General features: G+C 48.1%; 4 protein-coding genes across 7 annotated transcripts in view; 2 read left to right on the forward strand and 2 right to left on the reverse strand.

Annotated features, from left to right (window-relative positions):
• Positions 1-413: 413 nt before the first annotated feature.
• Positions 414-910, reverse strand: LOC123464099 (40S ribosomal protein S13-like). Its single transcript, XM_045160912.1, has one exon. The coding sequence runs from the start codon at positions 908-910 to the stop codon at positions 488-490; it is 423 nt and encodes a 140-aa protein (XP_045016847.1). The 3' UTR covers positions 414-487.
• Positions 911-24151: 23241 nt separating this feature from the next.
• Positions 24152-86468, forward strand: Arid3b (AT-rich interaction domain 3B). Of its 2 annotated transcripts, none has more exons than XM_045161089.1 (9): positions 24152-24326; positions 26872-27455; positions 60732-60803; positions 61007-61079; positions 75931-76114; positions 77419-77708; positions 77824-78078; positions 79409-79507; positions 86341-86468. In XM_045161089.1, exons 2-9 carry the CDS (start codon positions 26943-26945, stop codon positions 86397-86399), a joined length of 1545 nt encoding a protein of 514 aa, XP_045017024.1. In that variant the 5' UTR covers positions 24152-24326; positions 26872-26942; the 3' UTR covers positions 86400-86468. The 2 variants fall into 2 exon arrangements, with proteins under 2 accessions (XP_045017024.1, XP_045017023.1); XM_045161088.1 differs by lacking the exon at positions 86341-86468 and adding an exon at positions 82223-84516.
• Positions 86469-104711: 18243 nt separating this feature from the next.
• Positions 104712-119013, forward strand: Clk3 (CDC like kinase 3). Of its 3 annotated transcripts, none has more exons than XM_045160181.1 (14): positions 104925-104939; positions 106077-106256; positions 108569-108720; positions 109459-109675; positions 112079-112175; positions 112453-112519; positions 114519-114635; positions 115267-115433; positions 116479-116573; positions 116665-116794; positions 117107-117189; positions 117580-117659; positions 117917-118007; positions 118597-119013. In XM_045160181.1, exons 3-14 carry the CDS (start codon positions 108569-108571, stop codon positions 118771-118773), a joined length of 1473 nt encoding a protein of 490 aa, XP_045016116.1. In that variant the 5' UTR covers positions 104925-104939; positions 106077-106256; the 3' UTR covers positions 118774-119013. The 3 variants fall into 3 exon arrangements, with proteins under 3 accessions (XP_045016118.1, XP_045016116.1, XP_045016117.1); XM_045160182.1 differs by lacking the exon at positions 104925-104939 and adding an exon at positions 106353-106466; XM_045160183.1 differs by lacking the exons at positions 104925-104939; positions 106077-106256 and adding an exon at positions 104712-104803.
• Positions 119014-119412: 399 nt separating this feature from the next.
• The window catches only part of Edc3 (enhancer of mRNA decapping 3), a 50624-nt gene continuing 29043 nt past the window's right edge, over positions 119413-140993 (reverse strand). The window contains exons 4-7 of the mRNA XM_045160180.1: positions 140272-140607; positions 127569-127722; positions 124466-124683; positions 119413-121444 (exon numbers count right to left, since the gene is read on the reverse strand). Of these exons, the coding sequence (XP_045016115.1) occupies positions 121110-121444; positions 124466-124683; positions 127569-127722; positions 140272-140607 (1043 nt within the window). The 3' untranslated portion in view covers positions 119413-121109. The remainder of the gene's footprint in view (positions 121445-124465; positions 124684-127568; positions 127723-140271; positions 140608-140993) is intronic.

A 140993-nucleotide genomic window follows, 5' to 3' on the forward strand; every position in this document is an offset into this window, starting at 1 on the left:
ATTTACAAAGGGAGCAAGTGAGTGAGAGAGAGAGAGAATGGGCGTGTTGGGGCCTCCTGCCACTGCAAATGAACTCTATACACAGGAGCCATCTGGTTTTACTTGGGTACTGGGGAATCAAACCCTGGCCATCAGGCTTTGCAAGCAAGTGCTTTTAACCACTTAGCTATCTCTCCAGCCCTTATCATTCTGGGTTGTTTTTGTTTTGTTGTTGTTGTTGTTGTTGTTGTTTTTGGTTTTCCAAGGTAGAGTCTCACTCTAGCTCAATCTGACCTGGAATTCACTATATAGTCTCAGGGTGGCCTCAAACTCACAGTGATCCTCCTACCTCTGCCTCCCGAGTGCTGGGATTAAAGGTATGCGCCACCACACCCGGCTATCATTCTGTTTTTTGTTTTTTATTATTATTATTATTATTTCAAGAGATTTTATTGCTGGAGTACACAAGATAAATTTATGCAACTAGAGCAGAGGCTGTGGATGACTCTTATTTCCAGTTGGAAGGAAGCACCCGCTTGGTCTTATAGTAAGGAGCCAATCGGTGAATTCGGCTCTCTATCAGAATCAGCCGGAACTTAGCATCCTTATCCTTTCTGTTCCTCTCAAGACGCTTGCGAACAGCAACCGCTTTCTTGATTGGATGGTAGAGGTCCTCAGGAAGAGCAGGAGCCAGTCCTTTGGACTTCAAGATTCGCAAGATTTCATCACTTGTCACAAAGCGCACTTGTGCAACGCCGTGTGAGACCCTCAGGGTCACACCGACGTGTGAGGGAGTCAGGCCCTTCTTGGCCAATTTGTAAATCTGCTCCTTCATGTCGTCCAACGTCAACTTCAGCCACGTGGGCACGCTGTGGCGGTTCGGCAGAGCCGACTGAGACAGGCCCTTCCAGGGAGCGTGCACGCGACCCATGATGGCAGCGGTCTCTCATTCTGTTTTTTAAAAGAAGCCATTTTTAAAAGACTTCAAGCAGAGCAACTTGAAAGTATGATCTATTAAAGCATTTTCTTTTTTTAAGCAAAGGCCTATACTTAATGATTTCTCTCTTACACTCTTCCTCTCTTTTTAAAATTTTATTCATTTATGTAGTTAGTTAGTTTGTAAGAGAGAGGCAGAGAGAAAGAGAGAATGAGTGTGCCATGGCCTCTAGCAACTGCAAACAAACTCCAGATGCATGTGCCATCTTGTGATCTTGTGTATCTGGTTTTACATGGATACTTGGGAATTGAACCTGGGTCCTTAGGCTTTGCAGTCAAGTGCCTTAACCACTGAGCGATTTCTCCAGTGCGCTCTCGCTCTCCCTCCCTCTCCCTCTCCCCCACCCTCTTTCTGTTTGGTTTTTTGAGGTAGGGTCTTACTCTAGCCCAGGCTGACCTGGAACTCACTCTGTAATCTCAGGCTGGCTTCAAACTCATAGAAATCCTCATACTTCTGCCTTCCAAGTGCTGGGATTAAAGGCGTGCACACCACTCCAGCTAACAATTTTTTTTTTTTTTTTTTTGAGGCAGGGTCTCACTCTAGCCCAGGCTGACCTGGAATTCTATCGAGTCTCAGGGTGGCCTCGAACTCACAGCGATCCTCCTACCTCTGCCTCCCAAGTGCTGGGATTAAAGGCACCACCATGCCCGGCTAACAATAATATTTTTATTAGTTAGGATCTCCTGTTATTTTTTTGTTCATTTTTATTTATTTATCTGAGAGCGACAGACAGAGAGAAAAAGAGGCAGAGAGAGAGAGAATGGGCGCGCCAGGGCCTCCAGCCACTGCATACAAACTCCAGACACGTGCACCCCCTAGTGAATCTGGCTAACGTGGGTCCTGGGGAATCGAGCCTTGAACCGGGGTTCTTAGCCTTCACAGGCAAGCGCTTCGCTTAACTGCTAAACCATCTCTCCAGCCCTCCTGTTCTTTTTTTTTTTTTTTTTGCCATATCATCTTCACCTGTCCAGCTGGCCCATGCATGAGCTTCCAGATTCTCTGGCCTCTGCCTCGCATTGGCAGAGGCATGTTGAGATCCCAGGCACATAGGCCACTTTTCACCTGGCTTTATGTAGGTGCTTGGGATCAAACTCAGGTCCTCATGTATGTATAACAAGTGCTCTTACCCGGTGAACCATCTCCCCAGCCCCAGTATTTGTGCGTACGTGCGTGTTTGTAGACATAATTTCTGGCTTAAGAAACTTTTAAAACAAATCAGTCCAAACGGCTTCTAGGGAGATTGGATTACAAAGTTGATAAAAATCATAATACTTGTCTGAATAAATAAGTAAAGCCATAAGACAATACTTGGGGCTGGGGAGATGGCTCAGCACTTATTATATAAGTACCGTGCTAACTGACTACTGCGCTACTGGGCTCTTGGATCAGCAGTTAAAGGCACCTGTTTGCAAGCCTACTGACATGAATTCAATTCCCTACCAACCACATAAAGCTGGAGGCAAAGTGGCACCAGCATCCGTGATCTCAACATGCCTATAAGAGGGGAACCAGGAGAATAGAGGCTCAATGGCCAGTTAAGCTGGCACCCACAGCAATGCAACAGTAAGAGAGACCTTGTCTCACAAAGGTGGAAGGAGATCTAGAGAGATGGCTCAGCAGTTAAGGCGCTTGCCTGCGAAGCCTAAGGACCCATGTTTGATTCCCCAGTACTCAGGTAAGCCAGATGCACAAAGTGGCACATGAGTCTGGAGTTTGTTTGCAGTGACTACCAGCCCTGGCACACCCATTCTCTCTCCAGGTTTCACGTAGCCAAATGCAGTGACACAGCGTGCAATGTTGCACATGGTCACAAGGGGGCGCATGCATCTGGAGTTCATTCTGGGTGGCTGAGGGCCCTGCTGTGCCCATTCTCTTTTCTCTCTCTGCCTCTCTTTCACACACACAAAATAAATAATAGAAAACTTTATTATTATTATTATTTTGTGCTTTTCGAGGTAGGGTCTCATTCTAGCCCAGGCTGACCTGGAATTCACTATGTAGTTTCAGGGTGGCCTCGAACTCATGGTGATCCTCCTACCTCTGCCTCCCGAGTGCTGGGATTAAAAGTGTGGGCCACCACGCCCGGCTTCTTCCACCTTTTTAAAAAATGTTTTCTAAGCCGTGCGTGGTGGCACATGGCTTTCATCTCAGCACTCGGGAGGCAAAGGTAGGAGGTTTGCTGTGAGTTTGAGGGGAGGTCAGCCTGGGACTTCAGAGTGAGTTCCAGGTCAGCCGGGGTTAGAGTGATAACTTACCTTGAAAAAAAAAAATGTGGAAAGTGGGCTCAAGAGATGGCTTAGCAGCTAAGGCGCATGCCTGCGAAGCCTAAGGACCCAGGTTTGATTCTCCAGGTCCCAGGTAAGCCAGATGCATATGGTGGTGCATATATCTGGAGTTCGTTTGCAGTGGCTAGAGGCCCTGATACACCCATTCTCTCTCTCTCTCCCTCGCTCTCACTAATAAATAAATAAATAAATAAATAAATAAATAAATAAATAAATAAATAATTTTAAATGTGGAAGGTGAGCTGGAGGGATGGCTTAGCAGTTAAGACGCTTGCCTGCAAAGCCTAAGGACCCAGGTGTGATTCTCCAGGTTCCATGTAAGACAGATGTCCATGGTGGTGCATGCATGTGTCTGGAATTCGTTTGCAGTGGCTAAAGGCCCTGGCGTGCCCATTCTCTCTATCTCTCTTCCTCTCCCCCTCTCTGTCTCTAATAAATAAATAAAAATGTGGAAGGTGACAAAGTTTTCTCCAGTATAACGAGAGTTGAAGCAATGTGTGCAACTTTATGATCTAGAGGACGGTAGATCCCAAGATGAAAGGAACCCTAGAGTGGTTAATCTTAATTGTCAATTTGACGCGATCTGGAATCAACTAGGAGATACACGTCTCTGTGAGGGCATTTCCTGAAAGGACACGCCTAGGGGTGCAGGAGGCCCTCCCTCAGAGTGGGTAGCACCTTCCAATGGGTGGTCCAGAGATAAAGAGAACAAAGCAGTTTTGCCTACCAGTCTCCTGGGCTTCTTGCTGAGTGTCCCTGCTGTTGCTGCCACCACCATCCTCCACTGGCATCAGACTCCAGCTTCTTTGGCATTCCAGCATGGGCTTAATACCAGCCACTCTCCAGGAATCTCCCAAGCCTCAGACATCCAGCTCTCTGAACTGAGCAGCTGTTGGGTTCTCAGCCTATCTCATAAGCCAATCTACTACATTTTTTATAATATATATTAATTTAACTTTTTAAACTTAATTTTAATTTTATTTATATGAGAGAGAGAAAGGGAGAGAAGGGAACAAGGCAGAGAGGGAGAGAGAATGGGCACGCCAGGGCCTTCAGCCACTGCAGACAAACTCCAGATGCATGTGTCCCCTTGTGCATCTGGCTTACGTGGGTCCTGGGGAGTCGAACCTGGATCCTTCGGCTTTGCAGGCAAATGCCTTAACCACTAAGCCATCTCTCCAGCCCTCATTTAAAATTGTTATTCAAGGCTGAAGAGATGGCTTAGCGGTTAAAGACACATGCCTATGAAGCCTAAGGACCCAGGTTTGATTCATGAGGTCCCACGTAAACCAGATGCACATGGTGGCACATGCTTCTGGAGTTCATTTGCAGTGGCTAGAGGCCCTGGTGTGCCTATTCTCACTATGTCTCTCTCTCTCTCTCTTTCTCTCACCCTGTCTATCACTAATAAATGAAAACAAAATCCTTAAAAAAGAAAAAATCTTTAAAAATTTATTTATTAAGAGAGAGAAAGAGACTGGGCACACCAGGGTCTTTAGTCACTGCAAATGAACTCCAGACACATGTGCCACCTTGTGCATTTGGCTTTATGTGGGTACTGAGGAATTGAACTCCAAGTTGGCTGGCTTTGTGAGCAAGCACCTTTAATTGCTGAGCCATCACCACAGCCCATGTTTTAATTTTTTATTTCTTTGGCCTTACTCATGCTAAAATACATTCCACTTCTGAACTATACCCCTAGGCACTATTTAAAAAAAAAATTTGCCCAGCATGGTGGCACACACCTTTAATCCCAGCACTCAGGAGACAGAGAGAGGAGGATCGCCATGAGTTTGGGGCCACCCTGAGACTACATTGTGAATTCCAGGTCAGCCTGGGCTAGAGTGAGACCCTTCCTCGAAAACCAAGGAGAGAGAATTAGCGCACCAGGGCCTTAGCCATTGAACTTGAACTCCAGATGCTTGCGCCACCTAGTGGGCACGTGCGACCTCGCATTTGCCTCACCTTCATTCGCCTGGCTACCATGGGATCTGGAGAGTCAGACATGGGTCCTTAGGCTTTGCAGGTAAGCGCCTTAACCACTAAGCCATCTCTCCAGCCTGTAGGCACTGTCTTTGCTCTTTGAATAAACAATTTGAACACATGTTATTTATCAGTCCCCTATTGATGGACAGTTAGGTTGTTACTACTCTTTTGCTACTGTTCTGTGTTCGAGTTCTTCAGATTAGTCCTCTGCAAATGTAAGGGCTGAGTCAGCTCCATCTACTTCAACAGGAAGGTAGAATTTCCCTTAGTGTTCAGCCAAATTACAAAGCTAATGTCTCCCCCTGTGATTCCCTGGGGTCCACTATTGTAAAATGCAGATGGTAAAAGAAACTCAAGTGATTGCAAGGCAAATGTGGTATGCTGGCCTCACAACATGAATTATAGCTCAAACCCCAGCTCTCCTGCCAATAGCCTGGAACTGAACCTCAAGCAATTTAACTCCTCTAAGTACTGGTTTTCTCACTTGCAAATGGTGATTTTGTGAGAATTAAATGGTAATGAAGTAATCAGCACATGATAATTTCAGTTAATAAGTATGTTCTAAGGGTTTTGCTTCAATATATAATTTGCCTAACTGTCAAAGGAAGCAACACTTTACCTTTAGCCTAAAGATAGGACATACATAATACCTGTATTGTTAAAATGAAAACTGTGTTTTAGAAGGTTAAACCATTTTGAATTTCTTTCCTTTTCAAAATGATTTAATTTTACATGCTTTACCTTGCTAGTTTCTTTCAAATTGTGCCCACTGATAACTTCTCACGTGAGTAGGAGTATACTGGTCTCATTCTGGTTTTTGGTGTGAGTGTGATATGTGAGAGTGAGTGTGGTCATGGGTGTGAGTGTGGGTACACACATATCGTGGCACATACGTGGTGGTCAATTTTCAGGTGTTGGTCTTTGCCTTCAACCTCATTTGAGGCAGGGTCTCTGATTCCCAAGGTTGCTGGCTGCAGGGACTAGTAACCTAGCTGGTCCACGGGCTTTCAGGAAATTCTCTCCCTGCCTCCCACCTCACCACCCTCATACTGACATGACAGAGGCCTGCCTGGCATTCTGCTTGTGGTCATGTGGCCGTGGGGATTCTCATTCCAGTACTCACGTGTGCGCCATCTCCCTAGCTTTGACTTCATTTTTTTTTTTTTTTAAGATGCTCTTATTTTAAATCAGGCATGATGGTTCACACCTTTAATTTCAGCACTTGGGCGGCAGAGGTAGGAGGATCGCCATAAATTCAAGGCCACCCTGAGACTACATAGTGAATTCCAGGTCAGCCTGAGCTAGAGTGAGACCCTACCTTAAAAAAACAAAATGAACAAACAAAAAAAGCTGCACTTATTTTGAATATTTTTGGTTTTATCTATTTATTTGAGAGAGAGAAAGAATGGGTGTGCCAGGGCCTATAGACACTGCAAACAAGCTCTAGATGCACGTGCCACCATGTGCATCTCTCTCTCTCTCTCTCAAATAAATTTAAAAAATAATTAGAAGGACTTCAGATCAATTGTGTGTATAACAACCCTATTTTCTTTCAAAATAGAGATATAAGCATTATAAAATCAAATGTTCAGATGAATATGATACAGATATGTAAACATAGATAAAAGTTTAAAAATCAGACTCTAACTGGAGAAATAGAAATCCCAGTTCAGGTTTTATTTATTTATTTACTTACTTACTTATTTATTGAGGTAGGGTCTCACTCTAGCCCAGGCTGGCCTGGAATTCATTATGTAATCTCAGCGTGGCCACAAGCTCATAGTAATCCTCCTACCTCTGCCTCCCAAGTGCTGGGATTAAAGGCATGTGCCATGTATATGCCAGTTTTTATTTTTATTTATGTATTTTGAGAGAGAGAGAGAGAATGGGCACTCCAGGGTCTCTAGCCACTGCAAATGAACTCTAGAGGCATGTGCCACCATGCGCATCTGGCTTGCATAGGTCCTGGAGAATTGAACCTGAGTCCTTTGGCTTTGCAGGCAAGCACCTTAACCACTAAGCCATCTCTCCAGCCTTAGTTTTTACTTTTTTACTTGCTGGTTTATTTGAAATGTCTGTGGGTGTACCAGGGTCTCTTGCCACTACAACTACTTGTCCAGCTTTACATGGGCTGGGCAACGCAACCTGGGCTGGCAATCTCCCCAGACCTCAGTTCAGTTTGTACAGATGAAGTTTTGGAATCAGATTCCCAGATGAAATTATCACTTCTTCCCTGAAATAATAGCAGGATTAAAACAAAAAAAAATCTATGTTGAGCCAGGCATGGTGGCACACACATTTGGGAGTCAGAGGTAGGAGGATCACTATGCATTTGAAGCCAGCCTGAGACCCTACCTCAAAAAAAAAAAAAAAAAAATTGGGTGTGGTGGCTCATGCCATTAATTCCAACACTCAGGAGGCAGAGGTAGGAGGATTGCCATGGGTTCAAGGCCACCCTGAGATGACATAGTAAATTCCAGGTCAGCCTGAGCTAGAGTGAGACCTTACTTTGACAACCTCCCCCAAAAATATATGTGTTGAGATTGATTTAAATCAACCCTAGAATTTAACATGTCCTCTTACCATAAAACAGTTAAGCAAGGGCTTAGAATATAGACAACTTTTTAATCTCTCTGACACGGAATACATTTCTTCTTAATAAAACTTCAGGAACTCTCATTATACTCTATTTAGCTTCCTTTAGCAAAAACCCAGGAGTAAGATAGTATTAATCTTGCAACAGGAGCATAGCCACATGTGCTATGTCCAGGGGTAAAGTCAGAAAACTAACAAAAGCAAGCATACCCCACCCTGTCCTTGAGAACCTCCTTTGCCAGTGAACTTTCCCCCCAGAGTGCCTGACAGCCTCTGAGCTCATGCTTCTAAAACATCTGCCTGAAGACAATTGCAATTTTGAGCTCAGCCTGGGATATATAGCGAGACCTTGTCTCACAATTCACAATATGGAAGATGGCTCAGTTCAGTTAAGAGTGCTTGGAGCCTGGATGCACAATGGTACATGGATCTGGAGTTTGTTTACCGTGATTAGAGGCCCTGGCTCTCCCTCTCTCTCTTTATCTCTCTCTCTGCTTGCAAATAAACAAACAAATAGATAAATAGAGGGCTTTTGGCTTAAGCATGTGGGCCTCTCTGTGTCTTTCTCTCTCTCCTTCCCTCCCTCCTTCTCTCTCTCTCTCTCTCAAACAAATAAAAATACAAAAATTAAAAAATTTTTGTGAGTACCAGCACCAGATGTCTGGTGTGTGTGTGTGTGTGTGTGTGTGTGTGTGTGTGTGTGTGGTGTTACTGAGGAGACAACCAAGTACAACTACCCAGAATGCATGTAAAAAGCTGGGATTGGCTGTGCAAATCTGGTACCTCAGTTCATGGGAAGAGGAGACCAGATAATTTCTGGGGCTCACAGACGGACAGCAGCTCTGGGCTGAAGGAGAGACTCCCTCTCAAAGAAAGAAATAGGTAGATGAGCAATAAGAGGAGATCTGACATCCTCCTCTGGCCTCCACACACATGCACACACATGAGGCATGCACACCTTTGCATCCACATGCATATACCACACACGACATATCACATGTACCACAACATACTCTAGTGTCCACACTAGCATCTCAATGTTTTTTTTCCCCTGTTAAGATTGGTAGTTTGTGGGTAAGGTTTTTTTGTGGTTGTTGTTGTTTTTCTTTAAGATTTTATTTTTTTTTAATTTATTTATTAGAGACAGAGAGAGGGAGAGAAAGAGAGAATGGGCGCACCAGGGCCTCTAGCCACCACAAACAAACTCCAGCTGCATGTGCCAGCATATAAATCTGGCTTAAGTGGGACCTGGAGAATTGAACCTGGGTCCTTAGGCTTCACAGGCATGTGCCTTATAACCATTAAGCCATCTCTCCAGCCCTGTTGTTTATTTTTGCCAGAAAAAAAGAAGGTATCTTAGCCAACATTAACAACAAAATATGTGTTTGAGACATTGACTCAAAATAAAAAGTAAAAAAAAAAGAGCCGGGCGTGGTAGCGCACGCCTTTAATCCCAGCACTCGGGAGGCAGAGGTAGGAGGATTGCCGTGAGTTCGAGGCCACCCTGAGACTACATAGTGAATTCCAGGTCAGCCTGAGCCAGAGTGAAACCCTACCTCGAAAAACCAAAAAAAAAAAAAAGGACTAGAGCTTAGTGGTAGCATTTGCCTAGCATGTGTGTAGCCCTAGGTTCGGACCTCAGTAACACCACACACACCCACACACACACACATACACACACCAGACATCTGGTGCTGGTACTCACACCCAAAAAAAGTTTAATTTTTGCATTTTTATTTATTTGAAAGAGAGAGAAGGGGGGGGAGAGAGAGAGAGAGCACCATGCTGATAGAGAGAAAGAGCACACCAGGGCCTCCAGCCACTGCAAACGAACTTCAGATGCATTCACCACATTGTGTATCTGGCTTATGTGGGTACCGGGGAATTGAACCTGGGTCCTCAGGCTTTGCAAGCAAGCGCCTTAACTGCTAAGCCATCTCTCCAGCCTCAATACGATATTTTCTTTTTCTTTTAATTTTTTTGGTTTATTTTTATTTATTTACTTGAGAGTGACAGACAGAGAAAGAGGCAGAGAGAGAGAATGGGCACACCAGGGCTTCCAACCAATGCAGACGAATTCCAGATGTGTGCGCCTCCTTGTGCATCTGGCTAACGTGGGTCCTGGGGAATCGAGCCTCGAACCGGGGTCCTTAGGCTTCACAGGCAAGCGCTTAACCGCTAAGCCATCTCTCCAGCCCTCAATATGATATTTTCAAAGAAGACTGAATCACTTTGGGATTTACCTTTTGCTTGCCCCACTGGTCTAACTGACCTCTTCTATTCCCAAGGAAGAGAGAGGTTAAGTCAAGTCAATTCAATAGAAGGACACAGTGACATGATTGGAAAGGACCTCGGCAATGAGAACAGTTGAGGAGGGAATATGGCTGGAATGCAGCAACATCCAGGGAAATATTGGTCTGCCCATGCCCAGGAGTCATAGCACTTTTTTTGTTTAATTTTTATTTTTTTAATATTTTATTTTTATTTAGAGAGAAAGGAAAAAAATGATCCCGAGAGAGAGAGAGAGAGAGAGAGAGAGAGAGAGAGGGCAGTGACTAGAGCCCCTGGCGCGCCCATGCTCTCTCTCTATCTCTCTCTCTCTATCTCCTTCTCTCTCCCTCTGTATCTCTCAAATAAATAAATAAAAATAAAAAAATTTTTTAAATGGGTATACCAGGGCCTTCAGTCACTGCAAACAAACTCCAGATGTGTGCACCACCTTGTGCATCTGGATTACATGGGTCCTGGGGAATAGCTGGGTCCTTTGGTTTTGCAGGCAAGTGCCTTAACCACTACACTACACTTTCTCTCTAGCCCTGTTTTTTTGTTGTTGTTGTTTTGTTTTGTTTGAGGTAGGGTCTTACCCAAGTCCAGGCTGACCTAGAATTCACTATGTAGTCTCAGGCTGGCCTCAACTCACAGCAATTCTCTTACCTCTGCCGCCTGAGTGCTGGGATTAAAGGCGTGCACCACCATGCCTGGCTTTGTTTAGTTGTTTTTTTTTTTTTTTTAAATGAGAGAGCGTGAGGGAGAGAGAGAATTGGTGCACTAGAGCCTCCAGCTGCTGCAATCAAACTTCAGACGTATATGTCACCTTTGTGTGTGTGTGCAACCTTGCACACTTGCATCACCTTGTGTGTCTGGCTTACATGGGACCTGGAGAGTCAAAGATGGGTCCTTAGGCTTCGCAGGCAACTGCCTTAACTGCTAAGCCATCTCTCCAGCCCTTGTTAAGTTTTTTTTTCAATATTTTTATTATTTTTGAGAGAGAGAGAAGCAGATAGAGAAAGAGGATGGGTCTGTCAGGGCCTTTCAGCTGCTATGAACGAATGCCAGATGCAGGTGCCCCCTTACGCACGTGAGTGACATTGCATGCTTATGACACTGTGTGTCTGGCTACGTGGGACCTGGAGATTCAAACATGCATTCTTAGGTTTTGCAGGCAAGTGCCTTAACTGCTAAGTCATCTCTCCAGCCCTGGTTTTATTATTTATTTATTTATTTATTTATTTATTTATTTATTTATTTGAGGCAGAGAGGAAGTGGCAGAGTAAGTATGGGTGCACCAGGGTCTCCTCACACTGCAAATGAACTCCATACGCTTGTGCCGCTTTATGCATCTGGCTTTGTGTGGGTCCTGGGGATATCAAACCCAGGCTATCAGGTTTTCCAAGCAAGCATCTCTAACCACTTAGCAATCTTTTCAGCCCCTTGTTTAGATTTTAGATACAGGCGCTCACTCTGCAGCCCAGGCTAGCCAGGAATGCAATACGTGGCACAGGCTGGCCTTGAATTTACAGCAAGCTTCCTGCCGTAGTCTCTCCAGTGCTGAGATTACAGGCGTGAGCCACTGTGCGGGCTTCTTCATTTTGAAAAATCTTTCCAAAGTTAGCTTTTAGCATCAGTAAGTAGACACCACTCTAATGTTGAGTGGCTAGTGTCTTATCACATAACCAGGTCACCAGACCTCAAGTACCAACTGTCTGATTAAAATCCAAACTGTGGCTGGAGAGATGGCTTAGCGGCTTAGCGCTTGCCTGTGAAGCCTAAGGACCCCGGTTTGAGGCTCGGTTCCCCAGGTCCCACGTTAGCCAGATGCACAAGGGGGCGCACGCGTCTGGAGTTCATTTGCAGTGGCTGGAAGCCCTGGCGTGCCCATTCCCTTTCTCTTTCTGTCACTCTCAAATAAATAAATAAATTTAAAAAAAAATTTAAAAATCCAAACCTTTGAGCACTTGCCTGTGAAGCCTAAGGACCCCTATTCGAGGCTCTATTCCCCAGGTCCCACATTAGCCAGATGCACAAGGGGGTGCACGCATCTGGAGTTCGTTTGCAGTGGCTGGAGGCCCTGGCATGCCCATTCTCTCTCTCTCTTTCTCACTTTCTCTCTGTCACTCTCAAATAAATAAATTAAAATAAACAAAATAAAAAAAATCCAAACCGTTTTGTTAACTAGGAACCAAGAGGCAGCTAGATGGGTCATCCCTTCCCAGTAGAATGACACTTTGGATTTCTAGAAGTCCCATCAGGTTCCAACAACCACAGATACCGCTTCTGGGATGTTTTAATTGATACAACACCTCTCAGGGACCTTTTGTCCCATTCTTTCCCCACACAGGTCACTATTAATACCAGTTGCTCTCCAGAGGCTTTAAGCCTGCTAATAGGAACTTCTGAGGTATCCCTTTTGAAAAACTTATTTATGAGAGAGAGAGAGTTAGAAATGGGCATGCCAGGGCCTTTAGCCACTGCAAATGAACTCCATATGCATGTACCACCATGTGCATGTGTCTTATGTAAGTTGTGGGGAATCGAACCTGGCTCCTTAGGCTTCCCAGGCAAGTACCTTGACAACTAAGCCATCTCCCCAGCCCAGGGATCCCTTGATATCAGGTTGAAAAGAAAGCTCCATCCTCTAGTTAATTTTAATTTTCCATAATAGTGAAAGGCACAGAGACTTCATGACAGTCCTTTCCAGATTTACCAGGACAATTAATCAGGAAAAGAAAAAAAAAAAAAAAAAACCTCCTATATAAAACTGGGGAGAAAGCTCAGTGGCTAAGAGCACTTTCCATGCAAGCATGAGGGCCTGAGAGGGCCCGAGATGACCCAAATTCGATTCCTGTAAAAAGCTGGGCATAACCACACATGCCTGTAAGCCCAGTGTTTTGAAGAGGAGAGCAGAGACCAGAAAGTTTCTGGGGCTTGCTGACCAAAGACAGCAGTTCTAGGTTGAGGGAGTGGCTCCATCTCAAGGAAGTACACAGATGAATGATCGAGGTGGTCACCCACTTCTCTGGCTTTCAGGTGCACATTTACACACATATGTGCATATACCACATCATGTACCACAAAGCACAACACATATACCTTACACTCGTATACACACATGCAAATAAAAAAGTGTATGTTGAAGACCTTTAAATGAAATGAAAGATTCAGAAAGATGTATGTCACATAGATTCTCTTCTATGTGGAGTCTAGCGGGGGAAATGCTTATGTAATGAGTTTCCAAACTGACATGCGCTCATGTCAGACACTATTACATTAGTAATTAATTCTGGGCTGGGTGTCACAGTGCATGCCTTTAATCCCAGCACTTTGGGAGGCTGAGGCAGGAGAATCATGAGTTCAAAGCTAACCTGGGCTACACTGTGAGTTCAAAACCAGCCTATCTAAAGAGAGAAAGAAGAAAAAAAAGCCAGGCGTGCTGACACATGCCTTTAATCCCAGCACTTGGGAGGCAGAGGTAGGAGGATCACCATGAGTTTAAGACCACCCTGAAACTACACAGTGAATTCCAGGTCAGCCTGAGCTAGAGTGAAACCCTACCTTGAAAAAAAAAAAAGAAGAAGAAGAAAGGAAGGGAGGGAGGAAGGAAGGAAGTTGGAGAGATGGCTTAGAGGTTAAGGCACTTGTCTGCAAAGCCAAAGGACCCAGGTTCCATTCCCCAGGACCAAGTAAGCCAGATGCACAAGGTGGTGCACACATCTGGAGTTCGTTTGCAGCAGCTAGAGGCCCTGGTATATTAATTCAGTCTCTCTCTTTCTCTTCCTCTTTTTCTCCCTCTCTCTCTCTCCTTCTTTCTCTCTCATTTTCAAATAAATAAAAATAAAATACGCAAAAAAAGAAAGGAAGCCAGGCGTAGTGGCACACACCTTTAATCTCAGCCCTTGGGAGGCAGAGGTAGGAGGATCACAATGAGTTCAAGGCCACACTGAGACTACATAGGGAATTCCAGGTCAGCCTGGGCTAGAGTGAAACCCCACCTCAAAAAGGGTGGGGGAGGAATGGAGGGAAAGAGAAAGAGAGAAAGAAACAGGGAGGGTGGAAGGAAGGAAGAAAAGAGAAGAAAGAAAGAAAGAGAGAGGGAGGGAGGGAGGAAGAAGGGAGGGACAGAGGGAAGGAAGAAGAAAGAAGGAAAGAAAGGAAGAAAAGAAGGAAGGAAGGAAGGAAGGAAGGAAGGAGATAACATTGTCTTAACATTGGCTATCAGGGACTGGGGAGATGGCTTAGTGGTTAAGGCACTTGCCTGCAAAGCTAAAGAACCCAGGTTCTATTCTCCAGTACCCACATAAAGCCAGATACACAAGATGGCACATGCATCTGGAGTTTGTCTGCAGTGGTTAGAGGCCCCTGATGCACCCATATTCTCTCTCTCTCACTGTCTCTCTCTCTCTCTCTGCCTCTCTCTCTCTCTCTAAAATAAATAAATAAAACAAAAATCACTGGCTATTAGAAACAGAAACTAAAAACATTTCTCCTTCATTAGTTATAACTAATTTCATTAGTTTTCTCTAATAAAGCCATTTACTTCCTATTTCTCAGCTTTTGTGCACTATACATTTCAGACTAAATTACTGGGCCGGGAGATGGCTCAGCAGTTAAGTGTACTTGCTTATAAAGCCTGCTGGCCGGGTTCAATTCCCCAGTACCCATGTGTGGTGGTTTGATTTAGGTGTCCCCCATAAACTGAGGTGTTCTGAATGCTAGGTTCCCAGCTAATGGAGATTTAAGAATTAACACCTCTTAGAGGCAGTGTATTGTTGGGGGGAGGGGGGGCTTATGGGTGTTGTAGCCAGTTTCCCCTTGCCAGTGTTTGGCACACTTTCCTGTTCCTGTTGTCCACCTGATGTTACCGTCTGCACATACCATCATTTTTCCTGCCATCATGGAGCTTCCCCTCAAGTATGTAAGTCAAGATAAACCCATTTTTCCCAAAAGCTGCTCTTGGTCAGGTGATTTCTGCCAGTAATGCTAACCTGACTGCAACACCATGTAAAGCCAAATACACAAATAGTGCATGCAAGAGGTCCTAATGCACCCATTCTCTCTCTCCTTGCAAATATATATAATTGGTCAATTATTGGTTCCACAGGCCTGTAATCCCAGCTACTCAGAAGATTAAGGCAAGAGACTCTCAAGTTCTAGGTCTTCCTAGTCTACAAAAGAGAGTTCACGACCAGCTTGGGAAAGTTACTGTTTCAAATTAAAAGGAAAAAATAGGATGGGAATATAGGTTGGTGGTAAAGTGCATTACTAATATGCACAAGGCCCTAGGTTTAAGACTCAGTACCACCCATGCATGTCCACAGACATACATGGAGAGAGAGAGAGATAAAGAGACTTAATTACTGCAAAATGCATTAAAAGTAATTACAAGTAATACTCCAGGATTTATACAATTCAACCTTGTTTTGTTTATAAAGATTAAGTAGTCCCCTTATCCAGGAGATATATTCCAACAGCCTCCGGTTGATAACTGAAATCTCAGCTAATACTAGACCTCCATATACAGTACTGGGGTTTTGTTTTGTTTTTGTTTTTTAAATGTTTATTTATTTGAGAGAAAGAATGGGCACACCAAGGAATCTAGCCACCACAAATGAACTCGAGACCCATGTACCAGCATGTGCATCTGGCTTATGTAGGTACTGGGAAGTCAAACCTGGGTCTTTAGGCTTTGCAGGCAAGCACCCTTAGCTGCTAAGCCATCTTTCCAACTTGCCTCCCCCCTCTCTTTTTCTTTTGAGGTAGGATTTCACTCCAGCACAAGCTTACCTGGAATTCACTACGTAGTCTCAGGGTGGCCTTGGACTTATGGCGATCCTCCTACCTCTGCCTCCCGAGTGCTGGGATTAAAGGTGTGCACTACTACATCCAGCTATTTTTTCCCCCTTACATATATACCTATGATAAAGCATAATTTATAAATATTTATCTATCTTATTATTTAGAGAAAATGGGTTCACCAGGGCTTCTTGCTGCTGAACTTCAGGGCAGGAGAGACAGCTCATCAGTTAAGGCACTTGTCTGTAAAGCCTAACAACCTGAGTTCGATCCCCCATTATCCACGTAGAGCCAGATGCACAAGATGAAGCATGTGTCTGGAATGTTTGCAGTGGCTGGAGGTTCTGACATGCCCATTCTGTCTGTCTCTCTTCTATCTCTCTGTTTGCCAATAAATAAATAAAAATATTTTTAAAAAACCACTCAAGACACATGTGCCACTTTGTGCATCTGGCTTTACATGGGTACTGAGGAATTGAACCTGGGCCATCAAAACTTGGCAAGCAAACACTTTTTAACCACTGAGCCATCTCGCCCACCCCTAAAATTTAATTTATACATCACATATAATTGGAGATTCAGCATGCTTGCTAGAAAAATAGAATATAATAAATTCTGTAATAAGAAACATGTGACTATGTGACTCCCTCTAGTATCTTATTTGTCTTTCCAGTTAAAAGCAGAACTTTATGCTCTTTGGCATATCCAAATGGCCAACATCACTACTGTTGAGGTCCCATGTGGCTGGCAGAAAACACCCGACCAAGAGCAGCTTGTGGGAGGAAAGGGTTTATTTTGGCTTACAGACTCGAGGGGAAGCTCCTCGATGGCAAGGGAAAACAATGACACGAGCAGAAGGTGGACACCACCTCCTGGCCAACATAAGGTGGACAACAGGAACAGGAGAGTGTGCCAAACACTGGCGAGGGGAAGCTGGCTATGACACCCATAAGCCCGCCCCCAACAATACGCGTCCTCCGAGAGGATCCAGTTCCCATATTGCCACCAGCTGAGTACACAAGGTCGTGAGGGACGCCTGAATCAAACTTCCACAACAACTCTCGTGCTTTGGAGCCGTTGTTAAGTAAAATTGTAGTTACTTAAAGACAAGCGCGATGATACCACAACTACTGATCTGACAAGTGGGACGGCTACTAAGGTGGCACATGTGGCTTGGATGCTCCAGACAAAGGGGAGTTTCCCATCCTGGGCTGGGAAGGGAAGGAAGGTGCGGTATTTCATCGCGTTACTCAGAAGAGCAATTTAAAATTCTTGCCTTGTTTCTGAAATTTCCCATGCATAATTTTGGGTACAGACTGGCCGTGGATAAAACCACAAATAAGGAAGTCACGCACGGGAGAACTGTAGTATGATCAATGAATACCCTGCACATGATGTGTGAGAGATAAGATGCGTGAGATTATCCTTTCCACGTGGCCCTTACATGTTTTGCTATAAGCAGACAAACCTGCTGGTTTTCTGTTCTTTGGCTGAATGTGTTGAGCCCATCAAATTGTCTTCTAAATATAGATGTGCATGTCGACTGATGAATGCTGTTCTGCTCTTGGTTAAAGCAGTTTCTTTCTACAGATGGAGGTGAGTATTGGGGAGATCCAAAACTCATCAAAGTGATGAAAATAGAGGACCCAGTGGTTGGCACACTGGAAGAGTCATCTCTACCACACCCACCAGGGCTCAGAGAAGATGCAGAGGAGGTAGAGGAAAGAATGTTAGTGTTAGGCTGGTGGCGCAAGCCTTTAATCCCAGCACTCTGGAGGCTGAGGTTGAAGGATCACTGTGAGTTCAAGGCCAGCCTAAGACTACTTAGTAAATTCAAAGTCAGCCTGGGCTATAGTGAGACTCTACCTTGAAAAACTTAAATAAATAAATAAATAATAATGATGTTCTCACTGCTAGAGAAGCTTCTTGATGGAGATGGCAAAAGATACTGTAGAGACTCAAAACTTGGCAAAGCTAGCCGAGTGTGGTGGTGCACACCTTTAATACCAGCGCTCGGGAGGCAGAGGTAGGAGAATTGCTGTGAGTTCAAGGGCAGCCTGAGACTACGTAGTGAATTTCATTCCAGGTCAGCCTGGGCTAGAGCAAAACCCTTAAAAAAAAAAAAATACTCATCAAAGCTGAAACTAAGAGGTTGTTGAGAACTCACTACTAAATGAGACATCTCTGTCACACCCTTGGTCTTGGTCTTGGTCAGCTCCAACGCTACTGGGTTGAACTTCCAAACCAGGCATAGTGAATGGGAGAAAGAACTTTACTGAGTCCAGGGAAGAAGCTGGCCCCTTTCTCAGGTCCCTGCAGAGACAAATGCCACAGCAGCAGCATAAGCAAGAACACTCCAGGAACCCCAAGCACAGCTCCAGCACTCTGCATGCCCCAGGCTGGAATTCCAGATCCGCCCCCAAACACACCTTAGGGCTGGACCCTAAGATCCACCCACAGTGACACCACCTGTGGCCAGGTGGCTGGAGATCTAAATTACAAGCTATAATAATAAACTTCTGCATCTATTGGGGGACATCCATTCAAACTACCACACCCTCCATGGCTCAGAGAATGTTGCAGAAGATGGGATGAGAAGGACGTAAGAGCTACTGGGTGGGAAGGAGTACTCTGAGGCCCTGTCATCTGGATATGAACTGACTGATGAAGTCATGACCTCACAGTGATTGTCATTGTCCCCTCGAGACCAGCACAGTCCTGAGCCCATCAACATGTTGACGTAGAGGATGGAAAAGAACAAAAGGAATGAGACTTCAAAACAAAAGGACTCCTTGGAAAGAGGAGGGTGCTCGGAGGAATAGAGGTAGTGGAGCGGATGTTAACAGGATGGGGCTATGACCAAATTGCAAAATGGTCGTGTATGAACATTATCAATGAAAAATATTTAAAGGGGCTAAAGAGATAGCAGCTGCAGCTGATGTCAGATGGAACTGTGTCCTTCTGTCTGTTGTCCCCCCAGGCCAGTGGGAAATTATTCAAATGTCATTGGAAGAGTGCAAGAGCAAGTGAGCTGGACTCAAGGATCACTTTTCCAGGTTTTCTTTGAGCTGAATATGCCGTGTCTCACATTTATACAATGGGGAGAGGAGTACTTTCATGTCTCAGCGACTGACATCATCTAGTGTGGTTGTTTTCCTAGGCCCTCTGCTATACCCCGAGGCCGATAAAACCCAAGAAGTTAACAAGAAACTAGGTCTTCATTGGCCCCTATAAGCCATGTGAAGGAATTTAGGCCTTGATTTCAAGAGCAATGGGAAAGCACGCTATTTTCTTTTACATATATATATATATATATATATATATATATATATATTTACTATATATTGTTTTGTTTTGTTTTTGAGGTAGGGTCTTGCTGTAGCCCAGGCTGATCTAGATTTCACTATGTAGTTTCAGGTTGGCCTCGAACTCATGATGATCCTCCTACCTCTGCCTCCCTAGTGCTGGGATTTCAGGCATGCACAACCACGACAGGCCTATTTTTAAAATTTTATTTGTTTGCAAACGGAGGGAGACAGCGAGAGGAAAGACAGAGAGAAAGAGAGAGAGAGAGAGAGAGAGAGAGAGAGAGAGAGAGAGAATGGGTGTGCCAGGAGCTCTAGCTACTGCAAAAAAAAACTCCAGATGCATGAGCCACATTGTACATCTGAACTTATGTGGGTCCTGGGGAATTACACCTGGGTTCCTTGGCTTCACAGGCAAGTGCATTAACTGCTAAGCCATCTCTCCACCCTCCATTTCTGTTTTAAAGCTCCTTATTAATGAGTTCTTCACCAATATCTAAAAAATAAAAACAGTGAAAGGCAGGATAGAAAATTTTAAAGTAAACTTAGTGAAGAAACAGCTGATTGCTACAGCTAGGGGACAGCCTGAACTGTATATTCAGAAAGGAGTAAATCAAATATAGGCTAAAAGATAGGCTGCAGGTGGCCCAAGATATGGGTTGGTCGGGTCAACCTAAACTTTGTGTCCCGGGAAGAGGATAAACAAAAATACAGTTTTGAGAAAAACCAAAATAATAAAATAGTTTCCCAAGACAGCCTGACCAAGGACTTAAACTCTGGTTATGCACAAATAAGATATGTAGACATAACTGTGCAAGCTTGGCAAATACCCTTGTGAAAACCCCTCCCCTTTCCCTTCCTTACTAAAAACCCTATAAAAAGAAACACCCAATAGGGCTCAGGGTCGACTCCTCTGTCTCCTACATGAGATACATGTTGACCCCAGAGCTCTGGTTTCCCGAATAAAGCCTCATGCTTTTGCAGCAAGTTTGGTCTCCTGTGTGTCTTTGGGTGCGTGCTATCTAGAGACTTGAGTGAAGGTCTCCGTCTAGGGGTCTTTCAATAGCAGCTACCTGACATGAGTTCAATCCCTGCCTTGCTTTGTTTTGGCTTTCCTAACACAGAACTAGTAAAGATCATAAAAGGCAGGAAACTGAGGCACTGTGATAGTTCAAGGGCACTTGCTTGCAAAGCCTGCCCACTGGGTTGGCTAGGGTTTGATTTCCCAGAACCCATGCAAAGCCCGATGTACAAAGTGGCACACGAGTCTGGAGTTAATGACAAGAGAATCTGGCATGCCTCCTCTCTCTCTGCTTATAAATAAATTAAATTTGAATAAGTATTAATAAAAGACAGGAATTAATTTGGTCTGCTACTCATCAAGCACTGAGGTGAGGACCTGGCACAAACAGGAAATTTTATGACTTATTTTTGTGGTACTGGGGATTAAACCTAGGGCCTTATGCCTACTAGGCAAGAACTCTACCACTGAACTATATCCTCCGCTTTGACTATTTTATGACCACGTAATTTATGGGAGCAAAAGACAGGATGGGAACACACGCAAGTAGACAGCTAGGTTTCAGGGCATTCTACATTTTCTCTTATGTATATGGTAATCAGGGGAAGTGGTGTGGGAAATGGAAGGCTAGAGTTCCACAGAGATAGGAGAAAGCCAAGTCGACAAGAGGAACACAGTGAAGTTTTCAGTCACTGCTCAGAGTTCATTTAAATTGAGAATTTAGTGCTACCGCTGTTCGGCAGGACAACTTTTCTGTGACAGGGTACAAGCACGAAGAAGAATGTAGGTAGGTACATCTGGGGTAGGGGGGGTCTTAGCTGCAGGAAAGGGTGTGTTTGGGTTGGATTGAAAGCAAGAGCAGAATTGTCATTATGTGCCATTGAATCTAAAAACCTAGAGACAGGAAAGGAAGGAAGTGGAGGTTAATGTATAAAAGATAAAGTGGAGGCTTTCAGCAGATTGGAGCTTCTGATAAAAAAAAAAAAACAGTTATGCTAAAATTCTTGAGCTATCAAACTGACAGAACAGCAGGCAGAATGTTCACATTACTGATTTACAATGAAGCTGTATTTCTTGGTGACAAGGTCCAGGTTTTGACTGGGATTAGAAAGCTAATGTAAGGTCCTATGTTGAATAGGTTGTCTATTTAAGACTCTGAAATGATAAAGGAAAATGGTCAGAGGGGAGAAAAGTTAAAGAGCTGCCCACATAAATTGCTATGAATTAGCCAGGAGTGCCTTTAATACTAGCACTCAGAAAACTGAGGTAGGAGGATTTGAGGCCATCCTAGAGCTACAGAGTGAGTTCCAGGTCAGCACAGGCTACAGTGAAACCCTGCCTCAAAAACAAATTGAGAGCCGGCCGTGTTGGCGCACGCCTTTAATCCCAGAACTCCGGAGGCAGAGGTAGGAGGATCATGGTGAATTCAAGGTCACCCTGAGACTACATAGTGAATTCCAGGTCAGCCTGGGCTAGAAGGAAACCCTACCATGAAAAACCAAAAAACAAACCAACCAACCAAAAAAAAAAAAAACCCAAATTGAAATTAGTTTGCTACAGTTTTAACAGGAAGCTACAGTTTTAATAGGAAGTGTCTGAGAAATAATGTTGCTTTGTTTTTGCTTTTATCTGTAAGCAGAGAGAATGCGTGCGCCAGAGCCTTCAGCCACCATAAAGGAACTAACTCTAGACGCATGCACCACTTTGTGTATTTGGCTTCTGGGGAATCGAATCTGGGTCTTTCTTTTTTTAGGCTTTGCAGGCAAGTGCCTTAACTGCTGACCTATCTTTCCAGCCTTGAAATAATGGTATTTACAAGAGGTGCTTCTATTAGGCACATAGTGCCCACCTTTGAAACCACAAAAGTGCAAATACAAATCCAAGTAACGAGGGTTCCAGGGAATACAGCATCTTCAAACAGGCAGGTGTCAATCCAAGAAGTCTAGCTCAGATAAAAACTCATCTTAAAAGTGGAAATGCTTGTGACTGATTTAAAAGTGAAGGATGGGGCTGGAGATTGCTTAGTGGTTAAGGCATTTCCTGCAAAGCCAACTCTCTCAGGACCCACATAAGGCAGATGCACAAGGGGGCACATGTTTCTGGAATTCATTTGCAGTGGCTGGAGGCCCTGGCGCACCCATTCTCTTTTTCTCTCTCTCTGCATCTTTCTCTCAAATAAATAAAAGGGAAGGGCTGGAGATCTGGCTTAGCGGTTAAGACGTTTGCCTGCAAAGCCAAAGTACCTAGGTTCCACTCTCCAGGACCCATGTAAACCAGATGCACAGGGGAGGTACATGTGTCTGGAGCTCGTTTGCAGTGGCTGGAGGGCTGGAGCGCCCATTCTCTTCCTCTTTTTGCTTTTTTCTCACTCTCAAATAAATAAATAAAATATATTTAAGAAAATAAAAAACAGTCGGGCATGATGGTGCAGGCCTTTAACCCCAGCATTGGGGAGGCAGAGGTAGGATCACCTTGAGTTCAAGGCCACCCTGAGACTACATAGTGAATTCCAGGTCAGCCTGGCCTAGAGTCAGACTGTACCCCCTACCCCGAAAAACAAAAACAAAACAAACAAGCAATAAATAAAACAATAAAACAAGACCGGTTGTGGTGGCACACGCCTTTAATCCCAGCACTCAGGAGGCACAGGTAGGAGGCTTGCCCAGAGTTCAAGGCCAGTTTGAGATTGCATAGTGAATTCCAGGTCAGCCTGGGCCAGAGGGAGACCCTACCTTGCAAAACCAAAACCAAAACAAACAAAAAACTCAATAAAAAAAAAAAAAGTGATGGGCTGGAGAGATGGCTTAGAGTTTAAGTGCTTGCCTGTGAAGACTAAGGACCCTGGTTCGAGGCTCGATTTCCCAGGACCCACGTTGGCCAGATGCATCTGGAATTCGTCTACAATGGCTAGAAGCCTTGGCGCGTTCATTTTCTCTCTCTCTGCCTCTTTCTCTGTCTGTCACTCTCAAATAAATAAATAAAAATAAACCAAACAAACAAACAAAAAAAAAGTGAAGGTCTCAAGCCGGGCGTGGTGGCGCATGCCTTTAATCCTAGCACTCGGGAGGCAGAGGTGGGAGAAGTGCCATGAGTTCGAGATCACCGTGAGATGATATAGTGAATTCCAGGTTGGCCTGAACTAGAATGGGAAAAAAAACAAAAACACTACCTTGAAACAAACAAACAAACAAAAAAGTAAAAGACTGGGAAAGGGACCTAAACCACTGAGAACCCTTTTCTTTTTTTTGTTTTTTCGAGGTAGGGTCTCACTGTAGCTCAGGCTGACCTGGAATTCACTGTGTAGTCTCAGGGTGGCCTCGAACTCATGGCGATCCTTCTACCTCTGCCTCTCGAGTGCTGGCATTAAAGGCGTGCGCCACCACGCCCGGCTCAGAAGAGCCTTTTCAACACCTTTCTGCCCTTCACAATCTCCCAGTTTATTGCCCATAACCCTCCACACGCACAGAAAACAGAGAGACCAGCGTGGGCCCATCCCAGGTTTTTTTTTGTTTTTTTTTTTTCCAATTCCCCGCGGAAGCACGCCCACCGGAACTCCTCTGTATCTGCGCTTTCCTATTGGCTGCAGCTTCCGTCCGCGTCCACTAGTTTCCGTTCACGCACCAGAAAGGGGGTGGGGAGGGGGAGGGCGGGAGTTCCCGAAGAGCCGCTTCCGCCTCGCCCACAGGGCCCCTCCACCTCCCCCCACCTCCCGTTCCCTTTTATAGCTGCTTCCGGCCTCAGGCCCCGCCCCCGGGCGCTGCGGCCCCGCCCCCGCCCCGCCGCCCCTCCCCCCGGCCGCCCGCCCGCCCGAGGCCGACAGTCCGGCCCCCGCGGCGCCGCTTCCGGTGCCGGGCCCCGCCCCGGCTGTGGCCCCCCCCCCCCCCCACCCCCGCCCCCCCCCCCCCCCCCCAACACACACACTCAGCCAGGCTGCTGCGGAGTCGGAGACTCTCAGCTGCCGCGCCGGGGCTTGAGCGGCCGCCTCCTTCCCTTCCTCCCTCCCTCCTTCCCTCCGTTCCCTCCGTCCGTCCGTCCGTGCGTCCGTCCCCTCTCCTCCCGGCCCGGAAACCCGGAGCCGCCGCTCGGAGGTAGGTGAGCCGCCGCGCGGGTCTTGGTTCTCTGGGGCTGTGGCAGGTGGAAGGGGAACGACGCGCCGAGGGCAAGGGAGGCAGGTGTGCGGCGGCGGCGGCGGCGGCGGCGGCGCGGGGAGCGCCCAGGGGGAGGAAAGTGAGAGCGCTGGGAGGAGCCCCGGGTGCGCCGGGCGCCCGCTCGGAGGGGGATTGTTGAGACGGATAAAGCGATGTTCCGAAAGGTAGGAAGGGGCTCCCCGGGGGAGAGCCGGAGAGAGGGGCGAGGGGAAAGGTGGGATGGATGCGGGCGATTTCCCCGAGAAGGGCCAAGCAGAGAGGTTAGAAGTGCTCCGGCTACGACGGGCTGGGGAGTGGAGAGCGCGACGCTGGAGTGCCAGGGGGCTAAGGGGCTCCAAAGTGGCTGGGAAGTGGTCAGCCAGGGGGGACGCCGGAGTGCCAGGGAGAGGGGACTCCAAAGTGACTGGGAAATGAGCAGCCACGTAAGTCGGCGCTCGTCGTGTGTCGTTCCCCCCCCCCCCCACCCCCGCCTCCTCAGCCTTTCCCTGGTTTTGGTGGTCCCGGGAAATGGACGAGAGTGGAGGGGAGGGGGTTGCTGTGTGAAGGGATATGAAGTGGTTTAGATTTTGGAGACCCTAAGTTCTGTAAATGTACATCGCATTTTTGGATCGCTGGCCGGTTTAGGGAATGCAGGGAAGATGGACTCTGCGGGGTCGGGGGAGAGAATTTGCGAGTTATCGAACTGAGTCATCCTGGTCTTATAAAGAGACTGTGGTGGGACACCTCCCCCTGTGCTGGGGACAGTGCACAGAGAAGATGGTGCCGCAAGTAATTCAATGACTGGCAAGAGTTGGTTGAAAAATTGAGGTTGTGTTGGTTGTAATGGTAGTTTTAAGTGACCACTGGATTGCTTACTTTTTTTTTTTGCTTTTGTTTTTCTTCGGCCAAATTATTATTATTGTTATTTAAATGAACACTTTGGCCAACTGGATTTAATGTGGGTGCAGATCTTTTCATGAGTTACGATGTTATAAGAAGAATATAGAACGGAAGTATTGCTACAGGCATAACTCATACTAAGAGAGGAAGAAAAAGCCATAAGAAACAAATTGGAATTTGAATCTTTTCAGACTACAAAAGGTACAAACCAGATAAACAGAAAATGAGAGTTTTTAAATCTCTGCTTTAAAAATTGTACTTTTTTTTTTTTTTTTTACTTTTAGCTCATAAAAGTCATAAATGTAATCTGGTTTTAATGTTAGGGATTTTTAGTTTTTGAAGATGCTAAAACTACTATTTTTTTTTTTAAATCTTTGAACCAATCCTAAACCACTGGGACCATGGAAATATCAAGTCCCAACCTGTGCTCTGCCGCTTCTCCTTTCATGTGATGACAAAATTGCACACGTTGTTGCAGGTCCTGTTCACCCTAAAATTTGCCCTTGCATGGTAATCCATTCACTTAGGGAGACTTGCTGAGAAAACATAACTCTAGTTGGGGGTGGGAGAGCCTGAAGAGGAGGAAGGGGAGGGCTAGAGGCGGTGCTGGTGTGAAAGGGGTATGGTGTTTGGAAACTGATTGGTAAGAATGTAGATAAACCTGCCCCCAGAATCCTTTTGGACTGAAAGCCTTTTTTTTACTGCCTTCATCATAAAATAAGTATAGTCGAAGTGAATCGGAATGAGAGACTTTGAGGAGATTCACTTGCCGTTTATTAAAAAAAAAAGCATTACCTTATTTAGACAATATTGATACATGTTTCAAATTAATTAACTTTAAAATCTCTAGAGGAATTCCTCTCCCCCCCCCCCCCCCGCCTTTGTTTTGGAGGGAGGATTGCAATTTGAGACTCTTGCCTCTTTCCTTGCATGTTTCTTTCTTTCATGTTGTTGAAATTGGATTCTTTTGGAGGCTATAATGTCCACTTAGTCTTGTTCAGTCCACTCAACAAACAGACTGGCAATTTGATCTGGGAAATTTGTAAAGTTTAAGCCAAGAGTAGTTTGTTTGGTCTTGCTTTTTCTGTCAGCTAAGTCAATGTGATCTGTGTCTAATTTGGATGGGAATATCTCTTTTTACAGTGGGCCCAGGAATATAAGCAGTATTTAAAAAAAAAAAAAATCTGTAGGCAGGCCCCTCTTTCCCATTACTATTGTGGTTTTCATAGTTGTAACCCTTGCGCAGTGCAATCCCAGGTGCTTTTTCAGTAGTAAACCGATTTATATTTGATTATGCAGACCAGGAAAGAGATGAGAAAACAGATGATAGTAGACTAATTATCATCAGGATTCCTTTCCTTGGAAACCCTTAGTCTACCACTACTAACATTCACCACTATTTCCCATTCTCCTTCACACTTTTCTCTATCCATCCTTGAAACCCCCACCGCTCTTCTTGAAAGTGAGGCTTAGGAGCATGTAGTCCTCAGAATTCATGGCTTTTTATTGGGGGTGGGGGGAGTCTTATACTTGTTTCACGTAGCTTTTTTTTTTTTCCCCTCCCTTCCTCCTCCTCTGTGGTTTTAACTAATCCCTTACAATATAGACCCAGCGTGCCTGCCAGGCTGTGCCCAGGTTCATAGCCATGCCAATCTGTGGGTGAAGCTTGAAGCAGGAATGGAGCCACCGCAACAGCAGCAGCAGCAGAAACAGCCACATCTGGCTTCTCTGCAAATGGATGTCCGGGAGAAGCAGGGATCGCAGACGAGAGAAGCCCAGTTTCTGTATGCCCCAAAGTTGGCCACACAACCTACTCTGCTTTCTGCCACACCTGGGAGACCTGGTGGCCCCGTCCTGGGTCCCTTAGCAAGGATTCCACCAACCACTCCTGTGGCCCGAGTGTTTGAACGGAGCAATGTGAACTCAGAACCTGAGGAAGATGAAGGAGGTCTGGAAGATGAGGATGGGGAAGATGATGTTGCAGAGGTGGCTGAAAAAGAGGCCCAGGCTGCCAAATATTTTCATGTGCAGAAAACAGCTCACCAAGAACCCAGAGCAGCACCCATGTCCAGTCTGCATCCAACACCAGGCCTCCCACCACAAGACCACACCAGGGATGCTTCCAAGGCCCCTCCTCCTGTCTCCACCACCGGGCAGCCGAGCTGGAATCTGGATGAGCAGCTTAAGCAGGTCAGTCTCTCTGCCATGAGAGGCCATTTCTTCCACCCAAAGGCTAACTTAGAGAAGGTGCTGAATAGCCAGGGGCAGAGGCTATGCCAGCCTGGGTCTTCTCACCTTATTCCATTGACCTGCAGCCTAGATGGACTGCGAATAGTGTGGATAGACTGAATTTGTTCTCATTTAGCAGTTGTTTACTTGAGCTGAAGGTGTAACCCAGTGTGGTGGTGATGTATGTGTGCTTAGCATGAAGTGCCCCGGATTGAATCCCCAACACTAACTTTTTTTTTCCCAGGTAGAGTCTCACGCTAGCCTAGGCTGACCTGGAACTCACTATGTAGTCTCAGGGTGGCCTTGAACTCATGGTGATCCTCCTACCTCTGCCTCCCAAGTGCTGGGATTAAAGGCATGCGCCACTGTGCCTGGCTTCTTTTTCAAAGCAAAAGAACCCATAAGTTACTCTTTTTACATTTTTTTTCTGATTTATTTATTTATTTATTTGAGACAAAGAGAGAGAAAGAGAGTGAGAATGGGCATGGCAGGTTCTCTCTAACCACTGCATCCAACTCCAGATGTATGTGCCACCATGTGCATCTATCTGTCTTACATGGGACCTGGAGAATTGAACCTGGGTCTGTAGGCTTTGCAGGCAAGCACCTTAACTGCTAAGCCATCTTGTTAGCCCATAAGTTACTCTTGATGTAGATTGTTTCAAGTTTTTCTTAAAGAACCTTTTTTGTGGTTGTTTTTAGAGGTAGGATCTTGCTCTAGCCCAGGCTGACCTGGAATTCACTCTGTAGTCTCAGGGTGGCCTACAAAACTCATGTCAGTCCTACTTCTGCCTCCCCAGTGTTGAGATCAAAGGCGTGCACCACCACACCCAGGTGTATTTTTTTTTTAATGAGAGAGAGAGATAATTGGTGCACCATGACCTCCAACCATTGCAGTCGAACTCCAGACACCTTGTGCACATGTGCGACCTTGCATGTTTGCATCATTTTGTGTGTTTGGTTTATGTGGGATCTGGAGAGTAAGACATGGGTTCGCAAGGTCTTTAACCACTAAGCCATTTCTCCAGCCCTAAAGAATTTTTTTTTTTAAAGGAAGGATGGGTTTACAACAGTGTTAGTAGAAGTCTCTAAAAACTCCTGGGAGTGGTGGTTCACACCTGTAATTCCAGCACTCAAGGCTTGAGAGAGAGGCTTGTCATGAGTTCAAGACTAGCCTGGGTTCCAGAGTGAGACTGTCACACCCTCCTGCCCCCCCCCAACCTTTAATGGAGGATCACCATGAGTTTGAGGCCAGCCTGAGACTACATAGTGAATTCCAGGTCAGCCTGGACTAGAGTGAGACCCTACCTCCAAAACCAAAAAAAAAAAAGAAAGAAAGAAAGAAATGCTTTACACTTAGTTAGGATTTTTCTAGTAGGAATGTAAAAGATCAATGTTTCCAAGAGTTTTAGTTCCAGGCTAATCCAAGATTATGCTATTTAAGGACAATTTGTCTTGAAGCTGAACATACCTGATAAGAAGCACTTGTATTGTGTGTATTTCCCAACAGAGAACCTTCTAGACGTGATTTTTGTTTTATCCTTTGAATGAGGGAAAAGAGACCTCAAAATTCTCTTTTTAGCCAAGGAAAACTGGAATGACTATAAACCTGACTGTCAAATAGGAGTCAGCTGGAGGGGAGGTTTGGGGATGTGTGTGTCTATATCATAGTGCATGTGTGGAGGTCAGAAGACAACTTCAGGTGTCATTTTTGTCTTCCAACTTGTTTGAGGTTGAGGTAGGTGGTGTTTACCACGTTGTATTTGCCAGGCTAACAGGCCCACAAGATTCCTGGTAGCTGTCTCCGCCTCCCTTCCTGCCTTAAGTACCCTGGGATTACAGCCGCCCCAGCTCCACAGTGTGCGGCTTTAGGTGGATTCTAGGGATCTAACTTAGGTTCTCATGTTTCAGGACAGGTGCTTTCTCTTCTGGGCCATCTTCCCGGCCAGGTTTTGGTTTTGTACTTTTTTTTTCTGGGGTGAATTGGGGGGGAGGGGGTTAACAGTGCTAGGGACCTAACCCAGGGCTTCCAACATGCTAGGAGGGAGCATCCTATAAAGACATACTGTAAAAGCCTGTAATTTTCTTTCTTTCTTTCTTTTTTTTGAGAGTAGATCTTCAAGAATGTGTTTGCAACTAAGCTTTGAACATCTGATCACCCTTTTCTTTGTGCCTTACATCATGGTTTTTGTCAAGAGTATGACAAGGATAGGTTGTTCCAGGGTTAGTGACTTGGTGACTTAGGCAAGAAATTCATGATAAAGCCAGCCACTCGTACCCTGGTACCCTGTACATACATACACACACACACGCGCGCAGCATAATGCATTGCTGCTGCTCAGAAGTCATTTGTGAAGAGCTGTGGGGCTTGCAGAGGGCCGCTGAAAAGTCACATGAGGAAGGGTCTTCGGTGACGTGAGGTCAAGCATCTTTGCCTCAAGGACCCCTGTGCAGTTGGCTTGAGTCTTATAACAGCACTGTTATAGTAGGTTCTAGTATGAGAACTGAGGCTCAGATCCTATCTCCCCTGTGTTTCGTGATTTTTCAGTGGCATTTTGAATCACTCTGAGCTTGTGTTTTCTCTCTGTGAAATGAAAATGATGAAGCTGGGTTTGGTGCCTCATGCCTATAATCGCAGTGCTCAGGAGGCTGAGGCTCAGGATTTCTAGGGGTTTTGAGACAATCCTGGGCTACATAGTGAGCACCACTAGCCTGGAGTTTGGGGTACAGTGAGACTGTCGCAAAAACAACAAACACTACTACCGCTAACAATAAAGAATATGTCTCCTAAGGAGGTTGTGAGGGTTAACAGGCTATCCATCTGAACACCTGTCCAGCGCCAGGCACATGGTAGCAGGTGCTATAGGAGCTATGTTGGGCCGTACTCCTCTGCATTCACACAGACATATCTTTGAACGGGGAAAGGTACTGAGATGCACAGAGGGTTTCCTGCCCTCCCCCAGGGAGATAGCAGTAAAGCTATCACTAGAATCAGAATCCCAACTTCCACGACAGCAGCACCCTGGCCACCAGCCCAGCCCTGCCTCCTGAGTGATTTCTCTGGTTTAGCAAAACATCTGTGAGCTGCCGTCAGGCCCTGCACTGCTGTGTGCTTGGCACAGTTCCATACTGGCCGCTGAGTCAGCTCATAGCCCGATCCCGCCCTGACAGCGACAGCGAGCGCTGGGAAAGTTCAGGCCCGAGGCGGCTGGGCTGCCCCTGCCTTGGCAGCCGGCCAGCCCCTGCGTGTGTGCGGTCATTCCTAGAAAGTGCAGCCGCGTGCGAGGAACAAGTGGAGCTCCAGAGCCTGTCTGTCTTCAGGAAGTGCAGCAGGTGTTGAGGTCAAGCCATTAGAGCTTTGAAAAAAGAGACTCTTCAGAGCTGGCGTGTGCGTGTGCATGCAACACACGTGGGCACCGTGGCAGGGCGCCCAACCCTGACTGTTGCATGGCAGCGGCTTGTGGCTACACCACTCATTGCTCTGGGGTGGCTGCCGGCAACCAAAACCCTCTGAGTTCATTTAAGTTTCTCAGGCATACTTGCTAATAATAGACAATTCTGCCTGGCAGAGCACCTGCCAAAATGTTTTCATAAATGCCAGCGTAGTGAGGCCTGATCCTTCACCCTAAATTTACCTTCCTCCTGAACTTGGAGATGGGGAAGTGGTCAGATAGTGGGGGCGGTAACAGAAAACTTTTGATGGGCACTTCCTTTTCCGTGGATGTAAGTTTTTCAAAATCAGTTTGGTCCGTGTTTTCTCTTGCTTAAATCTTGCTTTTAAAGGAGTAAACCACGTGTGGTTGGGGATTAACAATTGTTTCCTAGTTGTGCTTTGGGTGGAAAATTACCCTTGGGGAGGGAGCCTGTAGAAATGGTGAAACCACTGTCTGTCTGTATTCTGCATTCCTTTTTTCTTTATGTAATTAACTTCTGGAGAGTAGAAATAAGGTAGCCCTTGCTCCAGCGACAATTCAGAGGCCTTTTGCCCTTGACACAAGATCTTAATTGTTAATGAGTTACTGTGTCCGTTTTATTTTGAACAACAAACTTGTGCAGAGCCCCCTCTGTGCCAGGACTGAGCACCGTGAGGCGCTCAGGGGAGGTGGAGCTGGTTTGCAGTAACTTAACTCTGTTCTGAGTGGCTGAGGTCCCACCCAACCTGCTCTGTGGGGCAGATACTCTACAATGATCTTGTTTTTCAGACATTCACATACCAAAGTAAGAAGTTTCTCTCTCTCACACACACACACCCCTCATAGCATAGCATAGTATGACAAGCCAACAGGACTATTCAAAGGTGTTTTGCAAGATTTGGCATGAGGGGGTGGGAAGGCATCTGCAAACCAGAGAGCAAGAGTGGAAACCCATAAGGGATCCTCAGATTACCCAGTTTCTGAAGTCCCTTTCTGAGAGCAAGTAAAGTCAAAATTGCTTCATGGAGTCTGTTTGAAGAACCTTTGAGGAAATATTTGCTACTCTGGACTAGATCATTTAAGAGTATAGTATTCTCTGACCCCGGGGATGATGGGAGAATGGATAGCACCACGGAGCTCAGCGTCTAAAAACTCATCAAATTTCAATGGTCAGAGTAAATGATTGTAAAACAAGACAACAAAGAACTGCTGTCCCTTCTCTCCAAGGAGGTCACACAGCCAGCTTGGGGGTGGGGGTTTCCTAGCCCTTTAGGGGTGCTGTTCTGCTACCCTGGGTAGAGGGTGGTTCAGGCAATACAGGCTTTGTCTGTGTTGAACCCATTAGTAGAGCTAGGCTTTCTTCCGTAGAATGGGAAGACGAGCGATGGTGTGATAGGCTTGTGGGGGCCCAGGGCTTGTATGTCTGGTTTTCTGCATACTTGGGCAGTCACTTTGGTTACTGTGTGTGACTTTGCATAGCCACCCCACTGCAGAGTACTGGACTGCTCTAGGATTCATTGCTCAATAACTGTCTGCTCCCCTGCCTAGCTCCTCCCTTTCTGGTGTGTTTTTACAAGGTTTTGTTTTAGGGTTGCTTCCTAGGGTGGTGGAGTATCATTTCATAACACATGCGGTTGAATAATCCTGACACTTCTGAAGCCTGCTGGTCACATTTGTTAGTGAGGACAGGGTTTTGCCAATTCCAGACACCCGGAAGCACAGCGCCCTCAGCTCAGGACAGCTGTGTGGGCTCTCGCTTGAATTTGCCGGTGCCGCATCCTTGCAAGGTAGAAACAGAAAGCTTCAAGGCAGGTGGGAAAAATCAAGTTCTGTGTGCCCAGGAGACAGAAGGAAATACAAGTTAAGAGGGAACCTTGTTTGGGTTTGTCCTCTCTACCCCCTGGGGCAAAAAAAAAAAAATACTGATTTTGTGTGCTGTTAATAAGGTTCCTACTAATTGCCTACAAAGCCAAAATCTGTCTTATTTTGAGAGATTACTTCCTGCTGGGTAATTAGCTGATAGGTTTCTGCCCTTTTGTTCTTATCTATGACTGAAGAGTCTCTAGGATCTATCCCTCTAAGGTGTGGACCTTTGAGCAAGGCCTTTTGCTCTTGGTACATACCTTATATGAAACATTTGAGGGCTTTTTTTTTTTTTTTTTTAATTGTGCAAACTGTTGCCTAAAAAAGACTGTAGACTTTCTCTGCTTTCCTCGTAGAGCTGTCTTCATACCCTTGACTTCTGTAATCACAGTGGAATTGATCTTGTCCCTATTTCCCCACCAGATATTTGGCACTGCCAGGAAACATTGTTGGTTGACTGGTGCTGGCAGCAGGTGTACTCTTAGCATCTAGTAGAGGCCATAGATACATCATACGATGTGTTGGACATCCTCCCCAACAGAGTTATCTGTCTCAGATGCCAAGGTTGAGAAACCCTGCATCTAGAGATGGTGTCACCAGAAAGAACATGTAACGTGTATGGTGCTTTCATAGATACTGCCCTAGACACTGAGTCTCGAGTCTCGGTAACTGAGGAGTTTGGGAGCCTTGAGTTTAATCTCCCTCTCTCTTTTTCTTTTGTTTTGATTTGCTTCAGTTTTTTAAAAATTACTTATTTATTTGAGAGAGAGACAGATACACACACACATACATACATACATACATACATACATACATATATATGGGGGAGAATATGAGTGCACCAGGGCCTCTAGCCACTACAAACAAACTCTAGATGCATGCACTACCTTGTGCATCTGGCTTATGTGGGTCCTGGGGAATCGAACCATGGTTCTTTGGCTTTGCCAGCAAGCACCATAACCGCTAAGCCATTTTCCTAGCCCCGTTTTTTGTTTTTTTTTAGACAGGATCTTTCTGTGTAGGCCACATTGGACTCAAGCCCAGAGTCTGTCTGCCTCCGCCTCCTGAGTTCCGAGATTGCACCCTGCTCAGCTTTCACGTCCATGTTGCAGTCTTCTCAGGCAGCAGGCTGGTTGGTACCTTGGAGCATATTGGGAACTAGAACTTGGAGACGGCTTGTTTAGCTGGACCAGAGGTTCTTCTAGCCCCACATCCCAGAACGTGCATGGCTGTACTATTTTCAAGAGCACATTTGTTTGCTGTGGTACTTTAAACAGCACCTTAACCTTCCTTCCTCAGCCCTTGCAAACATCTATCCCAGAAGTATAGTAACTCATCTACCATCCTCAGGAAGCTATTTTATTAATACTTCAAAGGTAGGAGAAAAGTAGGAATGTAAAAGATCTTTGTAATGTACACACTATACAAAGGCTAGGTTGATATGTCATTGATACCTAAACACTTACAACGCTCTAATTTTAGTCTTTACTACCTTTGTAGGTAAGAAACTCCATAAATCCTAGACACTGCACTAGAGCAGCTCCTCAGGTTTTATAGAACTATAGCCACTGAAACCTTGCAGGATAGCAGAAGCATAGATGACTACAGCTTCCAGGATGGCATAAAGACATGCATATTTTCTCTTTAGGTTGACGTCTTCATTACAGTCGGGCATGGTGGTGGTGCATGCCTTTAATCCCAGTACTTAGAAGGCAGAGGTAGTAGGATCACCATGAGTTTGAGGCCACCCTGAGAGTACATAGTGAATTCCAGGTCAGCCTAAGCTAGAATGAGACCCTACCTCAGGGAGAAAAAAAAGTCTTCTTGGGCTGGAGAGATGGCTTAGTGGTTAAGCGCTTGCCTGTGAAGCCTAAGGACCCTGGTTCGAGGCTCGATTCCCCAGGACCCACGTTAGCCAGATGCACAAAGGGGCGCATGCATGTGGAGTTCATCTGCAGTGGCTAGAAGCCCTAGCGTGCCCATTCTCTCTTTCTCTCTGCCTCTTTCTCTCTCTGTCACTCTCAAATAAATAAATAAAAATTTAAAAAAGTCTTTATTAATACTAAAGCCTTATAAATACATGATTGCTAACTCAGTTGAGTCTGTATCCATTTTACCAATTTCTAATCCCTCTTTGTATATCCCATATTGTACCTTCTACATTTTTAGAGACTTGCTCTATCAATGAAGCCTTTCATCCACATTCAAATATCTATCTCCCAAATATATACAATAACAAACAAAAGAATCTTTCATAGTCTTAAAATCTATGTCATCTGGTGACAAAAAAGAACACTTTTAAGCCAGATGTGGTGGCATGCCCTTAACCCCAGCACTCATAGGCAGAGGTAGGAGGATTGCTGTGAGTTCAAGACCAGTCTGGGACTATATAGTGAGTTCCAGGTTATCCTGAGCTAGAGTGAGACCCTGCCTTGGGGGAAAACAAAAGGCCACTTTTTTTTTTTTTTTGGCTTTGTGTTTACTTTTTTTTTAAATTTAATTTATTAGTTTTCTTTTCAGCAAATACAGGCAGTTTGGTACCATTGTTTAGGCTCATCCATGATCTACCCCCTCCCATTGGACCCTCCTTGTTGAGGTATATGGGTCGTGCATTGTGGAGTTAGCCCCCAGTTATTGGTACGATAAATGTCTCTGCAAATCATGACCCAACATGTGACTCTGACATTCTTTCCGCCCCCTCTTCCGCAATATTTCCCTGAGCCATGTTGGGTTCATTTTTGGTCTGCTTCAGTGCTGGGGTGTTGGGGGCCTCTGAGTCTCTGGCTCTCTGATTTGGTAGGAGTTGATTTTTCTCTGTGTTGGTCTCCTTCCCCTTTGTGCTGGTATCCGGTTCATCAGGAAAACATCACCCTTGCTTGTTTTGCCAATTGTCCTTAGTTTCAGTCAGGCCCCTTTTGAGGTATGTTGGGGCAGCTCTCTCCTTAGGATCTGCATCTATCTTTCTTTCCCCGGTATCTGCAGCGCAGCTAGGTGGTCGCCATCCTGGCCCAAAAGATCATTTTTAAAGAATTTCCGGTGGACTATATATTCCCCTCAGCAGCTTCTCTATTCCTGTCTGCCCCTGCTCTGTGAATTGCTCAAAGAATTATTTATAGTTCTTTTTTGGCTTGTTTGTATTTTCTTACCTTCATTTTTTTCACCTCTTGCTTGCACTTTGACAGAATCTAATCTATACCCTGACCATTCACTTCTTGCTAAAGCTTCTCATGGCTGCCATTTGCTTAGCCCAGGCTGCCCTGGCCTCATTCTTCTACCATTGACCACTTCCTCTTTACAATATTCTCTTCTCTGCAGTGTTCTCTTTTCTCCCAGTTCCCAGAGCTTAGCCCTAAGACCTCTTCTTTATGTCCTCTATGGGCAGTCTCTTATTGTCATGGCTGTAAACATTGTCTACAAGCCAGGGTCTTCTGTTGCTTGAATATGGCCTAGCCTCAATCCAGTGCTTATATTCCTGCTATCTGCTTAGCTCTCGCATTTCGATTTTTACTCACTTCTCAACTTTAAAACTTTTTTTAGATGTTTTATTTATTTGAGAGAGAGGCAGATAGAAAAAGAGAGAATTGGTGTGCCAGGGCTGCCAGCCACTGCAGACGAACTCCAGACGCATGTGCCCCCTTGTGCATCTGGCTTACGTAGGTCCTGGGGCATCAAACCTGGATCCTTTGGCTTTGCAGGCAAGCAACTTATCAGCTAAGCCATTTCTCTCTCTCTCTTTTTTTTTTTTTTTTTCTGAGATAAGGTCTCAATGTAGCCCAGGCTAAGACCATCACTGATCCTACTGCCTCTACCTTTCAAATGCTGGTAAACCCAAGCTCTCAATTTCTAACTTACTGCCCCACAATCATTTCCTCCTTTATTTTACTTCTCAAGAAATGACATCTGGAGGGTTAGGGGGAAGGTTCCATGGTTAAAAGGTGGTTGCTGGCAAAGTCTACTGGACTGGGTTCAATTCCCCAGTACCCATGTAACACCACATGCACCTGGTAGCAAGTGGGACATGCATCTGGACTTCATTTGTAGCAGAAAGAGGCCCTAGTGTTCACAGCCATTCTCCTCCCCCCCCCCGTTGCAAATAAATAAATAAATAAATTTTTTAGAAAAGAAATAGTTCTGAGCATGGTGACACACACTTTTAATCCCAGCACTCAGGAGGCAGAGGTAGGAGGATCGCCGTGAGTTCGAGGCCACCCTGAGACTCCATAGTAAATCCCTAGGTCATCCTGGGCCAGAGTGAGACCCTACCTGGGGGGGGGGGGGGAGAAAATCCCAAATCTATGTGATCTGAGAGTGGTACCTACTTCTCCAGTCTTGTCTTTGACCATCTTCTGTCCTAGCACTGTGTTCTAACCACTGAGCCTTTCCATGCGTGAACCCTTTTTGCCACAAACCCAGCCTTTAGTTCCCCCTTGCCACTTTAGAGGCTGTTATTCTGCTGCTTCTACTTTCTTCTCATTTATTCTACTTGCCTTTAAAAAATTTTTTTTTAAAGATTTATTTTTACTTATTTTTTTTTTATTAGAGATACAGGGGTAGAGAGAGAGAGAGAATGGGCACACTAGGACCTCTAGACACTACAAATGAACTTTAGACGCATGCGCCACCATGTTCATCTGGCTTACTTGGGACCTGGAGAATCGAACCTGGGTCCTTAGGTTTCTCAGGCATGTGCCACCTCTCCAGTCTTTTTTAAAATTGATTTATTTGAGAGAGTGTGAGAGAGAGAAAGAGGCAGAGAGAGAGAGAATGGGCTCCCCAGGGCCTCCAGATGCATGTGCCACCTTGTTGGCTTAAATGGGTCCTGGGGAATAGAACCTGAGTTCTTGGGCTTTGTAGGCAAGCGTCTTGACCACTGAGCCATCTCTCCAGCCCTCTACTTGTCTTTTTATGTGAACGGTTCTATTTCAAAATTTTTAAAAATAGACATACACTTAGAGAGGTTTGAAATTCATAGCAAAAATAAATAGAAGGCACCATGATCCTTCCAGCCTGTTCCACCATCAAAATCCTGCAGCAGAGGGTACATTGTTACAATCAGTGACTGAGATTTGGCACATTGTCCTCACTCAGAATGTATAGTTTACATTATGATGCACTCTTACTGTACAGCCTGGGATTTCGACAAATGAGTGATGGCACATCTACCACTGTAGTGTCACACAGAGCAGCTTTACTGCTTTAAAAACCCTCTGGCTAACTATATCCCCCTGGATCCATGGAGAGAGTGGGCCATTTTTTCTCTCTCCAGAGCTCACATTTTTGGGTCTTCAGACAGGTAAGAGCTCTCTCCTACCAACACCCCGCCCCCACCCCACCACCCCATGGTTGCCAGGCTGGGAAGGGGAACTTCTATCTTTACTTTTGATCTTTCTTGGAGGCGCCTTCTTGTATTTTCAAGGGTAGTGTCTCACTCTAGCCTAGACTAACCTGTAACTCACACTGTCGTTCCAGGCAGGCCTCAAACTCAAAGCGATCCTCCTACCTCTTCCTCTTAAGTGCTGGGATGAAAGGTGTATGCCACCACACCCGGATTAAGTGCATATATTTTTAAAAATCCTTTCTTGTATTTTTTTTCCTAAGGTCAGTGTTGGGCTACTTGGGTTTCTGGGCTACATGGGGCTGACGTGGGCTCTTGGACTCCACGTGGCGTACTTCCCCCCACTTTATCTTTCCTCGCCTCCCACTTTTCTCCTTTCGCCACTCCTTCGTAAGATCTGAATAAAATGTGGTGTTTTAAAAATCAAAAACTCAGGGCTGGAGTGATGCTTAATGGTTAAGGCACTTGCCTGCAAAGCCAGAGGATCCCAGTTTGACTCTCCAGGACCCATGTATACAAGCCAGATGCACAAGGGGGTGCATTCATCTGGAGTTTGTCTGCAGTGGCTGGAGGCCATGGCACACCCATTCTCTCGCTCTCTCAAATAAATAAATAAAAATAAAATATTTTTTAAAAAAGTCAGGGGCTGAGGCTTAGGCCAAGTCACTTTGCCCCAGCCTTAGTCCTCTTAAAAAAAAATTCCTCCTGGGGGGGGGGGGGTCAGGCATAGTGGTGCATGACTTTAATCCCAGCACTCAGGAGGCAGAGTTAGGAGGATTGTTGTGAGTTTGAGGATACCCTGAGAATACATAGTGAATTCTAGGTCAGCCTAGGTCAGAATGAGACCCTACCTTAAAAGAAAAGAAAGAAAGGCTGGAGGGATGGCTTTGTGATTAAGGCCTTTGCCTTCAAAGGGCCCAGGATCAATTGCCCAGAACCCACGTAAGCCAGATGTACAAGGGGTGCCAGCGTCTGCAGCTCCTTTGCACTGGCTGGAGGCCCTGTTGCACCCATTCTCTTCCCCTCTCTCCCTCTTCCTCCCTCACTCTCCTTTTCTCTGTCAAATAAATAAATAAAAATAAAATATTTAAGGGCTGGAGAGATGGCTTAACGATTAAGGCATTTGCCTACAAAGCCAAATGATCTTGGTTTGATTCCCCAGGACCTGTGTAAGCGAGATGCACAAGGGGGCGCGTGCATCTGGAGTTTTACAGTGGGTTGAGGCCCTGGTGCGCCCATTTTTTCTCTCTCAAATAAATTATATTTTATATATATATATATATATATATATATATATATATATATATATATGAATGAAATAAAAACATCCTCTGTGTTCCATTTCCATCATCCTTCACTCCCTACTGGCCCATGGCAGCGGCTGACCAATCTAAAAGGAAATATGTGAGCATGAACATGCCAGAGCCTCTTGCTACTGCAGACTTTAGACGCATTTGCCATTCCATGCATCTGGCTTGATGTGGGGCTGAGGAATCAAAGCCTGGCCAGAATGCTTTGCAAGCAAGTGCCCTTTCCTGCTGGACCATCTCCCCAGCCCTTCTACTTTTGAAACTATTTTAGTTGTATGCTTAGTACATTTTGTAGATTTTTTTTTTTTTTTTTTTTTTTTGGTTTTTCGAGGTAGGGTTTCACTCTGGCCCAGACTGACCTGGAATTCACTATGGAGTCTCAGGGTGGCCTTGAACTCATGGCGATCCTTCTACCTCTGCCTCCCGAGTGCTGGGATTAAAGGCGTGCGCCACCACACCCGGCTAGAATTTTTATTTAATAAATATATTTGAGTTTATACTTAGAGCTCAACTTGACTTTATCTACAAGTTTTCTTTGACAGTTATTACTTATTTCTTTGCTTTTTAAGACCTGAGGCTTGAACCTAGGACTTTGTGCATGGTAGGCAAGTACCCTGCTACTGATCAGTATCCTGGCTTTCATTGTTATTACTAACTAAGCATTTTATAATTTCAGTTGATTGCTTCTTTAATCCATGGTCTATGTAAAGCTATTAATTGGTTTCTGTATCTGTGACCTCCCCTCCTCCCCCCAGGTAGGGTCTCACTCTAGCTCAGGTTGACCTGGACCCACTATGCTTTCTCAGAGCAGCCTTTGCCTCCTGAGTGCTGGGATTAAAGGCATGAGCCACCACAGCCGGCTCTATCTGTGACTTTTTATCTTCTTTTGCAATATTAATTTATGCTTTAATTACATTGTGGTTGGGAAACTGGCACGATTTTTATTCCCTGAAATTTAAGGTATCCTTTGTGTTGGCCTGTTTGTGGTTAGTTTCTATATATGATGTCCATGTGCTTGGATAGCTACAGTGTTGTATAGATGTCTGTTGCACTGAGCTTACTTATCTTGTTACTCAGAACTCTCCTTACCCAGACCGAGTTTTCTTTGTGTGTGATCAGGTTGAGAGGTGAATTAAAATATTCTAATGTAAGATTGACTTTCTTCTGACTAGGATTTGAGTGATCAATACATGTAGATTAATACCTTAACCAATATGTGTAAATTATTCCTCTCCCTCCTTTCCTTCCTTCCTTCTTTCTCAGCACCTACTCAAGCCTAACTGAATGTTCTGGCCTCTTAGCATGTTTTTTTTTCTCTCTCTCTCTCTTTCATTGATTTGATTGTTGTCTTTATTCAACCTATCTCTTTGAATATACAGTTCCTTTTTCTTTTCTCTTTTTTTATTTTTTTGAGGTAAGCCCAACAGACTTGCCTTTTGTGGGGGGGCGGGGTTTCGGGGAGAATTGGCCTCCTGAGTGCTGGGCATGCACCACCATTTCTGGCACTTTTTTTTTTTTTTGGTCTATGGCTTAAATAATGCTTTATTGCACAAAAAGAAATAACACTTCTGTTTTTCTCTTGTCCAGAATTTAATCCAGACTTTTTCAGGGTATCCACATCATTATGTGTCTTTAATCCCCCTCAGTCTAGAAGACCTTCAGTGTTTTTCTTGTATGTGTGTTATCATCTTCCTTTTTAAATATTTATTTATCTGCAAGCAGAGAGAGAGACAGACACAGAGAGAGAATGGGTGTTCCAGGGCCTCTAGCCCCCACAACAAACTCCAGATGCATGTACCACTTTGTACATCTGGCTTTATGTGGATACTTGGGAATCAAACTCAGGTCATTAAGTTTTGCAGGCAATCTCCTTGACCTCTGAACCATCTCTCCAACCGCTCACCTTCCCAGTTTTGAAAGTATTGTCCATATTGTCCAGTTATTTTGTAAAACATCCCTCAGCTTAGGTTAGACTTGTTTTCTCATGACTAAACCAGGTTAGGTATTTGGAGCAGAAATACTGTAGATGGCTTATGGTATCACTGTGTCCTATTATAAATGATGGAACATTGAGCCCTTGGTTAAAGTAGTGTCTACCATATTTCACCATGCACTTAGTTTTTCTCCCATAAAAATTAATAAAGTAGGACTGGAGAGATGTCTCAGTGGTGAAGGCACTTGCACCTAAGGACCAGGGTTCTATTCCCCAGCACCTACATAAAGCCAGATGCACAAGGTGGCACATGCATCTGGAGTTTGTTTGCAATGGCTAGAGGCCCTAATGTGCCCATTCTCTCTCTCTCTCTCTTTCTCTCTCTCTCCTTCAAATAAATAAATGTTTAAAAGACAACGAAATTTAAAGTATTTTGTGAAGAGATTCTTTGAGACTGTAAATATCCTGTCTCTTCATCTTTTAGTCAAATTTTAGTATCCTTTGGTCTCCCTTTCCTGGTGGTAAGTTGACTACCTACTACTGGTGACTGATTGCACTATTCATTTTACACTTACTATTGGTTTTCTACTACAAAGCAGAACATTTGCAACCACCACTATGTGGACCCATTGGCTCCTGTTCCATTTCTGGCACTTTAAAAAAATTATTTTCCTAATTTTTTTTTTTTGAGAGGTTGAAACCTGGACAACATAGCAATCCTCCTGCCTCAAGGCTTAGCCTCCTAAGAAACTTTTTTTTTTTCTTCAAGGTAGGGTCTCACTCTAGCCCAGGCTGACCTGGAATTCACTATGGAGTCCCAGGGTGGCCTCGAACTAGAAACAATCATTTTTATTGGTTCCTTTTTAAAAACTATTTTATTATTTGAGAGAGAGAGGAAGAAGCTGAGGCAGATTGAGAGAATGGGCTCACCAGGGCCTCCAGCCACTTCAGATAAACTCCAGACGCATGCGCCACCATGTACATCTGGCTTACATGGGTGCTGGAGAATTGACCCTGGGTCCTTAGGCTTCACAGGGAAACGCCTTAAGTGCTAAGCCATCTCTCCAGCCTTATTGGTTCTTTTTAGACTATAATTTACATTGTTTACATTTTATACTACTTTCACCTGTCAGTACCTTAGTAATTCTAGTTTTCAGCTGGGGAAATGGCTTAGTGGTTAAAGGCACTTGCTTATAGAGCCTGACGACTCCGATTCTGTGTCCCAGCACCCACGTGAAGCCAGATGCATAAATTGGTGCGTGTGTCTGGAGTTGGTTTGCAGTGGTAGGATTTCTTAGTGCACCCATACTCTGTCTGCCTCTCCCTCCCTCTTTCTCTAATAAATAAAAATACAATTTTTAATTCTGGTTTTCACTTCCACCTCTCCAGTCCTATCTTCTGCTTTATAGTGATCTGTTGTTTGTTTTTTACCCTTCCCAAGTTAGGTTTTTCCCCCCCTAATCATTTATTCTTTTTTTAAAGATTTATTTATTTATTAGACAGTGGGGTGAATAGAAAGAGAGAGAATGGGTGCACCAGGGCTTCCAGCCACTGCAAACGAACTCCAGACGCATGAGCCACCATGTGCATTTGGCTTATGTGGGACCTGGAGAATTGAACCTGGGTCCTTAGGCCTTGTAGGCGTGCACCTCAACTGCTAAGCCATCTCTCCAGCCCTCGTTTATTCTTACAGTTTGAGAATTTCTTTTCTTATCAGTACTTGGATCATATTATCTTTGTTTTTTGAGAAATTGAGGTTGTTGGTTTTTTTTTTTAAATCTTTATTTATTTATTTGAGAAAGATAGAATGGGCACACCAAGGCCTTCAGCTGCTGCAAACAAACTCCAGATGCATGTGCATCTGACTTAAGTAGGTCCTGGGAAATCTAACCTGGGTTTTTGGCTTTGCAGGTAAGTGCCTTAATTGCTAAGCCATCTCTCCAGCCCCCACCCCGTTTTTGAAAAATATTATTATTTATTTGCAAGCAGATTGAGAGAGAGAGAATGGGGCGTGCCAAGACCTCTGGCTGGTATGAACAAATTCAGTTGCATGTGCCACTTTGTGCATCTGGTTTTTCATGGGTACTGGGGAATTGAACTCAGGTTGTTAGGTTTTGCAGGCAAGTGTCTTAACGGAGTCACCTCTCCAGCCTGCCCCCCCTTTGTTTTTTTTACTTTAAGCAGAGATTCATATGAAATAAATTGTCTTGGTATGTCTGAAACTATTTCATCTTCCCTTCATTTTTTTTCTTTTCTTTTTTTTTTTTGTTTTTTTTTTGTTTTGTTTTTCGAGGTAGGGTCTCACTCTAGCCCAGGCTGACTTGTAATTCACTATGGAGTCTCAGGGTGGCCTCAAACTCACCACGATCCTCCTACCTCTGCCTCCCGAGTGCTGGGATTAAAGGCGTGCGCCACCACGCTCGGCCATTTTGTTCATATGTGCATACATTTGTTCATGGCTTCTCCTTAATTCTGTTTATCCTGTTGGAAACTACACTGAATCTAATTGTTAATCTTTTTGAATCTTGTCATTTTTAAGATGTTTCTTTTTGGCTAATATTTGTATTTGTATTTTGTTTTATATATATACAGTTTGGTTTTTCAAGGTAGGGTCTCACTTTAGCTCAGGCTGACCTGGAATTCTCTATGTAGTCTCAGGGTAGCCTCGAACTCATGGTAATCCTCCTACCTTTGCTGGGATTAAAGGCATGCGTCACCCCACCCGGCTCTTGTATTTTATTTGCTAATCTCATTTGAGCCTTGGTCTGCTCCTTAAGCTTTATATGTGGCCATTTCTTCCCCTCTTTGCCACTATTTTTTCTTGATTAGTACTGTGATAGAAGTATATGAAGTTTCTCAGTGTTGCTATCTTTTGCAACGTTGGCATTTTAGGGTTTTTTTTGTGGGGGGGTGGGGACGAGATGGGGTCTCGTATAGCTCAGGCTAGCCTTGAACTTTCTGTGTAGCTAAGGATGGCCTTCAACTTTGAATCCTTTTGCCCCCACCTTCCAAGTCCTGTTACAGACCAGTACCACCATGCTCAAATCACATGGGGCTTGGGGGTAAGTCTACCAACTGAGCTACATCACCAGCCTGCATTTTTTAAAAATTTTTATTAGCATTTTCCATGATTATAAAAAAATATGGGCTGGAGAGATGGCTTAGCGGTTAAGCGCTTGCCTGTGAAGCCTAAGGACCCCGGTTCGAGGCTCGGTTCCCCAGGTCCCACGTTAGCCAGATGCACAAGGGGGCGCACGCATCTGGAGTTTGTTTGCAGAGGCTGGAAGCCCTGGCGCTCCCATTCTCTCTCTCTCCCTTTATCAGTTTTTCTCTGTGTCTGTCACTCTCAAATAAAAAAATAAAAAATTTTTTAAAAATTAAAAAAGAAATCCCATGGTAATTTCCTCCCTCCCCCCCACTTTCCCCTTTGAAGTTCCATTCTCCATCATATTACCTCCCCATCACAATCAATGTTCTTACATATATACAATATCAACCTATTAAGTACACTCCTCCCTTCCTTTCTCTGCCCTTTATGTCTCCTTTTTAACTTACTGGCCTCTGCTACTAAGTATTTTCATTCTCACACAGAAGCCCAATCATCTGTAGCTAGGATCCCCATATGAGAGAGAACATGTGCCCAGCCTGCATTTTTATCTTTCTATGTCAGTCCCCTTCGTTAACATTTGTTTTTATAATTTCAAGTTCTGTCAAGCCTTATTTTGTTTTACTCCTCTTAAAAAAAAAAAAATTGTCTCGGGCTGGAGGTATGGCATAGTGGTTAAGGCGCATGCCTGTGAAGCCTAAGGATCCAGGTTTGATTCTCTAGGTCCCACATAAGCCAGCTGCATATGGTGGCACATGCACCTGGAGTTCACTTGCAGTGGTTAGAGGCCCTGGAGTGCCCATTCTCTCTCTTTCTCTCCCTCTCTCTCTCAAATAAATAAATAATAAAATCTTAAAAAAATTGTCTAAACTACTGTGTTTATAATTTTCTAGCATTTAAAAATCTGCCTGTTCTTCTGTATGGTTTCTAATCTCTTTTTTTTTTTTTTTTTTTTGGAGGTAGCGTCTCACTCTAGCTCAGGCTGACCTGAAATTCACCATGTAGTCTCAGGGTAGCCTCGAACTCATGGCAATCCTACTACCTCTGCCTCCCGAGTGCTGGGATTAAAGATGGGCACCACCACGCCCAGATGGTTTCTATTCTTGAGCTCTAAGATATCTTTAACTTTTTATACTTTATATTGTAGAATTTGCTAAAACTTTTGTTTTTTTGTTGTTTGATTTTTAATTTATTTATTTGAGAGAGAGAGAAAGAGGCAGATAGAGAGAATGGGCATGCCAGAGCCTTCAGCCACTGCAAACAAACCCCAGATGCATGTACCATCTTGTGTCTGGTTTTTGTGGGTCCTGGAGAATTGAACCTAGGTCCTTCAGCTTTGCAGACAAATGTCTTAACCACTAAGCCATCTCTCCAGCCCTAAAATATTTTAAAAAATATTTATTTAATAGAGAGAGGGAGGTGGCAACAAAGATGGTGTGTCCATTGATTGAGATGGGGCAGGGATATGACAGAGAATGGAGTTTCAAAGGAGAGAGTGGGGGAGGGAGGGTATTACCATGGGATATTTTTATAGTCATGGAAATTGTTAATAAAAATTTGAAGAGAAAAAGAGAGAGAGAGAGAGGAAGAGAGCATAGATGAACTAGTACCACCTGTTACTGCAGACTCCAGACACATGTGCCCCATTGTTCACCTGGCTTTACATGAACACTGGAGAATTGGGTCGTGGCCAGCAGGCTTTGGAAGCAAATGCTTTCCACTACTGAGTCATCTTGCCAGCCCTGCTGACACTTTTTTTCAAATGGAAGTTTCAAGAATACAAAAAAGGGAAATGTTACGAACTATCAGTTTCCTTTATCCAGCTTGCTTGCTTTCAAGTCTCAACATTTGCCTTTTTTTTTTTTTTTTGGATTTTCAAGGTAGGGTCTTGCTGTAGCCCAGGCTGACCTGGAATTCACTATGCAGTCTCAGGGTGGCCTTGAACTCGCAGTGATCCTCCTGCCTCTGCCTCCCGGGTGATGGGATTAAAGGCATCTACCATCATGCCCAGCTGTAAAATCGTTTTTTAAAAACTTTTTTTTGCCGGCTGGAGAGATGGCTTAGCGGTTAAGCGCTTGCCTGTGAAGCCTAAGGACCCCGGTTCGAGGCTCGGTTCCCCAGGTCCCACGTTAGCCAGATGCACAAGGGGGTGCACGTGTCTGGAGTTCGTTTGCAGAGGCTGGAAGCCCTGGCGCGCCCATTCTCTCCCTCTCCCTCTATCTGTCTTTCTCTCTGAGTCTGTCACTCTCAAATAAATAAATAAAAAATGAACAAAAAATATTTTTTTAAAAACTTTTTTTGTGAGATACAAAGAAAATGAGAGAATTGGTGTATCAGGGCCTCTAGCCACTGCAGTGGAACTCCAGACATGTGTCTGTGTCTCCTTGTACATATGGCTTATGTGGAACCCAGAAAATAGAACATGGGTCCTTAGGCTTTGCTGGCAAATGCCATAACTGCCAAGCCCTCTCTCCAGCCCATTAAAAAACAACAACAACAACAAAAAAAAAACCCACATTTTAATTCTATTAGTTATTTGAGAGAGAGATAAATAAATAGGAGCAGAATGGATACATCAGGGCCTCTAACCACATGCCCCACCTCGTACACCTGACTTTACATGGGCACTGGGGAATAGAACTTTGGTCCTTATGCTTTGCAGGTAAGCACCTTAACCACTGGACCATCTCTCCAGCCCTAAAATCTTCTTTAGTTTTTTGAGGTAGGATTTCACTCTAGCCCAGGCTGACCTGGAATTCACTATGTAGTCTTAGGGTGGCTGAGAACTCACAGTGATCCTCCTACCTCTGCTTCCCAAGTGCTGGGATTAAAGGTGTGTACCACCACACCTGGCTTCCTAAAATCATTTGTTTTAATTTATTTTTTTATCATTTGAGAAAGAGGGAGAAATAGAGAGAGAGAAAGAGAATAGTCACACCAGGGCCTCTGGCCACTGCAAATAAACTCCAGATACGTGTGCCCCCTTGTTTATCTGTCTTACCTGGGTCCTGGGAAGTAGAACCTGGGTCCTTTGGCTTTGTGGGCAAGTGCCTTAACCACTAAGCCATCCCTCCAGCCCTCTGTCTTTATTTTATTTTATTGTTTATTTTTATTTATTTGAGAGTGACAGAGAGAGAGAGAGAGAGAGAGAGAGAGAATGGGCACGCCAGGGCCTCCAGCCACTGCAAACGAACTCCATATGCATGTGCCCCCTTGTGCATCTGGCTAACATGGGTCCTGGGGAATTGAGCCTTGAACCGGGGTCCTTAGGCTTCACAGGCAAGCGCTTAACCACTAAGCCATCTCTCCAGCCCTGTCTTCTTTTTTGGTGTCATCATTTCCCCCTCCTATTATGTAGGTCTTGTTTAGGTAGTGTCAAGCACTGTGAGGTCATGAATATCAAGGTTACTTTGTGTCTGGAAGGCAGTATTGTAAGCACTCCTCCCCTTCCTTTGGCTCTTACATTCTTTCTGGTACCTCTTCCACAATGTCCCTAAGCCATAGAGGGTGTGATAGAGATGTCTCAGTGTTGAACACTCCACAATCACTTCTCAGCACTGTGGTGAGTTTTGAGTCTCCCTAGTGGTCACCACCATCTGAAAAAGAGAAGCTTTTCTAACCAAACGTGAGAGTAACATTAATATATGGGCATAAACATAAGTACTTAGAGGGCAGTTTGATGGGCATAATATATGTACTTAGCCAGAGAACAAAAGTAATTTCTCTCCTAAGACTTAAGACCTGCCTAGCCAAAGGCTTTTGATTAGGTTTTCAGTACCAGGCGTAAATTCCCTCTGAAGCTGGTGTCAAGTCCACTCAGAAAGCAGTAGGTTTCCCCTGTAACAGAAATGCCACCGTTGCACTGGTTAGTACATTTGGCCTGGTTGTCAAGTTGTGAAGCTTACAGGGTCTACTGCTGGTTTAAGACAGTTGATGACTTTTCTCCCGAGCAGGCGACATAGCTCTTTCCAGCATCTTGATAGCAAGTCAACAGGAAGAAGTCTTCTACCTCAGCTCCAGCTTAATTCCTCCGTGGACATTAGCTTCTGAAAGCACTAGCTACTAAGAGGAGTTTTGTTTTCCCCTCTGCTGGGCTCCACGTGGGTGGCTGGTTGCAGCAGTGGTTTGGGGTGTATGAATTTGGAATGCGCATCTGTGCCTACTGTATCTGACCTTCTACCAACACATTCCATAAGGAGGCCTCTGGCGGATGCCAGGTTCCTTGCTACTTCTCTAAGATGGTGAGCAGTTTTTCTAGGCCCAGTTTATGGGTGGTGGAGTGTAGTCGTTCAAGGCCTCTGGCTTTAATGCATTTATTTCACTTCTGGCTCCTGGAATGCCGGGGATCTGCAGCCTGAACTCTACCAGGGGCAGGACAAGTGATAAAATTCCTAGTCCAACAGAGTGAGTTCCAGGTCAGCTTGGGCTGGAGTAAGACTCTGCCTCAAAACAACAACTGTAACAATAACAAAAATAATTCCTAGTCCTTGTTCCTGTTGAGAACTGAGGCTGGTGCCACTCAGCTTTGGTGCCTGCTCACTCATCCTTTTGCTTCTGCCTCTGTGAACTCTCCTTCCTCTCTTGATTGCATGCTTATCTCTGTCCAGGAGATACAGAATGCTAAATTGATCTAGCATTTCCATGTAAGTTTTGTTAGGGATGGGACAGACTCAGTAAGTTCCTGTACATCAGACTAACCTTGCTCCTGGCTGTTTGCTGCTTTGTTTTCTTCCTGTTTTTTTTTTTTTTTTTTTTTTAAATAACTAAGACTTCATAACTTCTCCTTCACCAAATACTGGTTTTATTTCATTGAACTTCATGAGGCAGGCCCTAATATAATATTATCCGCCTTGTTGTTTTTTTTTTTTTCTTTTTTTTTAAATATTTATTTGAGAGAGAGAATGGGCATACCAGGGCTTCTAGTCACTGCAAACGAACTCTAGACGTATGTGTCACCGTGTGCATCTGGTTTATGTAGATACTAGGGAATTAAACCCAGGTCGTTAGGCCTTGCAGGCAAGCACCTTAACTGCTAAGCCATCTCTCCAGCCCTTTTTGAGTGTTTTTATTGACAATTGAGAAAGTAGATTGTTTGTGGTCTCACAAATAAGAGGCTGGGCACTACTGTCTTGGCTTTTTGAGGTAGGGTCTCATTGTAGCCCAAGATGACCTGGAATTCACTATGTAGTCTCAGGGTGGCCTCAGACTCATGGTGATTCTCCTTCCTCAGCCTCCCATATGCCTGGATTGAAGGTGTGCACCACTACACCAGGTGGTTTCATTATTTTTAAAGTAACTTCTATTTTCTTATTTTAAGTATTTAGGCTTATTTTAGGAAACATGGGAAATGTACAGATTTGTAAAGAAGATACAATCACAACAGCCACACAACTCAGATATAACTATAAACATTTGTGCTATTTCCTTTATGTTTTAAAGAAAAGTGCCACATACATACATACATACATACATATATATATAGAGAGAGAGAGAGAGAGACAGAGGAGGAGGAAGAAGAGAGGAAGGAGGGAACACCAAAGCTCACAAAAAAAATGGCTCTGTGATTAGTAAGAGACTTCAGCTGAAGAACAGGTAGAAGACCTTGGCACAAAACCACGTCAACTTTTCAGGTTAAAAATACTGACTGGATCTGGAAAGATGGCTCTGTGGTTAAAGGTGCTTGGTTGGAAAGCCTGCTGTCCGGGTTCATTTCTCCAGTACCCATGTAAAGCAAGGTGCAGAGTGGCACATACATCTAAAGTTTGTTTGCAGTGGCAAGAGGCCCTGGTATGCCTATTCTCTCCCTTCCTCCCCTCCCCTCCCTTCCCTTCCCTTCCCTTTTCCTGCATTCCCCCCGCACCCGTGTCTGTCTCTCAGCTGTGTGCATGCACCTCTGTCCCTCCCTTCCTTCTGCTCACAAGTAAATAAGCCAAATATTTTAAAAATAAAATATTACTAGGGCTGGAGAGATGGCTTAGAGGTTAAGGCACTTGCCTGCAAAGCCTAAGGATCCAGAGCCGGGCGTGGTGGCGCACGCCTTTAATCCCAGCACTCGGGAGGCAGAGGTGGTAGGATCACCATGAGTTCGAGGCCACCCTGAGACTACATAGTGAATTCCAGGTCACCCTGGGCTAGAGTGAGACCCTACCTCGAAAAACCTAAATAAATACAAAAATAAAATAAAAAAATATATATAAAAAAATAAAAGCCTAAGGATCCAGGTTTGACTTCCCAGAACCCACATGTCTTCTGGAGTTTGTTTGCAGTAGCTGGAGGTCCTAACATGCCCATATATTCATATTTTCTCTCCCTCTCCCTCTCCCTCTCTCCCTCCCCCTCCCTCCCCCCTCCTCTCTCTCTCTCTCTCTCTCTCTCTCTCTCTCTCTCTCACACACACACACACATACAAATAAATAAATAAATACAATAAAAGTCTTACTAAAAGCATACTTAAAAGAGCAGTGGAGGGAGCACTCGACATTCTGGACATCCTGCTCTGGCTACTGCAGGCCAGCATTACCTGCCACAGACAAGCACATAGGCACATACACATGAATGCACACACCATGCCACACCACATTACATACACACACAAACATGCAAATCATATTGTTTATTTTCTATACATTTATCCTGTATAGCCTGTTGAAACGTTTAATGAGACTTGGAGAGCAGTGGCTTCCGGGCAGTTTCCTAACTTCTGTCTGTTTCTCTTTCTGTCACATCAGTGGGTGTCCTGCTAGGCTCTCCAGCTGTGACTGCAGCTCTGAGCAGAGTTCTGTGTGTGAACTTAGCAGCCGTGGTGGAAGGAGGAAGTGCGGGGTTGGAGGAAGTGGCAGTGCCTGTTTCACAGAAAAGGGGAGCTGGGGCTTGCTTCACTGGCTCTCAGAGTCGGACCTGGCCGGTTTTTAAGATTTTATTTTTATATATTAGAGAGGGGGGAGAATGGGTATGCCAAGGCCTCCAGCCACTGCAGACAAACTCCAGATGCATGCACCACTTTATGCATCTGGCTTCCATGGGACCTGGAGAATTGAACCTGGGTCCTTAGGCTTTACAGACAAGCGCCTTAACTGTTAAGCCATCTCTCCAGCCCTAGCCAGTCTTCTTGATTGCATGGTGTAGTTCTGTGCCAGATGGAAAGGAAGGACCATTCCATCCTTCTGTCCTCTTCCCAGCCCTGCCCTCTTACTGCTACTTATTCAGAAAATGTGTCTTTTAGCTCTTTTTCCAAGCCACCGAGTTTGAATTATCTCTGTTGCTAGTGGGAGGTGGGCAAGCTCTTTCTGGTTCCTGCTAAAGTTACCTGACAGCGGAAGGTGCGCATCTGATAATTATAACTCCAGAGCCTCCCTGGCCTGGGCGATTTAGTTAAGAGCAGTGATCCTGATCTTATCAGAGGGTTTTGCAAAGTCCAAGAGCCTCTCACAGTATCTGTTTTACTTCCTGAGGCTCTCCTCTCCCCGTAGGATTCTCCAGTAATCCTGCCCTTACCCCTTGTGCATGTCTCATTACCTCCTGGAATCAGTTAAAAAGGGGAAAAGCTAGAGTGTTTTTCTTCACACTAAGATCTGGAAATAAGGCTTTTAACATCACACCACCAACAACCAAGGTAGCAGGAAAGCAGTTACATACATGGCGCACATAATGCTTCTCTGTGAATCTGAACAGATAGTTTGTGTTGCTTATATGCAAAATTGAAACAAACAGCTGTCGTATTCAGCCCAAATACATTAGTTAGGAGAATATATATCAGAGCAATTTAATTGATTCCTAGGAGCTTGAGATCAGAGTCTTTGAAGCCTGGTGATTTTGCTAATGACTGCTTTGAGGGTCAGTTCCTAGATCTCTGCCCTTGGGGCTCATATATATTAGATTATAGAGAGTGGACAGAAAGGAAACACAGTACCATTCTGTCTCTTCAGGAACGACCTCCGTAAGAGTTGTCAGTTTGCACGCATGTGGTAAGGACATGACATGTGTCTTCTCAATTCTTTCATATATATATATGTGTGTGTATATATATATATTTTATTATTAAGGGACAGTTTCTTACAGGTGTCAGTGTGGAGAATGCAAATAAAGAATTGGTAGCGTCACCCCTGTACTTAACCCCAAGGAAAGGGTTAACTTTTGCCTTGAGAAGTGAGGAATGGGAACTAAAATTGCTTTGGACATCTGAGCTGTGCTTTAATAAGATATTCCAGGTGGTCAAGGAGTAATCCTAAAATAGCCTAGATACTTAATTGCTTTTAAAGTCAGGCTCCTGTCTCTGGGGAGGTATAGCTCTAAGGAATGCAGTGCTGGCTCCTAAGATCTTAGAGGCGTGGTCTGTTGGGGCTGCTCCCCGCCCCCAGCCCCAACCCTAGTTCAAAAAAAGAAAAGGTTAGGAGGCATTTGCTAAATTTCTCCTTCCTCCATACTTAGCTATAAGGCTTTGGTTTCTGCTGGCTTTCTTCCTAGCTGTAGATTGGCATTGTCAACTCATTCCCTAGACAGTGGTCTGTTTTCATTAGTGCTCAAAGGCTTCCTGCTTGATCCCCTGCCTGGCTTCTCTCTGTTTGCATAGGAACATACTTCTCTCACTGTAAGAATTCACTGATTCTCTGACTGGGCTGCCTCTTATGAGTCAGTTCTCTCTGATTCTGCTCCTTCCCCCAAACCATGTTCTCCACATAGCCACCCAGTCCAGTGCTATTGAAAAGCAATATGTAGGCATTGTGAATCATCACCGAGGGTCATTAAAAGGATATTTTATTAAATGAAGAGACAGACTACTTGCTTGAAAAACTAAACATTGTGAAGAATGTAATCCAAGTGCATTATTGGGCTGAGGAGAGCAGAGAGCAAGCAGTATGTCTTGACACTGGTCAGAAGTTAATCTAGGAAAAAAATAGCAATTTAAAAAATAATAGACATGCCAGGAGTGGTGGCTCATACCCATGATCTCAGCAACAGGGAGGCTGAGGTAGGAGGACCATGAGTTCTAGGCCAGCCTAGAACTACAGAGTAACTTCCTGGGTACCCCTAGACCCTGCCTCAATACATATACATATGTGGGGCTGGAGAGCTGGTTTAGCAGTTCAGACGCTTGCCAGCAAATTAAGGACCCAGGTTCAATTCCCCAGTACCCATGTAGAGCCAGATTCACAAGGTGGCGTAGGTGTTTAGAGTTCATTTTCAGTGGTTAGAGGCCCTGGTGCACCCATTCTCTTATCTGCCTCCCCCCCCCTCTCATAAATAAATAAAATAAAATTATACGTACGTATGTACATACAGCTAGGAAGATGACTCAGTGGCTACAGGTGCTTGCTTACTATCTCAGGTTTAATTCCCCAGCCACCCAAATAAGCTGGATGCAAAAAGTGGCGCACACATTACTGATGTGGTAGAAAAGAAGCTACAAGTTGAACTGAGTTACTCTAAGAATTAATTGTTGAGGTGCTAAAACTTTGTTAGCAGATGGAAAAATCTCAAAGAAGAAACTGTCCAGAAGGGCCCAAAGAAATAATAAAAAGGAAAGACAGTTTAGGCTAAAATAAAGTAAAATGGAGGTTATTGTTAGGGTGGCCTGACTACAGAAATGATTGATATGCAAACTATCACATCTTGTTTGTTCATTTACCCCTCCCCTACAAAATAAAAATAAAATCTCAGCTTGGGGCCAGAGCTGCTTCTAAGGAACCTCAGGCTTTTTGGCTCCTGGATAATAAACTCGTCTACTTTCATACTTTCATTTTTCCAGAGAATTTCTACAACACTGGCATTTGTTTGCAGAGGCAAGAGGCCCTGGCACACCTATGCACAAACACACACAAGTACAAATAAATTTTTTAAAAACTCTAAATAACAAAATAAATAAGCATAATTGGCTTTTGTGTTTCTTTTTGATTTGTTTTCTCCCCACAGTACTGGGAGCTGAACCCAGGAATAGCATGCCCTCTGCCAGTGAGCTACTTCTCCAGCCCTAATAAGTTCTCCCTCACCCCATTAGACTATAAGCTCCATGAAGTCAGAGGCTGTGATCTGTCTGGTTCTTTTTTTCCTCAACTTTTTAGGTATTGAATGTATTGTAATCAAATGTTTGTACATGGATAAGTATCCTATAAAGAGTTGGAAAGTGAATAATCCCAATTCTGTTAGGTGTCTGTGTACATGTATATGTAGAGTTTATATTTTTTTCCAACAAAAACATTTTTTTCAAGCTACCAGGATATCAGTCTAATCATTTGTTTTCTTATTTTTGCTCAGAAACCATCCACTGCCTCCCCATCATTCTCAGTTCAGAGTTTAAATTTCCTCCTGGTATTCAAGGTATTTCACAGCCTGTTTCCACCATAACTGTCCTTAATCTTCCCTGCCAAAACATGCCTTGTTTATCTCCTACCTCATGCTCGTTTGGACTATAAATCTCCCTCAGCCTCTCTCCATGGCCAGCTTAGCCGCCAGCTCTGAGCCCCCAGCCTTCTCCACCTCCTAATCACTTTATGCTTTGGTACTTGGAGCCTTGTAGTATGTCTGTTTAACTTGTTTTTCTAACACCTTGGTAAAACTCCCAGTGGGGGAAACTACTTTTGTTTTGAAAATTGGGAGTGTGCTCTGTGTTCTACCTGGGGTGGTGCTCAGGAACAAATTTCTCAGGGAAAGAGTGCTTCATCCAGCTGTGCCCAACTTGTGGGATTTCATACCATGACCTGCCACGCAGGTGTCATCCAGAGCTAAGACACTGCTCAGTACCTGAGAAGGCTCTTTATTATTCCCAGGTATTTCTGTTAAGAAAAGGCCTTCATCAGTAGACCTCCGGTCCTCTTCTTGACCAATACTGTCCAGCTGCCCTAGTTTTGCTGACTAGGGCATTCTAGAGAAAAGTTCCTCTTTCACAGGCAACCTTTTATTTTAGGTTTTTTTTCAAACATAGTGCCCTCTGCTTTATTGACCTTCTAGGATTGAGATGTTGACTTTAAACCTTATATGTACATGTCGCAGTGCTAGGTGCTACATTCCTCTAGTTCCCTCAAAGGTGTAATCTCTCCCCTTCCCTCTTTTTTCCCTTCCTCCCTCTCCTGATCCCTGGCCTCCTCTCCTGGTGAGGAGGAGAATCATCTGAGAGTAGGTGATCTGTTTTGGAGGTAGGGATAAAGATTACCCCTTTTGGTGTCCCCAGATTAACTCTCCAGGGCAAGTGATACATGCTAGGTGTTTTTAGCTTGGCTGAAATATCCAGAGGAATCCAAGAATGAGATGAATTGGGGAATAAATGCATCTCCCATTGATGCTGGTCTCAGGGACCACGACTTTGAGACATTCTTTAGACTGAAGACATAAGTGTGAGTGGTGCATGTGTGAAGGCCACAGGACAATTTCTGGGTCAGTCTTCGCTTTCTCTCTCTGGATCTCACTATATTCTTTGCTGCACTTGCCACAAGCTTCCAGGAAATGTTGCTCTATGCCTCCCATCTTACCGGCAGCATGCTAGGGTTTTAGAGGCCCACCATGGCATCTGGCTTTTTGCATGGGGTCTGGGGGATCAAACTCTGGTACTCGGGCCTTATTCACTGAGCCATCTCCCTAGCCTCTAGACACACCATTTTTCTCCTCACTTCTTTCTCCCCTCTTCTCCCTTCCTTATTTCCTGTGCTCAGACTGCTTTTCATTGCTACCCAGCCCATCATGAGTGTGATGGGAGTAAACGAGCCATGCAGACGGGAATTTGTTCTGGGGCTGCCACTTGGAAGCTGGGCAAGTTGCTCGAGTCCCTCCCCCCGCCCGGGTTTTATGAGATAGGGTCTCCCTCTATCCCTGGCTGACCTGGAATTCATTCTAGTCTCAGGGTGGCCTCGAACCCACAGCGATCCTCCTACTTCTGCTGCCCTAGTGCTGGGATTAAAGGTGTACGCCACCACGCCCGACTTTTTTGAGATGTTATTTTCCCAGCTTTTAACCATTTCCATACCATAGAGTTAAGTAATAAATGGATCTAAAGGCCTAGCACTCGACACACAGAATACACACAAACTTTCTTCCCCAACCTTCCACTACCATTGTAGAGGGATTTAAAGGCAAAACTGCTCTGTGGCTTCCCTGGGGGAAATGAGTTGAATGTAGGTATCATAGCAAAGCTAGTTCTTGGGTGGGTATTTGGGAACAACCTATCAGTTTCCTGTGAGCTCCTGGTGAGATCAAAGATGTTAAAAGGGAGTTTTGAAGTAAGGGAGGCTGCAAAGGCTATAAATGACTGTGAGGGACCAATAGCTACTGCTGACCTATAGTCTTCCCTCTCTACCCCCATTTCTGGATTGTTCAGTGGGCTAACAAAGCCTGTTGCTGGCAGAGTAGACTTGCCTGCAGTGACGACTTCTTGCAGGCTTCCTTCACGAACCCCTTTTCATTACATGTATTTTACAGCAACTCCGTCTACCTCCACTAGTCACTATTTTCTTCCACCATTGCAGCCACACTTGACAGGAAGAAAATTTATTTTGGTCCTTATAACTGTCTAGTCAGTCATATTCACATTCTGATGACAGACTAAGAAAATTCTTACACATAAGCTTGAATTGTGTAAGTGAGCCATGTTTTAAAGCAGGTCAGAGCTGAGACCCAGGAAAAGAACTGCTTAAGCCTGTGACCCTCCTAGTGAAGGGGGAGGGGGAGACAGAGGAGTCACTAGGTCCCAGAGGACCTGTTTTGTCTTTCAGCAGATGTCAGTGCTATCTCTGTGCTGGGGGCTGGGAATACCCAAAAGATGCTTCAGGCCAGGGATGTAGAGGCACACAGAAGTAACCAGAACATGAGCCTGCCGAGCCCAGAGGAGAGAAGTGTGGAATCTGCCTGATGGGCAGAACCAGGAAAATCGACATTCCAGTTAGACTGTGAGGAGCAGGCCAGCTTTAGGAATTGCTCTCACCTGAGCCAGACAAATCCTGCACAACAGGATCAAAGTTTAACTGCCTAGACAAAGTGGTGCATATCTGATATTTCTCCATGAACCCCAGCTGAATATTTTAAGTTAAGTAATGAACCATCCTTGTCTTAGAACCTAACAAAAGAAAACATGTCTACTCTAAGACAACTGTTCTCCTTGAATTTTCTTTAGAGTTCAGTGTCTCACTTCAGTTGTCTGGGGCCAGTGTCCTCAATGTCTATAGTCACTGAGTTAGAGACATTTCTGGCTAAAATCCTGTCGCCAGGCAATTTTTAAACCAAGTGCTTCCCATTTCTTGGCTGTAGCCAGTGCTCAGGGTTCCTTGGCACTTTGTGCAGAGTTGGAGAAAGCAGAGACCTGGAGGACTACCCCCATCTTAGGCATTCTTCTCTCTGTTGGCTGGAGCTGAGCTGGCACTTGGGTGTTTATTTTCACACTGGCATGCTGGTTCTCACACTCCTCTCCTCCCCACCTGCCCCACCCCCATTGCTGAAAGCCCTGTCTGGTTCAAGGTTGTGGGCTGGGTTCCTTCCATCCAACTGAGTCTCTAGAATACCTGAGTTAGTGCAATTAGCAAAAACCTGTCTTTTCATCTTGGTGGCTGATAAAGAGTGCTCTTGTGAACAGCATCAGCCTCAGATCTCTGGCTGCAGAGTTGGGAATTGAGCTGCCACAGTAAACAGCTGACATAACAGAAGCGGCAATGATCCCCATTAAATGTCTTTCAGCCGATAGGGGCTCCTGAGATAATTGACTTTCCAGCAGGAATTACTGGCTCAAACAAAATCACTGGGCATTAGGGCAAACTACTGCATCCTTTGAAAGGAATACAAATGTAATTCTGTCTGTTTTTGCTGACCTGACAGGCATAATTCATCTTGATTATTCATTGTGTTAGTTGCCACCAGATGACAGTAGATTTTTGTTGACTATAATTATAATGTAGGGTTGAGTTCAACAACAACAAAGAGAACTCACAGTGTTCCTCCCGGTTACTGGCTTGGAAGAGCACTAACAGTATCCGCCTTGGGACCTGATGTATGCACTGTCAATAGCATTTACTGAGCACTTCCTTACACACATCTCTCACCAGATAAGCAGGGAAACAAGTTGGTGTAGCCTGTTTCATTTCAGCTGACAGGGTGTCACTTCTCTGTTAGACTTACCTCACTGGGTGCTGAATTGCTGCTATGAGGAAGTAGGTCCATATCTCAGCCCATTCTGAGTAAAGAGAGCAAAGAGGCTGCAAAATATAGCAATGCAATATATATATATATATCAATGCCTCTTGCTGCCAGGTGCCCTGGGGAGTGGGAACACAGAGTAAAATTCAACCTGTTCTCGCTGTGTTTGGATGGTTTTAGACAAGATTCCTTCATAGTCCAAAGAATCTTCTGCCAAGAAATTTCTGTTTCCAACCCTACTTGCCCTTCCCCCACTGCTTACATATTCCAGCTAGCTGGGTGATGCATATGCACAAGTCTGAGGTCCAGGAGTGGAGAGGAAGGACAGCATGTGACAGGCTCAGGGCATCCAGTTGCATCCGCTTGGTCAAGGGTGAACAGCAGTTACATTATGAGATTTCGTATTCACCCTGGCACAGAATTGGTTTGCTGTCCACCTGTTACATGTGAAGAGGTTTTTAGTTGGTTCAAATGAGAGCCAGAGGTGGTGGCACACACCTTTAATCCCAGCACTCCAGAGGCAGTGGTAGGAGGATTGCTGTGAGTTCAAGGCCAGTCTGAGAAGACTAACTACATCATGCATTCTAGGTCATTTTGATCTACAGTGAGGCTCTACTTCAAAAAAGAAGAAAGAGGTCTGGAGAGATGGCTTAGCGGTTAAGCGCTTGCCTGTGAAGCCTAAGGACCCTGGTTTGAGGCTCGGTTCCTCAGGTCCCACGTTAGCCAGATGCACAAGGGGGCGCACGCGTCTGGAGTTCGTTTGCAGAGGCTGGAAGCCCTGGCGCGCCCATTCTCTCTCTCTCCCGCTATCTGTCTTTCTCTCTGTGTCTGTTGCTCCTCAAATTAAAAAAAAAAAAAATTATAAAAAAAAGAAGAAGAAAGAGAAAGAAAGATGAGAAAAATAAAAACAATTAAGTGCTAGGCAATGTAGTGTATTCTGGGGCACAAAGATAATACACTTTTTCTTGTCCCTTTTGGTGGTGATGACATAATCCCAGAAGACTGAAATTCTGAGCTGGCACTGATCAGAGACTGCTCCTGGGGTTCTTAGTGTAGCCAGGGGTGAAGTGTAGGCTTCCTGCAAAAGAGGTGTAAGATCTGAGAGTAAGTTACCCAGCCAGTAGAAGTCAGATACAAATTTTAAAAACATAAGCAAAGACACATTTGCCCTTTCCTCTTACTTAGCTGAATGGCATTGGCTTGACCTAATCAATCAAATCAGGCTTTTTTCTTTCTTTCCTAACAAAAATGAACTCTTGCCCCATAGGCACCTAGTCTGTACCTTGGAAACAGTCTTGGGCTGTGGTGGTCTGCATACCACTGAGGCATTCTTGTCACTAGGCTTGGGCTTCGGATGGGAGGCTTGGTTGAGAGACTACAACTTGGGGCTCTTTGCCCTGTTCCCTTGGCCCTCTATCCTCACTCACAGTGTAGCGTAGGGAAATGGGCTGAGCATCTTCACACCCACCAGTCAGCAAGTGCATCTCAGAACTATGGCTTCTGGAAGCTCAGCAGGGATAAGAGGGTCTTAGGACAGTGGGCTTTTGTGTCCTCAGCATCAACAAGCACAAGCAACCCCCATGTTTGCCAGCAAAGGGTTCTTATGACCCATCTTTTGTTTTGAAACTATTATTATTTTTGTTTTGTTTTGTTTTTCAAGGTTGGGTCTTACTCTGGTCCGGGCTGACCTGGAATTAACTATGTCTCCAGGTGGCCTCAAATTATTATTATTATTAGTTAGTTTATTTATTTATTTTATTATATTATTTTATTTATTTATTTATTTATTTATATTTACTTATTTGACAGAGAGAAAGGGGGAAGAGAGAGAATGGGCACACCAGGGCCTCCAGCCACTGTAAATGAACTCCAGACGAGTGCACCCCCTTGTGCATCTGGATAACATGGGTCCTGGGGAATCAAACCTGGGTCTTTGGGCTTTGTAGACAAACACCTTACCTGCTAAGTCATCCCTCCAGCCCTTGAAACCATTATTGAAAGCAAAAACAAAATGCCTGGAAGGGTGGCACAGGACCCCCCTGAGCAGACTTTTCCAGCATGAGCCAGGAGAGCAGACGTGCTAAGGGTCCTCACCACGCCCGCCCTGTCACCTTGCCCTCCCTTGTGCTTCCTGTTCCCCTCTCAACATGGTGTTTTGTTCCCCTTCAGAATGGTGCTTTGGCCTGGACTGATGACGCTGATGGAGGCCGAGGAAGAGAGATCTCTCGAGATTTTGCCAAGGTCTGTGGTGTCTTTTGTGATGAAGATAGGAGTAGCTCTGCAGTGGGTTGTATTTGATCCCCACAAATAAGGCTGAGTGGCTAGCAGGTCATGTTTTGTAGTTACTCAGATGGCTGTAGTAGCTCTAATGTGAGACTTTCTGCAGCAAAATTGAATGTTTCATTGTTTTGTTTTGTTTTTTTTCCTTGTGGCCGGGACTGCAGCTGTATGAACTGGATGGTGATCCCGAAAGGAAAGAGTTCCTGGATGACCTCTTCATCTTTATGCAGAAGAGGGGTGAGTGTGCTGTCTCCTCGCCGTTCCTGCACGCAGTCACTGTCACCCATCCTTCCTCACCAGTCTCTGCCCAGGAGACAATTGGTGCAGGAGTTATCTGAATTCAGTTATCTGAATAATTGACAACCAGATTGAAGAGAGTAGAGAGGACCTTGGCAAAAAATAGATTTGACCCTTCTTTATTTTTCTCTCTCTTCTAATTAACTGGTCTCTTGAGTCATTTCAAATTCAAATATGCTTTTATCTTAGCCTTATAGCTGCCCTAGGCTTCATTTAAACTAGTAGGTGGGACTTCTTGTTGGGGTAGCTTGCCTCACAGAGACTGAGAAAGGTAGGTGAAAGCATAGAGACCCCTCAGGTTGTTTGGGAAAATCTGAAATGTTCAACAAAAGGAAAGGCCAACTGTTTTCTTACCCATTGGCTCTTGGGCTTTTATTGTTGTTTTGTTTTTGAGACAGGAGCTCATGAACTCCAGGCTTGCCTCAAACTCACCATGTAGCTGAAAATGACCTTGAATTTAAAACACTCCTACCTCCACCTCCCTATTCCTGGGGTTATACCTCCCTAGTGCTGATTTTTTTTTTAAGATTTATTTTTATTTTATTTAGTTATTAGAGAGAGGGAGAGAGAGAATGGGCATACCAGGCCCTCTAGCCACTGCAAACGAACTCCAGATATATGTGCCACCTTGTGCATCTGGCTTACGTGGGACCTGGAGAATCAAACCTGGATCCTTAGGCTTCACAGGCAAGCACCTTAACCGCTAAGCCATCTCTCCAGCCCCCCTAGTGCTGATTTTTCAGTGCTAGAATTTGAACCCAGGGCTTCCTGCATGCTAAGTAAGCAATCTGCCAACTGAGCTTCATTCACAGCCAAGCTCTTTGATGTTTGCATGTCCTGCCTTAGTTGGGATATTCCCACAAGTCAGCTGTAGAGCACACAGACATCTGCTTTATAATGTAATTCTCAGCGCTGCCATTCTTCCCTCACTCCCCTCAACCCACTCTGGGAAATGGCAAGACTGAGTCCTGAGCATAGTGACTCAACTTTCTGGCTTTATAGCCTGTGGTAGTAGTGATTACACAGCTGGGTCAATGGCCAGGACTCCAGCCTCTCTAGAAGGTCCTCAGCAATTTGTATGGCTCACCTTCACCACCCTCAGGATACAGCCATGGAGGAGAGCTGTCCCCCCTCACCCCTCCCCTAGCATCCCGCTGATACCTGATCACACACCCCTTGGGGGTCTATGTCAGCGACTTTATTAAGATCTGGGAAAAAGCTGGGCATGGTGGTGCACAGCCTTAATCCCAGCACTCGGGAGGCAGAGGTAGGAGGATCGCCATGAGTTCGAGGCTACCCTGAGACTACATAGTGAATTCCAGGTCAGCTTGAGCTAGAGTGAGACCCTGCCTCGAAAAATAAAAAATAAACAGATCTGGGAATAGAGTTTTTCTAGGCTGAGCTATAATCACAGCCTCAATGGCTAAAACTTCTTTAATTTTTTTTTTTTTTTTTGTGGCTGGTGTGGCGGTGCATGCTGTTATTTTTATTTATTTATTTCACATTGTTTTAGTTTTGCTTTTCTGAGATAGAGTATCACTCTAGCCCAGGTTGATCTGGAATTCACTATGTAGTCTCAGGCTGTCCTCAAACTCCCAGAGATCCTTCTACCTCAGCCTGGAGATCTGGAATTAAAGGTGTGTGCAGCCATGCCATGTCACCCCTGCTAAAAAAAATTCATCTCCTATCTCGCCTTCTTGCTTCTGTTCCCTCCTCTCTTTCCTTTCTTCTCCCTTTTCCCTCTTTTCCCACCCTCTTTCCTTCCTTTTCCTTTCAAACCTTTATTGCCTTGTTGGTAGCAGGACTCTTACTGCTAGTGTGCTTAAAATGGCATCGAAAGTTCTGAGGCTTTGTTCTGTTTCCAAGCCTATCAAAGCAGTTTAAGCAAGCGGCCTTAATTAGTTTACTTCTACAACTATTATCATAGCTGCTGCGTGTGTTAGTAAAAAAACAAGAATACAATCCTGGAAGATAATGTGGCTGGCAGCAGTGAAGCTCCCTGGTTGCCCTGAGAGAGAGAAATCCACTTAATACTTTGGTCTCCCCTTCCAATTACCTTTTAATTATTTACAAGCTCCACAAGCCCAGCTGGTGCCAACCCTGGCGCTGAGCCTGTCTCAGAGGGGCCGCCGTTGCAGTATAGGTTTTAATCAGCACTGGAGCTCCACTGCTTTATTTTCTGCTTTATTGTTTTTCTCCCTTCCCAGAAGGATTTTTAAAGGAAAAGGAAAGCTAGATCGCCTAGCCGTGAGTGAGGGTTGGTAATTATTTACTCCTTCATGTCCCCTCTAGACTACTCATTCCTCCATCGTACCTCTGTCCCCAGTGCGCACACAGCCAGGCAGGTTGGTGCTCGGGGGTTGGATTGCTGTCTGAGCGTCTTGTTGGTACTTCAGAGTAAGCTCACTGTGTATGGGGCCAAGCTGCCTTGAGCTTTAGGTTCATTTGTCTCCTTTCCACAGCAGCCCTGTAGTTGGAGTCCGTGGCAGAGAGCAATCTTTTTTTGTTTGTTTGTTTAGAAAAAATATGTGTTTATTATTTTTTTTTTTTCTTCGAGGCAGTGTTTTACTCTAGCTCAGGCTGACCTGGAATTCACTATGGAGTCTCAGGGTGTCCTCGAGCTCATGTGGTGATCCTCCTACCTCTGCCTCCTGAGTGCTGGGATTAAAGGTGTGCACCACCATGCCTGGCTTATTTATTTATTAGAGAGAGAGAAAGTGACTAGACAGACTGTGGCCACCAGCTGCTGCAGACAAACTCCAGATGCTTGTGCCACCTTGTGCATCTGGCTTTACATGGGTACTGGGGAATCAAACTTGGGTCCTTGGGCTTTATAGGCAAGCACCTTAACCACTGAACCATCTCTCCAGCCCTGAGAACAATCTGTATGGCCCATTCTGCTATCCTGGGACTGCCAGCATGACAACTAGACTTTTTTTGTTTTTCGAGGTAGGGTCTCGCTCTAGCCCAGGCTGACCTGCCTGGATTCACTATGTAGTCTCAGAATGGCCTCGAACTCACAGCAATCCTCCTACCTCTGGCCCCTGAGTGCTGGGATTAAAGGCGTGTACCACCACGCCCTGCAGACTACTAGAGTGAACCAAAATTCGGAGTCCTATCAGTACATGGCTCCTTAGGTCCTGAGTAGCACTTTTGCCCAGTATTGCACTGCTGGCGCCACCCGCAGAAGGGAAATAACTCAGTGTGCTGCTTGGTAGTTGCTCTAACGCAAGTTTTCTTGGACTCAGCCACTGTTGACTTTAGCGACTAGATTCTCCTTTATTGTGGGGGCAGGCTTACATGAGGTAGGATGTTCACAGTATTATTGGCCTCTTTTCAGTATATGTCAATGGCGACACTCAGTCATGATGCCAAGAACTGTAATAGAAGCCAGGTGTAGTGGCACATACTAGTAATCCCAGTACTTGGGGAGGTAGAGGCAAGAAGATGAGGATTTCAAGGCCAGCCTCAGTTACATAGTGTGTTGAAGGTCAGTGTGGGTTACATACGATCCTATATATGAAAGAGAGAGAAAGCCCAGCATGGTGGTGCATGCCTTTAACTGCAAGACTCGGAAAGCAAGAGATAGGATCACTGTGACTTTGAAGCCAACCTGAAAATATAGAGTGAGTTCCAGGTCAGCTTGGGCTGGAGAGATGGCTTAGCAGTTAAGGCACTTGTCTGCAAAGCCAAAGGACCTAGGTTCAATTCCCCAGGACCCATGTAAGCCAGATGCACAAGGTAACACATGCTTCTGGAGTTCATTTGCAGTAGCTGAAGGCCCTGGTATGCCCATTCACTCTTTCTCACTCTCTCAAATAAATAAAATAATTAATTAATTTAAAAAGAGTATTATAAATGACTGTTGGGAGATAAATTGCCTTAGTGAGAGCCATGCCATAGGTTGGGAAAGAGTGGGTACAAAATTTTCTCTGCAGAAGAAAATCTCTGGAAGTTCCCTAAACTCATTTCAGGATGAGCTTATGTCAGGCAGTATCTCCAGCTCCCCACACCACTCCCAAATGAGTACCGGAGAAGTGGGTACTAGGAGCCCTGTCTATATAGAGAAAGCCTCTGAGAGGGGCCCAGGATTTCCTTCCAGGGACACTCTGCTCTGCTAGTCTAAATCAGACTAGGACTCACACAGGCTGGGAAACAAGTTGTACTTTTAATCATGGGAAGTGTGCTGTCTTTGCTTTTCACAGAATGGTCAGGCCAAGAGCCCCTGGACATGTGTGACTTATTTGTCACTCCCAAAGTGGAGCATCTCTAGAGCACCTGAGGCAGATCTTGCTAGCTGTGTCCATGGAAAAGCCCTCACAGATCAGAGCAGCATGACTTGCTCACCAGCCACTGGCCTCCCAGCTAATGTGAAGGAGAAGCAGTAGATTCCACAGGCACTGCTGTCAAGCCTGAGTTTTAAAGGCCTGGTGACGCCCACCTGGGTTGTGCCGGGCAGCTTCCACAGGGCAGGCGCTGCAGAGGAAGTGGACAGGCCTCTGAGGGAGGCAGCGCACAGCAGGCTGCCCCAAATGACTGCAGCTGCGGGTGATAAAACTGCCCAGCAGTGGGAGAGGGGCACAGGCTGTAAGTGGTGCTTTGTGCTGTGTGTCTAGCCTGTTAACACATTGGGGGGAATTGGCTGCAGCAGATGGGCCTTTCAGTTTCTAGGAGGCACTGAGTAACTTGCACTTCAGAGGCCCCTTCCCGTCCAGTAGAGCAGCCTGCCCATAGAGCAGCTTAGGAAGAAGAGTGGGTCTGGTGGGCAGTGCCTAGAGAAAAGACCCCTGGAGGTGGAGTGAACTGCGGACTGATGAGTGCAAAGCCAGGGCAAACACCCACCCTTCTCCAGGATCTAGAGCAAATCCTTATCCACGAGATGGGAAGCTTCTCTTAGAGTCACCGGGGGAGCTGCTTTGTTCTGCGTTCCACCTCTGTGATTGCTCTCTTGAGCTTCCCAGACAGTGAATGACCCCCTTGGAGGGGAGGGAGTGAAGGGGAGGGAGGAGAGGTGAGTCAAGCACCCCAGCCAGCCTCTGACACAGTAATTAGGTGAAAATTGCCCAGGATTCTCTAGGACACTTGCTTCTCTCTTTCCTTACTAAATAATGCATTTCTTCTTGTGCTGACTGAAGCCCAATTGCATTACATACATTGCTTTGGATTATCTTCTCCTCCTGGAGTGTTGCTCTAGGAGTCACTGGTTAGATTTCGAGCTCTGATACCCCTTTCTGTTGCGTGAGTGTGTAGCCAGAAGTAAAAATAAAATCACGGTGGGTGGTTTCTGAGATATCATTCCCTCATAGAACTTCCATTTAGTCTTCCAGGGCTCAAGGGGAGGGACATTGGTAAGTCTGATAAGCAAAGATTGTGTGTAAACAGTTGCATTTTGACTTCAGTGAGAAGGAAAACTTGTTTCCCGAAAGGAGAAGCAGAAGTGTTGTCTCATTACAGCAGGTGGTGGTGGTGGCAACTCTGCAGTTTATTCTTAGTACTAACCCATCCACTTAGAACCTTTTCAGTCCATGATCTGATTTTTTTTAATTTTTTATTTATTTATTTGAGAACGACAGACACAGAGAGAAAGACAGATAGAGGAAGAGAGAGAGAATGGGCACACCAGGGCTTCCAGCCTCTGCAAACGAACTCCAGACGCGTGCGCCCCCTTGTGCATCTGGCTAACGTGGGACCTGGGGAACCGAGCCTCGAACCGGGGTCCTTAGGCTTCACAGGCAAGCGCTTAACCACTAAGCCATCTCTCCAGCCCTGATCTGATCTTTTGCTGCCCACAGCTCAAGCTCCGTGGGGTAAAGAGAGCAAAATTTGTTAACCTGTGGTGGTGAAGAATCAACCCACAGACGATGGGGCTTACCTAAAGCTAGGGAGAGCAGTTAGGAGCACTTGGTCTCCTGCGCCACTGCTCCTTCCTTCTCCTTGCCCTGCCTTTGAAAAACTTGTTTTCTGCCACTAGCGACCTCATCACTTCCTTGTGGAGCAGCAGACAAGTCTCGACCCTCTTGCAGCATGCTGAGCCCCTAGAGTGTGCTCTGTGCCTCCACTGGCCTTGATCTGGCAGAAGAGTTAACACAGGGCAGGGCAGAGCTGTGCCTGCAAGGGGAGCTTCACCTCAGTCAGCCTTGTCTCTTGGAAGGGCAAATGTGACAACTCCCAGTGCTAAGGAGGCTGCATTTGCTGAGGCAGGATGAGACACACCCAGATACCCACCAGCAAATCTGTCCTTTCCTGTCCCTACTTCCCATGGACATACCAAGCTAAGGAACCGCCTGGTCACAAGGAAGACAAGTTCTGTTAAGGTGTCAGTTGAACTATCAGTTCAGAACAGTCAGAACCACTTACTTCTACCAGTTCTGGTCAAGGATACAAACTGACCTTGGTTAAATCTGGGTTTGATGTGTATGTACAAAGGAATTTACTGTGGGAAAAAGGGTTTGGTCTGCCTCAAAGTACAATTTGAGTGTTTTTCCTTCTGTTGTGTGCTTATCTATCCATCTCAGGCGAGGAAATGTTCCTGACATATATTGCCTTGCCTTTTGGTGGAGGCAGTTTCTTTTATGTTCTTGTGTTTGGAGTAAAATGTTCTGCCCTGGACACCCTTCCTGGTAGACTAAAAGATATTGTCTTTGTCAGATTAAATAGGCCTGGGAGCTTTACTTTCTAACCCTATCCACAAATTAAAATCTAAAATGCAAATCTTTGAGTCTCAGGATTACTCCTTTGAAATAGAATTTTCTCTTTCCAAGTGATACAACTGTTGCTAAGAGTTACTGGTTTTCTTCCATCTCTAAGACTAATACCTGGCAGCTACCTGGTTATCCACAATAGTGGGAAGGGAGCCTGGATTTTGAAAGACACTACCATTATTTTTGTTGTTGTTGTTATTGTTTTTGTAGGTAGGGTCTTACTCTAATCCAGGCTGACCTGGAATTCACTATGTGGTTTCAGGCCCACCTTGAACTCACGGTGATTCTCTGCCTTTCGAGAGCTGGGATTAAAGGTACATGCCACCATGACTGGCTGAAAGACCTGTGGTAAAATGGAGTTACTTGGTATTTTGCCTCTGTGGGAGTCAGTATTCAAGTAGTCAGTAAACTTCCTATGGCTGGTCTGAGGAAAGATTATTAAGGCAAGGGTTTGGCCCACTTACACCATCAGAATGCTGCTGAATCGGAGAGGCTGGTGCCACAGATGGGAATGGAAGCTCAAGACAGCCATGCATGCCCAGACCAGCTGAGCCTTGAGCTATGCTCCTCCCAGCCAGGCTGCTGTCCGTCTCTGTGCGCTATGGTTGGGTGTGGAGATCCAGCCATGGGTAAGCAGAGAGGGTCCCACCACTGTCCACCTCCTTAAACTCCTTGGCCATCTTCTCTGAATGTAGGGCTTTTGTTTTCATGATCCTGGGGCTTGAACTCAGGACTTCATGCCCGGTAGGCAGGCACTCTGCTGAGCCCAGCTCTCTGAACACAGGTTGTAAGGCAAGATATAGCATGGTCATAGACATTACTTTATTATTTGCAAAAGCAGAGTTTAACATCACACATACTGTTGAGCTTCTCCTAAACAAACCCAAACAGGAATGTTAAAAAAAAAAAAGTTCATTTAAAATCAGTCGTGAGTTCGAGGCCACCCTGAGACTCCATAGTGAATTCCAGGTCAGCCTGGGCTAGAGTGAGACCCTACCTCAAAAAGCAAAAAACAAAACAAACAAAATTAGCTTCTCAAGGGCTGGAGAGATGGCTTGGTGGTTAAGATGCATGCCTGCAAAGCCTAAGGACCCCAGTTTGATTTTCCAGGTCCCACATAAGCCAGATGTATGTGGTGGCGCAGGTGTCTGAAGTTCATTTGCAGTGGCTAGAGGCCCTGTCGCGCCCATTCTCACTCTTTTTCTCTCTCCCTGTCTCTGTGTCTAATAATTAAAGAAATAAATCTTTTTTTTAATTAGCTTCTCAAGTTGTAGAGAGCAGCCAGAATCTTATGTATTACTGGTAAGAGTGTAAACGGGACTGGTAAACTGTGGGTTGACCAGGTAATACTGTACCACAGAACACAGTGAGAATGAACTGCTGCGGTGCCCACCTGAGACAACCCACAAAGACCTCATGTGGAACGAGAAGCAGGCACAAAAGATTTTCTGTATGATTCTACTTACATGGACATGTGTGTCAGAGCTGGTAGGGTAGGAGGGTAGATATTGATAGGGAAGGCCCATGAGGCAGTTTTCTGGGACACTGGGAAAGTTCTGTATTTTTTATTTACTTATTTATTTTTTTAATTCCTTGAGGTAGGGTCTCACTCTGGCCCAGGCTAACCAGCTGACCTGGAATTCACTATGTAGTCTCAGGGTGGCCTCAAATTTTGGGCAAGCCTCCTACCTCTGCCTCCCGAGTGCTGGGATTGAAGGCATGCGCCACCACGCCTGGCTCCATGTTTTGTATTTTGATCTGAGAATTCAGGTGCGGATAGACGTGTAGACCTATTGCATAGTTTGGTTAGTGTACCCTATGCCATGTGTAAGTTAAATTTATTCCATGAGCAGTTGGAGGCAGAGGGCTTAAGCATGCCTGACAGTCCAGTAGTGGGATACTGGCATGTCCTCTGGCCTGCCTTGTGGAATAGTTTGGATATAGACTGCAGGACACCACCGCCCAGGCTCCCAGTGCGTTTTCTGCATAAACAAGTCAGAGGGGGAAATCACCAGTCATTTCCCTTCTTGTTCCTGGAGTGCAAGACCAGAGCAGGGCAAGGATCAGTCTACACAGGCATGGTCAGGATGCTAGCCAGCTTCCCTGCCTGTGCACATTCCCTGCCTGACATGAATCTTAACTCCTCTAGGCTCCCTGGTTGGCTCTCTTGACAGTTGTGCTATGGAAGTGATTAATGACCTTTTTCAAAGCCAGGAAAAAGGAGTGAGGGCCCTGGCAGGGCCACGCCCTAGGTCCTGGGCCCTCACCCCTGACTAGTAGGCAGGAAGGAGTCCTTTGAATCTGTTTTTGCTTTGATTACTACTGCTCATACTCATTGGAAGAGGCCATCTCCTCTCTGTCTCTGGAGCTGGGGGAGATGTCTCTTCTCTCGTCTCTGGGTCTACCCTAGCCACATCTCTATCATCCCAGTGGCGCTGTACCAGGGAGCAGCTTCTTTCTGGTACTGGAGGCTCTAGATGACAACTCTAGCCTGCTAGTGCCAGTGCCCAGCGGCATTCCCACCATCAAGGGTTAAAGCCCCAGGAGTCTCAGAGGATTTGCTGGGTCCCTGGCCCTCATAAAAGCCTTTTACATCCGTCCCTAGGGCTGCCTAGAGCTCCCTGGTTGAAATCTGATAAGGGGTCTCTTTGTTGCAACTGTCAGTCTCCTTTATTGAGGAGGGAACTGGAGACCAGTGGCATTTCTTGGGGTACAGATAAGGCCCTGAATTCCTGTCAGAGAGAGCATGATTAATTACCCTCAATCCTAGCTCTTGCTTTGATAGCAGTGACTGACAGTCTGCAGGCTCCCCTGCTCTGCAGGTTGGGGTGGACATTTGTCCCCTCCAGGGCCAACACCAGCAGCCCTCCACGTTGCTGCTCTGCAGGTTGCTCTCATGTTTATTGTGGACACAGACCCTTTCCCTCTCAGGTGAGGAGGATCTAACATTGCTTAAAGAACAACCAGAAATTCCTACCCCTTTTCCAGAAGGCTGGGGAAAGAGATCTGCTTGTGGACTTGAACTTCATGGACCTGGTCATAATTCTTTCAGTGGTCCTTCACAGATATCAAATCACCCATTCCAAGGTCATTTGGCAACATTATCCCCCAATTCAACAGGCTCCTAAAACCAAAACACAATTCACCTCTCTTTGGTAATAATCACAGTGAAACTTTCCATTTTATTTTATTTTTTTCAGTGCTGAATGCCGAACCCAGGGTCTTGCACTTGCTAAGCAAGCACTCATCCACATTGAGCTGAATCCCCAACCCCCAATTTCACTTTTTTATTCATATACTCTTAAGTCTTTAGAATCGAAAGTCATCTTGTCTGAATTCCTCATTTCACATGGGAAAACAGCCTGAATCTGTTCTCCCTCATGTCAGTCCCTGGTATTGGCACTCTCCCAAAGCAAAGGGCCAGCCCAAGCTAAGGGGGATAGTCCAGCATCCTTGTTGACTTGATCTCTGGAACCAGGATGCCTCACCATGAGGGTAAGGGGAAGCAAAGTCATAGTATGCCAGAATGGTGCTAGCCCCAAACAGGGGCACAAGACCCCCCCACCCACCAGGGCTTCCCGTGCACACAGCTGCCACCTCACTAGCATAAGGAGACAGTTGCCAGGCACATCTGTCCTCCCTCTGGAGGAGCTGGGGAGCAGTTACTTCCTGTTTAGGTTAAAGCCTTGACTTCAGACACTGCTGTGACCCTCCTTCTCATATCAGGTACTGTGCCTATAGTTTCTCCTCTCTAAGCAGTTCCTGGTTTAATATAGTGGCATTTCTTGTAGCTATAAAGAGGCTAACTTGTACCAAAATTTCTACATCTGTAAGACAGTTGTATTTCACAGACTTCCAACAGCTAGACATTTGGCCTAGTGACTGCTCAGAATTAACATGTGTAATCCTTTCTGACATACTGCTTTCAGAGGCAATGTGAGTCGCCCTGGAGTCTGTCGTGGCTATGTCCACACCCCATTTTCAGTCACAAACCAGTAAGTAATCTGGCCCCTTCATCCTGTATACCCGCCCTGGCTGGCTTCCAACCGAATGATGACCCCCCTACTTCAGAAAGTGTAATGCATGCTATATGGTTTGTTTTTTTTTTTTAAATATAATTCTCAGCCTTGAGTTAACATGTTGTTTTTTTTAAATATTTTTTTTTTGTTCATTTTATTTATTTATTTATTTGAGAGCAACAGACACAGGGAGAAAGACAGATAGAGGGAGAGAGAGAGAGAATGGGCGCGCCAGGGCCTCTAGCCACTGCAAACAAACTCCAGACACGTGCGCCCCCTTGTGCATCTGGCTAACGTGGGACCTGGGGAACCGAGCCTCGAACTGGGGTCCTTAGGCTTCACAGGCAAGCGCTTAACCGCTAAGCCATCTCTCCAGCCCGCATGCTATATGTTTACTGTTGAAGTAATCTAGAAGACAACAGTGCAAAGTCTAGAAGCTGTTTGAGCTTGGCTTTCCACAATGACCACTGAAGGACAGTGCTTCGTTAGCCAGGCAGGCCCAGTTGTGCAGGTCAAGTGCTCAGCGCTGCTGTCTGTGTGTACGACATTCCTAGCCACCTTCCATTCCCCTAGTAGCGCGTTCCCTTCCTTTTGGCCCCACTGAATACACTTATGGTGCCTTACCTTCTGAAAATACCCAGCTTTCCTGCCATTCCTCTCCTGCTGCTAGTCCTCCTCCTGGGAGTGAAAAGCAAAGAGCTGGTCATTCTGGGCCTCAGCTGTTCAGTAATGATTGTGATTCTAAGGCCCCATAGTAGGGTCTGAGAGGGGATGGTGACTCTTTTCAGGAATATCAGCAGAAGGCACTCAAGAGTTAATGAAGGGTCTCAGCAGGCTGCCGTGGACATGAGCGTATGTATTTACACTCCTACTCGAGTTAGCATGGAGCTGAGTGCTTTCCCTCTGAGAAGAGATTTGTTTTGTTTTGAGACAAAGGTCTAATGTATCCCAGGCTGGCCTGTGTAGTGAAAGATGGCTTTGAGCTCTTGATCCTCCTGCCTCTGCTTCCCAAGTGCTAGGATTATAGGTTGTGTCGCCTGCCCAGTGAGAAGCATTTTTACTTTTTAGCCATCATAATGTTCAAGCATGAAGGAAAAACAGAGCCTGCCTTTATGGAGCTAATGTTCCTGAGATACTGTATGGACAGGCACACAAAAAATTATAGAGTAGTTGCTTACTGAACTTGTAAGGAAGGGCATTACAGAAATTGGGAGGAGCCAGGTGTGGTGGTACACACCTTTAATTCCAGCAGAGGTAGGTGGATCACCATGAGTTCAAGGCCACCCTGAGACTACACAGTGAATTCCAGGTCAGCCTGGACTAGAGTGAGACCCTACCTTGAAAAAAAAGAGAGAGAGAGAGAGAAAGGGAGGGAGGGAAGGAATGAGAATGAATCCATGTGGACTGGGGGTAGCTGGAAAGTATGGACGTTGAAGGACTGATAGCATAGAGGTTTGAGTGGAGGCCAGAGGAGGGGCAGTGAAGGAGAAACAGGTGAGCTTGACTTGAGGGTTATGGTAAAGAGGACCAACTGCCTGGAGTGACAGGAGTGTTTGGGAGTTGTTGGAAATACACCTGTGTCATGGAACATTGGCAGACATGGATCATGTGTACTGGGCATGTGGGATGGATGGTTAAGCAGTAAAGGTCTTTGTAGACTTTTAAACAAGTTAACTGAGGCATATAGTGATAGTATTTTTTCTTTTTTAATGAGAGAGAGAGCATGCATATATGTACTTGTTTGAAAGAGAGAATTGGTGTGCCAGGGCTTCAGCCACTGCAGCCAAACTCTAGACACATGCACCACCTTGTGTGCATGTGTGACCTTCCATGCTTGCATCACCATGTGCATCTTGGCTTATGTAGGACTTGCATAGTTAAACATGGGTTCTTAGGCTTCACAGGCAAGTGCCTTAACCACTAAGCCATCTCTCAAGCCCTGGTGGTGGTATTTTAATGAGATGATTTGGCAGCTGTTTGTAAGCCCCAGGTGTAAACAGAAGCTACTACAGGTATCTTAATCAGGAACTAATGAGGGCCTGGCCCAGGATGGTGGCCCAAGCCAGAAAGGAAGGTGCCTGTGAGTGGTACCTCAAAAGTAAGAAGCAAAGGTGCTTTCTGTCAGTCTAAAAGTGGGTGATACGGAGAGAAGAGCAGCCATTGCTGGCTCAGAAGCACCTTCCTTGCTTCCCAGAACTGCAGTATTGCTGGTGGGGATGGGAGCTAATGCTGGAGGTGAAGACAGGTCAGTGTGCACACACTGACTGAGAAACGAACAGCTCCCCGTGTGAAAATGCCTTAGAAGCTTCAGATCCCTATGGAGTGGTGCTCCCCGATTCCCCAGGCGATGCTGTGGAGTATGTGGCCTTACCACGGCTGCAGGTGTGCTCCAGCACACAGGCCTCTTAAAAAAAAGGGGCTGCCAGCCTGATTTTTCTGCCTCCAACCTTCTATCTTCATGGTAGAAATAGGTTCACTTTTCCCAACAGCCCAGAGAAATACTAACCAACATAGGAAATGTAGGAGTAGGTTACTAATTCTATGAGATTTTACTCAAGAATTTAGGGGACTGTCTTTTTGTATTTGAGATGGCATCTGACTATGTACCCAGGCTGGCCTTGAACTTGTGATTCTCCTGCGACAGACTTTTGAGTACCTGGGATTGCAAGTATATGCCACTCTACATTGGTCACCTATGAATTTTGAAGTCTTAACTCCATTTCCTCTTTGCCCTTCAAAGGTCATCTAGTCAGAACCAAGGTCTTAGAGATTGGTAGCGCCCCCTATTCTCAGAAAAGAGGTGAGGTCCTGCCAGCGCCGTCCTCCGCCGCGCTCCGCTCCATGCTCAGTGTCGTGCTGGGGGGGGGTCCTCCGCTGCATTCTCTGGCTTGGATTCTGAGCTGAGTGTAGAGTGGCATCCCTGTAATCCCAGCACCTAGGAGACATTGGAGGGAAAAGCATGAATTCAAGGTCAGCTTGGTTAATTTAGGAAGACCCTACCTCAAGAAGAATTAAATGTCTATCTCCACCCATCCCTCGAGGGGCTGGAAGCAGCAGTAGAGAGAAACACCTCTGCTCCCGCGCCCTCTGCTCTGGGGTGGGCAGGGGCAGGGCATGGCAGAAGCAGCAGCCTGTGTACTGTAAGAGGGATTTGCCATCTAAAGGCAACAAGTCTCATACCCTGCCCTGGACACCGACCCTTCCCTGTGGAATTCTCCCCTCTGACCTTGGGATCATTAATCCCGAGGCTGCCAAATGACAGTCATCCATCATGCATCCTGACCAGCATCCCAGCCCTCCCAGCTGCCTGTGGAAGGACCCTGGCCCCGCCCTCCCTGCCGTCCCCTGGTGCTCATTAGTACCCCTTCCTGCCCAGTGCCCGGTTTCCTAATCAAGTCCCTGGCTCCTCTCACTTCCCCTCCGGGCCAGTGGGCGGAAGCTGCTGTGACCCTCCCTCTTTAGAGGCCAGGGAGGGGTGGAGTGATTAGTGGGAAGAGAATTGTGGAGTGGCTTTTCATGCCCTGGGAGACCTGGGTGTCCTGCAGCTACTCTGACATGGCTGGGCCACAAGAGGTGAGAAGGCCTGCCTGCTGCAGAAGAGGGGAAGCAGGCAGTCTTCAAAGCACAAGAGCTACCAGGAAGCTGGGCAGGTGGATGCCCCTGCTGGGCCTCTCATTCTAGAAAGTCGGGACAAGCTTCCCAGAGCAGGTAACCACTAAATGGACCCTAGTGGCTCCAGAGAAGTAGTTACCAAATCATTAGCAAATAATCTGAGATTGCAGTACTGTAAGTAACAAACAAAATACATTTTGTGTAGCCCAGCCCTCTTTTATTTACAGATTGAAAAGGAGAGGCTAAGTGACTTGCCTGAGGCCACAAAGTCTGGGAGTTGGGCTGTCTTGTTCCTCCCAGTGAGAACAGCTTCCCGGTGTGTGGCATTTCAGTCAGTTCACACTGGCGAGTAGACTCGTGGGCATCCTTCCCAGTCCTGCTAGAAGGGAGCATACTCACATGGGACTCCTCTGTCAGCCTGACCGTGTCGTAACCCTCTCTCTCATTGGACAATCGCAGGAACCCCCATTAACCGGATCCCCATCATGGCTAAACAGATCCTGGACCTGTACATGCTGTATAAGCTGGTGACAGAGAAGGGCGGGCTGGTGGAGATAATCAACAAGAAGATCTGGAGGGAGATCACCAAAGGCCTGAACCTGCCCACGTCCATCACCAGTGCCGCCTTCACCCTCAGGACCCAGTGAGTGGCCAGGCCAGGAAGGAAGCAGACAGGGAACGAGGGAGTATTTTAGCCCCAAATCAGAGAAGAGAGGGGAGGAGCTCTGGAAACAGTGGGGAACCCTCGAGAATCACTCAGTAGACCAAGTAGCGCCCTGCTGGCTGTGGCTCCTGGGTGCTAGTACTTTGTCCTTCTGTGCCGTCTAAACCTCATGGTCAGTCCTGGCAAGTTATGGAAACTAAGTCTCTGGAGTGGAACAGTTTGGCCTTGGCCAAGGCCAGTCTGGCCAGTTGGTATTAGAGCAAAGGGTCAATCTTGGCTCCTATATGCAGTCCACACACTTTCTCCAGGACATTGCCATTCAAGCAGCACTTCAGCCACGTGGGCCCTTCTGCCCACCATCAGTCCAGCCCCCCATTGGTTTACTTTCCTGCTTTTTATTGTATCAGTGACTTTCTCATTGCTGGGACAGAATCATCAACCAGAAGCATCTTAACAAAGGGTTTGTTTTCAGCTTAGCTTGAGGGGAAGTCCATCAAGGCAGCCAGCCTCACATCCTCACACCAGCATGGAGGTAAAAAGAAATAGATACTGAGTGCTCAGCTCTCTTTTCTTTTTACACAGTCCAGGAGCCCAGCCTATGGGGTGGGGCCACCCATAGTCAGGATAGGTCTTCCCACTTAGTCTAGAAAATCCTTCACAGACATAACCAGAGATCTGTTTCCATGGTGATTCATGGTGAAGTTGACAGCCAGTGAGGAGCCATCACAGTCACCATTTGAGTTAGTTATAAAAGTTGATGGAACCAGTAAAGCCAAGAGTGGCACTGCATAGAAGAGGGCGGAGGAGGATCTGCTGTGGAACCCTAGGCTCTGGAAGATGGCAGTGAGCGGCTGACACGCCCACGAGGGCGCCTGTCCCGGCCTGGCCTTGTTACAAGCTGGAGAGGGTGGGACCAGTCCCACGGGAGTGGGAACAGACCTGCAGCCAGAATGGCAGCGTGCCGAGGACTGCTCCCATCTCAGGAGCCTAGCTGAATGGGGGCGCCTGGGGAGCCACAAAGGCTTGGAAACCAGTAGGAAGAGGTTAGCCAAGGTCCTAAGAGTGTCTTAATGAATGATGCTTCAGATCCAAGCGACGTGTGTACCTGAGTAGCTGTCAGAGGGGCCTGAGGAAGTGTGCTCATTGACCCCCGACTTCCCGCCTCCTGCTGCCACCAAGTGCTCCACACCGTAGCTCTGCCTGACCCACTCTGTTTCCACAGACCCATCAACTTAACTGGGCAGTCTGGTGCTGTATTTTAGATTATCCTTCCTTCCATACAGGTACATGAAGTACCTGTACGCCTATGAGTGTGAGAAGAAAGCTTTGAGCTCCCCTGCTGAACTGCAGGCAGCCATTGACGGCAACCGTAGGGAAGGTCGAAGGCCCAGCTACAGCTCCTCCCTCTTTGTCTACTCGCCTGCTGCCGCTGCCGCTGCCGGCGCTGCCACTGCTGGGGCCCCTGCCCTTCTGTCACCCCCTAAGATACGCTTCCCCATCCTCGGACTTGGGTCTAGCAGTGGCACCAGTGCCAGTAATCCTCGGGTACCCCCAGCAGCCAATCTCAGGAAAGGTGAGCAGGGACCGTGGAGGAGGCAGGGGAGGTAGGAAGCCCAGTTTTCCTGTGTCCAGGAGAGGTGTGTGGTGAGGTGTCATTGGGAATCGGTCCAGCTCTGGTTCCTTCACAGGTGATGGAGTCCCAGTGACGACAGTACCTGTGCCAAATCGCCTGGCTGTGCCGGGGAACCTGGCAGGCCAGCAGGCTGGTAACCGGACTGCCACGCTGGAGCAGCTGCGAGACCGGCTGGAGTCGGGGGAGCCCCCTGAGAAGAAGGCGCCAAGGCTGTCGGAGGAAGAGCAGCGCCTGGTGCAGCAGGCCTTCCAGCGCAGCCTCTTCAGCGCGGCGCGGCAGCTGCCCGTGAAGATCAGGATCAACGGCAGGGGTGAGCACCCCGCTCCCTTTGTACCGCCTGGCTCACCCCAGCTCTGCTCACGGTCCTGTGGTCAGGGTGGGGAGAGCAAAAGATGCATTCTCCTGATCTCTCCTGGCCTAGAACCCAGCACCCCCAGACTGCCTTTCATGTCCTAGAATCTAGAGGCCAGAATGGGAGCTGCTTTGGCCACTGTGATCAGCCCACCATCTGGTGGTTTATGGAGGAGCAGAAGTTTCCTCGGGCCTTGTTCCTTAGCAAGAAGAACAAGTAGCTATTCCAGGAGGAGCCAGAGACGACTGCTGTGCTCCCTGGGCCGGCCCAGCCTTTTGACCTGTCTAAATGACACGGCTCACCTCCACTGCAGTGCCTTGCTGGATATAGGCCAGCTCAGGGACTGTAGTCACGTCTGGAGGAAAAAGACACCTCTCTTATTCCTAAGGATTTGCAGGGTGGAGGGGGGCAGTGGCCTCAGGAATAATAAGAAGAAAAACAGTCTGGCATTATAATTGCCATCCTTCCCCTTCCCCTCCACACCTTCCCACCCATTTCCCTTGTTCTCCTGCCTCCTTTGCCCTCCACTCTTTTCTTGTGCCATTGTTGACGTGACTCGCTATTGAAGCAAACTTTGGTAAGTGTGTCCTGAGAAGGGAGGCATGTGTGCAAGGAGCTGTGCAGGTTCCCAGACAGTCCCTTAAGAAAGCTGGGAGGAGCCAGGTGTGGTGGCGCATGCCTTTAATCCCAGCACTCAGGAGGCAGAGGTAGGAGGATCACCATGAGTTCGAGGCCACCCTGAGACTCCATAATGAAATACAGGTCAGCCCTGGCTAGAGTGAGACCCTACCTCGAAAAACAAAATAGAAAAACCAGGAGGGAACTGTCGAGGGGCCAGTGGAAAAGACAGTATACCTGGAGAAATGTCTGGCTTTGTGAGGGGAGAGGGCAAAGGCTGGCAAGCCAGGCAGAGGGTCCGTGTGCTTGCTGGGCTGAGAACCAAGTGCTGGAGACAAAGACTCCTCTCCCTGAGGGACTCAGCGCAGCAGGCAGAGCAAGGCCTCACAGGCAGGTTTTGGTTTGGGTAATCTCCAGATTCCTGGGCCTGGTAGACAGTGGGCACTCAGGGCCATCCTGCTGTCCCTTTTCTCTGAGAGGAGTTGGGAACATGAACTTGCTCACTGGACGAAGCCAGCAGTAGAAGGGTGGTAAGCTCAGTTCTGCTCTGAGACCTAAGCTCCGAGTGTACAGGTGCTTCTGACAGTGAGACCCCAGCCCTAGGGTGGGCAGGCAACACCACAGAGGGTAGCAGGCTTGACTGGGCCCACTTTCCCTCTGGCTACCACAGAAGACAGAGCAGAGGCCTCGGCTGCAGCCCTGAACCTGACCACAAGCAGCATTGGCAGCATCAACATGTCCGTGGACATTGATGGCACCACCTACACAGGTAGGACCCTGGAGCTGTGGGGAGGTAGCACACACGGGCTGCCAGGTGAAGCACAGCTCCCTAGATGGTGTTGCCTGGCACTCTTAGCTCCAGCACCCTTCTGAGGGCATCCTTTTACATGGGCTCGGCATCCCACAGTTAAAGGGGTCCTTGTGGACTCCAAGCATGCACACTGTTGACAGGAAGCAGCTCCTCCTGCACAGTGAAAAAACAAACCCTAACATGCTTCCTCTCATCGTGTCAGTCGGTTGATTTGCTAGTTGAAAATAGCATTTATTTGTTTTTGCAGTACTGGGGATTGAACTCAGAGCCTTGTACTTCCTAGGCAAGTGCTCTGCCACTAAACCTTGTCCCCATCCAGAAGATGTCAGCACTACATCCATGCCTTTAAACACTATATTAGAAGTTGTTACCTGCCATGCTTGGGTCTTCTAGAGCACAAGTCTTCCTTTTCTGACTATAAAACATGCATATTACATAATCTGTCATTTCTTATTTATTTATTCTTTTTTTAAATTTATTTATTTGAGAGAGAGAGAGAGAGAGAGAGAATGGGCATGCCAGGGCCTCTCGCCACTGCAAATGAACTCCAGACACGAGCGCCCCCTTGAGCATCTGTCTTGTGTGGGTCCTGGAGAGTCGAACCAGGATCCTTCGGCTTTGCAGGCAAATGCCTTAACCGCTAAGCCATCTCTCCAGCCCTCCTATCTTTTTTAAATGGACCAAGGATTGTGACACCAGCATACCCAGGTGTGGTACATGCCTGTAATCTCTGCCAAGAGTTCAAGGCCGTCCTGAGGTACATAATGGGTTCCAGGTCAGCCTGGGCTACAGAATGAGACCCTACCTCAAAAAGGGAGAGAAAGCTGAGGAGATGGCTGAGTGGTAAAGGCACTTGCTTGCGAATCCTGCCTGCCCAGGTTCGGTTCCCTGGGATCCACATAAAGGCCAGATACAAAAGGTGGTACAAGCATCTGGCAGTAAGAGATCCTGGTATATGTGTCACATAAGTTAAATATATATATATATATTATTTGGAGGTTTTTTTTTTTTTTTTTTTTTTTTTTTTTTAAAGGTAGGGTCTCACTGTATCCCAGGATAACCTGGAGTTCACTATGTAGTCTCAGGCTGGCCTCAAATTCACAGCAATCCTCCTACCTCTGCCTCTCAAGTGCTGGGATTAATGGTGTGTACCACCATTCCCAGAAAATTAAAGGGAGGGAAAAATGAAGCCAGCACAGGACTCTGAATGACTGGAAGCAGCCCTGATTTAAAGCTTGCCCATCTTCTCAGCCATCTCTCCTAACACTAACTTGCCTGCAGGGTTTTGGTGGTTGGTTAGGTCAGCACTTGTAGGTAGCAAGTCTTTCCAAGTTATTCAAGTTCACAGAGGCAACATCCTTTCCACCAGGCCATCTTACTGGTTCAGGGACAGACTTGGGAGCAAGCCAAGCAGACACTTGTTAAGCACAGTTTGATGAGTCAGGGCCACAAGCTCAGGCTGGTATCATTGTTTTACCAGGGCATGAAGCCTAGCAGCAGCCTGGCAAGCATACAATGCCAGGCCGCAAATCCCTGCATCCAAGCCAGGGTGTTTTCCTAGATATAGCCCTTAGCCATTGCAGCAGCCTTGTTCTGGGGCCGTCATGCTTTTGAATCTCTGCTGGGCCACCTATGAAAGACAGTAGGTGGAACCAGGGAAGGACTAGGGCTCCTGGAACCAGCTATGCCAGCATAGCTTCCCCATATTCTGCATCATAATGGTACCTTGTGCCCTCTGGTGGAGCTGTGGCTTGCGAGGTTTGGGGCTGGGTTGGGTCCTATGGAGCAGGAAGTGGGATGTAGTTCCCAGCTAGATCTCAGCATCTTCCCATCTTCTCCCCAGGGGGCGGGGGGGGGGGGGGCTAGCTTCTTCACTCCCAGAATAGGGAGAGTCGGGAGTCGAGGATCCCTGTGCTTGGAGGAAGAGAAATGACCTGTCTTGACCCTGTCTACCCCAGACTCTTGCCCAATAGGACCATAGTACCCAGGACAGGAACCTGGAGATGGTTCTGAGAGCTCACCACCATCCCCATCTTCCTGAGCTCCTTTCCTGCCCACTCTGTCTCCTTTCACCCTCGCTGCTCTCCTGAAAGCTACTCTCTCAGCGCCTGTGTTCCTCTCACCCCACTAGAGAGCATCCTGAACCCCAGGTTCCATGGTATCCTCCTCCTCACAACTTTCAGGGCCTCTGTGCATTCTCTGTAGCTGCACAAGACCCCACTGCCCTGCCTGCCCACCTCCTCAGCCCCTGCTGCTGCTACTGCTCGTGCCGTTTATACCCTGCCAGGAAGCACGTGGGTTGGCACCTCTTCCTGCTGTGGCTCAGGTTCCCCAGCCACCATCATTTCACTTGGCCACTTTCCCTTCTTCCAGTAGCCCAGGCACACTTCTACCAGAGCCTTTTCAGAGCTCCCCTCTTGCCTCCCCAACGCTCCCCTCAAGAGCCCTCTTGGTGTTACTCCTCTTAATGGCACTCCATCAAAGCCTTTGCCTGTGTGTCCCTGTCTTTGAGGACTGGACGGTGTCTGGGCTTGTGTTGGCATCTCGTGTCTGGCATGGTGTGAGGAACAGAACATGTTCAGGGTTCAGCCAGCCCTTGCACCTCATTGAAATGAAATGAATCCGCCCATCACCTCTTCTCTCCAGCCCTCACCACTGCTTCTTCCTCTCTAGGTGTGCTTTTTGCCCAGAAACCTGTAGTACACCTCATCGCAGGCTCTGCTCCCCAGAGCGTTGGCAGCAGCGCCAGCAGCAGCAACAGCTCTCACTGCTCACCAAGTCCTACCTCATCCCGGGGCACCCCTAGTGCAGAGCCCTCCACCAGCTGGTCCCTCTGACAGGCAGTGCCAGCACTCACCCTCTGCGGCTGAGAGCGGAGGAAGTTAATGCACAGAACTTACCTCATCTCATGGAGCCCACGCCACACACCATTTGGCCAGACGTTGAGAGTTTGGACGAGTCCGTCTGTCCAGGCTCCATTCAGGTCCTGCTGTACTCTGGGGGCAGGGAGAGGCTGGAGGGGCAGGACAGAGCAGCGTTGTCCAATCAGGGATTGTCCTGGAGAACTGGGTGGGGGTCTGGGCATCCAGCTTCCCCCAGGGTTCCCCGGGCCACCTCCCATCTCGGGGCAGTGTATTGACAATCTGTAAGGCGACAGAGGGCTGGAGGCCCTCCACTTCCCTTTCCCTTTAATTTATTTCCTTCCCCTGCTTTCCACCTTCATCCCAGGATCACCAGATTCTTCCTTTGTCCAGTCTCCCACTTGTAAATGCCACGAGGGGCTCTAAGAGCCAAGAACATGCCTTCCTGGCTCTTGTGTTCATGGGACAGCAGTGGAGTGTTTACAGCCCTCCTTGCCTACCACTTGGTTCCTGGGGCATATGTCTCAGTCAGTCCTCAGGCACCTGTGTCCCCTTTGGTGGTTCCAGAAAAGAGCCTGTGAGGGCAGTCGTCAGGTTCAAGGCCTCAGCGTAAGAGAGGCAGAGCTCAGGCTGCCCTGGCTCTGGTGCCACCTCACCGGACCCTGTTCTGATCCCAAAACCTCAGGCTCCCCACTTGCCCGTGTTGGCCAGCTCTCCCAAGATAGTCACCTGTCCTTGGCCCCTGTCGCCGTATCTTGGGGCCATTTCAGCCCCACCAGCCCCAGATGTGCCGATGTCAGGCTCACTGAAATACCTCAGATTTGTAATTGTTGATATTTGATTCTTCAGGAAGTATTTGCATCTCTGAGACCTTTTTTATATGTGTTTTGCTGACTTTCGTTCTTGATTTTTTAATTTTTGTTGTCGTTGCTGTTGTTGTGGCACCAAAGAAATGAAAGCAGGCCGCCCCGGCCTGGTGCGGTTGGCAGCCAGCCCCCCTCTGCCCTGCCCACACCCCAGCCAGCAGCGCACGACTCAGGGATCACACGGAGGGACAGCGGGGTGGAAGGGCCCGTGCTTGCCAGTGGGTCTTGAAACTACACGCGGTCCTGCTGTCCCTGCCCCAGTGGACAGGGTAGATCTCCCCTCCCTCAGTGTTCCCACCGCAGGTCTGGGGGCTCGCCTAGTGGCCACGCTCCAGGGCCAGGAAGCTACTGAGAGCGCATGCAGCCTCTCCTCTGGGCCTGGCTAGAGCATGCCACTCGCTGTTGAAAGGAATGGCAGTGCTTGTACAAGACTCAGCTCTTGGCCCATTGTAACCTGCTGTGTTACATAGACTACCGCCCACTGGGACTCCTCTGTCTGTAGTGGTGAAGACCTCAGCATGGCCCACTCAGTCCTGTCTAATAAAAGAAAGGGAAACTAAAATAGCTTGTGCACAAACATACCTCAGCCTGTAAGCGTGGCCCTGCTCACCTGTCTCCACTCCCTGCCCCAGTGCACACGTGCGCGCGCTCACACCACACGCATTCACACAGCCCATCCGCTGCAGTGCGACACACTTCCAACCTCACAAGCCTTACTCACCAGGCCCATGCAGGGTGTGCATAGAAAAGGGTATCTGGGATCTGATGCCAGTGAGGAAACCCATTTGGCCTGTGGGTCTCAGAATTTGGCCATGAAGTACACGTCCTTCCCACCTAGAGGAGGCAGGGACCAGATCACTGGGTCTTTCTGGTCATTGGATCCGTCCCCTTTCCCCAGGCAGCTTACCTCCCGTCCTCTGAGTGCCCCCGCTGCCCTCTCACAGCAGCAGGCTCCCAGCCAGGAAGTAGGCTCTGGCCCAAGAGGAGCTTCCCCTGCAGTTGTGGTCCTGAAGGCCATGTGTCAGGCAGGCAGTCATCCAGGACAGTGCTGTCCCCTCCCCCCTTCCTATCTTGTATGTATTCTAACCAGAAAAAAATGTGATAGCACATGATAGCCTAGGCCGTGAATAAATACCTCAGATGTCCTCTTGCAGCGAGTGTCTGTATATGTTGTGGTTATTTTCTATCGTACATGTTCTCGAATGTTTATATTTCAATAAACCTCTACCTCTTCACACAAGCAGGTTTGGGTTTCTTTTCCTGACTTCCACTGGGCAAGGTCCTTCATACAGGCAAGGGGACTGGGTTGTGCCTCAGCTGTTCTCCCCTTCACGTCCTAGTCACCCTCCCCAGATGGCCGACCCTCTGCTCCTCTGCTACGCTGGCAGGTCCCTTTGTGTCCGAGTCTGACAGGCGGGGGCTAGAGCTGGCCAGAGGACTGCTTCTGTGCCTTAGCAAGTCCCTGCTGAGCTCCCTCCTGGGTCTGAGGACAAAGAGGAGGTGTGTCTGGGGCCAAAACAGGCCTTGGGTGTTGTCTTCTGCACGTTAGAGGACTTGTCTTGTCCTGGCACAAGCTTAGAAAGGCGCCTCCTGAAGAGTGATGAGAGTCAGGTGACGGGCCAGGTGTGGACCCTCGAAGCCTGAGTCCTGGGACTGACCCCGAGTGCCCATCCTCTACCAGGCTGCACACTCCTGCAGCACATCTGGAGAAAGTCCTTTCCCTGTCATCTGGAAATGCTTCAAAACAGAGAACTATCTTGTGCCTTTTACTGAATGTTTTAAAATTGGCCACTGTATCACACTTTTGAAAATTTTACTTACTTAAACCCGGATGTAGTGGCACATGCCTTTAACCCCAGCACTTGGGAGGCAGAGGTAGGAGGATCACTGTGAGTTTGAGGCCACCCTGAGACTACATAGTGAATTCCAGGTCAGCCTGGACTAGATTGGCACTCTACCTCAAAACAACAACAACAAAAAATTATTTACCTTGAGAGAGAGGCAGATAGAGAATGGGTGCACCATGGCTTCCAGCCACTGCAAATGAACTCCAGACACATGTGCCACCTGAGCATCTGGCTTACGTGGGTACTGGGAAAGCAAACCTGGGTCCTTAGGCTAGGCAAGTCCCTTAATTGCTAAGCCATCTCTCTAGCCCCCTTACTGAACTTTTAAGGTATTTTTCTTTTAAATTATTTATTTTCATGTGTGGGGGAGGATGCTGCTGCTTACTTGAGTGGCTTGGGAATTGAAGTTAGGCCGCAGGCTTTGCAAACAAGTGCCTTTAACCACTGAGCCATTATCTTCCCAACCCCCTTAAAAATCTTTTGAGGCGCTGGGCATGGTGGCGCACGCCTTTAATCCCAGCACTCAGGAGGCAGAGGTAGGAGGATCGCCATGAGTTCAAGGCCACCCTGAGACTACATAGTGAATTCCAGGTCAGCCTGGGCCTGAGTGAAACCGTACTTGGAAAAACTAAAAAATAAAAATAAACTTTTGAAAGAAAAACCAGGTGGGCGTGGTGATGCATGCCATGAGTCCCAGCACTCAGAAGGCTGAGGAGATAGGATCACCATGAGTTCAAAGCCAGCCTCTTTCTACAGAGTAAACTCCAGCCTGGGCTAGAATGAGACCCTGGCTTGAAACAAAAATGAAAATCTTGTGCAAGAAATGACATACACTTACCAGGTGTGGGCACACTCGTGTCATTCCACAGGACAAGAGGATGGGATACATAGCCAGACCCTGTTTCAAAGGGGAAAAAGGGGGCTGAGAAGATGGCTCAGTCAGTATAAAGGATTCAAGCTCTTCTAGTCAAATTGGTGACCACTGTTTAAGCAAGAAATCTGTCAGCACCCTTGTAATCCCAGCACTCAGGAAGCAGAGGTAGGAGGATCCTGGTGAGTTCGAGTCCACCCTGAGACTACACAGTGAATTCTAGGTCAGCCTGGACTAGAGTGAGACCCTACCTCGAAAACAAAAAGAAAAGTGGAGGGGCCAGGGAGATGGCTCAGTGGGCGAAGCATCTTTCACAACAAACGAGTGCCTGTATTCCCCTTCCTAGATGCCATGCAACAGCCCAAAGTGGTGGTGAGCTTATGTCATCTAGTAAGCCAGCAGTGAGAAGGGAGGCCGAAGCACCACAGAGAACGAAAGGCCCTGGCCTCAGAAGGTGGAAGGCAAAGACTGACCCCAGAAAGTTGTCATCTGACTTCCACATAGGCACTGCAGCACATGCACACCCAAAATAATAAAGATGCGGCTGGAGAGATGGCTCGGTGGTTAAGGTGCTTGCCTGCAAAGCCTAATGACCTGAGTTTGATTCCCCCATACCCCGGTGTAACAGCCTTGGGTCTCTGGGATGAACTTCCAAACCAGGCACAGATGTAGAGGAAGGAAATTGATTAAAAGCTTACAGATGCAGGGGTCGTTCCATAATGACAGAAGCAGCTGGCCCCGCCTGTCACAGGTCCAGAGACAACAGCCACCACCAACAAGCATGCAAGCACATTTCAGGCAGCTCCAGGCACAGCGCAGCCATCTGCCCCCACACCGTAGGTCTGGAGCAGTGACACCTCCAGCCAGGTGGCTGCAGAGCTAAATTACAAACTAATCCTGAATGTATTGTGGGGGGGGGGGTCATCCAATCAAACTACTACCATGTAAAGCCAGATGCACAAAGTAACATCGGGAGTTTGCCTACAGCCGCTTAAGGCCCTAGAGTGCGATTCATTCATATTCATTCTCATTCTCTTCCCCCGCCTCTGCTTGCAAATAAATAAAATATTTTTAAAAAAATAAGATGGAAAGCAATTGAGGAGGATATCTAATGTTGACCTCTAGCCTTCACATATACACACACAAGTGCCTATGTACCTGCACATATGTCTAAACTTATGAAATATGTATACATGCATGCACACCACACACACACACACACAAAAAAAAAAAAAAAAAAAAAAAAACTAGGTGTGGTCCACACCTGTAATCCCAGCCCTTGAGAATGAAGGAATGAAGGCAAGAAGATGAAGAGTTTGGGCAGGGCATGGTGCCCCACTTCGGTAGTTCCAGCTGGGCTACCGAGTGAGTTCTGTGTTAGCATAGGCTAGAGCAAGACCCTGCCTCAAAAAAAAAAAAAAAAAAAAAAAGGAGTCAAGCATGATGGAACACGTGCCTTTGATCCCAGCACTCAGGAGGCAGAGGTAGGAGGATTGCTGTGAGTTCCAGGCCAGCCTGAGACTACAGAGTGAATTCCAGGTCAGCCTGGGGCTAGAGAAAGACGCTACCTGAGAGAAAGAAAGGGGCTGGAGAGATGGCTTAGTGGTTAAGCGCTTGCCTGTGAAGCCTAAGGACGCTGGTTCTAGGCTGGATTCCCCAGGACCCACGTTAGCCAGATGCGATGCACAAGGGGGCGCACGCGTCTGGAGTTCGTTTGCAGTGGCTGGAGGCCCTGGCGTGCCCATTCTCTCTCTCTCTCTGCCTCTTTCTGTCGCTCTCAAATAAATTTAAAAAAGTAAATAAAAGAAAAAGATGAGCAAGAGGTTGAGGCCAACTTGGGCTATATGAGACTTAAAAAAAAAAAAAAAGATCAACACTTACACTTTAGGAGTCATTGTAGTTACCCTCTTGTTGTTTGTTACCCAGGGCAGCTGATGGGAGGAACGTTGTTTGTTTTGACTGACAGTCTCTAGGGGAAGCTTCATGATGGCAGGAGAAGGCACGGCACGGGCAGAGGCTAGACGTCACCTGTGCCACAGCAGGTGGAAAACAGCAGCAGGAGAGTGAGCTGGCAAGGGGCAACTGACCATAACCCCCCACCAAGCCCACCCCCAAGAACACACCTCCTCCAACAAGGCTCCGCCTCCCACATTGGTACTGGCTGGAAACTAAGCATTCAAAATAAGAGTTTATGGGAAGACGTCTGGTTCAAACCTCCTTATCACCAGTCATGTGTGTCACCTCCAACTTCCTGGGCCTCTTGGTGGCTGAGAGGTGAGAATGGCAGCAGGTTCAGAGATGTTTAAGATGGAGACGTACACATTGCTAGTTGAGGCTCCCTATGGGCCGGGATGCAGGATGAGGAACAGGGCACCAGGCCACCCACACTTCCTTCTGTCCCAGAGAAGTTAGAAGGGGTATGGAGACCTCTAGAAAAGGGAGAACTTTCCAAATGACCAGCAAAAAACAGAAAGAAAGAAATCCCATCAAATCATACTGTGAAGACAAAAGGGGTAAAGATACCTGCAAATCATAACTAATAAAGGGGTGGTAGCCATTTTAAGGCGGGCATGGTGGTGCACACCTTTAATCCCAGCACTCTGGGAGGCAGACGTAGGAGGTTCACTGTGAGTTCAAGGCCACCCTGAGGCTACATAGTGAATTCCAGGTCAGCCTGAGCTAGAGTGAAACCCTACCTCGGGGGGGGGGGGGGGGGGGGGGGGGGGGGGGGTAAGCCAGGCATGGTGGTGCATGCCTTTAATCCCAGCACTGGGAAGGCAGAGGTAGGATGAGGATGGCCATGAGTTCAAGGCCACCCTGAGACTCCATAGTGAATTTCAGGTCAGCCTGGGCTAGAGCGAGACCCTACCTCAAAAAACAAAACAACAACAACAAAAAGAGATGTGGTAGTGCATATTAATTGTCACCATAGGGAAGCCTCATCTCAACCTGCTGGGGTATGGCTCCCACTCCCACCACTTGGGAGGTAGAGACAAAAGAATCAGGGGTTCAAGGGCAATCCCAGCCATATAAGGATTTGGAGGCTGATCTGTGTCTCAGATAGAGGGGGGAGTCACGTGTGCCACAGGAGGCTAAATATAGCTCAACCTCAGTGATCCACTAAGCAAATGAGAGTGGTGTGCACACTCGATGGTGGGAGCTTTGAAATCTCCTAGCAAAATGGGGCCTGGCAAGGATGGGGTGTGGTGCTGACTCACTGCTGGGGGTCGGTTTGGAACCCGTATCGGTATTGCTGGCAAACTGAATGTGCATTTGCCCCATGGATCTGGAATTCTGCTGCCAGGTTTATGCCCATGGAGGCAAACAGGAAGACTCGGCAATTGCCAACAGCGACACCTACCAACCTGGGAACCTAGTATGACAGGCCCCGGGCTCTCTGTGGATGAGCTCATTTAATCTCCTACCTATTGGTGAGTTTGGACTATCATTTCCCCCACTTTACAGATAAGGAGACTGACACAGAGAGGTTGAGTGACTAGCGTAGGTCACACAGCCTGGAGTCTGCCCTAACTTCATTGTCAAGTGCTCTGTGCATTGTTCATCTATACAGTGCTGTGAGGCAGTTACTGGTCATGCAGATGAAACTGATGAGCAGGAAACATTGTGCCTGAGGAACCACGGGGCTGACATTGGGATCCAAGGTGACTGCCCTTTGGAGAGGGAAATGGAGGGACCCAGCATGCAGAGTGGAGGGAGGCAGAGGGTTTAGGGATGTTTGTTACATAGTCTGTGTACCTGTGGTGCCCAGCCTAAGGCCTCTAGGTGGCCCTTAGCAGCTCTGAGAAAAGCATTCCCACCCTTTCCTCACCAGGTCCTCCCCAGAGCCTATGCAAACAGAGCGAGGGACCAGGTCTCTAACTGCCCTGTACAAAGATCCCCAAAAAGAGCCGGGTGTGGTGGCGCATGCCTTTAATTCCAGCACTCAGGAGACAGAGGTAGGAGGATCGCCGTGAGTTCGAGGCCACCCTGAGACTACACAGTGAATTCCAGGTCAGCCTTGGCTAGAGTGAGACCCCACCTCAAAAAAAAAAATTAATAAATGAATAAAGGACCCATGTGGAGGAGGTCAGAAGGGCTCCCTGAAGCAGGAGCAGAGCCTACCTCCAGGAGAGAGGAAGCTAAGGGACTTGGGAAAGGTTTGGTTGGAATCACTGTTGGAGAGAAGAGGAGAGGGATTCGCTAGAAGAATGAGGTATGGCTGTTGAGCTTGGGAACAGTGAGGTCAAACCTAGACAGTAGCTAGGATACAGATACAGACATGAAGACCAAGGGGAGCTGGGCTTGGTGGTATGTACCAGGGGCACTTGGGCCTGAGAACCACTTGAGCCCAGGAGGTCAAGACCAACCCAAGCAACATCCAGAGGCATCATCTCAAAAAGACCAGAAAGGGCCGGGCTTGGTGGCACACACCTTTAATCCCAGCACTCAGGAGGCAGAGGTAGGAGGATTGCCATGAGTTTGAGGCCACCCTGAGACCACATAGTGAATTCCATGTCAAAGTGAGACCCTACTTCAAAAAACAAACAAACAAAAAAAGTCAGGAAAGGGTTGGGGAGATGGCTCAGGGGTTAAAGCCACTTCACCATCAAAGCCTGCCAGTCTGGGTTTGATTCCCTAGTACCCATACATAGCCAGAGTTCTTTGGCAGGGGCAAGAGATTCTGGTATACCCACACTTTCTTTCTTTCTTCCTCTCTCTCTTTCCCTCTCTCTGCTGGAAAATAAAAATATTTTCCTGGGCGTGGTGGCATATATCTTTAATCCTAGCACTCAGGAAGCAGAAATAGGAGGATCACTGTGAGAACGAGGCCAGCCTGGGACTACAGAGTTAGTTCCAGGTCAGCTTGGGCTACAATGAGACCCTACCACAAAACCCCAAACAAACAAACAAACAAACAAACAAAAAAACAACAAAAAAACTTTTTAAGATCAGAAAGCTCATGGAGTAGGCAGCTTTAAGCCAGTAGCCTCTCTTGAATTGGGGTGGGTGGGACAGGAGAAAGAACCTGGCGTTGTGGAAGGGCCAGGAATTCTGAGTAGGTCAGGGAAGCTGGATGAGAGGGAGGGGCTCAGGATGGGGAGTAGTTGGGAGGAACGGAGGATGTTTCCTGGCAAGGAACCACTCAGGCCAGAATCAACAGAGAGGAGAGGGTTTTATTCTGGACCCCAGTTCTGTGGTGGAGCCCAAAGGCAGCTGGCCCTCAGACTGGCCTCAGGAAGGGCCAGGAACCTGACACCTTTGTCCATGGAAGGTACCCCACTTTTTTTTTTTTTTTTTTTTACACAAAGACATTATTTAAGACCTTTATTGGGCTGGAGAGATGGCTTGGTGGTTAAGTGCTTGCCTGTGAAGCCTAAGGACCCCGGTTTGAGGCTCGATTCCCCAGGACCCACGTTAGCCAGATGCGCAAGGGGGCACATGCGTCTGGAGTTCGTTTGCAGTGGCTGGAGGCCCTGGTGTGCCCATGCTCTCTCTCTCTCTCTCTCTCTCTCTGCCTCTCTCTCTGTCACTTTCAAATAAATAAATAAACATTAAAAAAAAATTTTTAAAGACCTTTATTAACAGGTGCTTGCAGTTTGTGGACTTTTTTATTTTGATTTTTTGAAAAAAATTAAGTTGTAAACTTTTTATTACAAATTAAAAGTGAAGTTCTTAAAAATCTCAACTTGACCAGATATGAAACAATTTAAAAACCTTTCAAGGTGTATTGAGAAAAACCAGGCTTTAAAAAAAAAAAACACATTTGTCATTACCAAAAAGAGACATCTTTAGGTAAAAATAATAAAAACCCCATGCTGCATAGTCAATACAGATAGTTCTAGTTTATCTGGTCAACGGGCCAAAAGCAAGCACTTGAGGTCTTCATCTCCAGTCTTTTGCTCATTTCTTATACTTTATATTTCATATGCATTTCTTCTTGTTGGATGACTAAGCCAGATGATGGTAAAGACGGTAAGCTGGCATTTACTCGGCCCCGCCCTGCTCAGCCTCCAGAGCAGATGAATTTTTAGCTGGTGGATCGGCTGCGTTTGTCTCTTTGCCATCTTGTGGTTTAGGGTTCTCTGGGCATCTGTGGCGGTACCTGAAGTTGGGGCGGTACCGACGTTGAGGTGGCTGCTGACCTTGGGTGTCATCTCCTTGATCTTCCCTGTCCTCTTTATTACATCCTCTTCTGCGCTGTCTTTGGTGAGGAGGACCCCGGGGGAATTGTGGTCCATAACCACCATACATACTGTCTCACGGGTCTGCCTGGCTCTCCAGCACCCTGGTTGTCAGCACCCTCCATCACTTCTCCCTGTACAGGAGGGTTGGATACTGTGGTGCGCGCCCAGAGGGCCTCCTCTCATGGTCAGGTGGGAGCCTGGCCTGCGGTAGAGCCTGGTCTCCGCCTCGCTGCTCATGGCTGCGGCAATGATGACTGGTGCCGGCTGCGGCTCCTCCCAGGGTATGAGGGTACCCAGGCCAGTGGCGGAGGTGGGGCTGCTCAGGGCTCTCTGGGGTCCGCTCTCCACTACCGATCGAACTCTAGCCCGCTCTTTCTTAAGAATACTTCAAGCCGGGCATGGTGGCGCACGCCTTTAATCCCAGGACTCGGGAGGCAGAGGCAGGAGGATCGCTGTGAGTTCGAGGCCACCCTGAGACTCCGTAGTGAATTCCAGGTCAGCCTGGGCTAGAGTGAGACCCTACCTCGAAAAAAAAAAAAAATTAAGTAAGTAAATAAATAAATAAAAAGAATATTTCAGAGAAGAAGTGAGAGTGAAGTTCAGCACTGAGACATCTCTATCACACCTTCCAAGGCTCAGGGTCCATTGCTGAAGAGGTGGCAGAAAGAATGTAAGAGCCAAAGGAAGGGTAGGACTGCTTACAATGTGCTCTTCCAGACACAAAATGACCTGAACATCCATGACCTCGCAGTGCCTGACACTACCTACACAGACCTTCATAATAGGAGGAAAAGATGATGATATCAGAATAAAAGACACACTGATTGAGAGGGGAAGGAATATGATGGAGGGCAGATTTATGGGGGGAAGTATGGGAGGAGAGGGAACTATCATGGTTTATTGTCTATAATTATGGAAGCTGCCAATAAAAAAGTCTAAGGGGGCCGGGTATGGTGGTGCACACCTTTAGTCCCAGCACTCTGGAGGCAGAGGTAGGAGATCGCCATGAGTTTTGAGGCCAGCCTGAGACTACATAGTGAAATTGAGGTCAGCCTGAGATAGAGTGAAACCTTACCTCAAAAAGACAAGAAAAGAAAGAAGAAAGGAAGGAAGGAAGGAAGAAGTCTAAGTGGGGGCTGGAGAGGTGGCTTAGCAGTTAAGGTGCTTGCCTGCGAAGCAAAAGGATCCATGTTCCACTCTCCAGATCCCATGTTAGCCAGATGCACAAAGGTGAGGCAGGCGCAAGGTCGCACGTGCCCACTAGGTGGCGCAAGTGTCTGGAGTTTGTTTGCAGTGGCTGAGGCCCTGGTGCCCCCGTTCTCTCTCTCTCTCTCTCACTGTCATTCTCGCTCTCTCTAAAATAAAAAAAGAATTTTTGTTTTGTTTTTCAAGGTATGGTCTCACTCTGGTCCAGGCTGACCTGGCATTCACTATGTAGTCTCAGGGTGGCCTCGAACTCATGGTGATCCTCCTACCTCTGCCTCCCAAGTGCTGGGATTAAAAGCATGAGCCACCACGCCCGGCTAAAAAAAGAATGTTTTTTAATACCTAAGTCTATGGGAGATACACATTCAAACTACCACACTTGCCCTGCACCCTCCATGCCTCACTTACCTAAACCTTTTATCAAACTCCCAAAATAACTATGAGTGCCCCTGTATGCCTCATGCTGATCAGAGACCCCTGAGGGCAGCCCAGATCTAGGATGGTCCTGCTTGTCCTGGTCCTTCCATCTCCCTCCACAGGGAGATGTGCACAAGGTTAGACCTACATAGCTCCTGCCCCAGTGTACCCATTCTGTATGGATTTTGGAGTCCACGCTGCCAAGCAGTGAGTGTGTGAGTGTGTGAGCCTGGGTTCCTCTATGGCTCTCAAGGGAGACACCACTCTCTCCCCGCATTCAATGCATCCACCCAGCCCAGAGCTCTGCTCTGAGCTCCTGCCTCCAGGCCTGGCCTTTCCTGCACTTCTCCGGATGACCTCAGGCTCGGCTCTTCCAGTTCCTAGAAACAAGGATCCTTTGAGGGCCCCATCCACAAAGCAGAGCTTCATCCTGTGTCTGAGCGGCCCCACCCCAACTCCTGCCTCCCTCCATGTTTTGGAGGGTGCATCCAGTCTACCCTGGGCCAACTGTCACCTGCAGAGGCAGAGGTAGCTGTGGCAGCTGTCCCCCTGTCCTGCCCTGAACTCCTCTGTAGGATTCCACTTTCGTGGCCCCTGAGTGCTGGGGGGCAGAGAAGCAACTGCGCTGTGGCAGGAGCAAGCAGGACCCTGGCCCTCACTCCATTTTGAGCAGGAGTAACCCCACTACAGCTCCCCTGGGACGCAGACCCACTTCTGCGGAGCTGGGTAGACAACAGGGTCTCTTGAGTGTCACACCTCACCTACTGAGAGTCCCTTCAGCAGAGCTCTCAGGGTACCTCCACAGCTGGGAAGCTGAGCCCTAGAATTAGTAAGAAGTTTGGCCATGGTCACTGGGTCAGCCAGTGGCAGTGGAACCCTCATTGTCTTGTGGGCCCCAGGAGGACCCCACAATGGATGCCACGGGCTGAGGGGATGAGTCTTGACTAGCCCATATAAGAAGCACCACCATGTGCTCTGACAGAAGCCAAACTCAGCCAATGCCTCTACTGGGGTGTTTGGGCTAGGGCCCACCTTCCGCTCACGGATTCTAGAACCCACCCTGGGGCCTCTGCAGATGTCTGCCCCTGTGGGAAGACAGCAGGTGTTGAGGACACTGAAGCCCCTGAACTGATCTCAGGAGGCTTCCCTTCTCAGTTGACTGAATTTTCCAGATTCTTATGTTCCTGCCTGGCATTTAATCCCAGCACTCGGGAGGCAGGGGTAGGAGGATTGCCGGGAGTTTGAGGCCACCCTGAGACTATATACTGAATTCCAGGTCAGCCTGGGCTAAAGTGAGACCCTCACTTGAAAAACCAAAAAAAAAAAAAGAAGTGGATTTCATGTCCCTGTCCTTGAGTGTGGGCTCTAGGCCACATTAACCTGAATTACCCAATGCTCAATCCTAGCAGTGGACACCAGCTTCTGGCATCAGGAGTAGCAGAAGTCCTGGGATACATCCATGGGTTAATGAACTACTGTGGTTTCAAAAGCCCCATATCCCTGGGACTGAATCAGGACAGAAGCCGGGCATGGTGGTGCACGCCTTTAATACAGCACTGGCGAGGCAGAGGTAGGAAGATCACTGTGAGTTCGAGGCACCCTGAGACTACATAGTGAATTCCAGGTCAGCCTGGGCTAGAGCCTGGGCTAGACAAACCAAAAAATAAAAAAATAAAAATCAGGACAGGGAATGTAGGACCCATTATATAGAAAGGAAAAGCTGAGGCCTGGTAAGGAAACACTGCAGAGCCTGCACCTCCCCCTACTTAGCATCGAGGACGCTGGGATCCCCAGGAAGAAATCCCTGCAGGCCCTGACCCCATGTGCGTCTTCCCCCAGTTGCTCTGGCTCCTTCCACCTCGGAATCCCAGCAACCATCTGCTCATTTTCCTTTTCCAAAATCTATCCTGCTCTGGCCAAGGAGGGACTGTCGGGGGAAGACTGTACCCCTTCTGAGGGGAGCCCAGGCGCTCAGGCCTGCACACGCTCCTTGAGAATGGGCAGGGTTCCTCTGCATACAACTCTGCAGCCTGGCCCTGCCTGCTCTCCCCTTGCCTGGCATATGAAGGTGGCACACTCTCTGAGCAGCGCCCACGACTGGCTTCTTGTGCAGCCCTGCAGCTGCGAGGGCCTCCTGGGGTCACATGGGGAGACAGGGAGCAGCTGATGCCTAGGGTTCTAAGTCACACCCACACCACCCACAGGAAAGTAGCAAGAAGCAAGGGGTGGAGGGTGTTGGGGTGCAGTGGGTTGAGTTCAGTCTCCTAAAACAGATATGTTGAAGTCTCATGTCCCTCAGAACATGACCTTATTTGAAGATAGATTTTTTTCTCTCCTTTTTGTTTTATTTCATCTTTATTTTATTTTATTTGATTTTACCAAAGTAGAGTTTTGCTCTCGCCAAGGCTGACCTGGAATTCACTATGTAGTCTCAGGGTGACCTCAAACTCACAGTGATCATCCTACCCCTGCCTCCCAAGTGCTAGGATTAAAGGTGTGTGCCACCACACCTGGCTTATGTTTATTTTGTTAAAAATTTTTTATTTATTAATTTATTTGAGAGAGAAAGAGGCATATAAGAGATAGAATGGGTGTGCCAGGGCCTTTAGCAGACGCAAATGAACTCCAGAAGCATGCACCACCTTTTGTATCTGGCTTATGTAGGTCCTAGGGTATTGAGCCTGAGTACTTTGGCTTTGCAGGCCTTTATCTCTCTAACCCTTTATTTTATCTTTTAAATATTTGTCCTTCAAATATCTCATTTATTTATTTTTTCCTTTTCTTTTTTAGTTTTTAGAAAGAGCAAGATAGAGAGAGAATTGGCCTGCCAGGGCCTCTGCCACTGTAATAGAACTCCAGACGCTTGAGCCACCTAGTGGGCATGTGTGTGTGACCTTGCACTTGCCTCACCTTTATGTGTCTGGCTTAGGTGGGATCTGGAGAGTCAAACATGGGTCCTTAGGCTTCACAGGCAAGGGTCCTAACAGCTAAGCCATCTTTCCAGCCTTATTTGTTTATTTTAAATATCTCATTTTATTTATTATTATTTGAGAGAAAGAGGGAGAGAGAGAGTGGGTGTGCCAGGGCCTTTAGCTACTGCAAACGAACTCTAGGCACATGTGTCACCTTGTGCATCTGGTTTATATGGGTCCTGGGGAATTGAACTTGAGTCCCTTAGCTTTGCAGGCAAGTGCCTTAACCACTAAGCAACCTCTCCAGCCCTAGTTTGTTTTTTTGAGGTACGGTCTCACTCTAGCTCAGAATGACCTGGAATTCACTATGTAATCTGAGTGGCCATGAACTATGATCCTCCTATCTTTGCCTCCTATGTACCAGGATTAAAGGAGTGCACCACCCCACTCAGCCCTGTTTTATTATTTATTCTTAATTTAATTTGGAAATAGGGTCTTTACAGGGGTGACCAGGTTAAAATGAGGACTTGGAACCTTGAAGAAAGGGGAAATGTGAACACAAATGCTCATAACTGAGGGAAGACATACACACACACACACACACACACACACACACGGAGATGAGGGGGAGAGACCCAGGGACACATTCACAAGCTAAGCAATGGTGAAGACTGCAGGAACAGCTGGAATTAAAATAGCCTCCAGAACTGAGAGAGATCAGTGTCTCCTTGTTCCTGAAGGGAGGCCATATCTAGGGGCAGGGCAGGGGTCTCAGCTGCCCCTAGGGAAACTCTGCCTGGGACCTGTCACCATCCCAGCTCTGCTTCTAGATCTGCAGGCTGGACCTCAGCACCTGTGAATACCTAGTGAAAATCCCAAGACCTCCTTGGGACCTCTAGGTGACACTAGGTGGTCTTGGTAGGTCCCTCATGCCTGCAAGGGGCATATGTTGTGTCTGGGGTCTGATTCCAACTTGAGTTGTGACCCCACACGAGCCCTTCCCTATCCTGTGGTTTCACTTTCTCCATCTGACCAGGGTAGTGTGGACTGGATGACCACCACAACCTTCATGTTGCTGGGATAAAGCTCCCTACCAAAAGCAGTTGATGGGAGGAAAGGGCTCATTTTGGTTTATAGTCTCAAGGGGAAGCTTCGGGATGGCAGTGCACTGCGCTGGCCCAGTCGTTCCCCTCCCCCCAAGCAGGGCAAGTCTGCAGCTCGTGATAAAGCAGATTCCCAGCCAGGGGGCCCAGCATGAGTCTGAGTCCTGGCTTATACACAAGGGATGACGTCTCACAGCTCTGCAGCTGTTATCTGTCACTACCAGCTCCAGATGTGCAAGTCTCCGCCCTCAGCTACCGTGAGACACACCACCTCTCCTCCCAGCTGATGGCTTCAGAGTTTAGACCCGCAAGAGGACTGGGGGACACTGTTGTGGGCAGAAGGCTCAGGAGATGGGCTGTCAACTGGGTCCTGAGAGCCACCCAGGCCTGATAGGGAGCGGTGGATCCAGGAGGGTCAGCTGTGGGCTGAAACGCTAGGTCACTGAAGACTTGGGTGTTTGGACAATCCGAATGGCTCTGCCTGTGCCCTTGCATGGAGCGGTGATGTTGGTGTGCTGCTCCGGGAAGCATCAGTCTACATGGCCAGCTCCTCCTTTTCCCTTCCCCTCTTCCTCTTCCCCTCTTTTCTGTTTCTGTCTCTCTCTTCCCACTTCCACTGAATTTCTGGGGAAGCTCTTTCATCCATTAGACCTGGATCCTTTTCTTCTCCAACCAGTAACCCCAGCTTCTCCCAGCACATGCATCTCAAATATAAGCACAGCTCCGGAGGTGGCGGTCAGAGACATCTATTCAACATGTCCCCCTGTTGGGTGCCCCATTCCCCTTCTCCTTCAGATGACCTGACCCTGCCAAACCTTTTGTTTTGTTTGCTTTTTCTTTTTCTTTTTTCGAGGTAGCATCTCACTCTAGCTCAGGCTGACCTGGAATTCACTATGTAGTCTCAGGGTGGCCTCGAACTTGTGGTGATCCTCCTACCTCTGCCTCCCAAATGCTGGGATTAAAGGTGTGCGCCACCATGCCCGCCTTTTTTAATTTTTTTTTTTGTTCATTTTTATTTATTTGAGAGAGAGGGAGAGAATGGGCACACCAGGGCTTCCAGCCACTGCAAACGAACTCCAGACACGTGCGCCCCCTTGTGCATCTGGCTAACATGGGTCCTGGGGAATCGAGCCTTGAACCGGGTTCCTTAGGCTTCACAGGCAAGCGCTTAACCGCTAAGCCATCTCTCCAGCCCCCGGCTCCTTTTTTTAAAATGAACATGACTCCAGATGCGGTCAGCACCTGTGAGCATTCCGGAGCTTTCATACTGGTGTCGGGGACCCTTTCAGCTCAGGGGACCTAGGTGGGGCTGCAGAAAGGTGAGGAGGGCCTGGAGGAGAGCTCGTGAGCCCCACTTTCTGCATCAGAGCCAGCAGCTGGCAACAGGCCTGTGTTGAGTCCGTGCCCCTGCAGCACCACGCTTGCTCTGACACAGGCTCCAGCGCTGCCCACAAGCAACTGGCCAGCTTGACCCGCTGCCACCTGCTCTCGGCTGGCCACAGCTCCTTCTCTGCTGGCCTCTGGTCCTGCTCTGAACCCCTGCCAGGAAGAGGAGCCAAGCTGTGGCCTGGGTGCCGGAGGGCTGCTGTCACCGACTCCTCGTGCTCACCTGCACCCTTCAATGGGGCTCAGTGCATGGATACGGTCCAGTGGCCACTAGTTACAGAAGTGCTGGGGACAGCTGGCAGGGCTGGACATGAGACCCAGAGAGCTGGGCAGAGAGTGCAGCTGGAGCAGTCCTGGCTCTAAAGCACCAGCCTGGGCAGGACTAGGGCCTGGCCCAGGGCCCTCTGATGATTCAGGCTTCAGGTAAACATCAGCCTCAACCCAGCTTTCCATGAGCTGTGGGAAGCCTCTTGATCAATTGTGGTGCTTTGAATCAGATGCCCCCCTCCCCATAGACTCGTGTGTCCTGAATGCTGGGTCCCCAAGTGATGATGGCACTTTGAGAGGTGGATCCTTGCTGGAGGAGGTGTGTTGTTGGGGGTGGGCTAAGGGGCGTTAAAGCCAGCTCTCCCTTGACAAAAGTTGGGTCACTCTCTTGCGGCTGTTTTTCATCTGCTGTGGCCTCTGTGCGTGCCATGCTTTCTGTGCCATCATAGCTTCCCTGTGAGCTGGGCATGGTGGCACATGCCTCTAATCCCAGCACTCTGGAGGCACAGGTAGGAGGATCGCCATGAGTTCGAGGCCAGCCTGAGACTACATAGTGAATTCCAGGTCAGCCTGAGCTAGGGCCAGACCCAACCTTGGAAACCCCCCCTCCCCCCAAAAAAAGACATTCTTTGAGAGAGAGGAGAAGAGAGAGAATGGACATGCCAGGGCCTCCAGTGACTGCAAACTCCAGACACATGCACCACCTTGTGCATCTGGCTTTACATGGGTACTGGGGAATCAAACTAGTCCTTAGGCTTTTTAGGTAAATACCCTAAACTGGTGAGCCACCTCTCCAGCCCACAAGACTTTCTTTGGGTGATTCCCAGAGGAGCTGGTTCAGGAAGAGACCTGAAATTCCTTGGGAATGACGGCCCAGGTCATGCTGGCAATCCAGGAGGACCTGGAATTCCTGCCTAATGCTGCCAGCCTCAGACCACGCCTTCTCCGTGGTTCAGGAAGAGACCTGAAATTCCTTGGGAATGACGGCCCAGGTCATGCTGGCAATCCAGGAGGACCTGGAATTCCTGCCTAATGCTGCCAGCCTCAGACCACGCCTTCTCCGACCCTGCCACCCCAGTGCTCCTCCTACTGTGGAGTCTGGAAATGGCAGCATTCCAGCAGACATCTGGGAGCCACTACACTTTAGATATGGCGTGAGGAGCCAGATGCCCACAGGTCACATCACTGCTCTGGTACCTCTCTAGCTTCAATTTTAAGATGGGGGCCCTGACTCCCATGCTCACCATCTTAGTGAGAAAAGTCATGGTGTGGACATCCACACTCTTCACCACCACTCTCCCCACCTACAGAGGCTAGGCCCGAGTCCTGTTCGGATTTCATCTGCTCACACGAGGTGGGAGGACTCTGGCTATCCAGTTCGCAAGCTCCAGGTCCCATTACAGTTCTAGGAGGGCTCAAAAGGTGATTCTATTTGAGTAGGAGATAGGCACCTCTCCTGCCCCAAGCTGCAGGGACCTGGCACCATTTTCCAGCAGGATGCCTCCTCTATAAGCAAATTGACTTCTCTTCTCTCCTGATTGTTTCCCTACACCATCATCCAATACAGACAGTGGGCACTGACCACTGTTCCCTGAGGGCACAGGACCCACGACTTCACCCTAACATGACACTTCTCCCAGGTAGAGTTGAGGGGCTTTCCCTTGCCCTGTCTGAAAATCTGAACTTATTTTTTTCCCCAGGTAGGGTCTCTCTCTAACACAGGTGGACCTGAAAGTCACTATGTAGTCTCAGGGTGGCCTTGAACTCACAGTGATCCTCCTACCTCTGCCTCCCAGGTTCTGAGAGCTAGAGCTTGAATTTTTAAAACGTTTTATTCATTCATTTATGGATTTAAGAGAGACAGACAGAAAGAAAGAAAGAGAGTGAGTATGGGTGTCCCAGGGCCTCCTGCTGCTGCAAACAAACTCCAAAACATATGAGCCACTTTGTGCATCTGGCTTTACATGGGTACTGAGGTACTAGGGAATCAAATCTGAGCTATCGGACTTTAAAAACTAACGCCTTTAACCACCGAGTCATCTTTCTAGCCCTTGAATTTAAAAAAAAAATATTTTATTTATTTATTTGCAGGCCGAAAGAGACAGAGACAGACAGAGAGTTTGGGCATGTGAGGGTCTCTAGCTACTGCAAACAAGTTTAAGACACGTGCACCACTTTGTGCCATCTGGCTTATGTGAGTACTGGGCAATCAAACCCAGGTCATTAGGATTTGCAGGCAAATGCCTTAAACACTGAGCCATCTCTTCAGAAAGATTTGTGGTCCTCAGAGCCAAGGAGTAGGCATAGGCCAGACTCTCAGGTGCAGGGAACTGAGGAGGGTGGGTGGAACCACAACACAGAGAAGGGAAGTGGGGTTCCCTCCTGGGGACCTCAAGAGGCTTTCTAGGGAGATGACCCTGAGGCTGAGGCTCAAAGGTAAGTCAGCTTATCCCAGGAAAAGCTACATGTGGCAGACAAGAGGAGCCCAAGGGGAATGGAGAGATGGCTCAGTGGTTAAGGTGCTTGCCTGTGAAGTTTAAGGACCCAGGTTCAATTCCCACGTAAGCACATGGTGGCACATGTGTTTGGATTTCATTGGCAGTGGCTAGAGGCCCTTCTGTGTCTATTCTCTCTCTTATAAATAAGTAAAATAAAAGAAGGACACAAGGGTAGCAGGACTTAGGGGGACAGCAGAAGCCCAGGGTCAAAAGGAAAGCCGGAAGCTAGGCATAGTGGCGCATGCCTTTAATCCCAGCAGAGGTAGAGGCAGAGGTAGGAGGGTCACCCTGAATTCGAGGCCACCCTGAGACTACATAGTGAATTCCAGGTCAGCCTGGGGTAGAGCGAGAGCCTACCTCTTAAAAAAGAAAAAAAGGGGGCTGGAGAGATGGCTTAGCGGTTAAGTGCTTGCCTGTGAAGCCTAAGGACCCCGGTTCGAGGCTCGGTTCCCCAGGTTCCACGTTAGCCAGATGCACAAGGGGGCGCACGCGTCTGGAGTTTGTTTGCAGAGGCTGGAAGCCCTGGCGCGCCCATTCTCTCTCTCTCCCTCTATCTGTCTTTCTCCCTGTGTCTGTCACTCTCAAATAAATAAATAAAAAATGAATTTAAAAAAAATGAATTTTTAAAAAATATTTAAAAAAAAAGAAAAAAAGGGAATCCAAGGGTAAGAGCAACTAATTGTGGACCTTCAGGTGGGATCAGAACAGGGACATCTTCCTAGTATCCTGGAATCTTGCTGCAGACCTCAGCCGTTCATTAAAGACTTGGTGGGCACAGGGACGTAGACGTGGAGTAAGCCTCCTCTGGGGTGTCCCGTTCCCCCCCTCCTCAGCAGAGCACTGGAGGAATGAGGCAGGGTGGGAGTGGAGGCATTAGCCCAACTTCTCTTCAGGGTCAGTCCTCTCCTGCTGAGAGGTGTGAGTTCTGGGAAGAAAGGGACAAAAGAAGCAGGAAGGGGCTGGCAGATGGCTCCTCTACACCTCAGTAAGAGTTACCTCCTCCCTTCTCCATGGTAGGAGAACAAATGTGAAGACTGCCTAATTTACCCCTTCAGAGCCTGGCGCCTGTGGCAGGGCTGGGCACAGGAGTCTGAGGACTTGCCCTCAGCTGCGGATGGCCCTGGCTTCCAGTGGTGGGCAACACCGAGTGGCGAATGAAATCCTACCAGTGTGGCCCGGGCCCTGGGGTTCTGGCAGGGGTGGAATCCCAGCACGCCTGAGATGTTTTAAAAATCTTCACCTCTGGAGCAGGGCCCCCGGGGGCCAGGCATATGGCTCTGCTGTGGGTTACCCACCGCACAGTGAGTGTATGTGGCCGGGGGCAGCGTTTGGGTTAGAAGGTGACCAGTGGTCTGTCTTGAGGCTGGGTTACAGGAACAAACATATAGCTCGTGCCACCTGCTGTTTACATGAGAGGGATGGCACAGCTGATGGAGAGACATGGGGACTATTAAGCACTCCCTCCAGACACACCCCGACCTAAGCAAGAGCCAGAGCCAAAGATCTATACAGCCAAGTGTGGACTCAGAGAAGCTTAAGTCTCGAGGCACAGTTTCAGGCCTGGAGGGAGACCAGGGCACGAAACTCATCGTGCACGAGCTCAGGCGTGACCAGGGGTGGTCCCAGCGGCGCACAGGAGCACAATCTGGCCGTCCCCACCGATCGGGCGTGAGACAGGGCAGGAGGGAAGAGAAGCCCCGCCCCAACCGGCCTCGCGTGGCGTGGGGCAATTAATTAGGCGCTGCTCCCAGCCCGCCCACCCGCCGGCTTGGCTGCGCGACGCCCCGCAGAGAGAGCTTGGGGGCGGGGACGCTGGCGATGTGTGCGAGCACCTCGGGGAAAATGAATGGGGGCCTCGTGATCGCGTCCTGACAAAGGAAGGTGGACAATTAGGTGGGAGGCCCCCACGCTCGAGGCAGCAGCAGCAGCAAAAAAAATAAAAAAACTCGTCGAGTGACTCAAGTGGCCGCGAAGCCAGAAACTGCTGGTTCGGCAGCAAGACGCTCGGAGGGTGTTCAAGGAAAGAAAGGGGGGGACGGACGTCCTTCTTCTTCTCCTCCGGACCCCACGGCCGAGGCTCGCGGGTGCGTGCCTTTGCAAGAAGGCCTGCTCTGCAAGCTCAAGCGAGCTTGGGCGTGACGCCGCTAAAGCTTTCCAAAAAAAAAAAAAAGAGCCCCGCACCCGGGCGGGCGAGAGAATAATGTGTCGTCGGCTGGCTCCACGCAAGCGGAGTGGGGCCCGCCTCCCCGAGCCCGGGCGCACGGATCTCCATCATCATCATCTCTAGCGCCCTCCCGGGCCGGGGCCCCCCAAAGGGTGACGATGCCGGTGCTGTCGGCGCGCGCGAAGAGGCTGGTGAGCGCCGCGGGATCGCGGTGGCACCGGCGGCTCGGCTCGGCGAGCCGCTGGACTGCCGCTCCGCCTTCGGGTTTCGAACACCCAGCCGCCAGCCGGGGACGCGCAGCCGTGCGGCCCCGGGGACCTACGTGCGCCGCGACGCTTGGGCCCGAGGCGGGCCGCGGCGGCCGGACACTGGCCCTGGCTTCGCCCGGGAGAGGCCTCCTCGTCCTCCACGGCTGTCACACGGACGCGAGCGGATCACGGAGATCGCCCCGAGCCTGCGAACCGGGGGCTGCCAGAGCGGCGGCCGGGCCTCGTCTGGGCCGGAGCGGGAGCCGGAGCCGGAGCCGGAGCCGGGGCCCGGGTCGGGGCTCTCCGGGGCCAGCGCCGGCTGCGTCACGCGCGGGGGCGGGGCCGCCACGGGCGGAGGCCGGAAGCGGAAGAGGCGCTCGGTGTGGGGAGTGGGGCCTAGCCGCGGCCGGAGCCTGGGAGACGGTGAGTGTGAAGGCCCGGCGTGGTGGTGGTGGTGGTGAGGGGGGGAGGGGGGGCGGGAAGCCGGCGGCGAGGGAGCGTCCCTCCTCCTCCTCCTCCTCCTCCTCCTCCGCGGCCGAGGCGGCGGCGGGAGGCCGGGGTGAGTCGTCGGAGGGACGGCGCGCCGGACGACGTGTGGGTCGCTGGGCTCCGGGCTGGGTCTCGGGGCCTACTTCCTTTCTCTTCCCCCGGCGGCCCGCTGCGGCCCGCGGCCCCGACCTCTCACCCCTGACCCGCCCCGCCGCTTCGGTCTCCCCTCCCCTCCCCTTCCCTCCCCCACCCCCTCCGGAGGGCCGGCGGGCGGGCGGGCGGGCACTGCTGACCCCGACTTCGGGATCCCGCCGGGGCCGAGGCGGAGCCGCGAGGATCCGCTCTGGACCCCGCGCCCACCCACCCACCAGATGGCACCGCGTCCCTACCTGGGGAGAGCCCGGACGAGGCTGTTTCCCTAACACCACCCCCCACCACCACCACCACGCTGGAGGCGGAGTCCGCAGGCCGCCCCCCGCGCGCGGCCGGCACTCGGATGCCGGCCTGCCCCTCGCCCCCTCCGCTCCCTGTCTCTCTCTCTCTCTCTCTGTCTCTCTCTCTCTGTCTGCCCGCCGGGTCTTCCCTTGTCGCTACTGATGGACGTTACGATGGGAAACCCGGGTTCTGAGATCCCTGGGACCCGGGGCGGAAGGAAGGGGAAGCTTGCGAGGGCCTGCTGTTTTGTTGTGAGGATGGTGGCGGCCGCTTCAGCCTAAGGAAATGGGCCAGATCAGGCCCGCGGCCGTGCAGATGGGGCCGGCTGGAGAAGTCTCCGCGCTTTAGTTCCGGGTGCGGGTGCCCAGATGTGGTGGTGCCGGGGTGGGAATTGGCCTGAGCCAGCAACTCCCCCCCCCCCACACACTCCATCCTCACTCCTCCCCGTCAAGGAGAAGTTGGCGGCCTTCCAGCTACCTTCCCTCCTCTGTGCCCTTGAAAAGGAGGAGCGTTCTGCCCGGTGGCAGGTTTGAGGTTGCAGTGGTGGGGCCACTGCCAGCCAAAAATAACCATGGGTCGCTGGGGTGGCAGGAATCCGGGAGGGCAGCCGCTGACCTGTCTGGCTGCTCTTCTTGTCAGCCCAGTTCTGGAGCCAGGAACAGTGGATGAGAAGCTGGGCTAGGCCTGTGCTCAGAGAGAAGAGCTGGCATCCTTGCCGTGGTTGTCATCTGCTTTTCTTTTTTTTTTTCTTTCCCTTTTCTTCATTGTGCAGAGCCGATCCTCCCAAAATGTAATTGTGGCCCGTAGCTTCAAAACAGCTCGTCTGCTGTTGTCTCAGGCATTCAGAGGCAATTAGGAGAAATAGGCCCGAGAGCCCTGGCTGGGAGAATGAGCCAGGGTACCCACCTGGCATGACCTGTATTTCACCTGCCTGGGATATATTGCAGGGGAGGTGAGCTCTATTATTGTCGTGGGTGTGGTATTTCTTGGCTTTCACACTTGGGCCACCTCCTTTACCTGTCTGGAAGGTTTAATCTTCACTTCCCAGGCATGGCAACCAAGGCCCAGAGTGACTTGGATAAGGTCACAGCCAGTACGTGGCAGCATTGGGATTTAGTTCAGTGGTTTTTGCAGAAGTTCTCCTGCTGGATCCCTTGAAAGGGTTTGTAAATTGTTCTATTTTTATATATATGTATGTGTGTGTGTGTGTGTGTGTATATATATATATATATATTGGAGAGAGAGGGGGGACAGATAGCCGGGGCCTCCAGCCACTGCAGATGAACTCCAGATACATGCACCACCTTGTGTAGGTGCTGGGAAATCAAACCTGGGTCCTTAGGCTTCGCGGGCAAGTGCCTTAACCGGCAAGCCATCTCTCCAGCCCTGTAAATTGTTCTTAAGGCATGTAACAGCCTGTGTTACCTGGAACGTTCTTAATGCTAATGCAAAGCTGTCTAGTACCTCTTGTTGCCCAAACCTGTGCCAGACATTTGTTTTTATAGAGCAGACATTGAATTCTCAGAGTTTTGTAAGAGATTACCATTCCCTTATTGAGAGGGAGGCTGGAGAGTCGTTTAATAACTTACCTAAAGGCAAAACAGCTGTGGCTTTGCCACGATTTGGATTCATACCTGACTCTGAAAGCTGTGACTTTCCATTCATGTAAACATCTATGGATGTAAAAATCTGAGTCCCAGGAGGAAGACTGACTGGCCTGTTGTGGACTAGACCATGTCCTCTAGGTCTGCCCACAAAGGCTGAGCAGGACACCCTTGGCCTTATGGGAACGCATGTGCCCTGGACAGTGAGGTGTCCTCTGGGTCAGTTAGTGAGAGGTGAGATTCTGTTTTCAGGCCTCTCGTGAGCACCTGACTTGTAATTGCAGGAAAACAGTGAAACATTCATTAGTTAGCTGATCATCAAAACAACCAGTTAGGCTCTTGGGGAAGCTGTCACTGGTTTTATGTATTGTTTATCTCGAAGCCTTTGGTGGTAGTGGTAGCAAACAGGGAGATTTACCAGATGGAAGTCTGCTAGTGACGACAGGGAGGGGGTAGTGCCTTTCTTAGGATCGTAAAAGTTCCCAGATGTTTAGGTCGAATTGGGAGTAATTTCATCTTTGGACCTTCCTGATGAGATGGGGCTGCCTTGGTGACCTGTTTAAAAGGTGTTTTTGCTCCGGCAAGTGAAGGACTTCCCAGGACTGGAGGTTGGCTCTGACCAGGTGGAAACTTGGAAAGAAGGCTAGGCATGGTTCTAGTGCAGTCATTCTGTGAAGAGTGTTAGGTTTGGATGTGGGTGGGATAGGGTGCTACTTTCACAGAGCTCTTTCTCAGCTGGTGGCTGATTCAGCCTGGTAGTGTCCTGGAGTGGATCTAAGGACCCACTGGACAGAGGTAGAAGGGACAGTTCTGCTTTTCCTGACTTCCCATGCAGACTTGCAGACAGTTCACACCTGGCTATTCCTGAGATGGGAATAGGAGAAGGTGCTGGGTTAAGGAGGGATGTTGAAGAATGGTAAGCACCTGGCATGGCACTGCAGTTAAGCACCTGAGAGGCACTGAAGAGTGCCTCAGACAAGAAACTTGGATTCTTTGAAGAGCCTGCCATCTTCCTGTGCTGAGGCTGTTTATGGACCAGCAAGGGCTGGGCAGGTCCTCTGAGCCTATGTCCATTGGTTGGTTCCTCAGGGGAGGTAGAGAATGTTGGTGAGACCCTCTGTGTATCTTTCTTCTAGTTTCTGTTGTGGGTCCCCACACTGACTTACAGTCCTTTCTTCCTTGAGTGGAGTCTATTTGAGGCTCTTAGCCAGGCAGCTTTCAGCTTCTCAAACCACTGCCTTGGTCCATTGCTCCCGTGTATTGACTCCATTCAGCAGCCCCTTTTCCAGACCATTCAATTCTGGGGATCCACCAGGAGGCTTCCCTTTCTCCCTGCCATTGACATCCCTGTGAGTGCTTAGTATCCCCACAGTACTGCTCACCTCTGGAGCAGTGCCTCTGCTGTTTAGTCCCCAAGTGCTTGGGCCCCTAGGCCATGCTGGGGAAGCAGCTGTTTGTTTATTCAGCAGCAGAGAAGGGAGTCACCCATTGTCTGCTGTTCTGCTAGTGTGACCTCAGAGTTCTTTACTTCATAAACCCCTGGGAGGGGCTGCCCCCACCAGAACAATGGCCCTCTTAGGAGCACCTGGCTGCTCTAAGCTGCCCTGTGGCTGGAGGCGGTGAGCTGGTGTTGAGCAGGGCTTTCTTTCTTGGGGCCTAGATGCATCACTGTAAGCGATACCGCTCCCCGGAGCCAGATCCGTACCTGAGCTACCGATGGAAGAGGAGGCGGTCTTACAGTCGCGAACATGAAGGGCGGCTTCGATACCCATCCCGAAGGGAGCCTCCTCCCAGGAGATCTCGGTCCAGAAGGTGAGTGGGAGCTAGGTTGGAGAGAAGTGCCCCTCCCACAGTTGGGTAAGCAAGACTGTCCAAAGGCTCTGGCAGCCCAGGTTCCTTAAGATGCTGCTGCCTCTGTCCAGCTCCTCAAGGATTCCTCCCTTGACCTCTTTGGGCTTAACTGCATTTCCTGCCCTCAGCAGTAACTACTTTCCTATTAGACCTTTTCCTGTACTGGAGTGAGGCTTCCTCCTTTTTTTTTTTTTTTTTTTTTAGGTAGGGTCACACACTAGCTCAGGCTGACCTGGAATTCACTCTGTAGTCTCAGGGTGGCCTTGAACTCACGGTGATCCTCCTACCTCTGCCTCCTGAGTGCTGGGACTAAAGGCATGTGCCACCACGCCTGACGATCCTCTTTCTGTGTGTTGCTGTCTTTTTTGGGCTAACATCTTGCTAACTTGAGCCTTCCTCAATGAATTAAGAACATAGTTGTCCCAGACCACAGGCAATTCTTGAACACTTGCAGGCTCTGCATTATGCTCACCTTCCCTTGTACTCTGCCAAGGTACAATGACGTTGCCATTAGCCAGGGTTCTGAAGCGTAGACTTGGTACCTCCACACCTTCTCTTCCCTACTCACTTCCTGTCAGCGTGGATGCCTTAGCTGTAACAGGCTCTCCCTTTGCGTAGGCCTTGCCATGGGCCTCTTGCTTGCTGGCAGGAACCTGGCTGGTGAGGCCATGCTTTACTGATGTCCCCCCCCCTCGGCAGCCATGACCGCCTGCCCTACCAGCGGAGATACCGGGAGCACCGGGACAGCGATATGTACAGATGTGAAGAGCGGAGCCCGTCCTTCGGAGAAGACTGCTACGGAGCTTCACGGTCTCGACATCGGCGGAGGTCACGGGAGAGGGGGCCATACCGGACCCGCAAGCATGCCCATCACTGCCACAAACGCCGTACCAGGTCTTGTAGCAGCGCCTCCTCGGTGAGTGGTGGCCAGAGTGTGCTGACTGAGGCCCAAGGGCCTTGTCTCTTTCTAGCCTTATCTCAGGCTGGCTGGTCTGGGTGAGTACTGCCAGCCCTGCGCACGTGCGCCACTGTGCGTGCCATGCATAAGTGTGTGTGAATGTGTGTGTATGTTGTCTGGTCCAGGTACAGGGCTAAGCAGGGGCATCTTGCCCTCCATCTTCTGGCCCTTTTCCAGGGGCCCTGGCTCCGGCGCTGGCTGGTCACCAGCCTGTCTGTGTCTACCCACTGTTCCAGACTCAGGCTACATGATACATGTGTATTTAAAATATTTCTTAGAAATTCTTCTAGGGTTCTCTATATGTGGCCTGGTCCTCCCTGCATGAGATTGCCCCCCTCCCCTCATTGCTGAGCACTGTAACAGGTGTGGACTGTGTGGACTGCTACCTCTGCAGGCCCAGCTCTACACCGCTTCCCAGAGGACCGGAGCCTCAGTACCCAATGGGGCGGGACACTGCACACTGCATAGACAGGTGCTCTACAATCAAGCTAGAGCCTTAGCCCTTTTCCCTTGTTTTTTTGGGGGCGTAAGGTGGGGTGGCAGATGGGACAGTTTTGTTATATACCCCAGCTTGACCTGGAACTCAGTACTTATGCCTCCACTTCCTGAGTGCTGAGCACCATTGCCCAGCTTCCTAGTCCCCCTCCTCCTTATTCCTTTTTTTTTTTTTTTTGAAATATTCTTATTTATTTGAGAAAGAGACAAGCAGAGAGTGAGCATGGGCACACCAAGACCTCCTGCCACTGCAGATGAACTCTAGATGCATGTGCCACTTTGAGCATCTGGCTTTACGTGGATACTAGAATCATACCTGGGCTGTCAGACTTTGCAAGCAAGTGCCTTTAACCACTGAGGCATCTCTTCTGCCTCTTTCCCTTTTTTTATTTCTATTTTTTTGGATGCAGAGTTTCAGTATGTTGCCCAGGCTGGGTTTGAACTTCTGGGCTTAGCCTTCTAAGGTGTTGGAATTACAGGTGCACACCATTATGTCCTGTCAGTCAGCTCAAATTGGTAGCTTCCCTTCTGTCTTCAGTCAGGCCCTCTTCAGCCTTTCTCTTTTACTGGAATGGTACTATGTCGAGGAGGTACAATTATCTGTGTGATGGGGCATTGGAAAAAAATGGCAAAAAGGCCTGCAGCCCCAGGCCTTGCTTTGTTGCAGGCCGCTGGCTAAGAGCAGGGGCTTGGCTAGTGTCTAGGGTGGAGGGTTGTACAGACCTCTGCTGAGACCAAGAGCCCACACTTGAACCAGTCCCTTGGGGGAATGAAAGCCAGTTGTGTGTTTCCGAGGTTATGTACTGTCTTCTCTTCTCCTCCCTGTCTTTCTTCCCTGCCTTTCTCCTGCTGGCCAAGAGGCCCCTGAGGAGGAGTAGTGATGAGATTGGTGGAGATGTCTTCTCTACCCAGCTCTCTGTGACTTCTTTGAGTGACCATGGGTTGAAGGTTGACTCCATGCAGGTGAATCCAGCATGGACTTGTGGCCTCTGCACAGTACCACGTGCTGCCACTGGAAGGCAGCTCAAGTCTTTGGTTCCGCATCTTCTGTTTTTGGTACCCTCCGTTGTTGTGGGATGGGTCTTGCCTATGAGCAGCACAGGCCCTTTGGCCAGGGCAGGAGCTGGCTTGGGGTCTGGAGGTCGGCTGGCCCATAGGATCCCAGTCAGGCTCGTCTCTCTTCTGTTTGAGACTGGTGGCAGGAGGGCTGCTGGCAGAAGGCTGTTTGTGGTAGTTGGTTAAGTCTGGCCAAGGGTGCCATGTGGGGGCAGGTAGCTTGGCTGTGCATGGCAGCTGTCAAGACGTGTAAGGCCGTGTGGGCAAGCAGAGGCAAACAAGGATGGGCTTGGGCATAGTGCTGCTGAAGCCAGGGTAGCCCTCTGACCAGTACAGATGGCTGGGCCCAGGCTAGACCAGCTGCCTTCTTGCGCCGTTCACTCTCACTGCGTCTTCAACTCTAGCCAAAGTCACCATGGGAGGGCTTGGGCGGGGGAGACTCAGAAGAGGAGGGAGTCAGGGCTGTGGCTGTCCTGGGGCCTGGCCCCTCTGTGGCAGAGGCTGGACATCTTTCTGAGCATTTGTGGCACTCTTCTTAGAGATAATGTCCGAGTTTTCTTTACATACCTGTAGCTGTTTTTACTTTTCTGTTTTTGAAGTCAGTTTGTGTCTTGACGTGTCCCTTGCAATATCCCTATCGTTATATATGCTGTGTGCCTTATGAAATGCTGGGATCTGGAAAATCCAACCAACCAACCCACCGGCTCCTCACCGTCTCCACCTCTGCCTTTGACTGACACCTCAATCTGTCAATCGGAACCGCCTACCATGCGATTGGTCGGATGGCGTTTCGGGGGGCGGTGCATGCAGAGAAGCCAACAGAGCAGTAAGCGCAGCAGCCGAAGTGTGGAAGATGACAAGGAGGGCCACCTGGTGTGCCGGATCGGCGATTGGCTCCAAGAGCGATGTACAGCCACCTTTCGTAAAACTTTACCTCTCTACTTTCTACCCCCCTTGTTAGATGAGACCTCTCCTGCGTGGAGGGGCCTCTAGTGCTCGTGGCGCCTTAGCGGGGCCACCAGTAATTGCCTGAATGACACAGACACTAGCAACTTCTGTTTTTAAGAGTGTAGCAGTGAGAGAGAAACCTTTTTTGTTTTTGAGAATTTGAATGCTGTGAACTTGCAGGAGCTGTCAACCCCCTGCCCTCCAGATTCTCATGCCCAGCTTCTTCTCTCTCGTAGATGAGATCGTGGGGAACCTGGGTGAAGGCACCTTTGGCAAGGTGGTGGAGTGCTTGGACCATGCCAGGTGAGTGGCCTGGGGCAGCACAGCTGGCTCCTGCTATGGTCTTCCTAGGAAGAGCTGGTTTGAGGCATGCACAGGGCGGTAGTCCTTGGAACTGTCTTTTTGGCCAGTACATGTTGGATTTTGCCCATCTCCAGAAATAAAGGAGAAATCCTTGGGATTCAGCAGGCATGTGGCATTCCTGCCTAAGAACTGTTTGTCAGTGAGTGCCTCCACCCATTTCCCACTTCTTCATAGTTATGATAACGGATATCTGAACAAGGTTAAGGTCCTGGACTCTCTGTAGCCTGGGGCTGTTTCCTACTAGCCGAGGCCAGACACTGTTCTCCACTAAGTCTGCCTGAGCTGATACAAGTTCTGGCTAAGAGCAATGAGACCCAGACCTTTCTTACCTATCAGGCTGCTGCACTGCCCAGCGCGGATGGATCTCATAGAGTCGCTGCTGAGTGTGGCACTTACTCCCTCCAGGCCTAACAGTCAACACTTTTGTCCCTTACCATTTCTCAAGACCTTGTTTGCTTCCCTTAGTTTTCCGTTGGAGAGGCTGCCCCTTAGGAGCCAGTTGCTTCCCTGCCTTATGATCTGACTGCTTTAGTGCATTAGCTGTAAGGTGCTGCTCTCCTCATTTGAGGATCGTGCTGTGCCATGCCATGCCATGGAGAAACATGCTGTGGGCTTGCCTGAGTGGTGCCTTAGCTGTGAATTGGCAGAGTTGAGTCCTGCTGTTCTTGGTGCTCCCACATTAGCAGGGCTGCTCAGAAAGGACAGTTGGATCCAGGAGATAGCAAGCAACCTCTGGGTAAAGCAGTGACATGACTGAGGAAAAGCTCCTTTGCTCCCAGCTAACATTCGTCCAGCATGGCTCCAGAGGCTAGGGCCAGGACCAGCTGGTGTAGGGATGCACACTGTCCTGTGACCAGGTGGAGATAGAGCAGATTGAAGAACTCTGATATAGGAGGCAGCTGGGCTGTCTGGGTGGTACCTCTGAATAGCTAAAGGGAAAATGAGCCTCTGAAGTCACTGATGGGCAGCTGGGGCACTCAGGCAGTGAGTGCAGGGCCAATAGAATTCAGCTCTGCCAGCAGCCTTGGCAGGACTTCTTTGGGAGTGACATGTCCTGTGTGGGGAATTAGAATGCCATGGAAGTACTTTGTTCCAGGATAAATAGCAGCTCCTCTGAGGCCTGCTTCTGCCCACAGAATCAGAAAATGGGTGTAGGAGAGCAAGATGGGGCGTCCTAAAGCTGTCTTTGCACCAAGGCCAGCCCGAGACCCCAGAGACACCCTGGTGGGCTAGTGTCCCCTCACTTTATGTGTCTTCTGGTATCCAAACTAGCGAAGCCTGGCAGCCCACTGGGTTTCCCTGTCAGCTTGAATCCTGCAAATGGCCTACTGAGGTAGGAATAGGATGTGAAGGACAAAGGGGAAGCCCTTATTGGACACTGAGCCAAGGGTTCCTGTCCTTTCTGCTTGATGGTCAATACTACGGCCAGTAGGCAGGTGGAGGAGGGCCTGCGTTGAGGGGTGTGGTATAAAGAGTAATCATGGCTGTAACAAGGATCCCACCGCTGGCACCCTAACCGTTGCCAGGCCTTTATCCTGGAGCCCTTACCCCAGGAATGCTGTTTGGCTTGCAGATTGCTCAAGCCAAGAGGTGTACAGTTAGGCTTCTGGTGGGCAGGTTACCTGGTAAGCTCTTCTGGGACTGGCATTGGTCATGATTGGCCTCTACTACTCTGCCTGGAAGCTGAAAGTGGTTGAGAACGTAAAGCCCAAGGCCAGCATGGAAGCCAAGAGCGTTGATGTAGATGCCAGGGAGGCTGGGTATTGAGTGGGCAGAGGACTGGTGATACATGGGGCCAGGCTGGACCTCAAGTGTGCTCTCTCTAAGGAAGGATGGTTTCTGCACTGGGGTTTGTTGGGGATTGCTGGTTTGTAGGAAAGGAGAGGGGAGGGGGCTAGACAGCTAGCTGATGTGAACCTGTTTCCTTCCTGGTCTCCAGAGGGAAGTCTCAGGTTGCCCTGAAGATCATCCGCAATGTGGGCAAATACCGGGAAGCCGCTCGGCTAGAAATTAATGTTCTCAAGAAAATAAAGGAAAAGGACAAAGAGAACAAGTTGTGAGTATCTGCAAGGAATGGGAGGAAAGCCTGTGATGGCAGCAGCCTTTGCCAAGGGCTTAGCAGTGTTCTGCACTTACTGGCTCTCTGCTTTCTTGCCTCATTCAGCCAGTGGGGAGTTTGGTCAGTGAGTCTTGCTGAAGGAGCCTTTGGACTTCAGGCTCTACCCAGCTGGCTTTGTGTTCTGAGGCATGCCCCAGCCCTGCCTTTGTGAAAGGGCCTTATGGGGTTGTGATGCTATTTGGACACTAGACTAGGAGGCCTATAGAGGAGAACTGTTCTTTGGCTGATAGACTCCAAGCTCCTCTTCATCAGGCGCTGCTGCACCTGCCCAGGCTGTCAGGAAGCTAGCTTATGACGCCTGGAGGTCTTTGCTGTGCTGGTGCAGTTCCACCTCCTTGAAACAATTCTGAGGCAGGGTGGCTTCCCCCATCCAGCCATGGGCAAGCTGGAGCCAGAATACCACTTTCCCACAGCAAGAAGCAGTCCTTCCCCAGAGCTCATCTGGGTGATGGCAGTGGGGAGATGTGCTCTGGCTCTGAATCCTGGTGTGTAAACCAGTACCTGCACTTAGGGGTTCGGTGAGGCAGCCCCTAGCACAGAGCTTCAGCCCAAACTTATCCTCCTCTAGCCTGTGCGTCTTGATGTCTGACTGGTTCAACTTCCATGGACACATGTGCATCGCCTTTGAGCTCCTGGGCAAGAACACCTTTGAATTCCTGAAGGAGAACAACTTCCAGCCTTATCCCTTACCACATGTCCGGCACATGGCCTACCAGCTTTGCCATGCTCTTAGATGTAAGTGTCCACACTCCAAATGGAGTGTGGAGTGCCAAAGCCATCGGGTGATCCTACCCACATTGCTGACCATTGTGTTGGGTCTCAGAGGCCCTGGGTCCCTGGCTGTAAAAGGCCATCAGTCTTGTCAGTCTTCTGGTAGGAATCTTAGCGTGAGGATGGAAAGGCTAGAATCTCTTCAGGGACCTCACGTGACAGGTTGTGCCTCCAGTTGCTCAGGAATAAAAATGCTCTCCAGGTGACCTAGCTATCAACCCTGCCTCCACCATTACGCATAAGAAGGTAGAAGGTGGGCCTGACATATCCCTCCACAGGTCCTGCCTACTCAGATGTCACTCATCTGCCCACCAGCCTCGAAGAGCTTATTTAGTAGGGCTTATGGCAGTTGGAGCAGCATAGAAAGACCACTTGGAGAGGAGGGTGACAGGAGATAAGCCTACAGCTAGGATGTGTAGGGACAGGGACCAGCAAGCAGGAGCAGTGGTTCTGTGAAGACCTGGCCAGATGTGCTGACTCACTTGAGTGGAAAGGGTACATGCTAGAGGGTGGTGGGCCATGCCGTTGTGAGTTTCTTGTAGGTCAGATGGGAGCCTTGAGATTGAAAGCCATGACTAGTAGAGAGGGTTCAAGGGAGCACAGGCTGTGGAGGCAAAAGGCTTCATGGGTATGTTACGTGACAAGTTACATTTACCTAGCAAGGGGGCCTGCATTTTTACTTAGCAATAGGTCTACAAGTTCAGTAGCTGTTGCTGAGGAACCCATTGCCATTGCCGCCACTTTGGTGAGATGATGAGAGGATCTGTAGTTTGTGGGAAGCTTTTGGATAGAAATCACCCCTTCCCCTGCCTTCTTCCTAGAGACCTCTGATACAGACAGAGCTTGGGAAGGAAGCCAGTGGAGAGAGTTAGGGCCAGCTTCCTGCTGAAATCAGTTGGGGTATAAGCAGCTCTGGCTGTTGCTGGCTTTGGGAAGGTCTAGACTAGAGCTGACAAGGGCCAGAGGGGAAGCCTGGGTTCTCAATGCTGCCTCCTTCCTCTTCCCCTAGTTCTACATGAGAACCAACTGACCCACACAGACTTGAAGCCAGAGAACATCCTGTTTGTGAATTCTGAGTTTGAAACCCTCTACAATGAACACAAGGTAGAGAAGTGGGTGGGCAAGAGTGTGGCCCTACTCTAAGGTGGGTCACCTGCCAGGGCAGACTCATTCAGCTGGCCTGCCTTGCCCTCAGAGCTGCGAGGAGAAGTCAGTGAAGAACACCAGCATCCGAGTGGCAGACTTTGGCAGTGCCACCTTTGACCATGAGCATCACACCACCATTGTGGCCACCCGTCACTACCGCCCTCCAGAGGTCATCCTTGGTGAGTGACTGAAAAGCCCACAACCGTGTTACAGTGTGCAGGGGTCAAGACAGCATGAGTAGTCAGGCATGGGGAGTTAGGATCTCAGCACTCGGCAGGTGGCTGTGTGAGGATCCAATTCAAGGTCAACCTTGACTACACGGCAGATTTAAAGCCAACTTGAGCTATGTGAGACCTTATATCAAGGGGAAAAAAAAACTGTAGATAGATAGAAGCATCACTGAAGGAGTATGTCTCTCATTGTGTCATGAGACTGAGGTAGGCTGACTTGGCCTTAGGGGCAACTCAACAGCCTCTCATCTTGACTTGCAGAACTGGGCTGGGCACAGCCCTGTGACGTCTGGAGTATTGGCTGCATTCTCTTCGAGTACTACCGAGGCTTCACGCTCTTCCAGGTACGGCACTGAGTTCAAGGACTGCGGGGCACATGGGCCAAGGAGACTGGTGTCCTGGACTCTTCAGGGTGTGGAGGCTGAAGCACTCAGGGAGGTGTTCTGCTAGGCCACCAGGGAGGGAGCTTTGGGGTGGGCAGAGAGGATTCTGGTTAGGGCACAGCATAAGCACCTGGGGCATGAAGAATCAACCAGTTTCCTGTGGATGTGAGGGCCAGCCTGCCTCTGGTTTCAGGCCTGTGGGCTGCTGCCACCTAACTGGACTAGGTGGGACTTTGTTCCATTGGCAGGTTTGCCTCTCCTAGGGCAGGTAGAGCTCTTGTCTGTCTCTTCTAACCCTTTTTCCTCCCTGTGAGGGCTGACTCCTACTTGGTTTGTCTTGCCTTTCTGCAGACCCATGAAAACAGAGAACATTTGGTTATGATGGAGAAGATCCTAGGGCCCATCCCGTCACACATGATCCACCGTACCAGGTAGAGACCACACGGCTCCCTCAGCGAACGGTCTTCCCTGCCAGGCTTCAGGGTCCACAGGGTGCCAGTGATCTATATGGATAATTTAAGGCCTTCCTTACATGGCCCTCCAATCTGGCCCAGCTGCTGCCCACAGTATTCTGCCTGCCCTGCTGCCATTGGTAGATTGCCAGGAGCCACCTTTTCCTGTGTAGCCCTAGCCCAGGCCCCTAGAACTTCCACCACTTGACTCCCCTTCTTCCCCCTTGACTTTTCAGGAAACAGAAGTATTTCTACAAAGGGGGCCTGGTTTGGGATGAGAACAGCTCAGATGGGCGGTATGTGAAGGAGAACTGCAAACCTCTGAAGGTCAGTTTCTGGCTCCCCCAGCCCAGCTCATGCCAAGGAGACCCCAGGCACTGGGCAGACAAGCAGCAGACAGGACAGGCAGCCAACGGCTGCCTCCTCATTCCAGCTTTGGGTGCTGGCAGTGGGGCTTCCTGCACACTGCCCCAGAGGGGCCCCAGCCCTGCCCCTTCCCACAGGGTGGCTGTGGCTATAGGGGAACACCAGAGGAGCCACTTGTCAGACTGCTGCTTCCTGCCCCTCTTTTCAAGTTTGGGAAGAACTAGGCAGGACTGAGGAAAGGGGGAGGGACAACTTAGATGTGGCCATAAAGGAAGCCTGTCAACTGCATCTGGTGCCTGGACAAGTGAATTTCAGAGGTGATTTCTACCCACCTGTCAGGACTTTGCATGTGGGGTAGAGGCACCATTCCAGCAAGACCTTACCCGATAGCCTAAGTTCTGAGCATGAAAGGAAAGGAGCGGCTGTTGTCCTGTAAGGAGGCATCACTGCCTTCTCGACCCAGTCCAGCAAGGCATACCAGAGGCAAGGGGACTGCTGTGGCTTCCCACCACCTTGTCGTCACACTGAGGCACCTTGTGTCCCTGAGCAGAGTTACATGCTCCAGGACTCTCTGGAGCATGTGCAGCTGTTTGACCTGATGAGGAGGATGTTAGAGTTCGACCCTGCTCAGCGCATCACACTGGCAGAAGCCCTGCTGCATCCCTTCTTTGCTGGCCTGACCCCCGAGGAGCGGTCCTTCCATAGCAGCCGTAACCCCAGCAGATGACAGGCGCACATGCCAGCATGCGAGGAGTTGGAGAGCTGGACTGGGCTGCTGGCCCCCTTTCTCCAGCCTCTGCCATTGGCCTCAGAGCCAGAGCCACCAATGGATGAACAGTGCAATGTGAAGGAAGGCAGGAGCCTGCAGGGGGGAGGGACGTGATGCCCAGCTGCCAGAAAGCACAGATTTGACCCAAGCTATTTATATGTTGTAAAGTTATAATAAAGTGTTTCTTACTGTTTGTAACCCCTGGTACCAGCGTGTCCATCTCCAGGCTCCTTGCCATCTCCCTTTCCTGACCTTATTAATAAAGTCTTTCTTAGCAGCTCAGCTTGTGGAAAGCTAAGTGTGAACTGGGCCAGGCACACAAGGGCAAGCCAATGACTAAATAGAAGCTGGGACATCCCTCTGGGTTCAAGTAGAGTAGTTGTAGCCCCTTAGTGGATTGAGGGAGAAGGCCTGCTACAAAACCTACAACACCGTCATCTCTCAGCCACAAGGAAAGTAGCCCACTGTGGCTGGCAAGGTAGGATCCCTTGTTACTACCTGGAGAAGCCATGCATACCCAACAGCCATGATCAGGGTGGGATCCTAGGGATGGCAGCACCTCATCCTTCTGTAAAAGCAGCTCACACAGCACAGGACTTAGTCACTCAGCTTTATTGTAGTGCTAGCGTTTGGTTCCCCATGAGGTACACGAGTTAACAATGGGCTTTGACCACCTGAGAGTGACCACTAGGCAGGAACCTCTGAAAAGAGCTACAGGTAGGAGTCATCTTTAATAGCTCTAAGGGAAACCCAGGCTGAAGGCTGGGGGAAGAGGGAGATGCCATCACCTCCAGGGTGATTCGTGCTGGTGAACAGGTTTCAGGACCAGAGTTCGCTCATGTTCTAATGTGTCTAGTGCCTGTAATACTAGGCAATCAGGCAGTTAGAACCTAGAGTGATTACCTAACTGTTCCCCAACTGTGACCTTGCCTCTTATAGGGCCCAGCTTCTGAGCTGCAAAGTCCTGAGTAAGAGGCTCCGAATCCCTGGCCACCCCCCACGGCTAGACCACAGTACAGAGGATGGGCAAAGTGGGACCAGCCTCATCTGTTCCTGGCTATATTTCTACAAGGAAGGTGATAACCAGTCTGAAACCCATGGTGCTAGGACCACACTCCTTGGCAAGTCTGCCTGCTTGCCCACCTATGCCTCAACTAGTCAAGGGCACAGAGCAGAAGGAAGCCTGAAACGGGGGGGGGGGGCTTCAAAGCACAATTCTTGTTAAAATCTGCCAGGGATGCAGGCAAGGTTCCTATCAGCCTGCGAGGCCCAGGTCCAGAGTCCAAGCAGTGGGGTGCTCCCATTGCTGAATACTACCTGCAAGCTCATCTGCAACCAGGCTCATTTTTTGGCATCTTTAAGGCAGGCCACGCCCCAACCTGCACATCTAGAAGGACAACCAGAAAGGTTAGAACCCAAACAAGACTGAAGCCTAAGCTGGGGAGGGGCATTCACTTTGCTCTGGGATAGCACAATAGGCAGAGGAGGGGTGCCTGTAGGCAAGGAGGTAGGGAGTGGTGGCTCAGAGCACAAGCACCAGGGAGTCTCAAGCTCAGCAACCAGGCTCCTCCAGGGCCTTCCCAACACTGACATTAAAGCTAGGCCCTAAGGGTCTGACCCCAGCTTGACAGGAGTGGGCAATACTGGCAAGATGGGTACTGTGGCTCTACAAAAGACCTTCCTTATACGGCCTGTGCTAAAGACAGAAAATCAGCCTCAAATTCCCTCAGTAACCATCCTGATGCCACACCCCCTTCCCTGCCTCTAGATTCACACACCTTAGGAAAAATCCCAACACTAATTAGGATCAGCTCAGAACAAAGGGTTAGAAGCTCCCAAACCAGCTTGTGAAGCCACTGCAGGAAAGCCTCTGCTGTCACGGTTCGGCAGGGGAAGGCAGGGCTAGAGGAAGCAAGAGACACACAAAGCCACAGCTCTGCAGTAGGGCTGGTAGAGGTCCAACAGGCCCTGGTCCCCCACCCCAAAGTGCCAGACCAGGCCCAGTGGCTGTAAACCTGAAGACAGTCTGAGAGCTGCCTATGTCTGTAAACAAAGCCCAACTTGAGGGAACGGGGGCCTGGAGCTACTGGCCTGGCCTGCCCTGCACCCGAGTGGGAAAGCCTTCCCTGGCTAGGAGCAGGTGGCGGGCCAGTTTTATGTTCTGTTCTCTTGGAAAAACAAACCCCAAAGAGAAACTTTACAAGGTCCACAAAGCTTCACATCCTTAAGGCAGTCATTGTTGAGTTTGGTAGCAGAAGTTCAGGGGACTGCAGGGCACAGATGCCCACGTCCCTCTAGGCAGAATGTAGGGGAATGACAAACTTGCAGCCAAAGGGGGAGTGGTAGTTGATGCCCACCTCCTGGAAGACCTGCTGGGGAATGCCAATGTCACACAAATACACACGGCCTGCATGCTCCCCCAGTGGCAAAGGCAGGCCCAGTGCCAGGGACCATTTGGCATCAATGCCCTGTTCAGCTTCATGCACAGGAGGGTCTATGCTGAGCACTGGTGCTCGGTTCTGGTTGGCCCAGGCAACAGCTGCCTTGTACCAGGGCTGATCCCGCAGGAAGGCGTTCTCTGGGCAATCCAGGCAGTTGATGACCAGGTCCACAGGGCTAGTGGGAAGATCTGCAAGTGGAAAGTGTGTCTGAAAATCCCAGAACAGAAAACAAAGCAGCCCAGTCTAGGTAGTCTCAGGAGTGTCTTGTTTTCTGGACTTCAATGCTACCCCAAAGACCAGCCTTCTCCGGGCACAAGGGCCTCACTTCTGGCCTCTGTGTCAGACTAACCCTGATGATGGCACAAGCTCGAAGAAGGCAGAACCAGCCCTCCTTCACAGGGAACTCTGCTCAGGGCCTAGCAGAGACAGGAGCGGATGTACCCAAAACAGGTAACAGCTGAGAGCATGCATACTTCTCCAGGCTGGCCCACCCATCCTGGGCTAGCTAGCCTGTCCTCTGGGCTGCCCTTGCTTTTTTCATGGGAATGGGTCCTCCACTCAGCCCAAACTTACAGAGAGAAAATGATCGCTGTTCTCCCAACATTTAAAAAGGCTCCGATGAGGGCTCTGGGACAGTGTAAAGAACAGGAAGTCTTAAGAGGTATGAAACCTTGGATTGGCTTCAGATTAACTTGAGAATAGCAGAAATGGACTACACTGGAGTGTCATTGTCCTCAGCCCTGCCTCTTGGGCAGTCAGAGGAAAAACTGCCTGGAACAGGTCATCAGGTCAGAGATTTCAGATCATTCCCAGAACTGTCTCAGCTTTCAACCTCCAATAATGGCACAGAACAATTAGAGACCCAGAATTTCTCTACTTAAGACACATCAAGTGTGTAGAATCCCTGTGGGTCACATGGCCCTAGCTTCCATGTGCACACAAAAGCCCAGCCTGGTACTCAGGAGTCTGTTGCTCTGGTCTAGGCTCCTCCTGACTTGACATGTGGCTTTTGGCAAATCATTTTCTCTGGGCCATATGTGATCTTGCTAATTCTCTTCTGCATTCTCACTTAAACCCCGCTCCAGTCAAGACTTTGCCCCCTACCCCGCCCCACCGCATTGAAGGCTGCTCTTAGGGCTGGGGAGATGGCTAAGTGGGTTACAGCACGTACTTCACAAGTGTGAGGACCTGACTTTGGCCCTAGACTTCACATAAAAAGCTGGGCACAGGGCTGGAGAGATGGCTTAGCGGTTAAGCCCTCACCTATGAAGCCTAAGGACCCCGGTTCGAGGCTCGGTTCCCCAGGTCCCACGTTAGCCAGATGCACAAGGGGGCGCACGCGTCTGGAGTTCGTTTGCAGAGGCTGGAAGCCCTGGCGCGCCCATTCTCTCTCTCTCCCTCTATCTGTCTTTCTCTATGTGTCTGTCGCTCTCAAATAAGTAAATAAAAAATGAACAAAAAAATTTAAAAAAAAAAAAAAAAAAAAGCTGGGCACAGCCTTGTGCTCAGAGGGAGGAGACAGGATTGCTGGGCTCTAGTCAGGCAGTCTGAGAGAAAAGGGGCCTCCATGCTGCTTCTGCAGTGGATTCTTGACCATCTTGTCTAAGCTGGCTTGCAGGAGCAGCTGGCCACGCCCTCCTTTCCTCTGGCTGCACACTCTCCCACATCTCCTCCCTTCCTGGCCACTTCTGCCATCTTCTTGGCTGGGTTCTTAGCTCCCTGACTGCAGGACAAGGAGCTCAGACCCGTCCTTGGCCTCTCTGTGCTCTGCAGGCTCATCCTGGCTTCAGCCTCCCAGGCAGGCCCTTTCCCGCTGCTTACGCAACACCTCCCACCACCGACCCAGCAGCATCTACTCTTCCTTCACCAAGGCCCATCGCAGTGGCAGTCCTCAGACAGACCAAAAATACCTTGGAGTCATTTTTTTTTTTAAGTTAAAAAAAAATGTCTGTGTGTATTATTTTTTCAAGGTAGGGTCTCACTCTAGCTCAGGATGACCTCAAACTCACAGCAATTCCCTGACTTCAGCCTCCTGAATGCTTGCATTAAAGGTGAGTACCATCATGCCCAGCAAAATATAAAAACAGAAATTTTAAGAATTTTTATTTATAAAGACAGGTACTCTCCCAGGCATCTCCACCAAATAATAGTAATAATAATAATAATAATACAGGGGCTCACTAAGATGCTGGCCTTGAACTTGTGCTTCTCTTGCCTCAGACTACTGGGTAGCTGGTGTTATGGGCCTGTGCCACCAGGTCTGGCTCTTTGGAACTAGTCTTAGCTCTTCTCTTGCTTCTATATTGACTCTGACTTGAGAACTGATTCAGAGACTAACCACTTTGAACCACTACCAGCTCAGGCATTACTGGCCCTCTAATTCTCACAAGAGCATCTCTGAACCCCACGATGTCCTAATCGCACACTCAGCACCCAGCGTGTCTGTCTGGGGGCTGAGCTAGGTCATACCACTCCGCTGATGCCTCCAGAGCCTCAATGACACACCTGGAGTCACAGCCCAAACCACTGTGGTGACCTTCAAGGCTCTTTTAAGACCTGATTGAGAAAAGCCTATTTCCTACTCCTTACCAAGCCTCCCAATGTGCCTTTGCCCTGTTGCCCTCCATCACACTTAATATGTTCATCTCACCTAACCACTGAGTGTGTGTGCGCGCGCACACACACATGTGCACGTTTGTTCCATGGGAAAGTGAATTTTAAAGTAAAAACACTGGTTTTCGTATCTATCCCCAGAACTAGGCGCAGTACCTGCTCCATAGGTGCTTATGAACTGAGCAAGTGGGTCTCCTGTGTGAGCCCTGCTAGCTCACTCTCAGAGTTGCAGGACAAGGATAGGAAGTAGGAAAGTGGGTACTCGGGGTATTTTCCTTACAGAAGGAACATTTTTGAGATAGTCTACGTAGCCCAAGTTGGCCTAAAACTTGAGCTCCACCTGCTCACCTCCCAAAAGCCAAGATTACAGGTTTGGGACAACAGCATACTTGGCTAAGGCAGAGCACTACACATGTGATGCCTTTCCACTTGTCACCACTAGGTGGCATTACCAGCCAGTCAAACCAAGGAAGCAGGAGGCTTTAGCCCAGCAGAAGGCCACCTCCACCCAGGGAAGTGGGGCAGACAGATGGATTGGGATGGGAGCCAAGGCTAAGTGTTCTACCGCTGAGCTACACTCCAGTCCTGGCACTTACCTCTGAGGCTAGACACCTGTTGGCCTTGAGTCTTGCTGAAAAGAGACAGCTCATTGGTGATGGACTCCAGCATCTTGACGAAGTTGGGCAGGAAGAGGATGACCTGCACGTCGTGGTTGGCTAGGTGCCTCCCACAGCTGATACCCTGAGCCCCCTTCACGTGGGGCCCACACAGCAGGGCTACCGTAGGCCTCTGGTGGACATTCTTAGGGTTCAACCTGGAACAGAAAGTTAAAGAGCTCCAGATGGGCCAGTCCCTGGTCTCCTGCCAGAGAAGCGGGCACCTGTTGTCCTCAAGTGCCTTCCTCCCCTTGCTCACCGAGTCCTGGGCTTCAGAGGAAAGGCTGGTGGGCCTGCAGGGTGGTGTTGCCGCTGTCCTAACACCAACTTCCCTTCCTCACTTCACTGCTTGGTCCAAGGAGTTCACCCAGAATTCACTGCACACAACTGTGGCCAGAAAACCTCTCTGTGACCTAAGACCCCGTACTGGTTCCTCAGTGTGTGTACCCTGCTAGGTCCATACCACCCCACCAAGGCACTTCTCCCCCAAAGGGCACTCTGCTCCAGCAAAGCGAGACTGCTCAGCCTCTCTCGCACTTGTAAGGCTTTCTCCTGCTTATGCTCAAATCGTGTCCCCGACCAAGCCAGCCCTCTCCTTAAATTGTGTGTCTGTGTATGGGCACGTGCGTGCCACAATGCACACGTGGCAGTCAGGGCATGACTTGAGGGTGTCTCCCCTCTCCTTCCACCTTCCTGTGACGCAAGGTCTCTCATGTTGCTGCTGCTTGCCAACTTCTGGATTCTCCTGGCTCCACTTCCCACTGCCACGGCGCATGGGGATCACACTTTATGTGGGGACTGAGGACCGATCTCGGGTCAGCAGGCTTTCAAGCAAGTGTCTAAACCACTGAGCCACCACTGCTCTAGGCTCCAGACATTCCTCTACCTCATGCTTCCCCATAACCCCTTTCTCCTTTTCTTAGCTCCTATAAAGTTATAGCCTCCTATAAAGTTACAACTCAGGGGAGTTCTGTGCTGTCACTGACTGGTTGCTAGCCCACGTTCCCTTTACTGAGGTGCCAGTATCTGCTCTGAGCAGTGTGGTGTGTGCTTGTTTCAATTAGGTCCAAGTTCATGTACTCTGAATGCTTGGTTCCCAGCTGATGGCAAGTGGTGCCTGGCTAAAGGAGGTATGTTGTTGGGGGTGGGCTTTGGGGTGTTAAAGCCATCTCTTTCTTGCCAGAACTCGGCTCACTCTCCTGCTGTACCACCTGCCGGGGCAGAGGTGACGTCCAGCCTCTGCTCGTGCCATTTCCCCCTCCCATCATGAAGCGTTCTAAAACCTGTCCTCTTTCCAGCTGTTTTGGTCAGGTGTTTTGTCCCAGCAGTGAGAAGGTCACTGCGACACTGTGGACTGCTCCTAGTGTTGCCCAGGGTAACGTGGGGCTGACTGGACGCACAATGCTTAGTGCTCTGCCTTCCACAGACAAGGTTCTCAAGTGATGCTGGGCGTGGGGATGGCAATGAGTGGCCTTGCACAAAGCAGTCACTTCCTGCTTAAGGCTCATCGAAGCTGAGATGCCTCTGGTCTCAGAGAAACCACTATTCAGGAGGGTTAGAAGAATATCCCTGGAACCAAGGCCAACTCATAGGGTGCAAGTGGGGGGTCATGAACTGCAACGCTATAGATTCCTGCTTAGGGGTGGGACAGTGGCAATTACCATCTCCCAAAGGGAGGGAGATGACAAAGTGGAGCTCCAGAACAACTCTCTTTCCCAGACAGATTTGGGAACCTCTATTTGGGATACTTACTCTACACAGATGCCAAGCTAATGACCACCATCACCATTTCTGCATCTAGAAGAAGCGTGACAAATATTTCCCCCTTCACAGGGACACTGCAGCGTGCAGACATCGGGTTCAGCGGCTCTGCTCCCCCAGCCGCCTTTCTGAGCGCACAGGCAGCGCGTCTGCAGAGCGGAGCTCTAGCTCCCCCACAGCAGCGCTGTTCAGCGCAGTCCTGCTCAAAGCCCTAGCTTGCGCGACTTGACACGATGAAAAAAAGCACATGGGATTCTGTCATGAAAGCCCCATGAGATGCCACTACGTGGCCCTTGACACACACTCAATCTCAGTGTTACTAACAGTGACTCTCAAAGGCAAATTAGCAACTGCTACAAAAGAAGAGAGGTGAGCCTTCCAATTCACTTGAGAGAAGACAGGCAAATGGGCCAGTGGCCCAAAATGGCTATAGAGGAATGTGACTTGGTGAGGACATTCAGAACCTGTCTTAATCTTGTTCCTAGAAGGTCTCATATATCCCCCAGGTTTATTCCAGGATCTGTCTCGGCTGTTCTGGGACAGCAGCCTGGGTGGCTTCCTTCCTAGGACACAGCCACACCAGGGACGCCACGTGGTCGGGAGCAAGCCCAAGCAAGGGACAAGGAGGAACGAACACTCCCATTTTTTACAAGGCACGGAATGAGCAGCCAGAGTGCAAGCGCTCATCCTGCTGGACCCATCTTGATTTAGTCAAGACTGCTTCAGAACCACAAGACGCTGTCCACCCAAACACCGCCAGAGAACTCCCGGACACCTCCCTGCTTCCTCCACCACAGCCCCGCACTTCCCAGAGACGTCTGGGCTGCAGGAGCAGTGTTTGCTCTCGATCTGGCCAGTGTGCAGTACAAGGTCTAGTACAAGGCATGCGTGGACACAAGCACTGCTCCTAATGGACGAGCTCAAGGGCAAGCAAGAAGGGCCTAGACCCAGCCCCCCGCCCCCAGCTGTCAGGGTGGTTTTAGAAGTTCTGAGGTATTTAGATTTTAGTGAATGAATGGAGAGTGTCAAAGGCCAGGTCTCTGAAGGCTTCTAGAAGGAAGGCTTCTGGCAATTAGCAGGAGTCTCAAAACTAGACGGCTGATGTCAGGAAAGCAAGGAAGAACGAGAGAAGAGTGAGGACTTGCAGAGACAGGTAAGAGGGGGGAGAACAAAGGAAGCTGGCAGCGTAGGGAAGCTCACATAAGAGGAGCAGCGCCTGTCCAGTGAACGCTTCTGTGCATCTGTGACATATGCGGGGTGCCACCAGTCAAGAGGCACTTACCTGTTGGGTCCTCCGAGGAGGGTCAGCGCCATCTGACTGGCACACACACCAGTCATTTCCAATCTCCGTTCTAGGGTCAGCCCATGCTTCTCAGCCACAGACAACAGCTTTTTATGTAGCTCATAGGAAACACTTGGGACCACCAGGCCAGAGTCTGTGGATCAAAGAAAGGAAAACAGAGCAAAAGAAAGTGATTAGAGGAACTAAATCCAAAAATGGCATACTCCATCCATTCATTATTCTGCAAATTTATTTTTTTGGTTGTTTGTTTTTGAGACAGTCTTGTGAGACCCAGGCCGGCCCAGAACTCATTATGTAGCTTGGGAAGACCCTGAACTTCTGATCCTCCAGCTCCACCTCAGGAGTTCTGGGACTGAAGGCACATGCCCAGCATCCGTTTATGTGGAACTGCAAGTGGTACTTGGGGAAGCCCATCAATATTAGCAGCACAGTTATAGTTCAGGGTCCAGGAAACCAAGCAAAGAAGAAATACCAAATTCAAAATCTGTGGTCTAGACACAAAATATGGCCTTATCTAATAATAATAATAATAATAATAATAATAAAGTTGCTTAAATTAAAAAAAACAACTTGTGATCTGGGTGGGAGAGATGGTGTAGTGGTTAAGGCATTTGCCTGAGAAGCCTAAGGTCCCAGGTTCAATTCCCCGGGACCCACGTAAGCCAGATACACAAGGTGGTGCATGCATCTGGAGTTCATGTGCAGTGGCTAGAGGCCCTGGTGTGCCCATTCTATCTGCTTCTATAATAAATACATGAAAATAAAGCTGGGTGTGGTGGTGCACACCTTTAATCCCAGCACTTAGGAGGCAGAGGTAGGAGGATCACCACCCTAAGACTACAGAGTTAATTCCAGGTCAGCCTGGACCAGACCCTACCTCAAAAAACCAAAATAAGTAAATATATAAATAAATGAAAATAAATACTTGTGATCTACAATAGACAGCTCTTGCCCTTAACAATCAAGGTTTCCTTCCTTTCAAGATGCCAATGCCATCTTACAAATCAAAGCTTCTGGACTGGCCTCAGGGGAGCAGAGCCACAAGCAAAGAAGCCCAGTTGGCTTCACTGACAAGCAAACCAGGAATAACTAGCTGGAACAACAAACACAGGTTGCAATTATTCAGTTGTCAGGAGATGGCACATTATTATTATTTTGTGTGTGTGTGTGTGTGTGTGTGTGTGTGTGTGTGTGTTTTGAGGTAGGGTCTCACTCTAGCTCAGGTTAATCTGGAACTCTATGTGGTCTCAGACTGGTTGCAAGCTCACAGTGATCCTCCTATCTCTGCCTCCAAAGTACTGGGATTAAAGTTGTACACATGGGCTTTTTATAATTTTTTCCCCCATACTAGTTTTATTTGGCTTTTTAGATCCTATGTCCTCAACCCTCCTGGATCGTTAACTCCTGAAAGCAGGGAAATAAACCTTTTACTTCTTTAGTCCTGGCCCCTAAGCCTGTTCCAGCCACCAACACAGGTGACTCTCAGAGAGTACTCAAAGGTATACAGGATACAAAGCAAGCTCAGAAGTGTGTGCCTCACAAGTATGAGGACCTGACTCTGGACGCCCAGGACCCATGCAAAGCCAGGTGTGGCACACACCTATAATCCCAGCACTGGGAAGAGAGAAGAGGCAGGAAGATCCTTAGAGCTTAAGGACACCTAGTATAGCCTAATCAGTGAGCAACAGGTTCAGTGCGAAACCCTGTCTCAAAAGGCGGGGGTGGGGGGTGGGGGGTGGAGGCAGGCCTGGAGAGATGGCTCAGTAGTTAAGGTGCTTGCTTACAAAACCTGCTGGTCCAGGTTCAATTACCCAGTCCCCACAAAAAGCCAGATGCACAAAGTGGTGCATGCATCTAGAGTTCACCTGCCTAGGCAAGAGGTCCTGGTGTGCCTATTCTCATTCTGCCACCTCTCCCCCCACCCCCATCTGCAAGTAAATGAATAGTAAAAAACAAACAAACTGAGAGCTGGAGACATGGCTTAGTGGTTAAGGCACTTTCTTGAGAAGCCTAAGGACCCATGTTCGACTCCCCAGATACCTCATAAGACAGACACACAAAGTGGCACATGCATCTGGAGTTCAACTGCAGTGGCTGGAGGCCCTGGCATGCCAATTCTCTCTAGCTCACATACTCGCTCTCTCATAAAAAAAAGGAAAAAAGCCTGATGCTATAGTATTCAAGTCTGTCTTATCAAAGGAAGGCAAAATAATAACTACACTATCGGTGTGTGTACATGTGGGTGTGCAAGTGCCACGTGTGGTAGTCAGAGGACAACTCTGGGTTGTTGGTCCTCACTTTCTACTTCGATTGAGAAGCTTCTCTTGTTTTGCTGCAGCAAATGCCGTGAGAGCAACCTGTGAGCTTCAAGATTCTCTTCACTCTGCCTCCCATTGTCAGAGAAGCACTGGTATTACCGATGTGTGTGCCCTTGCATCTGGCTTTATGTGGGTTCTGGAGATTTGATCTCTAGTCATCAGGCTTACACAAGCAAGCACTTTTAGCCACTGAGCTATTTCCCCAGCCCCAGTCAGAATAACAACTTGATATCATGAAGATATAATAACAAAAAGTGCCTAAGCCAGACATACACACCTTTAATCTCAGTTTTTGGAAGGCTGAGATAGGAGGATCATTGGGAGTTCAAGGCCAGCCTGAGCTAGAGTGAGACCCTGTCTCAAAACAAACAAACAATTTTGTCAGATATTAGGATCTGTTTATTTCTTATTTCATTTGCTTGAAATGCCTTTTTCCATGCCTTAATCCTATGATTTTAAATTTGGTTGTTTTTCTTGGCAGCAACAAATAGAAAAATCCTGCCTTTTAATCAAAAAAAAAAAAAAACTCAGGATGGGTAGATGGCTCAGCAGTTAACAAGTTAAAGGCACTTGCTTGCAAAACCTGCCAGTTTGGGTTCAATTTCCCAGTGCCACATAAAGCTAGATGTACAAAGTGGCACATGTGTCTGGAGTACACTTGCCAAGAGGCCCTGGGATATTCATACTCTATCTCACTCTCTCAAATAAATAAATAGTTTAAAAGCCCTTTGGGCTGGAGAGATGGCTTAGCGGTTAAGTGCTTGCCTGTAAAGCCTAAGGACCCTGGTTCAAGGCTCGGTTCCCCAGAACCCACGTTAGCCAGATGCACAAGGGGGCGCATGCGTCTGGAGTTCGTTTGCAGTGGCTGGAGGCCCTGGCGCGCCCATCCTCTCTCTCTCTCCCTCTATCTGTCTTTCTCCCTGTGTCTGTTGCTCTCAAATAAATCAATAAAAAATGAATAACAAAACAACAAAAAAGAAACGAAAAGCCCAGTATATCAAAATAAATGCTATTATGTCAGTTGAGTGCTTCCACATGCAGCATCCCATTTCTATGTGGGCAGAGGCAGCAAATGGCATTAAAAACAGTCCCTCCTCCCACCTCTTTCTGAAATGTCAGTCAGTGGCCCCGCGTGCCAATTCTGAGGCTGCAGCTTGACATTGCATGCCAACAGCTGATTAAAGCAGTCTTCTTTATGACCTGCTTCAGACACGCACATGTTATCAGAGCTAATTAGGTAGCCCTGATACCAGTGAGCAAAAGCTGACTGAATTTTCAAGAATACCAAGCCACTAGCAACCTGTCAGATAAGTCACATACCTGTCTACTTCATATACCTTCTTTGCCTGTCACTCAAGGAATAACTTTCACTCAAGTCTCTGCATTTCTTCATCTACTTACCCCAAATCTTGCTGCTGGATGTGAAGTGGGCTGGGCCTGCCACCCTTCAAAACAAGCTTTTATAGGCCTGGCTTTTGTGCCCTGTTCAAGCAGCCCCTCCTACTTGAAGCTCTCTGGGAGCAGGTAGAGGAGGCATTTTAGGTCTGCTTTCCCTTCACAGCCCTGAAAAGTCGAGACGGTAGATGGAGTAGAGCACTCCTTATGCTGGCTGGCTGGCTAAAGACGCAGCAAATTACATACCTTACCATCTCCCCAAGGGTCTATGCTGAAGGGAAGGGGCGCCACTGATGGGTGGTATATTTCTGTAACCCAGAGTGAGGCAAGAATCCTTTTTGCCTGCAGCCAGGCAGTCAACCTAGGAGTCTACTCTACCCTGCTCCGACTGGTTCTCTAAAAGGACCCTTTTAAACATTTACACATGAAGTTCAAGAAGCTGGACAGTGAGAATAAAGTGAACTCCAAAGGAGGGAACCCAAGAACAGAGTGTGTATACTACAAGCCCTGCCAAAGTCTGAACACGGCCAGGCCTAGTTATGTTTGGGTTGGAAGGTGGCTCGTTACTGTTTGCTGCCAGATTTCTACAAGTATTAATACGTACTTACGGCTGTGCTCAAGTAAGAAAGGGAGACATAACTGTTCCCCGATCAGTGTGGAGGTTCCTAAGACAGCTAAAGATTGATCCACCATATGACCCAGCTATAGCACTCCTAGGCATATATCCTAAGGACTCATCCCATTTCCTTAGAAGTACGTGCTCAACCATGTTTATTGCTGCTCACTTCATAATAGCTGGGAAATGGAACCAGCCTAGATGTCCCTCAACTGATGAGTGGATAATGAAGATGTGGCACATTTATACAATGGAGTTCTACTCAGCGGTAAAGAAAAATGAAGTGATGAAATTTGCAGGAAAATGGATGGATCTGGAAAGGATTATACCAAGTGAGATAACTGTCCCCCGTTTGGACATGCAGAGCACTCCTTAGGCTCTAACTAATGTCAAGGTATCAAGGACAACAACTCAAGCTCTCTCAGTCAGTGAGGAATTTAGAGTCCTCCCTGTGCTGCTCCTCTCCACACCAGAAGCCTGTCACACCGCTGTCACTTCTGTGCTTCTCATTCCAGGCCACAGCCCTTCAAGCCTGCGCCGCCCTGCGGACACACTCACACTCTCATACCGGCTCCAGCCAGGCCTAGCCTTTCTGCAGCATAACAAGACCCTCATAGCACAGTGCCTCTCCATCTAACGCAATCAAAGCCTCACATGGACGTGACCTTTTGTAGGAAGAGCCACGTGCTCTGTGATGCATCGACAAGGAGTGGCAGAGCTCGCTGATGGGTATGGGATTCCTCTGAGTCTCAAATCAAAGTAGTGGCATCACATGTTCCTTTTGTGCTTCCAAACCACCAGTAAATTGGTACCTTCATACCAGCATATAGGCAGGTCCTAGAGAGCTGCATGAAAGCTACCACAAAACTCAATTTGGTGTCAAGCATGATTTTTTTTTTGTTTTGTTTTTCAAGGTAGGTTCTCTCTCTAGACCAGACTGACTTAGAATTCACTATGTAGTCTCAGGATGGCCTTGAGTCATAATAATCCTCCTCCTGAGTGGTGGGATTAAGTGCATGTGCCACCATGCCTGGCTTCCCTCTCCCAGTTTTAGTAATGACATCAACCCTTGTCCATATTAGACCTCATTCCTCCAGGTCAAAACTTCATGGGATATTTTGAACTTAAGAGGCAAAGAACAGGGCTGGAGAGATGGCCTAGCAGTTAAGCGCTTGCCTGTGAAGCCTAAGGACCCCGGTTCGAGGCTCAGTTCCCCAGGTCCCACGTTAGCCAGATGCACAAGGGGGCGCACGCGTCTGGAGTTCGTTTGCAGAGGCTAGAAGCCCTGGCGCGCCCATTCTCTCTCTCTCTCTCTCCCTCTATCTGTCTTTCTCTCTGTGTCTGTCGTTCTCATATAAATAAATTAAAAAAAAAATTAAAAAAAAAGAGGCAAAGAACAGAATCAGGATGATCACTTACTAAATGATCAAACACAGCCCTGGTGATGGGACAAACTCTCCTGGGCCCTCCTAAGATGACAACTGAGAAAGACAAAGTCCCATCCAAATCCTACAAAACATGCTAACATGAATCAAATAAAAAATAAAAATTAAGAAACCCTATGCAAATCATCTAGCCTTGACTTTTCACAAAATATCACAAAAGCTATAAAACAATATAGGAAGTGTAGATTTAAGAAAGCAAAAGGGAGCCAGGCATGATGGCGCTCACCTTTAATCCTTTAATCCCAGCACTTGGGAGGCAGAGGTAGGAGGATTGCTATGAGTTCAAGGCCACCCTGAGAATACAGTGAATTTCAGGTCAGCGTGGGAGAAAGTGAGATGCTACCTTGAGGCCCCCCCAAAATGAAGAACATTAATGGAATAACTGGGAAATTTTTCATATGCAGTGAGTATTAGGTAGTATTTTTATTATTACCAATTTAAAATTTCCAGAGAGCAATTTTTATTATTGATTTATTTGAGAGAAAGAGAGAAAGAGTGAGTATGGGCATGCCAGGGTCTCCCACCATTGCAAACACTCAAGACACATGTGCTACTTTGTGTGTCTGGCTTTACATGGGTACTAGGGAACTGAACCCAGGCTATAAGGCTTTGCACGCAAACACCTTTAACTGCTGAGCCATCTTCCCAACCTCCAAAGAAAAATCTCATAATGTGACTGCATACAGTAGTAAACATTCCATTGAAATGATTCAGAAGTGTGTTATATGGGCATACATGTTTATTTTATGTAAAACAAATGTGGCAAATGTTAACTACAGTAAGTCTTAATGAATGATGTACGGCTATTCATTACATCATCCTAGCAACTTTTCAGAAAATTTAAATTTTTTTCAACATAAAAATAAGGAGATAGGAGGATCACTGTGAGTTTGGGGCCACCCTGAGATTACATGGTGAATTCTAGGTCAGTCTGAGCTAGAGTGAAACCCCACATAAAAAAACAAAAAAGGAATCCCAGGCACTTGGGAGGCAGAGGTAGGAGGAGTGCCATAAGTTCAGGAGTCCCGTAAGACTACACAGTGAATTCCAGGTCAGCCTGGGCTAAAGCAAGACCTTACCTTGAAAAAAAAATAAGGAAGAAAAAGGGAAGAGTTAAGTGCTTCTGAATATGTCCGTTGATGTTTGCAGAATCAGTGGTGAAATGGAAGACAGGCAGGAGAAAAACAAAAAACAAGGGCTGGAGAGATGGCTTAGCTGTTAAGGCGCTTGCCTGCAAAGCCTAAGGACCCCGGTTCAATTCTCTAGTACTCATCATGTAAGCCAGATGCACATGGAGGTACATACATCTGGAGTTCATTTGCAGTGGCTAGAGGCCTAAGTGTGCCCATCCCTCACTCTATCTGCCTCATTCTCTCTCTCTGAAATTAATATTTAAATTTTTTTTCTTTTCTTTATTTTTTGTGTGTGTTTTTTCGAGGTAGGGTCTCACTCTAGCCCAGGCTGACCTGGAATTCACTATGGAGTCTCAGGGTGGCCTCGAACTCACGAAGACCCTCCTACCTCTGCTTCCCGAGTGCTGGGATTAAAGGCATGTGGCACCATGTGGTTTCAAGAGCATAAGAAACAAGGACAAAATTCCATGGGCTAGAGTGGGCATGAGTTGGGCAGATTTAAAACACCCATGCCTACAGCCCAGAGGGTGGCATGAAGGCTCAGCCCAGGGTAGGGTAGTAGGCAGCACCAGACTTCAGAAGACTTTAAAAACCAAGCTGTTTATAAAGTCGATGAGGGTACAAACAAGGACAGAAAGATGGAACGGAATTGATTTCAAAGAACAGCAGTCTATTGAGTAGTACAAGGAACTAAAAGGTCAGGAGAACTTTGAGGGAAATTTGAAAGAACATCAAGTCTAGAGCCAGCAGGAACACTACTGAGGGTAAGGGAAAATTTCTGTCAGGGCTGAATCTACACTGTTTGCTATTACTTTAGACAAGGAGATCTGCAGTCTACAACAAGAGGGAAGGGTGGTCCCAAAGTTCATGCTGCATATATAAAGAAAGAAGATTCCAATGAAAGAAATGAGAATGCCAGGGAGTCAGTGTATGGGCGGGCACAAACAGCTCAGCTTTGATATGCTAAATTTAAGGAAGTTGGTGGATACTTTTGACATAAATTTTCTTTCTCAATGGCTGGCCACCTATGGCTCTGAAATAACAAGAAAAAAAAAATATATATATACACACACATATATATACACACACACACACATACACATATATATATATATAACTTATTTAGTGAAGCAGTCACATTAGCAGAGATGTGTACAGTTCTAAAATGTGCAACTAGTAGCTTCATAAATTCAGGGTGGGCTGGAGGGATGGCTTAGAGGCTAAGGTGTTTGCCTGCAGCGCTGAAGGACCCGGGCTCGATTCCCCAGGACGCATGTTAGCCAGATGCACAAGGGGGCACACGCATCTGGAGTTTGTTGGCAGTGGCTGGAGGCCCTGGTGCACCCATTCTCTTTCACTCATCCTCCCTCCCACCCTTTTTCTCTATCAAATAAATAAAATAAAATAACCCTCAGGGTATCAGAACAGGCCAAAGTGCACTAGGGCCCAGTCCTCCAGCTCTTGGACTGAGCATGGACTCTCAGAACTCTAGCGACAAGCTTCAGTGACGCCTTTTCCAGAGAAAAGCAGGTAGAAGTGCACAGTTCACACGGGCTAGAGTACTGACCGTGCTGCCCAGTCTAAAACCTCATGAGCCCTTCAGGCTGGAACGGCCACCTGCCTAACTATTCAGGCCCAGAAACTCTGAAAGCTTCCAAGCTAAGTGGAATGATTAATCACCTGCTGTATTCCTGGCAGTAGAGGACCTGCTAGAACCTGAGGTTCCACATTAATCAAGTGGCTGTCAGGGCAGTCTGCCTACACAGTCACAATTTCAGAAACTAGGCTTACTAGGTCTGTTAAGGAGAAACTGTCAGCTTGGTACAGAACGCAGGGTTATAAGCACGGACATCCTGGCCCAGATCAACAAGAGTGCACTGCTGTCTCGGTGGCTGTCCCTTACAGTGTACTCCTGCAGCACCTGTTCACAGGGGACAGGAAAGAAGTAGGTCAAGAGCTCGTGGGAAGGCTGAGGAAGGAAACCACCATGAAGCTAAGAAGCCATGAGCCAACGGCCAGTGCCACTGCAGCAAACACTCAAAATTCCGAGTCCGAAGCTGCTGGCCGGCCAGCAAGCCTCAGGAAGCCTCCAGTCTCCCCACCTGGGATTATAAACATGTGCCTGGCTTTCTTTACGTAGCTTCTGGCGATCAAGGCCAGGTTCTCATGCTTGCAAGGCCAGCACTTCACCAACAAAGATACCTTTCCTTCTTTCCTTTTACCCACATTAGAAGAGAATGTAAGGCACCCTTTGCCTTTTGACCTTCTCGTGCCCTCACCTGTGAAATGAAAATGTTACATTAGGTGACTGAGTAACCTTGCATAATATTTTATGGCCCTCAATTGTTTCTTCACATGTCCTAGACCCTTACCTCTTTCTCAGCCTAACGTCTAGAACTAAAGAAGTATAATCCAGTGTGCTCTATGTGAGCATCACACAGCAAAACCCTGCTCGAGACTTATGCTTTTCTTTTTCTTATAAGGAAATCCCAACAGACTGCCCCCACTTTTTTTAATGAGAGAGACAGAATTGGCACACCAGGGCCTCCAGCTACTGTAATCACACTCCAGATGTATATGCCACCTTGTGCGTATGTACAACCTTGCACACACATCACCTTGTATGTCTGGCTTATGTGGGATCTGGGGAGTCAAACATGGGTCCCTAGGCTTTGCAGGCAAGCACCTTAGCTGTTAAGCCATCTCTCCAGCCCCTTATGCTTATTTTCTTTTTTTTTTTTCTCTCCTTCAAGGCAGGGTCTCGCTGCAGCGCAGGCTGACCTGGAATTCACTATGCAATCTCAGGGTGGCTTCGAACTCACTGTAATCTGTCTACCTCTGCTTCCTGAATGCTGGAATTAAAGGCGTGCGCCACCATGCCTGGCATTTAAAATATATTTTTATTTATTTGCAAGCAGAGATATATAGAAGAGAGAGAGAGAGAGAATGGGCACACCAGGGTCTCCAGCCACTGCAAGCAAACTCCAGATGTATGTGCCACTTTGTGCATCTGGCTTTATGTGGGTTCTGGGGAACTGAACCCAGGTCATTAGGCTTTGCAGGCAAGTGCCTTAACCACCCAGCCATCTCTCCAGCCCTGAAGCATAGGCTTTGAAGCTGAAGCAGGAATGAAAGTTACCCACAGGAGAAGCTTCTCGCAAGACAACTGTTGCTTGCTCTACTTCTAGCATGACCAAAAGGGCTTGACTTCTACTACTAATTAGTGTTAAGAAACGGAAAACTAGGTGGCTAGAGGCTGCTGGCCTTCTTGGCCCTGATTGTCATGCACCAGAAGAATGTCACTGGTCACTACAGAGCACAAGCTGCCACACTTGTGTTCTTGGCCAAGGCCCAGCACATGTGGTTTGTAGTTAGTTGATGGCGATTTTAGAAAAACAGCTTCATGAGATGACAAAACTTTCTATTTCTGTCATTAAAAACAACGGAGGAGTGAAGATCTAGTTGGAGAGATGGAGAGTATAAAAGGGAAGGTTGCTACCTCTCTTGGTCTACTCTAGCAAACGCTTTCTCAGGCTCTTCTGAATCTGAAACATTTTACTGATTCTGTTATTCTCGGCCACTTTAGTCACTGAACTCCAAGGCAGACCATAATCTTTCCAAGCTCAGGAATTCCCACAGTGTAAATTATTCCAAGAAATCATGATCCAGCCAGCCCCACCGCAGCAGCTAGACTACAGCAGAGCGCTTCCAGCAGAAGTGGCTTTTACCATCCAGAGAGCGCAAAAGGAATGGTAAGAGGAAGACAGTGATCTGTGGTGTCTGTAACTCCTTTGAAAAGCTTAAAACCCTTCAGTTTAATTAAGCCTGATTCTGACAAGACTGTAGGTCTATCCTTACTCAAGTGGTAAAAACCAAAGTTCAGCCGTCACTCTGTGACTTAAGGGAATTTCCTTAAAGAGGCATGCCTACCTGAGTCCAACTGTGAAAAACTGAAACAATTCCAAAGTCCTCCTCAGTCTGACAACCTTTCTAGTCTTCACATGGGAAGCACATGCAAGCTGTTTTTTATTTTTTTAATATTGCCTGTATTCTGAACTTCAAATCCAAATGAAAATATTATACTCAGCTCCTCCTTTGGCTTTTAGGATCGGTCAGTAACAATAGTTTGCATACTGTATTCTAAGAAGTCTAGTTAGTAACCTGGTTTGAGGGGAAAGTGGGGCAATGAGGAAGCAGACTACCTCTCCCACTGCTACTTGCATCCATTTCATAGCCACATGCTCACAAACAAGGGTCCATGACTTAAAAAAAACAAAACACAAAACCTTAAAAACTGAGCCAGAACTAAACTAACATATACAGTGGCTGACAAGACACTACTGTGTTAAACAAAAATGTTCATCAGTCAAATTACAAATGCAATGTATTTTTTAATTTGTATTTATTCATTTATCTAGAGAAAGAGGCAGATAGTGAATGGGCACACCAGGGCCTACAGACACTGCAAACAAACTCCAAACACATGCACCCCTTTGTGCATTTGGCTTACATGGGTACTGGGCAATTAAACCTAGGTCACTATACTTCTCAGGCAAGCATTTTATGCCCAAATGCAATTTACTGAAATTCCAATTTTACCCAGTGGATTCATATATTCATTTTAAAGTGTTTCTTGTATTAGCAAATAACTAGTAACACAGGGGAATTTAGGGTGAAATATACAGATGGTATCAGGGAAGCCAGAGTGGAAAAAGATCTGATTACCTGAATTTAGGCAGTCAGCCCCCACGCTTTGTTACTCAAAACAACTAAATTAACAGCAGACCAGATCCTGCCAAACACAGGATAGAAAGGGACATGTAGGAAAACTACCCCTCCATAGTGACAGGGTGCTGAATTAACCAAAACTCCCAAGAGGCAATAATCTTGGGCCAACCACCAAGCCATTTAAGTTCTTTTTTTTTTTTTTTTTATTTTATTTATTTATTTTTTTTTATTTTTCGAGGTAGGGTCTCACTCTAGCCCAGGCTGACCTGGAATTCACTATGGAGTCTCAGGGTGACCTTGAACTCACGGCGATCCTCCTACCTCTGCCTCCCGAGTGCTGGGATTAAAGGCGTGCGCCACCACGCCCGGCTTAACTTAATTCTTGGTACAAGACTCTGACTCAAAAAACTGTTTGGGGCTGGTGAAAGGTACTTGCTTGCAAAGCTCCATGGCCCAGGTTTGATTCCCTAGTACTCAAGCAAAGCCAGATGCACAAAGTGGCACATGTGTCTGTAGTTTGTTTGTAGTGGCACAAAGTCCTGGTGTGCCCATTCTTTCTCCTTTTTCTTCCCTCTCAAAAAATAAAGCCAGGCGTGGTACTGCATGACTTTAATCCCAGCATTTGGGATTAAACTCACTTGCTGTGAGTTCAAGGCCACCCTGAGACTACATAGTGAATTCTAGCTCAGCTTGGACCAGAGCAAGACCTTACCTCAAAAAAACAAAACAAAAAACAAAACAAAAAAAAAACAGTGGGCTGGGGAAATGTTTCAATGGTTAAGGCACTTGCCTGCAAAGCCAAAAGACCTAGGTTCAATTCCCCAGAACCCAGGTAAGCCAGATGCACAAGGCAGCACATGCGTCTGGAGTTCGTTTGCCGTGGCTAGAGGCCCTTGCGTGTCTATTCTCTCTCTACATATCTCTGCTTCTCTCTCTCTCTCAAATAAGTAAGTCAAAAACAAATAAATATATTTTAAACCTGGATTTTTTGTCAGGCATAAGTGACAGGGAGAGCAGCCCTGGGACGTGGGAGCTGGTGCGCCTCACCTGTGCAGAACTCCTTGCTCACATGGTGGGGCACCGTAATCCGCCGGTAGACGATGGGCTCCGACTCCAGGATGTTCTCGTCGTGGCGGTACCGAGCCGGCCTTTCGTTTGGGATGCCCCGGGACCGGGTGCCGCTTCTCCTCTCGTAGGTGTCGATCTCCTCAAACACAGCTGCCTTGTCAAAGAGAGCCAGGTTCCCCTCAAAGTCAAAATCTGTGTCTGGAATCTCCTCAATGTCATCTCCGAAGCACTCGTCATCTTTATTCTTCATTTGGCCATTTTTTAAACCACTTTTCTTGGGGGTTGCTTGATTTGGGTGCCGGCTACTAGATGACCCTGCAGGGAAAACAGGCACTTACATCAGAGTGCTTCTGAGAAACGCTCAGTGTGAGTGGGAGAAAGCATGTTAACCCTCTGTGAAGAGTGTGACAGGAATCAAAAGGAAAAGGCAGGCTTTTGTATGTATGTGTGTGGTGTGTGCGTGGGTACGTGTGTTCACGTAGGTAAGGCTGCACATGGGTGAGTTTGTGTGCACATGGGCAGATGGCTTCCTCTATGCCTCTCCACTTCAAATCTTTGGGACGGGGTCTCTTGCTAAACGCAGTGCTCACTGAACTGGCTAGACCAGCAAGCCAGCGGCTCTGGGCCTCTTCAGTGCAGGGGGTACAGATGCATACCACATCAACCAGCACCTAGGTGGTGCTGGGATCCAAACTCAGGTC

Source organism: Jaculus jaculus, chromosome 10, assembly GCF_020740685.1.
Source record: "Jaculus jaculus isolate mJacJac1 chromosome 10, mJacJac1.mat.Y.cur, whole genome shotgun sequence".
In the NCBI taxonomy this organism is placed as follows: domain Eukaryota; kingdom Metazoa; phylum Chordata; class Mammalia; order Rodentia; family Dipodidae; genus Jaculus; species Jaculus jaculus.

What these genes read in the sequence shown, in the direction of transcription:
- Clk3 (XM_045160183.1), top strand. Translation starts at nt 108,569, where the DNA reads ATGCATCACTGTAAGCGATACCGCTCCCCGGAGCCAGATCCGTACCTG. An exon ending in GCTTTGCCATGCTCTTAGAT is followed by an intron (nt 115,434 to 116,478) that starts GTAAGTGTCCAC and finishes CTCTTCCCCTAG; the next exon opens with TTCTACATGAGAACCAACTG. An exon ending in AGAACTGCAAACCTCTGAAG is followed by an intron (nt 118,008 to 118,596) that starts GTCAGTTTCTGG and finishes GTCCCTGAGCAG; the next exon opens with AGTTACATGCTCCAGGACTC.
- Arid3b (XM_045161088.1), top strand. Translation starts at nt 26,943, where the DNA reads ATGGAGCCACCGCAACAGCAGCAGCAGCAGAAACAGCCACATCTGGCT. An exon ending in AGCAGCCAATCTCAGGAAAG is followed by an intron (nt 77,709 to 77,823) that starts GTGAGCAGGGAC and finishes GTTCCTTCACAG; the next exon opens with GTGATGGAGTCCCAGTGACG. An exon ending in TGATGGCACCACCTACACAG is followed by an intron (nt 79,508 to 82,222) that starts GTAGGACCCTGG and finishes CTTCCTCTCTAG; the next exon opens with GTGTGCTTTTTGCCCAGAAA.
- LOC123464099 (XM_045160912.1), bottom strand. Translation starts at nt 910, where the DNA reads ATGGGTCGCGTGCACGCTCCCTGGAAGGGCCTGTCTCAGTCGGCTCTG.